Raw genomic sequence first — 144,179 nt, 5'->3', positions numbered from 1 at the left:
AAGGATCCATCACTAAACCAAGAAAGGAATATTCTAAAGCTCTTGCAAAGTATATGAAAGGGGTAGTTAGGGCTCAAAGGATTCTCATATAATCTATCAAGGATCCCCTCGTCCCACATGTATCCAAACTTGAAACTTAAAAACAAATCTATGACAAACTGGTAGAGTTGTATTCCATAAGCACTGCTAGAGAAGTCGTCTCATTAAGGCAAGAAATCTACAAGATGAAGATGTCAAGGGAAGATGGAATAGCCTCATACTTTATGAGGATATCTTAAATCCAGGATCAACTACAAGATCTGAGAGAAGTCATATTTGATATAGAAATGACTTCAGTTGTATTAAATGCACTATCGGAGGAGTGGGGTAACTTTACTTCAAGTATTTATGGGAAGAAAGAAGCTACTCCATTCCAGGATTTATGGTCACTGTGCAAGATTGAAAAATCTAGACTAAAGGCCAAATCTGATGTGGGAGTAGGTGAGAAAAATCAAGCATATGCTACAATGACAAAAATAAAGGGAAAATTTGGAAAGTTTGGTCCTTAGAAAAAGAAGAAGAACATGGCTAAAATACAATGCTATGGGTGTCAAGAATATGGGCACTATAGGAGAGATTGTCCTAAGCTCAAGAAGGACAATAACAAAAGAGGAAGAGAAGAAGCCCACATCACCGAGGAAGTGGAGGAAGCTGAAAAGAAGAAATCCAAGAAGGAGGAAGTAATAGATCTCCACTATTGAGATAGTCTTCCTCACATAAGTTCTTTTCAAGTTCCTAAGTCTTCTGTTGTAAGATATGGCTATCATGATTCACTAAGTAAAATAATGGGATGCATTAAGGCATCATAAAAGCATTGAAAGCAAGAGCTCGAGACATCATCATAGAGAAGAATGAAAGATTGTTAGAATCTACGAAGTCAAGGATATAGCTCTTGGGAATCTCATTTAAAACACAAGTGGTAAGGTCATCCAGTACAAGGTTCATCATACATTTGTCAAAAGGAAACATCTGTTGACGGGGATACTTTAGATCCTCAATATTCTATGATGGAATCTTCATTGAAAGGTTCAGCGATCATAAGGGGAACCAAGTGTTTCATCAAGAATTCCAAACTTGTGGAATTCATGGGATGATGGGATGATGACATAAAAGTGAAACAGATCAAGGGATTGAAGCTCTTTCAATCAAGGAAGCTGCTGCAGGAAGTCTAGATGACCCAAAGGAAAAATGAGGTATGTGTGCTTACATTTGATATTGTGGAAGTCATGTCATATGGTTGCAAATATCATGAACCAATGCTCTATCTTAAGAGCATGATCAAAAGAAAGGATCTCCTCCCTCAAAGGGATGCAAGAATGCATGGGTCACACATTCACTAGATGAAATCAACATAATATGTCCAGGTGGTTGACTATAATTGAGGAACTCTAATTGAAAGCTCCTGGGAATGAAATGTGTGAAGAAAGGAAGGAAGAGATCATGGAATATGCAACCATGGTAAATGCAATCAACATCTAAAAGACCAAGAAGATTTGACTAGGATATCTCCATGGAAGATATGAAGACTCTGATGGAGTCCGAAAAAGAAACAAACCCTTGACAATATATATCTTTGGGAGATGTGTTGATATGTATGCAGGATGTTGATGCAAACTAGAAGATGTCATGATGAAATACCATCACAAAGGTAATGACGATTTTAACGTTCATTCCTTTATTTTTGAACAAATATCTTGATGGGTTTATACAGGGTTGCCGAGGGAAGATCTATGGATGTCTTCCACCACCGATGCACATGTAGTAGGATGAAAGATCCTTAAGTAAACATGGCATGAAAAAAGCAGCATGGCATGAAGGAAGGCCAAATATGGACTGATAGATCACTTTTTGATGATGGCATGGCTTACTCATGGATGAAAGTGATGGATGGTCGGTGCTCTATGTAGAAGTCCCAAACATGAAGACTCCTAGATAACGAAAAGAAGTTCATGACATCGTGAAGAGTTCTTCAAGCAGTTGGTTGTCCCATCATCTCCACTTGAGGAGCTGCAATAGGTCCCAAATTAAGAGGGAGCCTGGAAACAAGTTTCTTACTTAGAAGAAACTTGGAAATTCCTAAGCCAAGAGGGAGCTTAGATACATTCCTTCCATAGGAATGAGTACATTCCTTTATTGGAATAGATATGTCCTCTCTAATTAAGAGGGAGAGATAGACACGTCATTCTTGTCATTCTTTGTGGATGATTTAGGGCATCCAAATAAGAGTAGTCATAGAGTACCAATATTCTTTGAGGACTGGGAATTCAAGATAAGAATAGTCCTTGTGGAACACACCTTGAGAACCCAGGTGGGGTATGTTCCGAGAGAGACAATGATGAGGGTGTCTATACACCATTGGTCTCGCCAGCATTGTGCTCAAATCTCGTGGAGAGATAGAGATGTTAGTAAAGGCCTTTCTATGTGACAATGCTGGTTGATATGATGCTAAACAAATGGGTTAGCAATCCAACTCTTCTTATGAGAAATTATTCATATTGAAAATGACCAAGTACCATTATGAATACCTCCCTAGGAAAAGTGTAACTAGGTTCAGTCTTCATAATGACATGTGTAATTGTGATTTTATGTAATTGATGAAAAAAAGAAAAAGAAAATTATTGTTGTAATGTTTGTCTCATGGGTTTCATGAGCAAGGAATTTTATTTTTAGTGATGGCTCCCATTGCGAGCCTTTCGGATTTGTCATCTAGTCATAAAAGCCAATTTGAGTCTATGTCAGGTATGAAGGACCGTTATTGGGCACGTTACATTTTTGTATGAGTCATAAAAAGTATAAGAAGACCCTCCAAGACCAAGACAAAGTCACCTCCTTCAAGTCAACTTCAAAAGAATAATATAATCTCTCAAATAGACATGTTGGCTCACAATCATCTCATGTCGACTTATATACATGGGCAAACAACTATAAATAGGGCAATTCGGATTCCATTTTAGAGCATAATTTCAGAGAAGTAATTCAATAAACATTTGAAGCTAGGAAGAAGTGCGAAGGTCATCAAGGGAGCCTAATAACCAGCGAGGAAGAAGGAAAGGAGCAACGAGGTCTCTAGTGTTGTTTTGGGACTGTTTTTGGGCCAACTTAATTCCACATGTGCGAGATTGCAAACCTGTGTATTGCAGAAAGAAGGTCGAGGTATTACAATCACAGTGAGAGAGGATTTCGGGTGAAAGACAAAGCCGAAGTGTTAAGAAGTCTCCTTCTAGAGCGAAGAATATATAAGGTCAAATTTGGTCAAGCTCATGTGCTAAGGGTTTCTGAACTAGAACCAAGGAGTGCAGTACTGAACCAAGGGACCAAAATTCTGAAGCGTAGCAATGAAGGAGGAAGAAGCAGAGATCTGATCATCGCAGGAAGAATCTCATCAAGGAGGATTTGTATCTTAGTCTTGGAGTGGCAAATCGGTCAAGGTCTTGGTCTTGGTATTTGTTAATTGAAGTCTTTATAAGAAGAATAATTTGTGCGGGTTTTCCTCTCAAGTGGGAGAGATTTTGGCCCTGGCGAATAGCATACATTCTATGTCTCTTGTCTCTTTATTGTTTATGCATTGGTAACTGTTTGATGAAAGAAAAACACAATAATAATCTAAAGAGAAGAATCTAATCTAAAAGGTAAAAATCATTCACAAGTTGTTATCTCTCACAGAAATCACCTAATACTTGATACCATAGATTTCTCAACAAAGGGCACTATTAGGGAAGCATTGATTGATGTAGCAAGTCCAAGTTAATCCATACTTACCACTTCCCATCTCACCTTGTTATCCATCTCCATTCTTTGAGCTGGTAATCATGGGTCACTGGGATTGGCACCCTTTATCCACATCCTTGAATCAGGGGGTTGATGCAGCTAAAATAAAGTTAAAAGCATATGAAGCCACAATGAAAGAAAATGTAAAATGCAAAATATGGTTGGGGCGGTATTCAATGTGTGGGAAAAATCTTAGCATGAGCTCGACGCCCCTCATTAGCCATCGCTTAGTTCCTCAAGCATTTAATGCTTCATCTAAAGAAAGGAAATTTTGAAAGTCCCAACCATGATGAGCAAAAAATTGTTACATTTTAAAGGGGTACTAGAAAAATAAAAAAGTAAGCTTGGGTTCCTAAGTTATGCACCAAATAAAGAAAAAACATTAAAGTAAAAGGTGCATCAAAGGGGTGGAAAAAGCAAACTGAGAAAAGGGGTAACTCATGCCACCATGATTGATCCCTCTTTACATCAATACACTCATGATGTAGGACCTCCATTAGTTTGTTTCATGGCTATGATACCTGCCTTTAAGTCTTTGCCACTCCATGACCATTATGGATTAAAGGGTTAACCTAGGACATATCACTCTCCTTGTGGGTTGAAAACACCTAATAGAATTGTTGACCTAATCATCCCTAACATAAGTAACTTGCTTACAAGTCTTGATCTAGTTAGACATTTTAAAGTGAGTGTTGTGTGAAGTATTCTTGTGCCCCTAGCATTAGATATGGTCCACTATGATGCTTTAATGGTTTTTGTCCCTAATGATTGTTGATCGCACTTGACCTTGTGAGGCTTATGTCAAGTGGTGTTACCGTGACAGCAGAGATCCCTTGAAGGATGGGCTAGACCCTCTTTAGCAGCACTCTAGAAGACATTTTCCCTAGTTTGAGAGCATAGATGACCTTAATGCTTCAACGTTGCCCCTCTAGATATAAGCACTTGGGCTTTGAGATGATTCATCGTGTACTACATCTCGTCATGAACCCCTAGATGTTGAAACATCGAGCCATAGAGCTTGGACATTGGACTTCTTGATGATGTGCCCAAATGGACTTAGGACACCCCTAGGCTAGCCTTGGCCCTATTTGATGGATGTTGCTTATTCCGGAGCCCAGATGAGGATAACTTGACTTGGGAGGGCTTGCATATTCTCCTTGGACCCCAACGCTTACCTTGCATGATGCCATGTCACCCCCACAAGCCCTAGAAGGGTGATCATAGGCCTCTTCATGGATGACATCATGGTTGAGGAGGCACTTTTGGAGATGTACCCATGCATTTTGAGGATTTCTTGGAGTGAGGAGCACTCATGGACCTATTCATCACTTGATTGATGGATCTTGATCATTTTTAGAGAATGGAATGGTGGAGACATTTATTTCCCACACATATGGGCTATTTTTGGCATTTAGTTATTTTTTTAGGCATTTTTAGGTCAACTTGTTACCCTTTCAGCTTCTTGCACGCTCAAGTGAAATTTTTTTACGGGTTTTGCTTGTTAAATTATGAAAATTAGACTCGTTTGCCCTCGTATAAATAAAGGGAGGTCTCGTTTCATTTCAACATCATTCATCAGCACACTTCTCTCTCTTTTAGAAGTGCACATTAGCTTTTGCCTCTCTTCTACTTGGACACAATGTGGTTCTATGGTGTGAATTCCTCTTAGAGGTAGAATTTTGCTTGAAGATGGTTTCCTAGGATTAATTGAAGTGATTCTTGTGAAAAGTTTGTAATTTTATTGCATATTTTGCATATTATATATGTGAACAAGGTTTCTACATGTGCCATGGTTAAAATTGTTAAATTTATCTAGAAATCTTACTCCTTTATGATATGTAAAATTGTTTTCCTTGAATCCTTTAAGAGAAATCCGAGTGTGCATCTCTTAAACTTAAAATCTCCTATAAAAAGGAAGTTTCTAGGGTTTGTAAGTATTGAAGAAAGTGTAACTAGGTTCGATCTTCATAAATGTAATTTTGATATTTGTATTTATAAAAGAAAATAAATATTATTTTTGTTATTTATATCAATGAGTTTCTTGCTCATTGAATAGGTCTAGCACATGTTAAAGTGTTATAGGGAAGTCAAAGAGTCAAAAGAAATGATGAAGACCCTTAAGGGCATGTTACACCATGTATATACATGTATTAGAGTCAAAAGAATACTTCCAAGCAAAGTCACAAGTCTCCTCCATGCAACGACATCACCAAAGAAGCAAATCCGAAGTATAAAAGTCAAGTCGGCCTAAAGGCGGGACAAACCTCTATATATAGAGGTTGTCCACTCCTCCAACGACAAATGGAATCACCTCTGAAATTAGCAAGTTAAGGGTGGAAAGAAGCATCGTAAGGAGCCTCTAATGCAGTGAAGGAACGAGAAAGTATATCAAACCTTAGAAAATTGTTCAAGGCCTACTGCAGCCACACATGCAAATATATAGAGGGTCTCTCTGTTGTCTTAACAACCCTCTAGTACAGTCATCCATATTTCATTGTTTGGGCTAGATAAATAGGCCTATAAGGCCTCTCACTCGAGCGAAGAAGAAAGAGGACATTCACCTAAGGAATCCCCTCACACGTGTGAAGAAATAGGGTTGCATTGTTGTCATATTAGGGCTGCAACTAAATCGAAGAAAGAACTCGGTTGGGTAAAGAGAGCAGGTACTCCTCATAAGTGAAAGAGTCCACTAAGGATAAATGAGGAAGATCTCTTCTAGAGCTAGCATATCAAGAACTAATATTAATTGACGGAAGAAGGAGGACGAAGTGTTGGAAGAAGGAGGACAAAGACTTGACTTGTGCTTGGAGGATATTCTTGTCAAGGGTCTAGGGTTTGGCATTTATCAATAGAAGCTTCAATAAGAGAAATTTGAGAAAGGGTTTTCCTCTCTAAGAGAGAGAGGTTTTGCCCTGGCAGAGAGCCAACATCTTGTGTTCTTGTCTTTTGTATTTTTAGTAGCAGTTTGATGAAGTAAGAAGAATATACACTAATAATAAGAAGAAGATCAAGCTAAAAATAAAAGTAAAAGTGTTTCACAAATTGTTATCAAGGCTAGAAGAATCCTATCATAACTATTTGCCCTAGATTCTTCAACATGGTATCAGAGCTAAGGTGACACATCAAGGAAAGGGCATCTCAAGAACACTCATAAGGTGACACATCAAGGAAGGACATCTCAAGAACATCTACAAGGTTGAAGCATCAAGCCAAGAAGTCTCAAATACATCAAGGACAAGAAGGTCTACCATCTACTATCCATCAAGGAAGACTACAAAGCAAGAAGAGAAGCCTTTCATATAAAGGCACCTACAAGAAGATCCAATCAAAGAAGGACCTACATCAAGCTACACCATCTTCAAGGGAAAAAGCACTACAAGTCAAGTCCTTCTCTCCAAGCAAATCTCATCATCAAGCAAGTCTATTTGAAGGAAGCAATTTGAAGATCATCAAGATCCAAGAAGGCAAGCCATCTAGTCTTCAAGAAGAAAGCAAGACTACTACATCACAAACTCTATCAAGTATATATATGTCCCCTCCTGAACATACCTCAATGTCTTTTTGCAAGGAAAGCAACAAATTGGTTGGGACCACTAACTTCCTTGCATGGAAGAAGAGGACTGATTTACTTCTCAAGGAGAATGAACTTCTAGACCTCATCAAAGGGAATATCACTATCCCTGCTAAGGAACAAACTCAAGCCTTAGCAAAGTACAATAAGGATGAGACAAGAGCTCAAAGGATTCTAATAGAATCTATCAAGGACTCTCTCATTCCTTATGTCTCCAAATTTGAAACATCAAAAGAAATCTATGATAAACTAATAGAGCTATTCTCGATAAGCACAACTAGAGAAGTGATATCTCTACGTAATGATTTGTACAAGATGAAGATATCAAAGGAAGGAATAGCTCCCTACTTCATGAAGATCTCTGAGATGAGAGATCAACTTCAAGAACTAGGAGAAGTCATGTCTGACAAAGAAATGACAATTGTAGTACTCAATGCTCTACCTGAGGATTGGGGCAACTTCACATCAAGCATATATGCCAAGAAGGAAGCTACCCCACTAAGTGAACTTTGGTCTCTATGCAAAATTGAGGAGACTAGACTCAAAGCCAAGGATGATGTGGGATCAAAAGAGCAAGCATTTGCTACCATGGCCAAGAGAAAGGGAAAATTTGGCAAATTTGGTCCACGAAGAACAAGCAACAGAGATATGTCCAAAGTCCAATGCTTTGGCTGTCAAGAATATGGACACTACAAAAGGGACTGTCCCAAGCTTAAGAAGGACAACAACAAGAGAAAAATAACTCAAGCAGTGAAAGAAGAAGACAAGAATTAGAAGAAGGAATATCCTCCATATCTCTACTATGACTAAGTCAACTTCTTTACATAAGTCTTCTTTCAATGTTTTGAGTATCATAGGAGCATATAGAAATAGGATAGAATGCATGGTTTAAAGATATCCTCTAGAATATAGGAGCATGATGTAGATATAGCTCAAGATATTCATGTAGAAAGAATATACCTATTAAAGGACCTCATCCATGATGAAAGAAAATTGATCATGATTAAATCTTAGAAAGCCTCCATCATCAAAAAGGAAGAAGCATTTGCAGGATGAAGGTCTTCAAGATCCTCTAACAGAATCTTCAAAAGAAGGTTCATAAATAAGAGCAGATGTCTCAATAGGAGTTCCATTCATGGGATTCAAAGAAAGGATGATATGCAGGCGAGAAAAGATGAAGCAAGAAAATTGAGGCAATCTCAATCAAGAAGGACCAACAAAAGAAGCTGAGATGATCAAAAGAAGAATCAAGATGAGGTATGAATGCATCAAAGTTTAGTCATGTCATCATATGTATTATTGAATCATGGGAATAGTTCTAAAACATGATCAAGTATAAAAGGATCTCTTTCACCAATGACATGCTCGAAAGCATGTATTACAATCCAATGAAGGTCAACATAAAGAAGTGCCCTCATAAGGAGCATGAGATGGTTGACTAAACAATATATGAAGAAACAAATGAAGAAAGAGATCCAACATGTAAGAACACCATGGGCACAAAGAATCATTATCTAACAAGATCCATCAAAGACATCTCTCGAAAGAAGACATGACAACTCTAACAAAGAAAAAGACCAAAGGTCCCTTGACACCCATGAAAGCCTTGAAGATATTAAGATGTAGATAATTGAAAGTCTACAAAGATGTCATGATAGAAAGCCATCCAGCAAAGCACTATTTGATGTTGAAGAAATATCAGGATGAAGTCATGAAGGGCTACTAGATCGAAGTATGGGAACAAGCAAGTACAACTAAGCATCCATATGATAAATATTCAGAAGAATAGTCAAATGACAAAGGAGTAGTGAGATGACGAAAGACCCTGACATGTACCAAGAAGGCCACTTTCCACGAAGGGAGAAATGACATGACAATCTAGGAAGGAAAGTGATTGATGGTCGTTGCCCTACAAAGAAGTTCAAACAAAAACTTCATGACATCAAAGGAAGAAGGAGATCCAGCAGCTGAAGGACCCACGAAGAAGAAGTTGTTGATGAATGGAAAAGTCCCTAGCTAAGAGGGAGTTCTAACAAGTTCCTAATTACAAAGGAGCTTGGTCAAGTTCCTAGTCAGAGGAAACTTGGGCATATCTTCCTCAATTAAGAGGAAGAGATATACACAACATTATTGTCTTCACTTTGGAAGAATGAATGGAGGATTGGGTAAAATGAATGGATGATTGGGTAATCATCTGGGATCTGATGCTCTTTGAGGATGTGTAGGGCATCCAAGATAAGAGTAGGCAAGAGGACCGATATTCTTTGAGCGCTGGGAACCCCAGACAAGAATAGTCCTAGAAGGTCATACTCAATGAACACCCGAGTGGGTATGTACCTTAAGAGTCAATGATAAAGGTGTCTATAAATCATTGGTCTCGCCAACATTGTGCTCTGATCTTATGAGAGGTAGAGTTGTTAGTCAAGGCCTTGCTATAAAACAATGTTGGTTACTATGATGCTATAACAGATGGATTGCCAATCCAGTTTCTCTTATGTGAATTCTTCAAGATTGAAAAATAGCCAAACACCTTGTAATGATTTATGAATACCTCCCTAGTTAAGAGGGAGTGTTGACGAAAGTGTAACTAGGTTCTATCTTCATAAATGTAATTTTGATATTTGTATTTGTAAAAGAAAATAAATATTTTTTTGTTATTTATATCAATGAGTTTCTTGCTCATTAAATAGGTCTAGCACATGTTAAAGTGCTATAGGGAAGTCAAAGAGTCAAAAGATGAAGACCCTTAAGGGCATGTTACATCATGTAATACTTGTATTAGAGTCAAAAGAATACTTCCAAGCAAAGTCACAAGTCTCCTCCATGCAACAACATCACCAAAGAAGCAAATCTGAAGTATAAAAGTCAAGTCGGCCTCAAGATGGCCTAAAGGAGGGACAAACCTCTATATATAGAGGTTGTCCACTCCTCCAATGACAAATGGAATCACCTCTGAAATCAGAGAGATAAGAAGACGACTTAAGGGTGGAAAAGAAGCATCGTAAGGAGCCTCTAGTGCAGCGAAGGAAGGAGAAAGTATATCGAACCTTAGAGGACTGTTCTAAGGCCCACTGCAGCCATATGTGCGAAGATATAGAGGGTCTCTCTGATGTCTTAGCAGCCCTCTAGTACAGTCATCCATATTTCATTGTTTGGGCTAGATAAATAGGCCTATAAGGCCTCTCACTCAAGAGAAGAAGAAAGAGGACATTCACCTAAGGAATCACCTCAAACGTGCGAAGAAATAGGGCTGCACTGCTGTCATATCAGGCCTGCAACCATATCGAAGAAAGAGCTCGGTTGGGTAAAGAGAGAAGGTACTCTTCATAAAATACACAAATTTTGCAATAGCAATAGTAGACAGTTAGGATCGATCTACAACAATATGATATTACACTATTCCACAATGAACAGGACTGATTTGTCTAAGAAACAAGTAATTTACTCAACCAATACTATCTGTAAAACAAATCAGATTCACTAACTTAATTGAGTCCTACTAACAACCTACAAATCCTAGGTTTCTTGCTTAATCGACTGTCCATAGTTTAGAATAAGCTCCTGTAACAAATCCATAAAAGATTCATGCTTCAGCAACACCACAAAAAACCCTCCGAAAGGACTCCACTGAGCTCTGCCTCAAAGGTGTCTGAGCTTCCTCAGAATGTGGCCGAGCTGTCTTAGGAAAACTTCAGGAAAGGACTGAACTACCTCAGAAAGGATTACCATCTTGCCTCAGTCTGAAATGCCTCAGGAGATTTATCTAACGTTGCCTCAAAAAATGGTCAAACTGGCTTAGACCTGCCTTAGCAAAAGGTTGCCAAGTTCTGCCCCAAGAGGTTGAGCTGCCTCAGAGAAAGGTACCGAGTCGTGCTTCAGGTAGGCTCAGCTGCCTCAGAGACAGGTGTCGAGGAGTGGGGGGTGCAAAGTACCCCAAAGATGCTTCACCAAAAATGCTTGAATACCCCTGCAATTCTGTCACAGAAAACCGACCTGTCACAGAGGAGAATGGGCTGAAAAACTACCTTAGAATAGTCCTGAACAATTCCGCGAGTTTGAGTTCTTGCCCTTGATTTGCCACCAAACTTCAATATCTTCAGATAGATAGATTCCCCACTTTTTAGAACAAAACAATAGATAAAAAGTGGCTTACTAACTAGGGTGGAATCTTTCACCACCGAAATAGTAGAGAGAAGACTAGCTAGGGTGGGATCATCTCCACGGAAACTAGACGAGGAGAAGGGGTCTTAAAACCCTTAAAGCCTCGGGCTCGAAAAAATCAGATATATTCCAATCCAAATTCAACATGCCAAAATGATTCCAACTCTCCTCTATTTATAGATTCCGTCATGGCGTTTCTCAAATGTGAGGGGGTTGCAATGCAACCCCCAGTTTGGGCTTTTTGCCCCAGCCGACCCAAAATTCATCCAATGTTGCCCCAATCATTTGGAAAATTGGGTTTTCCTCCTTTATCAAGACTATAGCCTACGGGGTTGGATAGGCTATTTTGTCTTCCCTTTGGCAATTAATCCATAGGGAACATTACAATATCATAGGCTTGTTGGAATAACACACACACACACATTGCTTTCTCTCCACACTAGCAAAAATGCTTCCCATATGTGCATGTCTTCCCATAGTACATTTTGAAGATTGATTCATACTTGACAATATTTTGACAGTGCATAATGCACTTCTGTGACAAACCAATAATGCCATTTATGAAAACTTCATTTGGCGCTTCACACTACTAGGAGAAGCTGACAGCTTTTTGTTGTGACTCTGAATACACCATATAGCTCCTTTCATATCCCATACTTGGAATACCTTACATGGGCTTTCCTTTCAAGAATTTATGAAGTTTCTGAACAGCGATGTCTTTTGTAAGATTGATAAGCTTTTAAGTTTCCCTTCTTGTCAGGAGTCAGTCTTAAGGTCTTTGGGCATCAATCTTTATTGTTCAATCAAGTAAATTACATTTTCATGTCATTGTTGATCGTTGACACTTTCCAAAGTTTTGTTCTCCTCTTTTGCATCCAACTCCTGAATTAAAATGATTTGTATCTCGAGCATTCCTTATCTGCTTGCGAAATTTGCAGTATGCATTGAAGTCTAGCATGGAACTTTTTGAAATATGACAGTACCCATGGATAAAATTTCAACCCTCTGCAAAAGGAGAGAGAGAAAATAAGTACCCAGCATAAAATCAGAACTTGAGAGTAGCATAGTGTGCATGAGATGAACAACTCTTGAAACCCAACTTGAATTACAAGTTACAACTCAAGCAATCGGAAACTGATTTTTTTTTTGTTTTGTCTTTTGCTACTTTTGTCTCTGGCTATTCTGTTTCAGTACCTTGCTGTCTGCTCTAGATCAGGATGCGATGCATAACATTACACAAAATGAGATGCAAAGATGAATGATTTCAACAAAATCAAAAAGTTTCCAGTGGAGATAGATGCATGATTTTCCAAAGAATGGTAAGCCATAAGTGATATTGCAAATTCCCAAGTTTGGCAGGGAAACTCTAAACAAGCAAACAAATTCGGGCATCATCAATATGAGGATTTGGAGAAAAGTATGTAAAATAAATATTGAAATATATACCAGCACCAGACTTCCCTGTATTCTTATCTGATAATATCTGGAGTCTAGATCCAGCAGTCAGCATTTATTTGATTACAAGATACGTTTGAAGATCGTAATCAAGAAAGTTCAGAAGACCATAGTCATAAAACTCAAGATAAATTCAGGTTCCATAGTCATTAAGGTCAAGGGAAATTGGGCTTAAAGCATGCTCAGAATACACAAAAGAACATACTTAATATGGTCAAACAAGTTCCCATTAATAATTGGTAAACATTTCTGATGCTGCACAGAAATTCCCAAGTATGCAAGCAGAAGCACGCTGCCTAAAATTAAAGATATACAGTCATTTAAGACTACAAATGGATAGCATGCACTAGCAAGTTTTAAAAGTCATGATGAAAAGGCTTAATGCCAAAATAAGAAGATAGATCGAAGATCTTGCATCAATGTAATACTCTGCATAGGAATCAGTATAGGTATATCTCAAAACACTCATATTATCTACATGTTAAGTTTGTTAGAAAATTTATGCTCTTTAAACCATAGTAGCAAGCTTCAGCCTTATTGGCCTTGGCTGTAAGTAAATTCGGCAGCATAATGGAATTTGGTCAATTATTCATATGGTACAGATATGGTATTGTCAATTACTTTTGATTGTCTTTGATAATGAACCCAAAAAAACACAGCCCAAAAACACCAAAAATAACTCAATAAATACTGAAGACACCTATAACTATAAACTAAACCGCCAAAATTTCAAGGAATTAAATATTCTTATAATTTATTGGACGTTCCTAATGCTGAAATTCTTTTAAAATCTGGAGCAAAATGCATATTTACATACTTATGAGATGCATATTTTTCCTATTAGAGCTGTACTGGATTTTTTTTGTCAAGTATTTTTCCGTACCAAATTGTATTCGAATTCATATTCTTTTTTGAATCTTGCTACTATGCTTTAAAATAAGGGTAAATTATGGCATCATGTAAAGATCAATCAAACTTCATTGGCATCAAAGATTAAAATGACAGCTGCATGGATGGGACTTCAGCCTTTATACCAAAAGCCAATGAATTAATTACCTGGTCCTCAATTGCCAAGGCAGAGAGCTAAAGAACAAGTGTTTTTTTCAAGTAATTTGGCCTCACCAATAGTCTCCACAAGAACAAAACCCATCCTTGAAATGATGGAAGCGGCTAGCATCCCTCACAACAATTTGCCGCTCAACAATCTTGGAAATGAATTTGATTGCGATGTGGCAATCACCACAGACACGAAGATTCTTGATTATCCGTATAGGTGTACCTAGGGCCCAGGGGTGTGCTAATGAGACCGAATGCGATGGCCAGCTTCTCACTGTGGTGGCTAAGAATGCGTTCCTTCAGCTCCTCCTCCACATCATGTAACACATTATCTGTGTCAGGTACATAACCTGCCTCCTTCATCTTCATCGTCAGTGTATCTAGCATTTCATAGATCTCTTCTCTTTTTGGGTGCAAATTGTCTCCTACAAGGAATGTATGTACTTCACCCTTAACTTCCATCCAACTACACCCTGGCCTCTTTTTAATCTGCCGTTCCTTCATCATTTCTCTCACCTTTGCCACATCTTCCCACCGACCAGCTGCAGCATAGATATTTGACAGCATAACATAAGTTGAAGGATTTTCTGCTTCCAACTCAAAAAGGCGTTGAGCAGCATGTTGACCTAGCTCTACATTTACATAAATCTTGCAGGCACTAAGCAAAGAAAGCCACACGACACTATCTGGCTTAAATGGCATTTTATTAATAAAGTTCTCTGCGTCATCTAAACGCCCAGCTCGACAAAGGAGGTCGACCATGCATGTATAGTGTTCCTCTGTTGGCATGAGACAATAATCACGATTCATGGAACTAAAGTAATGCCAACCGGCATCTACTAGTCCAGCGTGACTACAACCAGATAGAACACCGACAAAAGTGATGTGGTTTGGCTTCATGCCCGCCTGTTGCATTTCATTAAAGAGTAGCAAAGCAGTTTTACCATGCCCGTGCAAGGCATATCCCAAAATCATCACAGTCCAGGAGACTACATTCCGTACAGGCATTTTATCAAAAACATGTCGAGCATCCTCTATGCTCCCGCATTTGGCATACATATCAACAAGAGCACTCCCCATAAAAACATCAGACACTAATCTCTGTTCAATAATTTTTGCATGTGCTTGCCTGCCCTGTTCCATAGCTGCTATGTTTGCACATGCACTAAGAACACTGGTAAAGGTGCATTGATCTGGGAGCCAGCCTTCCAATTGCATCTGGGAAAAGAGGTCCAGTGCTTTTTGAGAACGCTCATTCTGTGAATACGCAGCAATCATTGCATTCCATGAAACCAGATTCCGCTCGGGCATTTTGCAAAAGATTTCAAGAGCATCTTCGACTTGCCCATTCTGAGCATATCCAGCAATCATTGAATTCCACGAGACCACATTTCTTTCTGGAGACGTGGCGAATGCAGCATTTGCACAATCCATACTCCCACTTTTGGCATACATATCAACAAGGGCACTTCCTACAAAAACATCCGACTCAAGTCCTTTCTTGATGATATAACTATGGACTTGCTTACCTGCTTCCAGAGCTGCCAGGCCAGCACATGCACTCAGAACGCTAGACAAGGTAGACTCGTTGGGCTTCACCCCTGCCTGCTGCATTTCGAGAAACAATTTTAAAGCATCCTCGCAGTCATCATTCTGAGAATATCCTGAAATCATGGCACTCCATGGAACAACATTCCTTTCTGGCATTTTATCAAACAACTCACGTGCATCCTCCAGTCTACCATTCTGGGCATACCCTGCAACCATCGTAGTCCACGAATATATATCCCTTTCAGGCATTTTGTCAAATATTTGCCTTGCTCTATCTATGCTACCTACTTTCACATTTAAATTAACAAGCGCATTACTCACAGAAACGTCAGACTCAAATCCCATTTTAATGATCTGTCCATAAATATGATTGCTCTGTTCCAGATTCCCCAGGTTCGCACACGTACTGAGAACGCTATTGAATGTAAATGGATTCGGCTTCGTTCCAGAATTCTGCATTTGATAAAACAACTTCAGAGACTCCTCACAATAACCACTCTGCGAATACCCAACAATCATCGCTGTCCATGAAACCACATTTCGTTCAGGCATTATGTCAAACAGTTGGCGTGCTTCTTCGAGCCTTGCCTCCTGCACAAACCCCGCAATCATGGCAGTCCATGAAACTACATTTCGTTCAGGCATCTTGTCAAACACTTGACGTGCATCTTCCAGCCTGCCATTCTGTGCATATCCTGCAAGTATGGCATTCCACGAAACCAAAGTCTGTTCTGGTAATTTTTCAAACACTTGACCTGCATCTTCTAGACTCCTGCATTTGACATACATAATCACAAGCTTGGAGCCGAGTAAGAGGTCTGCCTGAAATTCAGTTTTGATGATGTGGGCATGGACTACTCTGCCTCCAGCCAAATCTTTCGTCCGGATGCATTCCTGCAAGACAGTAAAGTAGACGTCCGAGTATGGCAGTGCGCCTTGTGGATCGGAATCTGGAGCCTGCTTGAATTGTTTTAGTGGAGATAAATCGCTTAGTGCTTCAGGACTCGTAACCACTGATCGATTCTCCTGTTGAATATTTGCAGTACTGAAGCTAATAACCGATTTTTTGCAAAATGTCAAAACCTGTGTTTGAGTTTGAACAATTGCCTTGAAAAATAGATGCCACCTCATGGAAAAGTGAATAAGGGGTTTCATTGTTTCTATGCAGGGTCCTCATCATTCCCGTGCCTCAAGCTGGCTTTCGGCTCTGTGCATTGAAAAGAATAACGAGTATTTGGATCGAGTGTTTTCTTTAGCTGACCCAAAGTTGGAAGGTAAATCAGTACTCAGACACTCTGTAATGAAATATCGACGTGGCGGTGAAATGGATTTTTTTTAAATAATTTTTTACAGGATTGTAATTAATGTTTTGCGTAAGGGTTTTGTTAATTTTAGTTTTTAAAAAAAATGCTTGGCTAACGTTAAAGTGAAGCTACACATTCTAGTGGTGTATGATCTCACATAAGCATACTCCATTGGGGTATGATATCTCACATAAGTACACTGATTTCACTACCAAAATTTATGATGGTGTATATATCACTACCAAAGTTTATGAAGGTGTATATGTTTTATTTCCTAGATTTGAATTTTTGGCATCTTAGGAAAAAGCACATGTTCTTAACTTTTGGCCTACTCAATATCACGTATATTTATCTAAATGCAAAGAACATGATGGCCATGCAAAAGATTTAAGATTTCTGTAGTTGAAGTGAAATGTATTAGGGACATGTTTCATGCCTTATGCCATGGAAGAGGATATAGAACTAGTTGATTACAAAGATGAAGATTTGCTAAGTCCTAGCTCAATTTTTCAAACACATGCTAAGCTTATGGAAATTTGGAAGTGCATTAAGGCATTTAACACATCCTCGAGACTAAGGTGGTGGAGACTGCTAGTCCATCAAATCTAGCAAGTGGCAACATGATGGAGATGGATATGTTGCATGTGGTTCGTTTAGACACCAAGGAGGTGGATTCACAACAAAGGACATATAATATGTCAACAAATGGACAATCTACAAGTATTATCAACATTTCTCCCTTCTTTTTGTCACCAAACTTGATCCAGGTGAATATTGGTGGCCACCCACCTATTCCACTTAGATCCCCACCATTGTTTCTTTCAATTTTCTTTAGTGTAGCATAATTTACTATTTTTGACAGGTTTTCGGGTCCTGGACCTTCGAAATCATTTTGAGGCCTTAAACGACTTTTTTTGGGAAAACGAGCAAACCCAAAACCGTTAATAAGGGTTTGCAGTCGAAAGTTGTAGTCCTCAGATAAATCTTTCTAGCGAAGTATCGTACGCCTCAAACGGAGATCGTATGCAAAAGTTACGACCCGGGGAAGTTGATGTACCAATTTACCCCAATGGGGCCGATAGACTTTTGGCACTTCCTCTCCTAAGGTTGTGTTTTTGGATGTTTAGGGTTTTCTAGTCTTCCTTAATAATAAATAAGCCTTCAAGCCTCATTCTAACACAGTTCAGAAGACATGTAGCCACTACATCTCTTCTCAGAGATAAGCTATCATCACCTAAGCTAAGTTATTTCCATTCTTCATGTAAACAATTTTTAGTATTTTTTTATTAATGAATTGAAGTTTTGTTTTCGATGTATCTCTTTGTTTTTGTTTATATCTGTATTTCATTTCATTCCTTCATAAATATGGATCAGTGGTATCAAAGTAGTTTTCTCTTTCTCTGTTGTTCTATGCATTTCCCCAATGAGGTTGGGGTATAAGGAGTTGGGATTTGAATTAGTTGAGCCTTTATAAGACCGTCCCTGCCGACATTGACGACCTCCCATGACAGAAGAAAAGAAGGATGAGGGAGCACGAGATCCTATCAAACTGTTGCTCGAAGAAGCCCTAGATTAGCAAAGGAATGAGATGATGGACAACTTTGCCCAGATCCTTTGGCAGATGCCCACTGGCTACGCATCTTCATCCAGCAGTCACTTTGGGGGCATCGGCCCCTTTAAGGTACAAGTGAACTTCGATATCCCCATATTTGAAGGTCAAATAGATGCAAATGTTGTATATAAATGGTTGAATTTGTTGGAAGGATATTTTTCGGTCCATAGTTTCTCTGATGGAGAGGATTACTTTTGCATTACTTAAGGCTACCCCCATGTCAAGGATTGATGGGAAACTTAGTGTGAGAAAAGCGTTGAGGATCCCTCTCTGTTTACTACTGTCCCCTCTTGGAACTCTTTCTGAGATGCTGTCAAGGAATGATATTACCCCGTGGAGAACTATGAGGACAAGTACATACAGTGGACCACACTACAACAACAAAGGGACCAAGATGTGCATGAGATCATAAATATTTTTCATATTCTATGCACAAAGTTGGGTATCAAAGACTCTAAGCGATATCTAGTGCTCAAGTATTGTGGTTGTCTGCACAAATACATTTAGGAAGAAATGAAGTTCTTGAACATCTCCTTGCTTGTTGCAGCGTACCAATATGCTATCGAGATTGAACAAAACTTTAAACAAAAGAAGCACGACCTTGGATCTGCAAATCAGAAGGCAAGAGCACCCCCAAATCTCAGAACAAAGAACAGAGCTAAGGTGGAGCGACCTAGGACAACCCATTGAAGCTACAAGCAAAGAATGGCACCATGAAGACGAAGAAGGACACATGAAAGTGGTGGGAGTTCCATAAGAGCCCCACTCAAACACAAACAAGTGTTGCGCCAAGCAGTCATTGGTGGTCGAGTTGAAAGGTTTAGAATCTTATGAATGTTGTGATTCTGAGCCAAAACCCGACAAGGGGAATGACAAGGGCAAGCATATTATTGATGCAAAACCCAATGCCATCCTTGCCACCACCAAGGTTTAGAAGTTGAGTCCAAAAATACAGAGGAGGGGGGGTGTCTCTTCCACTCACATATGTGGGTGAAGGGTTCCCCACTGCAGTTCATTGTTGACAGCCGAAGCCAAAAAAACCTCATTTTAGCAGAGGTTATGAAGCGGTTGGGCCTACCAACCACACCACACCCATAGCTATACACCATCAAGTGGCTTCACCAAGGATGAGATCTTTGTGTTAGCCAGCAGTGTCGCCTTCCCTAAACATCAAGCCCTTCATGGATGAGGTATTGTGTGATGTTGCTCCTCTTGAACTTTGTGATGTATTATTAGGCCAACCATACTTGTAGAAGCGTCATGTTGTGTATGAGTCTATGCCTCACACTGTTATTATTAATTTGGGCAATAAGTTATACAGGATACCGAAGGTAGCCTCGCCTACCGCCATCTCTTCGATCTCTGCTAAGAAATGCAGTAAGATCATCTCCTAAACCAAGAAATTTGTTTTCTTTCTGATTCACTCTCAAAGTAAGGAGAATATCATGGCCACATCCATGGCCCCTGGGAAGGGTTCCTCCACGCAGCAGAAGCAGGTAGATAAGGTCGTGGAAGAATATAGGGACATCTTCTCCTCACCCATAGGGTGATCCAAGTGGATATTGCTGGCCACCTGTCTATTCCACCTAGACCTCTAGTCGGTTTCATCAGTTTCCTTGTTTATAGAAACATTTACTATTTTTGGCAATTATCCGGGTCCTGAACTTTCGGAGCAGTTTTGACCCCCTAAATAGTGTTTTTTTGAGGTTCGCAACAAGCTTATAGCGGCCTGTGGCAAATCCTGTAGTACTCGGAGAGATATTTCCAACGAGGTATCATATGCACCAAATGGAGATAATATGACCAAGTTATGACCCTTGGAAGTTGGCTACCCAACTAACCCCAACAGGGCCCACAAGCTCTTAGTGTTCCATCTCCTGAGGTTTGGGTTTTGGTTGCTTAGGTTTTTCCCTTGTTGTTCAATAATAAAAAGGCCCTTGAGCCTCATTATAACATAGTTCAGAGGCATGTAGTCGCCACATCTCTTCTCAGAGATAAGCTACCATCGCCCAAGCTAGTTTATTTCCATTTCTGTATGTAAGCATATTTCAGTTCTTTGATATTAATGAAATGAAGTTTTATTTCTGCTGCATCTCTGTGTTTATGTGTATATTTATATTTTGTTGCGTTCTTGAATAAGTCTGGATCAGTGGTATCAGAGCGGTCTGCTCTTTCTCTGTTTTTCTTTGCATGTCCACAACAAGGTCAGGGTATAAGGAGTTAGGGCTCGAACTAGTTGAACCTTTGCAAGACCAGCCTCTTAAACCCCGATGGCCTCCCACGGCAAAATAAAATAAAGAAAAGGGGTAGAAAATCCTTTCAAAATATTGCTCAAGGAAGCCCTCGAGCAACAAAGGAATGCGATGATGGATAACTTTGCCCAGATCCTTCGGCGGCTACCCACAGGCGACACATCTTCTGTAGAAATTCTCATCGTAGATCACCTAATAATGCAATGTAACTAAAGCAAAATACTTGATCTACTTCTACAAACAAACTTGTGGAAGCTTAATCGATTTTGAGCAAGATCAAATAGAACACATATAACAGATGAAGAAGAAATCAATCACACATGAAACACAGAAGAATACTCTAGGGAAAGCCTCAGCTAAAAACCCCACTATCTATATTATCATACAAGTGGAAATATCTCAGGATTACATAAAGCTTTAGCTCTCAAGCTATCTAGCTCTTAGTACAATCCCTCGTTGCTGCTCATAAAAAGAATAGACAACACATATGCCTTCCTTCAGTCCTCCAAGCCTGCTATTTCCTTGCGCAGTTTCTCCTGGGTCCTCCAGCTGAAACCTGTGTGATTCTCACCTCACACACAACACTGAACTCTGAACTAACTGCGCAATCCTGAAGGAGATAATTCGTTCTGCATGGATGAGTTTCCCATATAGGAAAAATCCTCCAATTGATAGTACACTGTCCCTTCCTCTAGTCTCAACTAGGTCTTTGATTGAACTGACATGCATGAGTTATTTATGAGATAATATTTAGTTATCTGAAGTGCAACAGTTACATTCATGCATGCATTAACTAACTGAACTCACAATTAATTCCACAAACTGTTGGAACTAATCTAACTGGACTTAACTCAGTTAACTGAGCTAATTAATTACAACTCAAAGTACAACTCATCCTGATCTCCTTTAATCAAGGGATAACTTCCTCAATCAATGGAGAAACTGTTGCATGTCTTCACATAGACTTCATGTTTGATTTCCTACAACTAATTAACAAAAGATGAATTAATTAATTATTTTACAAATAGCTGCTAAGATAAAATTCGAATTTTAATTCTCAATTTTAGTTTAGGGACTAACTAAAATTGGAATATATCTCTAAATACTATTTATAGAAATGCTATTTTTAGCACTTCCATTTTTCATTCCTTGTTGCTATGTCCAACACTGGTACCTGAAATGCTATTTTTAGCATTTCTTGTTGCTATTTCCAACACTCCCTCTCAACAAGAAAGGCCTTCAACTCGAACCTGATCCTGAACCTTTGGAATGTTCTGCATGCAACACTTCTTCCAAGTGTTGTTGCTCCAGCAACTCTAGAAACAAAAAAATATCCCAACTGACCTCCTTGTTGGGCTAGAAACATCCTCTGATGTTGAAGCTTCCTCTGCCGCTGACAAGTGCTCCCTCTGTGACCTCTAAGCTGCTACAACACTCCATGCATCTCGCACCGTTGCACACCTCTTTGTGCCATCATGCACTGGTGCAACACTCTTGTGCCTCTCGCATTGTTGCAACCTGCTAGCTCTGCGCTATCTTGGGATTCCTGCATTGTAGCTCTCTCTACCGCTCCATCCGCATCTGTCTCTACCCACTCAGCCAGTCCTGCTACTCCTCATCGGGGCTCCCGTAGAAAGGTCTAATCAAAGAGTTTGGGTACCTCAATGATCCTACCCCTATTCCAGCCTTCTTGGGACTGTCACTCCACATCGCCCCACCTCCGACCTGGAGGTATGGATGCATGTGATCCCTCTACCCACTTGGCTCGAAATTTCCCCCTACTGGAGGTCTCTGCATGAGTGGATGCCTCCACTCGGTCTCCTCTCAACTTCTCCAGTTTTGGTTGCTCCACAACCTCCTTAAGCTGCTTCACTAATTGTGGCTCCTCCGCAATTGTCTGAGACTTCTTCTAGCACTGCATGTTGAAAGGTAATGTACTCTCCCTCTCAACCACCAAGTCTCCATCAGTTTCCTTGCTCCTCAAGGCTCTCCATGTATCTTGAACCTCAAGAGCATACAGTTTCTTGACTCGTGAACCGATCTGCTTCACCTATCTCGTGGTGACGTGTCTAAGGAAAACCTTTCCCTTATTGAAGACTACATCATAGCCTTTGTCTTCCAGTATTGCGATTGATATCAAGTTTTTCTTCAGTCCTGGCACATACTTCACATCTGTTAAGGTAATGCGAGCTCCATTCTCCCTCTAAAAAACAACTATGCCTACTCCTGAGACACTATACTTTTCATCATTACCCATCGCTATGAGTATCTGGAGATCTTTCTCCTCCAAGGTACTGAACAAACTCTTATCGCCGGTCATGTGGAATGAAGCTCCACTGTCAAGAAACTAACCACATCCCACCATGGATGAAACCGTGCATGCGAAGAGGGTGAAATCCAACTCGAACTGTGAGGCCAATGCCTCACCTTCAGATCCTTCCTTGGATCCCATCTTGGATTTCTTCAGTGGACAATTTGTAGCAAAATGGCCCACCTCATGACAATGAAAGCATCGCACTTTCGATTTGTCAAACTTCTTCCCACCATGGGAAGAACTCGATTTGGGATGAGAATCCTTCTCCTTCCCTTTCTTTGCCTTACTCACTAAGGCGCAATTTGTTTCATCCTCCTTGGCTGAAGAACCATCTATGGTGCTTCTTCTTATCTCCTCCTACATCAGATCCGACCAAATTCGTTCCCAATCTGGTAGTTTCTCTCTTCCATTTATCGAGTCTTGGTAGCTATGTCAGCTCTTAGGAAGACCGAGGAGAGCAAGACTCACCATGTCATCAGTGGCTATTGTGATCCCTACACTTCCAAGCTCATCCCTGCAGGTGGTGAGCTTGTTTAGATATGTAGAGATCGTGTTGCCCTTTTCACACTTGATTTTCTGAAGCTTGTCTTTCAGCGCTAGCTTCCTCTGATCGTTGTTGTTTTGATATAGATCCTTCAATGTCTTCCACATTGAAAACGGTGTCTCCTTCCCATGGAGACTCAAGACAATATGGTCTTGAACTCCCTCCAGAAGAATCCTCCTCGCTCTAGCCACACATTTCTTCCATTCTGCCAATTCTTGGGCATTAGCTGCTGCTGGCTTGGGGACTTCTTGATCAATGAAGTCCTTCAAACCATTGTCCTCTAATACCGCTTCCATGCGATCCTTCCAGGCTATATAATTCGAGTTGCCATCCAGGGCATACTCGAGTCTCAAACCATTGAACGCCATTGGTGAACTTTGAGATGTGATAAGAATTCAATTTCTACAATCAAGAACTTCAAACTTCGAACTTCTCCCTTCTTTGTATATTGTTCTCTGCTTTGATCACCTTTGCTCTGATACCATGTAGAAATTCTCATCGTAGATCCCCTGATAATGCAATGTAACTAAAGCAAAATACTTGATCTACTTCTACAAACAAACTTGCGTAAGCTTAATCGATTTTGAGCAAGATCAAATAGAACACATATAACATATGAAGAAGAAATCAATCACACATGAAACACAGAAGAATACTTTGGGGAAAGCCTCAGCTAAAAACCCTGCTATATGTATTATCATACAAGTAGAAATATCTCAAGATTACACAAAGCTTTAGCTCTCAAGCTATCCATCTCTTAGTACAATCCCTCATTGCTGCTCATAGACAGAATAGACAACACATATGCCTTCCTTCAGTCCTCCAAACCTCCTATTTCCTCGTGCAATTTCTCCTGGGTCCTCTAGCTGCAACCTGTGTGATTCTCACCTCACACACAACATTGATCTTTGAACTAACTGCGCAATCCTGAAGGATATAATTCCTTCTGCATGGATGAGTTTCCTATATAGGAAAAACCCTCCAACTGATAGTACAGTGTCTCTTCCTCTGATCTCAACTGGGTCTCTGACTGAACTGACATGCATGAGTTATTTATGAGAGAATATTCAGTTATCTGAAGTGCAGCAATTACATGCATGCATGCATTAGCTAACTGAACTCACAATTAATTCCACAAATTGTTGGAACTAATCTAACTGGACTTAACTCAGTTAACTAAGCTAACTAATTACAACTCAAAGTACAACTCATCCCGATCTCCTTTAATCAAGGGATAACTTCCTCAATCAATGGAGAAATTGTTGCATATCTTCACATAGACTTCATGTTTGATTTCCTACAACTAATCAACTCAAGATGAATTAATTAATTATTTTACAAACAACTGCTAAGATCAAATTCGAATTTTAATTCTCAATTTTAGTTTAGGGACTAACTAAAATTGGAATCTATCTCGAAATACTATTTTTAGCAATGCTATTTTTAGTACTTCCATTTTTCATTCCTTGTTATGTCCAACACTGGTACCTCAAATGCTATTTTTATCATTTCTTGTTTCTATTTCCAACATCTTCATCCAACACCCACTTTGGAGGTGCCACTCCTTTTGAGGTACAAGTTAACTTTTACATTCCCATATTTGAAGGCTAGATAGATGAAGACGTCGTAGATAGATGGTTAAATCTGTTGCAAGGATATTTTTCATTTCATGACTTTTCCAATTGGAAAAAGATTACTGTTTCACTCCTCAAAGTTGCCTCACATGTCAAGGACTAGTGGCAAACCTATTGTGAATAAAAGGGTGAGAGGGAATCCTCACTGTTTTCAGTTGCAACCACTTGGAATTATTTTTGTGACACCATCAAGTGACAATATTACCCTGTCGGGAGCTATGAAGATAAATACATAAAGTGGACCACGTTGTGGCAGGGAATGAAGAAAACTAAACCAATAATAAACTCACATTCATTAAATAAATATCAGAAATATAGAAAAACTAGACATGGCGGAAAGGGCATGAGACTTTCTTGTAGTCTCTCATTCTCATGAATTTCACTATTAAAATAATGTTTATGATACATATAAATACATGAGGAAGTTGTCTCAAGATAGTGCATCTATCTTGAACAAACTTGGTTAAGAAAATATCTCAACAACACACTAATCTAGGAGCCTAACTAGTTGGAGATAATCTCTCAACCAATTAAGCCTAAACTGACTCCTAACCATGAGGAACAAACTCAATCTAGAAAGGTAGGATTAAATCCTAACTTTCATGATTTTAATTAATTTAATTATTTGGACTTAGAATTTTTTTTAATGTGAGAGTGAGGCTAACATTCCCCCCCTCAATGATAAGTCCAAATTAAGAACCAGGAACCATCTTCCAAGTTCTCATGCTAAAACTGTTGATCCTCAAAAAACATTTGCCTGAAAAACCGCCAAAGTTGGATGCTGAAAAAACTCAAATCTGAAGAGAACATGAATCAGCTGCATGTCTAATTCATCTTTGAATGTCGCTTGACAAATCCATCACATGCCAAGCTACAAAAGGATCCATCTATCCTTTGCTTGCAATCAACATCCTTTTTCCACTGACAAAATATTGAGAACGCCCACTGGCTGATGACGTTGAAAAACAACTCATTATTGCTTTTGCTGTGTTTGAAAATTGCTCACTGCTGACTTTGTTGTTGATCGCCCACTGGAGAATTTTGTTGATGCTCACTCGCAGATGAAAATGCCCATTGGCTACTTTATTGATGTTGCTGAGACTTTCAGTCTGACAACCACTGTCAATTTCATTGACATTTTCCCCCTTTGTTAGCTAAAAGGAGAGACAATTTTCTTCAAATTATTTTTGAACTCCCCCCCTTTAGGTGTAGGAGTGTTTCACTAGTGTACTCCCCCATTCAATTGCATGAGAGTACCATCTTCATTTTTACTGTTGGCTGCAATATGTGTGAGTGAATTCGATTGTAAAACTTATACAATCTTCTGACCGTGGATGACCATTCCCAGGGATCAATCCATGAATAATCGATCTTCAATCTGCTTGATTGTTGTTGTTTGTTGCATTGTGCTGATGAATGATTTGACTTGCCACAATGGTGACAAGGATGGAGATCAAAACATTGATCTTCCAGATGATCGATTCTTTGACAATGAAGGCAGTTTGGTTTGACTGCAACTTCAGTTTGCGCACATGTTTGTTTGTTTGCAACTTTCTCATGGCTTGTTGATTGTATTTGATCAAGAAATCCTGCATTGATGAACTTGATTGACCTAGAATAATCGGGGATATGCAAGTTGTTTTCATCTTTGTCATATCCTAATCCTCATCGATTTTTGTTACTTTGAAGTTCTTCCCATGGCTTGATGATTGGTTTGGAAGAAAGTTGAACTGGATCAGGGACCACTTCGACACTTGAAGTTGATTGGGTCAGTGACTTGGAATCATCATCTTTATCTTCATCTGGACGGATAAAGGACTTGGAAACATCACTCTTTTGTTGCAACTCATCTCTTAGAAGTTGCGACTCCAGTTGAAGAAACTCAATCATTTCATGTGCATGTTGAAGATCCACTTGAATATTAGCAAGAGTTGTTTTAATGATGTTCACCATGTCACCAGCTGATGATAAAATCAAATTGTTAAGAATTTGGGGCAGTTGAACGTGTGTCGCCATGTTAGCTTTCTCACTTTGAATTCAGGCTCACTTGTACTGTTGTTGATTGTTGATGCTTTAAAAACTTGCTAGAGTTTTATAACTTGGTTGCTTGGACTCTTGATTTCACACTCGCTTGATGATGATCTCTTTGCTTGAATGCTTCACTGACACTTTGTGAATGCTTCAATCAACTTCACACTGGCTCATTTGTTGTAGATGTTGTGCTGTGAACTTTCGCACTTGATTTTGACATGCTCGCTTGCTTGGTTATTTGAATGACATGCTCGCTTGCTTGGTTGTTTGAATGACATGCTCGCTTGCCTTGTTTGGTTGAATGATGATTGCTTTCTAGATGGCTTGCTTGAACTTGCTTGATTGATTACTGACACTTTGTGCTTTCTTGAATGTACTCACTGAATGTGCTGATTTTAAAAAAGATAGGGTGTCGAACATTGTCGAAAATGCACCCAAGAGACAAATGACAAGTTCAATCTTGATGACTCAGTTGAAGACTTACTTGACTTAATGTATTCACCTTAACAATTCAAATTAGGGTGTCGGTTACAACCGAGAATACACCCATACAATTCAGTTAAAAAATGTTTATTTGCAAGTGATACAAAAAGTGTTGATGATGTTGATGTCGTCTTGGCTTGAAATGCTTGATTTTGTAGCATCCTTAACTTGATTGCTTTGATTACATGATGTGAAATGTGCTTGCTTGGAAGATCATTTTATCAATTTGATGATGTGACGCTTTGTGCTTGTGTACTTAAGCTTGATTACAGGAGCTTGATTAAGTGTTCTTATACTTAAGCTTGCTTATGTGCATGTAGTTGTTTAAGCATAATACAAAGAGAGTGTTTTGATAATCTAAACCCAAGTCATGCACGTGCATTCATTACACATGGTGTACCTAAGATAACCTTATTCAATTTTGGGCGGATCTAGGACACAAGCACCACAAAAATTATGATTTTATTAATTACTGGAGTACATCATTCTTCAATGTCACAACTTTGTCTTGGAAACTTCTCAAAGAGAATGTCACACTTGCAAACTTTGGAAGCAAATTGTCTTCAAAAAATGCCTGTAGTGACTCAATCGCTCTCAAAGTAAAATATTACTTTGAATTACAATAATGACTTTCACCCAAACAAATTCACTTATCGCTCCAAATTTACAAAATATGCACCTTATGACTCCACATTACTTATGACTCCATTACACAAAAAAATTACAAATACTCCTTATCTCTCCACTGTTCCACAAAAGGATTTAAAACTCATTCTGGAACAAACTCTAATGAGTATTTTAAACACATAATCACACTCGATCCCAGATCTAATCGAGCAATGGCGACCCAACATTCAGCTTGCTCTTGCTTGGGCAAATCGGTCAACATGCTTCTACTTGCATTCTTCTCGTTGGGGACAATAGCTATTATAAAACAACATATTGTATTCTGAAACCATGTGCCAAATTAACCACTACCATACGCATTAATCACCTCCATCGTGGCTTTATATTCATAATTATTGAAGAAATTTCTTCATAACTCGGGCTATTGCCATCATAAAGAATTTATAGACTTCAATTAAATTATAAGTAATAGACTATTTATCAACCATGCCATTAAATTTATTAACTTCACCAATTACCATCTTCTAACAAAATAGAGAATAATAAGAAATGATTTTACCCTTACCAATATGTGGCAAATTGGCAATTTGTTGATCATGTGGCAAATAGATTCCAACTATTGTTTCTTCTCCATGGTGTACAATTCGATTCGAACTCCCGAGAGGTAATCTCAGCAAGTCAATATGTTTGCACTGGTAGTGCTAGAATTCCTAATCCCTTTGACTCCAACATCTCTTCGCGCTCATGTGGAGGTGGCATTCGTACGTGGTGGTTTCCCCAATTATTTAATGTTGCAAGGGCTCAAATCATTAAGGTTGTGAGGGAAAGTAAGTTTCGCCGGAAACTTTACTTGGAGCAAATACGTGAAAGAGCTGCAATGAATTTTCGAGACCAAGCATCTCCTTCATCTCGGCGCCCCCCAAGTAGAGATGGACAACCAAGGTCTATTGTGAATCAAATTGTTGATGGGTATTTAGGAAATGCCATCACAGGATTGACAGGTTTTGCGCCAAGTTCTTCTAGTAATCTTTCACAACAATAGTCTTTGGAGAAGAGAGTTAAAAAAATATGACAAAGCCTGATGGCACTGAAGTATGAATTTGTTGAGCCACCAATGGGAGCTGAGAGCACTGGGCGTGGATCAATGGCAACAACAACAACTTCTAGGTCGAAAATAGGAAGATGGCTTTTGGCATACTGCAAAACCTCCACAACAGCTGCTTCCAGGGACCAGATTTTAAAAAATACAACCTAATCCTTTAGGCCTATCAGCGCAACTGCCTCTTCATAACGCATTAATCAAAGGATGATTATTAGCTGGTAAGTATTAATTTCCAGAGACTGACATTGGGACTAACAGGAGATTATGTTGAATGCCCAAACCGATCATAATATTCATTCCACTAATGAGATGGGTTTAATTAAATAACGCCAACCATCCATAAAGGCAACCTTTCTTTTTCAACGCATGATGCTTAGATACATTCGTTTAAATAGTTGGGTATCCACGACCTGAAATGAAATATATTTTTGAAAAATAAGGGGGATCAAGTGAATTTACCAAAGGTGAGCACCCTTATGATGTAGTGTACACCAAAGCCACTGAAAGGAGTGAATTAAGCGCACTGAAAGTGATTAGACACCTTTAAAATTTATTGATCTCTATTTTTCTGATCTGGTAATGCCAACGTTATGGGTACAGAATTAAAGAACATACATGCTTCACGCTATTCCAAGCATTGACTATACAACAAATAGTGTGCTTCCTTTCTCTAGCAATCACATCACCATGGATTTGTTAGTAGCTTCTCACAAATTCTTCCACACAATTTGCTCCCTCAACACTAGTCTGTGTACATAGGTGGCTTCTACAAGCCTCGACTTTGGTTATACACTAGAATTGGAGTGTTTATACGTTGGAATGATCATACAAGCGGCGGAAGGAGGATTACCGTCAGTAGACCACCTCATGCTTCAACACAACGATTTAGCAGTTATATCTCTTCAATGCACATACCCAGAACGTTTCAAAGCATAGATCTTCACGCTGGTCCAATGCACATAGATCGATCTCCACATGCACAGATATAATACAAATTTTGTGATACACAGCTGATTCATATGATAGCTTCCAGAGAATGGTTGATTTAAATCACCACTATGCTATAAGGCTGGAATAGTTAATCATACAACCACAAACTTAAAACAATGACTCAATCGGTGCTTCCATTTGAAAACTATTGTAGAGATCCTCTAGCACAGGTCGTAGTACCATGGCTCTTATACCAATTGAAGAAAACTAAACCAATAATAAACTCACATTCATTAAATAAATATCAGAAATATAGAAAAGCCAGACATGGCGGAAAAGGCATGAGACTTTCCTATAGTCTCTCCTTCTCATGAATTTCATTATTAAAATAATGTTTATGATACATATAAATACATGAGGAAGTTGTCTCAAGATAGTGCATCTTTCTTGAACAAACTTGGTTGAGAAAATATCTCAACAACACACTAATCTAGGAGCCTAACTAGTTGGAGAGAATCTCTCAACCAACTAAGCCTTAACTGACTCCTAACCATGAGGAACAAACTCAGTCTAGAAAGGTAGGATTAAATCCTAACTTTCATGATTTTAATTAATTTAATTATTTGGACTCAGAATTGTTTTTAATGTGAGAGTGAGGCTAACAGGGAATGGACCAAGATGTGCTAGAGTTCACAAATGTTTTCCATACCCTTTGCACGAAGTTGGGTATCAAGGATGCTGAGCGGCATTTGGTACTCAAGTACAACGGATATCTCCACAAGTACATCCAGGATGAGATGGAGTTCCTGGGCATCTCCTCGCTTGGTGCCACCTATTGATACGTTGTCAAGATCGAGTAGAAATTTAAATAGGAGAAGCGAGACTTTGGATCTACGAATCTGAAGCAAGGGAAATACACCCCTAAACTGTAGAACAAAAGACAAAGCCAACGCGGGGCGACCCAGGACAACCTACCAAAGCTGCAAGCAAAGAACAAAACCACGAAAGCAAAGAAGGACATAGGGAAATGGTCTGAGTTCCATAAGAGCCCCACTCACAACACAAGTGAGTGTCGAGCCAAGCAGTCATTGGTGGCCGAGCTAAAGGATTCTAAATCAGATGCATGTTTCGACTCAGAGTCAAAAACTGACAAGGGGAATGACAAAGGGAAGAAGATTATCGATGCAGAGTCTAGTTCCACTGTTTCCACCACTAAGATCAAGAAGGATGAGCCCAAAGATCCAGAGGAGGGGGAGCAACTCTTCCACTCACAGATGTGGGTGAAGGGTTCTCTACTACAAGTCATTGTCAACAGTGGGAGCTAAAATAACCTCATTTCAGTAGAGGTCATGAAGCGGTTGGGCCTACTAACAACACCACACCCGCAATCGTAGACCATCGGGTGGCTTCACCAAGGGCGATATCTCCGCGTTAGCGAATATTGTCGCCTTACCTACAAAATCAAGCCCTTCACAGATGAGGTATTGTGTGATGTTTCTCCTCTTGAAGTTTGTGATGTATTATTAGGCCAACCATACTTGTGAAAGTGACATGTTGTGTATGAGTTTAGGCCTCACACTGTTATTATTACTTTGGGCAATAATTTGTACAGGATACCGGAGGTAGCACCGCCTACTGCCATTTCTTTGATCACTGTGAAGCAATGTAGTAAGATCATTTCCTAGACTGGGAAATTTATTTTCCTTATGTTTCTCCCTCAGGGCAAGAAGAAGATTATGACCATGGCCTCCAAACAAAGCTCCTTCGCATGGTAGCAACAGATGGAAAAGGTTGTGGAGGAGTACAGGGACATCTTCACCTCACCCACAAGGGTACCTCTACACTGTTAGGTCAAGCACTCCATTGATCTGACCCTGGGCACACCGGTACCCAATGGACCGATCTATCAACGCTCTATTATGGAGAACAACGAAATCAAGGAGCAGATTCAGGAGTTGTTGTAGAAAGGGAACATCAGGCCAAGTTCATCACCCTGTGGGAGCCCGATTGTGTTGGTATAGAAGAAGGAAGGGACCTAGAGACTCTGTATTGACTATCGGGCATTGAACAAGATCACAGTGCGGAATAGATATCCAATCCCACAGATTGATGACAGTCTAGACCAGCTTAATGGTGCTAAATATTTCAACAAGATTGACTTGAATTCTTGTTATCACCCTATACCAATCAAACCCTCTAATGTGTGAAAGACTTCCTTCAAATCTGAGGGTCTTTTTGAATGGTTGGTCATGCATTTTGGGTTGATGAATGCCCCTGCAACCTTCTTGAGGTTGATGGATGACATCTTGTGACCCTTCACCAACTCGTTCGTGGTGGTGTATTTGGATGATATTATGATATTTAGCCAGAGTTGGCAAGAGCACCTCCACCGTATTGGACAGGTCCTCCAAACCATGTATCAACACAAGTTGTGTGCCAATTTGGAGAAATGCACTTTTGGTATGACCCTAGTTTAATTATCTGGGGTACATCATTGATGAGCGGGGTGTGCATGTGGACCAAGCAAAGATAAAAGTCATTTGGGATTGGACAACCCCAACCACTCTAACAAAGCTCCTCATCTTTCTAGGTCTTTCCAACTTCTACTACAGGTTCATGTTGGGGTTCTCTCATATCAATTGTTCTTTGAGTCAAGTCACCAAGGGAGGAGCGAAAGAAAAGTTCTTTTGGTCTGAATCCCAACAAAAGGAGTTTGCCGGGTTGAAGAATCGACTCTGCTCTGCACCAGTGCTCACATTACCAGACCTACAACAACCATTTGAGATCAAGACAGAATCCTCTGACTATGCTATTGGTGCAGTTCTTACTCAACAGGGGCATTCAGTGGCATATCACAGTGAAACACTTTCAGACACAGTCCGAAAGTATCCCACCTATGACAAAGAGATGTATTCCATTGTGCAGGCCTGTTGACAATGTAAGAAATACATTATGGGGAAGGAAACGGTCATTCACACATACCACTGACCCCTGTGGTTCATACAAACACAAGGGAAGTTGCAAAATGATCGCCATCAAAAATCGTCCACTTACCTGCAACAGTTCCTTTTTAACATTAAGTACAAGAAGGGCATCACCAACAATGTTGTAGAATGCCACAGCCAACCGCTGGTCATGGCGTTGATCACTGTTCTTGACTCTTGTTGGCACGAGACTGTGGGGTGGCGCACTTTTACAAAAGTGATCCATAATTCAACAACACATACCAGACGCTTTTGGAAGGAAAGCAAGTTCCAAATTTTCACATCCAAGATGCATTGTTTATGCCACTTGGGAAACCTCTATGTTCCTTCAAGTGAGCGTTCCAAGATGATTTGGGAGGCGCACTATAGTCTATTCATTGGACATTTTAGGGTAGAGAAAATAGTGGCAGTGTTGCAGAAGTATTTTTATTAGCCGAACCTTCGATGGGATGTTGGGAAGTACATTAGATCCTGCATTTCCTACGCCATTTCCAAACCAACCATCAAGAAGCAAGGCCTATATACTCCTCTACCTACTCCTAGTTGAACTTGGGAATCCATCTCCATGGATTACATGTCGGGCCTTCCTTCTACTAAGCATGGAAACGACTGTGTTTTCATGGTCGTCGACAGATTCTTTAAGATGGCCATTCTGGCGACCTGCAAGAAGAGTATCACAACAGAAGCCACTATTAAGCTCTTCTTTGAATGAGTGTGGGTACACTTTGGGATCCCACAGTACATTATCTTAGATCAAGACAACAGGTTCCTAAGTACATTTTGGTCAAGTCTATGGTCGATGTTGGATACCAAGCTCACTAAGTCCACGACTTTCCACCCCCAAACTAATGGCTAAATATAGGTCGTCAACATGATGATCGTGCACATTTTGCGCATGTACAACTTGAAGCATCCACGCACATGGGATGAAATCATCCCCTATGTCTAGCACAACTACAACATAGCTCTCCATAGCTCAACTAGCCACAACCCCTTTCAGGTGGGATTGGGATTCCAACCACTATGTCCCATTGATGTGGCCATACCATTTGCAGCTACTCAGGCAGATTCGACTCATGTCTAGTTTGAAGTTGACAGGGCTAAAAACTTCATTGAGCACATTCAACACATCCGCCAGCAGGTCCATGACATATTGGACAGAGCTAATGCTAAGTACAAGTAATGACATGATCAACATAGGGTGCCATACAAGTTCCAAGTGGGCAGTAAAGTTTTGCTACATCTACAAAAGGAATGCCTTATTGGGCCCCACCGCAAGCTTCGCCTACTCCGATATGGTCCATACACCATCACTGAGGTTGTGGGGGACAATGCCTTCGAGCTCAGCATTCCATCATTCCTTGATCGACACCCAATATTCAATGTGGATTGCCTTTGGCCATACTTTCCACCATTGTTGGACACATCTGACATTGCATAACAACTCACATGAACGAAGCTAAACCCAGACTGCATGGAACAGGCCACAACTGATTGGATCATGGACACACAGATCAAGAACACTCATCAATAGAGGATCCAACTATATCGAGTTGTCAAAGTGGGCCAACTCCTTCACCAGGGACCAGGTTCAACATAAATTTCCTCACCTCATGGAGGCTCTGCATGCAATGGGTACCATTGCTTCCTAAGGAGGGAGGAATGATCTAGGTGGATATTGGTGGCCACCCACCTATTCCACCTAGACCTCCAATCGGTTTCATCGGTGTCCTTGTTTATAGCAACATTTACTATTTTAAGCAATTTTTCGGGTCTTGAACTTCCGAAGCAGTTTTGACCCCCTAAACAATGTTTTTTTGATGTCTGCAGTAGGATCATATGCATAGGAAAGGGCCAATAGTAAATCATGTAGTACTCGGAGAGATCTTTCCAACGAGGTATCGTACGCACCAAATAGAGATAATATGACCAAGTTATGACCTTGGGAAGTTGGTTGCCCAACTGACCCCAATGGGGCCCACAAGATCTTGGCGTTCCATCTCTTGGGGTTAGGGTTTTGGTTGTTTAGGGTTTTTGTTACACAGTAATTTGTCACTGTTGGTCACCGTCCCTGTTACCCCTTTCCCGCATGGTGGAGGACTCATTCCGGGATCTGTGAGCAGTGACATAGCCTAAAAACACTTGCAATATGTTCCCCTCAGTATGGACTTCATTTGCCCTGAAGACACCTCCTGTAAAATATCCCTAAAAAGTGTCTCTTTTCCATTAGCGTGGGTCCACAAACTAACACCCGCGACCATTGGCGCTCTGTCATAGAGAAATACTCGCGCCAACCAAATTTGGGAAAGATTTTTGGCAAGCACGCGCCCGGATGTTTTTTCCCTTCATTGTCATTCAGTCTTTTGGGATAAAGCTGGCCTTCTAGATGTCGAGACTCATCATTTATCCTCATCATCTATCCACAACGGCTTTTCGGGGATAATGTCAATCCACAATGAGTGTCTGGATGCATTGTATCTTCTTCCCTTCTCCATCTATAAAAGTCCATCCTCATGCACTTGACAAGCTAGTTCTTGAGTTCTGAAATATTGATGATAGTGCTAGTATTGATTATACTTGTCTTGAGTGAGGTTATGCTGCTGGAAGTCTGAGCTGTATCCACAAGTAAAGAGAGAGAGAGATCTATTGCAAGGCATATGTAGCTGCTCGCCCAGCCAGAGGAGAGATTCAACGTCAGAACATTGGTTGTACTTTTCTCTGCTTGTTCATTAATAAACGACTATTATTATGGTTCCAATCTTACTGTTCATAATGATGATGATTGATTTATGTCCTTTCTGACTGACATATAGCTGTATATCGTCGATTTTATGCTTGTATTCGCTTCGTTCTTTGCATGTGTAGGTGTCCATACGCGGAGATCGCTAGGATTGTGACCTGTCGGAGCTAGAGAACGGGGATATCAACTCGTCTACGACAATAGCGTTGGATTCCAGGTTGGTTCTTCTTATCCACTTTCGATGCTCGTGCAGAGTGCACCCTTGATACAAGGCTTCCCCATCTCTTAGGATCGACTAACCCATGTCCAAGTGCTGTTCACATGGAACCTTTCCCCACTTCAGTCTTCAAAGTTCTCATTTGAATATTTGCTACTACCACCAAGATCTGCACCGGGGCCCGATCCACCCAAGCTCACGCCCGAGGTTTCTCAGCGACCCCCGGTGCAGATCTTGGTTCGAAACCAGAGATTCTGGGTTCGATCCCCAGCAGAGTCGCCAAATTGTTGGAGAGGTAAATCCCCTCTGCGGACAGAGGCGATCCCACTAGCCCAAAATGGGTCTAGCAACAATCAATCACGCTATTATGCAAGTTCCTAGTTGTAAATCGAAAGTGGATAAGAAGATCCAACCTGGAATCCAACGCTATTGTCGTAGATGAGTTGATATCCACGTTCTCTAGCTCCGGCAGGTCACAATCCTAGCGATCTCCGCGTATGGACACCTGCACATGCAAAGAACGAAGAGAATACAAGCATAAAATCCACGATATACAACTATATGTCAGTCAGAAAGGACATAAATCAATCATCATCATTATGAACAGTAAGATTGGAACCATAATAATAGTCGTTTATTAATGAACAAGCAGAGAAAAGTACAACCAATGTTCTGACGTTGAATCTCTCCTCTGGCTGGGCGAGCAGCTACATATGCCTTGCAATAGATCTCTCTCTCTCTTTACTTGTGGATACAGCTCAGACTTCCGGCAGCATAACCTCACTCAAGACAAGTATAATCAATACTAGCACTATCATCAATATTTCAGAACTCAAGAACTAGCTTGTCAAGTGCATGAGGATGGACTTTTATAGATGGAGAAGGGAAGAAGATACAATGCATCCAGACACTCATTGTGGATTGACATTATCCCCGAAAAGCCGTTATGGATAGATGATGAGGATAAATGATGAGTCTTGACATCTAGAAGGCCAGCTTTATCCCAAAAGATTGAATGACAATGAAGGGAAAAAACATTCGGGCGCGTGCTTGCCAAAAATCTTTCCCAAATTTGGTTGGCGCGAGTATTTCTCTATGACAGAGCGCCAATGGTCGCGGGTGTTAGTTTGTGGACCCGCGCTAATGGAAAAGAGGCACTTTTTAGGGATATTTTACAGGAGGTGTCTTCAGGGCAAATGAAGTCCATACTGGGGGAACATATTGCAAGTGTTTTTAGGCTATGTCACTGCTCACAGGTCCCGGAATGAGTCCTCCACCGTGCGGGAAAGGGGTAACAGGGACGGTGACCAACGATGACAAATTACTGTGTAACAATTTTCTCTTGCTATTCAATAATAAAAATGCCCTTGAGCCTCATTGTAACACAGTTTAGAGGCATGTAGCCACTACATCTCTTCTCAGAGATAAACTACCATCACCTGACCTAGTTTATTTCCATTGTTGTATGTAAGCATATTTCAGTTCTTTGATATTAATGAAATGAAGTTTTATTTCTACTGCATATTTGCGTTTATGTGTATATATGTATTTTGTTGCATTCCTACATAATTCTGGATCACGGGGGTACCTTTGCACTGTTAGGTCAAGCATTCAATCGATCTAACTCCTAGAGCACCTCTACCCAATAAGTTGATATATTGCCGCTCCATTATGGAAAATGAAGAGATCATGCGACATATCTAGGATTTGCTACAAAAATGGCACATCTGATCAAGTTCCTCACCCTGTGGGAGCCCAATTGTACTTGTACAAAAGAAGAATGGAACTTGGAGGCTCTGCATTGATAATCAGGCACTAAAAAAATCATTGTCAAGAACAGGTATCTAATCCCATGGATTGATGAGCTTCTAGACTAGCTTAAGGGGGCTAAGTATTTCAGCAAGATCATTTTGAATTCTAGCTATCACCAAGTTCTAATAGAGCCCATAAATGTATGGAAGGCCGCCTTCAAATCCAAGGAAGGCATTTTCAAATGGTTAGTCATGTCCTTCGGGTTGACAAATACCCTTGCTATTTTTATGAGGCTGATGGATGACATCTTGTGGACCTTCACCAACTCATTCATGGTTGTTTATCTGGACAATGCCTCATCTACAAAAAGAGTTGGGAAGAGCACTTGCAACACATTTGGCAGGTCCTTCAAACCCTGCGACAAGACAAATTGTGTGCCAACTTGGAGAAATGCATCTTTGGCATGAGCCAAGTGCAATATTTGGGTTACATCATAGATTATCAATGTGTGCATGTGGACTTGACTAAGATTCAAGTCATTCGAGATGGGCTAGCCCCGACCATTCTAATAGAGCTTCACAACTTTTTGGGCCTTGAAAATTTTTATCGGAGGTTCTTGTTGGGATTCTCCCATATCACTTAGCCTTTAGTCAAATTACCAAGGGTGGAGCAAAAGCAATTTTTTCCTAGTCTGAATCCCAACATAAGGCGTTCACCGAGTACTCACATTTCCAGACCTGCAACAACCATTTGAAATTGAGACAGACTCCTTCAACCATGTTATTGGTGCAATCCTCACCCAACACGAGCATCGAGTGGCCTATCATAGTGAGACACTTTTTGATACAATTCGAAAGTACCCCACCTATGATAAAGAGATGTATTCTATCGTGTAGGATTTTCAACAATGGAAACATTACATTCTGGGGGAGGAGACAATCATCCACACCAATCATTGACCTCTTTAGTTTATACAAATGCAAGGGAAGTTGCAAGACGATCGCCATCAGAAGTGGTCACATATCTAAAGCAATTCCACTTGAACATTAAATACAAAAAGGGAAACACCAATCATGTTGCTTATTGCCTCAGTTGGCCCCTAGTTACAATATCGACTATTTTTCTTAACTCTTGTGGCCACGAGCCTTTGGATGTTTGTAACTGTACAAAAATGATCCATAGTTCACCACCACATACCAAATGCTAGTGGATGGAAAACAAGTTTCTGATTTCCACCTCCAGGATGCATTATTATGCTACCTGGGCCACCTTTGTGTTCCTTCAAGCGAGCGTGCCAAGCTGATTTGGGAGGTGCACTACAGTCGAGTCACAGGATATTTTGGCATGGAGAAATTGTGGTTGTACTATAGAAGTACTTTTATTGGCGAAAACTCTAATAGGATGTTGGACAATATATCAGATCCTACATTGCTTGTCTGTTGCTAAGCCAACCATCAAGAAGAAAGATTTGTACACTCCTTTGCCTACTCCCAGCCAACCCTGGGAATCCATCTCCATGGACTATCTTATGGCCTCCCTTCTACCAAGCATGATAATGAATGTGTATTTGTGGTCGTGGATAGATTTTCTAAGATGGCTATATTGATGACCTACAAGAAGAGTATCATAGTAGAGGACACTGACAAAATCTTCTTTGAACGAGTGTGGGTACATTTTGGGATTCTACAAACCATTATATAAGATCGGGATAGTAGGTTCCTAAGCACATTCTAGTTGAGCCTTTGGACACTATTGGAGCACATTCTTTATTATGAGCTCATTCAACAATTTTCTCACAAAATAAATACACATAGGGTGTATATACATAGAATGTAATTTTCAATCATTTCTTAAATGATTGAAATTGCAGTTTTTTGCTTTTGGAAAAGACATTGATATTTTCTCAGATGAAGCAACTCAATCCTTAAAGGAGTTGGAATGAAAAAAGAAGGAAGTCCTATATCGCAAGGAGGCCACTTAGAGACTTAAATGCGGAGCTCTATGGATAGAGGAAGGAGATAATTACTAAAATTTTCCATATCTACATTAACCACAAAAAATACTTCATATTATCTAAGAAATCATGCATTCGAATGGTTATATGGTTAGCTCCTTTAATGAAATAGCAAAGGTTGGTAGATTGAAATTAAAATCCTTATTTGAGGATCATTGAGCCTAAAATAGGTGAAACGATGTGAATTATAAGCCTTTTCCCTTGCCTCATTAATGAGGATATAAACAAGGATTTGGTTCAAGCAATATCAAGATTGGAATTCATGGATGTATTGTCCTCTGCTAAAAAACAGAAAAATTTGTGGTCCTAATGGTTAGATATTTGTGGAGTTATAATAAGGGCTCTTTCATATTTTAGAGCAAGACTTTCTACAAGACATGTAAGAGTCTAGGACTTCTGGAAAAGTCTCAAGGTGTTAAATTTTCTTACGGCAACATTGTTCTTTGTTATGATAGTCACATTTAATCATTAATACATTAAGTTCACCCCATATCATCATTATATTATTCATATCCACACCATTATACATCAGCATATGGGAATATATAGAAAGAAACAACATCATCATCAATGCAGCGAAACAAAAAGGAGAGTAGAAGAAAAGCATGCACACACATACAGACACCAAGATTGGTCCAAGACCAAGGCAAAACCCACTATGGGGAAAACCCTTGCAGATCTTCTTCTTCTTAGATCATCATCAAATGATGCAGCAAAAGAGAGTACAATGATCCATAACTTTATCTATGCAGCAAAGCAATAATGATATCCATGAAACAAATCTAATCATGCTAGGAATTAGAACCCTCATACTGATGGTTGTAATGTGTTGTCACAAACTAATGTCAACTGATGTGTATTGATGTCACTGTGATGAACATTGCTGATTACTACTATCACTGTCGATGAGCTCAATACATATGTTTGAAGTGGATACTAACAAATCAGATCTATAGATCTGTAGATCTGTATAACAACAGAGAGAAACCCAAATCTACCAGATCACTTAAGTCAATTGAAGCTAAGATGTCAAACCCTAGATATGAACTCTGGTCGCTCTCATCAAAATTGTATGTGTGCGACTGAAACTCCCTAGTCGCTCTCTCAGATACTGTGTGAGGGATATTGTTACTCCTCAGTCGCTCTCAGGAAGATTCTGTGGGTGCGAATGTGTTGCAACACACCTAAAACCCTTGGTCGCTCCCTTGAAGGTATTGTGCATGCGTCCGAGATAGTCATAACGATACTTCCAGATCTGTCTCTGAAGCCCTATTCACTCCAATAAGTCTTTGTGCCAACGTCCAAGGGTCTTTGGTTGCTCTCATAAGCTTGTGTGCCAGCGTCTAGGGACCAAAATGCCCTGTTCTGTGCCGACATCCGAGGTCCAGAAAACCCTAACTCAGAGCGAACCTTTCTCTTATGATTTCAGACCCTTGCACGAACTCCTTTCGTTGAACCTGTGAAAACCGAGACAAAAGAGAAGAGAAGATGTGTCCAAATGGTCTTGAGGTATATTCTATTTATAGGCTTTCCTGAGGGTTCACTTGCGGTTAAGACAGACCCAAGCAGTTACTCATGTGGTTAGGGCTGACACATTCCATAATACATGTATTAATAAAATAATTCATAACTCAACTTTCGCTTGACCAAATTGGGTGATATTTAGGTCGATTTTGGTCCTCTCAAAAAGAGGATTCTAATGAAATCATTATTTCGGTCATTTGAGCTATCCAAGGTGGAATTTTACTGCAGTTGAAAAAATTAACACAAGGCTTATCTATACTACCTTAATTGACCTCATCCTCAAGAAACAAAATGTTGCTTCCTTTGAATATTTATAATTTCATATCAAAAACAATTTCCAATAGGTTGAAGAGCATTTTACTAGATATTTGGTTTAGATGAAAAATTTAGGTTTCCTAAGAATCACCAAATTCATGATGCAATTGGAATTGCTCAAGGATTGCAATTTTTCAAAACTCAAAATTTGTTAGTAGCTATCATGTAGATTGAATCTCTTACTAAGATAATGGTAGAGTGAATTTGTTGCTTCTCAAATTATTGCTTCTTTAGCTAGGTATGAACTCGTAAATAGTAAATAGGATTATGGGGTGCTTGAATTTGGTCTCCTTTGCAATGTTGATTAATCACTTGCCTTTTGAGTTTTTTCAATGCTTCCAAATGATTAAGACAAGGGTGCTCACTATCAACGTTTATCTTTTCCTTTAGTGGTAGTGGGTTTGAGTATTATAAGTAAAGAGGAGAGGAGAGTAGACCTCATATATGTCTTCTACCTATTGTTTGTAGATGACATTTTGATTTTTGGCCATGGATCTGTAAGCTAATTGGAGAAAATAAAGGTACCGATGGACCTTTATTACAAAACTAAATGAATGGTAATTAACTTGAAAAAATCTACAATTTTACACAATGAATTAGATAAGAATGTGAAATTACGAGCTAACCTTCTTTATTCAATGAACAATGGTGGATGGGATCAAGGGGTAAAATATTTAAGATTCATGTTAAAACCCAATGCTTACCATTATACTAATTGGCTTTGGCTTTATAACAAGATGGAAGCTACAAATTTTAGTTTGGCGTAATAGATGGTTGTCTTATGGTGGGAAACTAGTATTTGGTCAAATAATGTTGAAGAGCATTCATGTGTACTAGATGACTATTGCAAATATTCCAAAGGGCATCCTAACAAAGATAAGAAAGAATGTTTTAGTTTTTTTTGGACATATAAGAGGGCTAAAGAACAAATACCACTATTCAAGTGGCCTAGATTATCCTTACCAAAGGCTGTTGGGGCATGGGGATTAGAGAATTTTTAAATTTTCATCTATATACTTGTAGCAAAAATCCTATTAGGTAGATGATTGCTTAATCTTAGGTTACCGAGACAAAGGAGGATGGGGAAGAGTTCTCGAATCTGTCTTTTTGTTTCGCATTTGCGAAGGCGAGTTTGGGGTTTTTTTTGTTCAAGCTCTCTAATCTTCATCTATGGGTTTGGTCGTTTCCATGTTCTCGTTTCACAGAACTAATTAAATTCATGGGAGGTAAATTTTCCTCCTCTATCTATCCTCAAGCACTTGATCTTCAAGTCCATTTCATTTTCTACAAGAGCCTTGAAATTTGTAAAATTTTCAAAGGCTTTAGATTTCTATTTAATAAAGCTAACCAATGTCATTCTTATTAAATCATCAACAAACAACGTAAAATATCTCTCACATTTTAGAGTGAGTGTCCTGGTTGGTTCACATAGATCTGTGTGAATAATTTCAATGGTCGGGATGTTATTAGGGGAATTTTGAAGTAAAAAATGGGCCTTAAATGAAAAATCTACTAACAAAATCAGCTTTAAGAGAACCAACAGGATTCAAGATGATGGTGTCACCCCCAAGGGAGAATATTTTTGGAGGGAAAAGAAGAAAACTACATTTTTTAGTCATATTTTTTTACTTATCTCCTTTAGGTTTACTCAAATTTCAAATGTGTACACTCGTTGGATGCAAAATTAGATTTCACATCCAACGAGTACCAACTTTGCATACTTTTGATTAGATTCACACTGAGAAAAATTCAAAATACATGAAAAAACATGACTTGAAATTTGAGTAAACTTACAAGGAGATAAGTCAAAAGTATAAGAAAAAATGTAGTTTTCTTTCTTTTCTTATAAAAATTCATAAGTCTTATCTTACTATTTTACATACATCGATTTGTTTCCTAGTTGGAATGCTTTGCAGACTTCATTATGAGGTTTAGAAATCATAGGCATATCTCTAAAAACTCATGTTCTTGTGATCTTCAATAGATTGTTGAAATAGATATGTCTCAACCTTTTATGCCATAACCAACTTTCATCCATTGTCCCAACACAACATTATGTTTGATTGATCTAGTATATATATATTTCCATCTATTGTGATAGCTCTTGCCACCAACTTACTAGAATCTGCATTCTTGATATCACATCTTTTAAAATTAAATATTACATAAAATCCTTGATCAATCATCTGAATGACACTAAAAATTTATGCTTCAGTCATTCTATATACAATACAACATGGGCTTTGGTTCTTCTATGTTATGTTGACTGTTACTTCTCCAATAATACGTGCAGATGCATTGTTTCCAAAATTGACTTTACCTCCATCTATTTCTTTGATGTTGATAAACTTGCTTTGATCTCCTGTCACATGTCTTGAGCAACTATTGTCGACATACCATTTGTTTTCTTACTTTTGAGCATATAGTATGAAACCACACTTTGTATTCCTTCCTGTTCCATATCTTGAGGGAACTTGTTTCCCTTCTTTGATTCATTTTACAATCCCTGGATTTGTGTCCAAAGTTATGACAAGAAATCATTTGATGTGACTTGTAAACAATTTCTCCTATAATCAAGACCAACTACCTTATGAACAAATACATAACATAGAAAAAAATAACCATAAAAGAATTTGTGGTACCTGAAGGGTTGTTTTTTGTTGCTTGTGTTAGTCTAAACATCTTCTTAAATTTCCTTAGTTGATAGCCTTGTTGCATCTACATCTACCTTAAGATGGGAAATTATGTCATTCTTTTCTTCTAGTTTCTTTTCTATTCCCAAGTTGTTTCTTGACTTCATTAAGCTGCTTTTTTAGGAATTCATTTTTCCTTTTAACCTCCTCTAACTCAAATTCCATGAGCATAACAGATGTTGCATCTAAGTCCATATTACTTTGATCCATCTTCCAATATTTAATTGTTTTTGAAGATGACCTACTCTAATACCACTTGTTGGCCCAAAGGTCATACTGAGAGGTGGGGGGACAATCACTGTGAGATCAATTTTACCATTTCATAACTTTTCATAATCAAACAACCATATAGAAATGAATCATAAGCAGTATGTCATCAACTATAACAATGCATCATCAAGATACCATTATATCAATAACATATCAAAAATCCATCCTTCACAAAGGGACATAAGTGTTTTATGTGGAAACCTGTACAGGAGAAAACCACAAATATGCTTCTTCTTTATCTTCAATTCATTACATGGATTTGTAGGCTATGAATTATTGGAGGCAACTACTCCGAAGAAAATAAAGCAGCCACTTGCGGTAGGGTACAACCTTATTGAGGCACCAATCTCAAAAGATGCAAACAATTGTTCATTGTAGGCTACAACTTGATGGAGGCACCAACCTTGACAACGAATGGGATCCAACTAATTGAGGCTCCAACCTCCTTCTTCAACTCCTTGTGGACCTCTATTTCATTTTATTTTCAAATTGGATCCACTGTCATCATAAATCACTAAATCATAAGTAATGTCACAATATACAACATGTAATCTCTATCATTGCATAGTCCACAAACACTGCCAGAACCTACAACTACTACAACTACAATCACCTACAACCATTATCACTACGATAAATGTCATAACCTACATGTCAATCACTATCACTAGCTGCCAGACTATTGCCCATACTCTACTCTAACCATTACATCAATTTGGCCACTAAAACCCCTTCTCGGAACTTTTTTTCATCGTATATCCAAAACCACTGCAATTAATCATAGAACCTCAAGACATACATAATATATTATGGCCATCAACAAATTTCAAAAAAGGAAAACGCGCCTCTGGTTACATCCATCTCTAAGCCATGATCATCCATCTTCTTCCAGAATCAAATTTGGACCAATATTGACTCCAAAAAGTCATAAAAACCATAGGGAACTCTATAATAAATTAAATCTTCTACAAAATACCTTTTTCGAGCATCCTTCAACAAATTTCCCAGATTCCAATGTCGATGCGATAGAATGGCCACCACCGATTTGTTTAAATGTTCCATAAAATAGACTCAATAAAATATAAGAATATGCGTTGACATGACTACCATCAGGACTCGAACTAAGGTCTCGACCAATGCAACATGAGTGCGCCACCAACCAAGCTATATGTGAGTCCTGTAAGCCTAAGTTTCTATAAACCTAAGCCTTCAACTTAATGATAATTATGATATGAGACATGAACATAGGTATGGCCTATATATATATATATATATATATATATATATATAATGCCCATTGAGTGTATGGCCTTCGTGCCAAACACAATGTAAACATTGCTCGTCTGCAAGTATAACTTTCATGCCAGTCTCAACATATAATAATGTTAGTCGAGGGTATGGCCTTCATACTAGTCACAACTTGGCTTATTTGCGGGTATGGGCTTTGTGCTAGTTACAACAAATGGCAGTACCCATCTTAGGCCTTCATGCTAGTTATAATATATAACACTGCTCATCTACAAGTATGGCCTTCATTCCAGTTACAAAAAATAACACCACTCTGAGGACTCCATGTCAGTTACAATGTAAACACTACTCGTCCAAGGCCTTCATGCCAGTCACAACATATAACATTGCTTGTTTGTGAGTATGGAATTTGTGCTAGTTACAACAAATAACATCACTCATTCAACACCTTCATTCCAATCACAACATATAACACTTCTCATCTGAGGGTATGGCCTTCATGCCATTTACAACAAATAATGCAGCTTTCCCAAGGCCGTCTTTCCAATCAAAACATATAACACCGCTCATCTGTGGGTATGGTCTTTGTGCTAGTTACAACAAATAACACTGCTCATTTGAGGCCTCATGCCAGTCCCAACATATAACACTACCTATCGAGGATATGGCCTTTGTGCTAGTCACAACATAAACACTACAGCCATACCAAAATTTATCAATCATGATACAAGTGCCAAGCCTCTTCACTAGACAAAACTTCATACAATATCCACCGAGACTGAGTTTTCAATCCACCACAAGATTGTTTATTGTGTTTGAACGAGCAACTCGGGCACACATATATAGTGGTTTGTGGTCTCGAAATTGTGGATGAGTGACAAGATAAAACACATATAATTTTGAGATAAAAAGAAGAAGAAGAAGAAAAAGAAGAAGAAGAAGAAGAAGAAGTGCGTTAGCCATGTGATGTATTCAATTGCAAAGTGTATAATGGTTCTTTCACGAAAAGGGGAAAGAAAGTGAGTCCTTAATAGAAGAGTAATAGTATTATCCTAATAAAGACACATGAATATATCTAAAAAAATTGTTAGTTATCTTGCAAAATAGTTCAGAAAGAAATGAAGATCATATAAACAAGATACACACAGTTCAAAGATGCATACTAAAGCTAACGAAATAGTTCATTTTCATTAGTATGTAGAAACATAAACATTGTAACAGTGCTAGTGAAAATTCCATGTAATAAATGTTAATAAAGGAAAAATAATAACCACGGTTGATGGGACATTTATTCCAAGTTGAATGTTGGGAAAAATCATAGTGTTGGGGATCAATTGTGGTTGATTAATGGCTAAGGAAATTGGCAAAGGAAATGAAAAAGGCTTTGGAAAGGAAATTGAAAATAATGGAAATTAGGAGAAAAGGGAGGTGAAAGATCACAGGTTGCATGTGAGGAGGACAATGAAGGAAAATAAAAGAAAATGAAGAAAATAGAGGCCTCAATAATAAAAAGGTTTCTGAGGATTAGTACACAAAAAAATTTTAGTTCATTTTGGGAGCTCTCTCTCTATTCTCTCTCTCTTTCTTAAGCTTGGACACTTGGAGTTTCTTGGAGCACTCTTGGAGGAGTGTGGCCTATTTGGAGTTTTGGAGCAAGAATGAAAAGGAATATCAAGAAAGTGTAAGAGGATATCAGGATCAGAAACTACTGCGGGTTTTGCTTTCAGGTACCGAGTTGCATGTATGTTTTCATCACTAGTTTTGGCATGCATGTGGTTTATAGTTCATGATCTGTCACTGACATGGAGGATTGCTTGGATTGACAGTGGATTTTCCTAGCCTTTCCATTTCCTGGATAGCCATGGTGTTGTGGGTTTATTTCTTTCTGTTTCTGGTTGGTTCTCATGTTTCCTTTAGCTTGGGTTGAGTTACTAATTCTTGGAGCCTTGGTTGGACAAACACTTTGCAGCCCTGTAACAACTTAGGTTGAGTTACTAGTTCTGGAGCCTTGGTTAGACAAATGCTCTGGAGACCTTGGTGGGTTGAGCTACTAGTCCTGGAGTCTTGGTTGGACAAACGATTTGGAGCCCGACAATAGTTGTGGGTCAAGTTACTAATCCTGGAGTCTAGGTTGGAACAAACACTCTAGAGCCCTGGAAGTCTTGGGTAGAGACCAATCTGATGATGGTTTTGTGATGTCTGATCATGAGGTGGAATCATTGTTTGATGGGTTGAGGTGGATGACCTCTGAAAGCCCTATATGGTTTTGGATTGATGTGTTTTATGAGATCCCACATTCATGCTTGGAATATGCACGGGGTTGACTGGCTGAAGAGAGTTTTGGCTCAGCCATGTCTACAATCGGGTGGTTCATGGAAGTCCCATAATTGGTTGGCCTTTGCATCATTAATATGAGGTTATTTCTCCTTTTTATTTTATGAGTATTGTACTAGTTTATATGTGGATCATATGGTTGTTGTTTCCTTGGTATTTCCGTGGTTATTATGTTGGTTATGATCATGTATTATGAAAGTAGTTACGTATGGCTCTCTTCATGTTTTCACTTGTAAATGAATGAACAATGTATCTATGGCCTAATGGATGAAACTGCATCTATTTTGTTGAAGCATCAATGCTTCTTAGCGATTCTCAGATGTGTATGAGACCCCTATGCTTAGATATATTGTTTACACCTATAGATTACATATTTGCGACATGTTTGACGAAATGCCTGTCATGGTTAGTAGGGGTCCAGTCAAGGGTTTGTTTAAGTAACATCATTTATATCATCATTCCATTGTTATCTTTATGTTTTGAAGGTATCATTGAATTTTGGGTAGTGACCTGGGCTTTGGGCTTGAAAAAGTGGCTCAAATCCTGGGGACGTTGGCACAACACTGAGCAAAATAGTCCCTAGACATTGGCATGCCATGCTATGGGAGCATCCAGAGCCCTCTAGACGCTGGCATGCCCATATCATGGGAGTGTCTAGGGGTTAATTGGTCAAGAAACTCAGTGGGACTCAGAGGCTGGTTACCTGAGAGGTTGGGATGGTTCCTGAGAGCCTTATTGTTGTTGTGGAAGGTCTGTTTGGTGTGTTTCCATCAGTTCCACTTCTTTAACATGACTTACGAGGTTGAATCATATCATGGTAACTTCTCATCACATCTTTACCCTGATTGGCCGGTTACTTGGGTAGATGTGGGAGGAGAGTGTTACAAATTGGTATTAGAGCATGGTTCACCCCTTGGGATGGATGGCTTGTGTGTTGGTCATGCATTCATGTCATTTGCATATGTGTTTCTTTTGTTGTAAGACCATGTGCTTGTTGCATTTGTATGGTATGGGTCATGGTTGTAATGAGGTTGCCATGGGAAGTTGATGTTGTTGTTATGAAGTGTGTCATCATGAGTACATGGTTGATTATGCGTTGTTTATGCACATTAGTATTCACATGTTGTCAAGTGTACAATGGTGTGGTGGTTGTTGTCATGCATGAGGTCATGGTATGTGTAGTGATATGGTCATGTATTGATGACTGGACTCTATCTAGAATGATGGTTATATGCTTATATGATTATGTGCTATATGTATATATGTTTTCATGATTATGTTATACATGTATTGCGCTGATTTATTGCTCTTGTAGATGAGGTATCCTCCCCGAATTATACTAAGGTATGTTTGTTTATTGTTATTTGGTTTAGCTGACAAGAACCTTGCAGGAAGATATCAAAGATGACTAGCAAGATGGTATAGTACAGTTCCCAAGACTCTCCCTATGTATCATATGAGTAGTATGGTTTTGGGCACTCTTCTGATTTGGCAGACACATTGAGAAGCTTAAAGGCAGAAATAAGGAGTTGTAAAGCAGACAATGACAAAATCATACAAGCACAGGAGAAGCAAGCAGAGGTAAATGCAGTAATACTTCAAAGTTTGTCAGAATTGTAGTGACAGGGACCACTTCGGATCAACCATGAGCATGAGGATAGAACTAATGGGGCATATGGTAGTAGGTCCCATGGTGGTCACAGGTCAGATAAAGATGATACAATGAGAGATGGAAGGTTGTTGGACACTTCAGATAAGAGACGGATGGACACAGGAACTATTCTAGTTCTGGTTCAGATAGGCACTATGATTGTCATCATTATCATCCTTATAGGAGGAGTGATAGGGGATATTTTTCAGATGAATTTAAGAAAGCAAAGCCGCCTACATTTGATGGAGAGATGAAGAAATCGCAGGATGTAGAGGCATGGTTTCTTGGTATGAAGAAGTTCTTCAGGTTGCATGATTATTCAGGGAACGTGGAATATAGAATAACTACATTCAGTCTCAAAGGTAAAGCAGACATTTGGTGGGAAGATGTGAAGAATTTCATATGTATTCATGAGGAGGACTTGACTTGGAGTGAGTTTGAGAGGTTATTCAAGAAGAAATACCTATCAAAGAGATATTTTGATGACAAGGCAAAAGAGTTCTATGAGTTAAAGATGGGATCAATGGCAGTTTAGGAGTACACTAGCAGGTTCTTGGAGCTAATGAGGTATGTGCCTTACCTCAAGGAGGAGAAGGCCAAGATTCAGAGGTTCATTAGTGGATTAGCGATTGCATTCAAAGACAGGATTGAGTTCGATGAGCCTAGATCATTAGAGGAGGCCATTCGAAAGCTAAAACATTTCTATGAATAGTCGAAGCGCAAATTTAAGACTAAGCCAGACTGGAAAGGTAATGCAAGGAATAAAGGAAAATGGGACAAGAGACAAACAAGGCCACAATGCACAGGTAATAAAGAGAATACAATTCCAACTAAGAATTTCAATGCATTTGACAGAGGACAAGGAATTCGAACCGAGGAGTAGAATAAGGAGCCTGTGCGGTGTTGGACTTGTGGAGGAGATCATCGTAGGAGTGATTGTCCACAACATCAAGTTGGTAGGCCTCAAATATACAATTATTGGGAGGCAAAAATAGTGGGAGATGTTGGGTAGAGTATTCCCGGGATCTATGTAGCGTTGGATAACATATAGGCAGACCATCAAGCATCTATTATTGAGATGGACGGTAAGCTTTGTGGTCAAGTTATTTATATTTTGATTGACCCCATATCCTTACCTAGTGGATAAGTGTGGTTTGAATAAAGAAGTGCATGCAAAGTCTTGGTTAATGCAACTAGCTACAGGTACTAATAAGTGATTTCATCATTGGGTAAGAGCTTGTGCATTTGATTTGAATGGTATGCCTACCACAACACATTTGAATGTATTACCATTGGGATCATACAGTAAGTTGTTGGGCCTGGATTGGTTGTACCTTCGTAGAACCAAGGTGGATTGTTATGACAAAGTTATTGAGTGCTTGGATGACAATGGAGAACCAAGAGTCTTGTAGGGTAAGAAGAAATCAACATCAGTTAGAATGGTGATAGCTATGCAGGCCAAGCGTAGTCGCAGGAAAGTATGTGTGTTATTTGCAGTGCACATTTCTATTGACAAAGGTAAGGAAGTCAAGGATGTAGATGTTTTGATCAGGTACCCAGTTTTACAACAGTTTCAGGATGTATTTCCTGAGGATATTTCAGAGTTGCCACCTCACAGGGAAGTAGAATTTTCTATTGAGTTGGTGCCAAGGGAAGTTTCGACATCAAAGGCACCTTACAGGATGAGTACACCTGAGTTGGTAGAGTTGAAGCTTCAGTTGAAGGAAATTATTGACAAGGGGTACATTAGGCTAAGTGTATCACCATGGGGTGCACCGGTATTGTTTGTGAAGAAGAAAGATGGTACTCTTAAATTGTGTATTGGCTACAGGAAGTTGAACAAAGTGACCATCAAGAACAGGTATCTGTTACCGAGGATTGATGACTTGTTCTATCATTTGATGGGAGTAACAGTATTATCGAAGATTGATCTGAGATATAGATATCGTCAGGTAAACATTAAAGAAGAACACATCTATAAGACAACTTTCAAGACCAAGTATGGGTATTATGAGTTTGTTGTAGTTCCATTTGGTCTAACTAATGCTCCAACTACTTTTATGTGCTTGATGAATAGTGTTGCATCTGTGCTTGGACAAGTCTGTTATTGTGTTCATTGATGACATATTGGTATATTCTAAAAATGAAGAAGAGCATGTTGAGCATTTAACAGCAGTGTTGAGATTGTTGAGAGAGCATCAGTTGTATGCTAAGCTCAACAAGTTCAATTTATTTCAAACCAATGTACACTACTTGGGACATGTGGTTTTCAAGGATGGCATAACAGTAGATCCAAATAAGATAAGAGCTATCATGGAGTGGGCATCTCCTAGGAATGTGGATGAAGTGAGATCTTTCATGGGGTTGGTTAGGGAAAATTTTAAGAGGCTCCCTAAATTTATATGTATATTAAATGGGCGAATCTCCATGATACATAGGAAAAATGGAAGGTGATTTTATTAATAATATAATATGTATATATAATTTTTTTGGTGAATCTCTCACCAGATTATATTATCTTGCAAAATCATCGTGAATCACTAGTACAAAATGGAAAATCACTAAGAAATCCAAGGGTTGTTGCAGTCACTCTTTAGAAAATATCAACAATAAGCCTCTATTAAAGGAATAAGTCACAACCATATTCAAAGCCTAACAATTTGGTGTGGATTAGAGTAAAAATTCTCTCAAGCCGCCTAGATATCGAAAACATTACAAATGAAAAAGAAAATAATAATAATAATAATATAATATCCAAGTGAAAACCTCATTAACGCACTTGGGATAGACCTTTGGTTGAAAACCACCATGGAGGCAACCTTAAGTCTACAATAAAGGAATTCCTCCTCATGAAAACCCTATTAGGATAAATGGGGTAAGGCACTAGCGAAAACCAAAAATGGAAACAATAGCTTGACAGGAAAAATGACAAAAAAAGGAAAAAAAGGAGGAAAAAACAACTTTTGGTTCATAAGTGTTTTCAAGTACACATGCACTAAATATGACTAGCAATAGGTTAATGAAGATCTCAAACTAGATTGAGAAACAAAGCATTCCAAGATACCTACACCAATAAAAAAATTGGAAGGATTAATGTATCTATACAAAAATCATCACAACAAATAAACATTGTACATCCTATTGCAAGTTCTATTTGCAAGAATCATCATCATCATCTTCATACTCCATGTCTTATCCTCCATTTCACACTTTCTCTATATACTCCATTTCATCATCCTCTTTATTATTGATGCACCATACTAATTGTAGCAAGCACCATTTCCAAGTCCCATTAACATTTTTCATATTCACCATATTTCTTGCAAAATGATTATATGTTTCCATTACAAAACAAAGTGCTCTTACTATTGTCATGGAAAATCATACAGTGGAATTGCTACCATTGTTGAAGGTTATACATCACAAAAATCATCATGGATGAAAACCTTCTTCAACTATATTCAACATACACAACCCCATGTGGTTTGCTAAGAACAACATTGATACCACCAACTCTTCCCAACAAACCATCACCACTCATCTTCGTGATTGGATGTCAGATGGGAGTTCACAAACGCCTATATAAAAGGGATGAAATGAAGGGAAATAATGTCCATCATCTCAAACAAAAGTATTCAAATATGGTTATGGAAACACATGACTGTAATTATGGCCCTGTTCATGAACCTCACCCATGACTCAAGCATTACAAAATAATTTTATTTTCTTCTTTACATCAATTATATAAAATCATGATTACACATGTCATTATGAAGACCTTGTTACATATTTCAACAACATAATTTTTTAGTTTTTATTAATGAAATTGTTATTCAAAACATGACCCATTCAACCACCAATGGTTGTTTTTGGATAGCATTATTACTTGTAATGTTTTTTTTAATCCCACTAGACCAATGATCTTCACATATTTATTTTCGATTACTTCCTACCTTGCTATTAAATGCATTATAAGTTAAATTGCAGCCCATCCTCTAATCTGATCTTAATCATTATCACTACTTACCATACAAGGTTGGGAGTGCCAACACTGTTGCACACTTTTAACAATTGCAACAATGGGAATCTACACTTGACATTTTGTGATACACTAACAATGATTTCCATAGTGTTTCTACATTCAAGATCCCATCTTTGAGTTCAGTTCCAACCTATTAACTAATCTACTCAATCATTATTATTATTTACCATGATGTTTGGTGCAAACCAAACACTAGTTTCTGCATCTAATATCATCCACAATGCCTCTGCAAACCTATTTTTGGTCTAAAGTTGTCTGTTGGATCAAAGCGGGCTACCTCAATGAACTATCTACCCATTGTCACCACAACAGAAGCTCACATCATTAAGCTCAAGGTGCCATATCTAAAGTCATAAAAACAAGATAACATGGTTGAGAATAAATGTCAGCACACTGGAATAAAAGACCATAAACCTTTCCATTGAGCATGGGGTCTCGTTCAACAGAGAGCACAAAAGCTCATTATGGAAGATGGAAGAAAAAAATTAACAATTTATCTTGGGCCTAACAATTAGTATAGAAATCCCTACAAGCCTGAGATGATGAAAAGTGAACAACTGGGCATTAATAAATGAATCCAACATGAAATGCCAAAGCTGAGTATATATGTGAATTTAGCTAATAAATACCCCTAATTTGCAGTTATATGTTGAAGATATGTGTATAGCAGTGGGAGAAGTACCAAATTGTTGCCTTCAAAACCTGCAAACCGATTGCAAATTACTTTGATAAAGCAAGAATAGAGATGGCATTTAAAGAAGCTTCACATAGGAAAGTGAAGAAAACATGGCTCTACATAAACAAGAGGTGAATCCAATAATTTACAGAGAAAACCCCTTGGGATTATTTTAAAAAATATGTAGCTGATGCAGCTCATTAATTCAGCTGGCCATCAATAAGTGAACATCTCCTATTGTGATCACTCAACAATGAGACTAATTTTTTTTATGAGAAATGAGGATTTCCAAATGTTGGCCCATTCTGAATCTTCAGTAACACTAGATCTATTGCAGCTCTTGCAACTTCAACAATATTCTGACCATTTTTAGACTGTTGAACCTCTCTGTTCAAAAACCTTTTTGCAATGATTTGTAAATCCATCTTAAAATTTGTGCCACGAGGATGTTTGTACAAGAGGGTTGTATCTATTACAACATTGTGGATAACCTTCAAATCTAAAAATTCACTCTTTAATGAGTGCCCAACAATAACAGTTTCTCTAGAAGCCAGGTTCAGTAATTCTTACAAGTAATTATGTTGACTTTCCTTACTTGTGATGTTAGGAAATGAGCAATGCCAGTAAGGACACTTCTGAGATTCTGAGCACGTTATATCTCTAACTAAGATTTTCAGTACCAACACCAGGCAATGAAAATTGGCCGGCAAACAATTCCACCTGCTTTTTGAGATTAGAAATGTTATTTCATAGCTGGAAATTGGTTGACTCAATAAATTCTATAAAATATTTTAATTTTGTACTTTACACAAAGCCCTTAGCCTTAATGGCTATCCGCACCCCCTTGTAGATAAAATCTGCAATCTTAATAAAGTCATCCCCAAGAATCCCACGGGTGGTTAATGCAGGAGTCCCTATGCGAATACCAACAGGAACCATAACACTTTTATCACCTAAAAATGTAAGGTCTGAAAGTAAGATATATCATCACATGGAGCAAGGAAAATCAATGAATCCCTTACATCTAAATATAGAAAGAAAAAAATCATGTAACCTGGTAAAGAATTCTTGTTGAGTGTGATATAAGTAGCATCCAAAATGTTCTCTACTCTTGCACCATCAATTCCCTTTCCAAGACCATTAATATATACCATGTTGCATTCAACTAGCTAAATCCAATAGAAATCAATATACAAGTAGGTTGTTTACTCCATCATATGAATAGAGGATCCTTACCAAGGGCCTCAAACCAACTAGAACTAGGTGATTGTCACTACGACTAGACACCAAATTATAACAGAGCGTTGTGCAAAGTCATAGATTCAAAATTCATGTTAATTATCAAGTTGTACAATGTGGGTCCATAGCTTTTCAAAGATAAATATTTCTTCATTACATGATCTATTAGAAGATTAGAAGTTACAGTTATGTGGGTAATATATTATATCATATGTCATTGTACATGGAGCAGTTAGAAATCAATCTACTGCCATAGACTGAAATGGAGTACAACCCTATTACAAGGCCTATGGTACCAAGTGAAACATCTAGTTTAATCACAATAATATTCATTGGCTTGTAGCAATCTTCTTCTGGAAAGCAACTAAAAGAGCTTTATTACGCTTTGAATTTCAAATGCTTGTTAAAGGATCAAGTGGTGGTTGCAATGAACAACTCAAACTGGGTGATCTCAGAACAAAATAATTTAGTATTTCCAAGACAAAATAACATTATTTATGTATCTCTAAATTCCATGAGAACAAAACAATTTGATGTATTGAAATGATGTCTGGCATTTGTAAACTAGTGAACATCTTACTAGCCCTGATGCAGGGCTTCAACAAGTGAATGGAGATCAAATGTGGACCCATGCAGCAACATTCATAAAATTATCATAGAATAGCATTGGAGGCTATCTACTAACAACAAAAGTCTCTTTCCCCTTATCACAAATAACAGTGTATGAAAGTTTTAGTTTGATGACTTCCTCTTCAACGGTTAACCTTTCTTCTTTGGTCAACCAAGAAGATAGATGCAAAGCTACAATCTCTTCCTTGTCACCCAAGGCGTTATTTCTGAGATGCATGTCACCTTTTAAACATTTGTACTTATCAAAGGAATCAAAGCCAATGCCCTTGCTCTCTTCTGCAAAGTTGAGTAAGATATTCCTAATAGCTTCATGCCAAATAGGTTGAGCTACCTTGAGAAATTCATGCATTGTTGAATCTGGAATATTTACTTTTCCTAAATCATTTTCATCAGGGCCACCTCTTCCATGAAAATCAGAGCCTCCAAGCTTTAATAACTGGTAAGCATCAGCTAATTCATGAAATCCTATTTCACATGGTATACTAGAGTAAGAAAATAGCCAATACAAATGACTGAAAGGTAGAGACATAATACATTCAAACCAAATAGTAAAGTTGCTCTGATGATGCAGTAATCATAGCTACAACTACTTATAGGAGAAGGGGTTTTAACTTTGATTAAATTGAATTTAAACTACAAAGACATAAGAAAATGAAGTGACAATTCTTAAAGCCCGCTCCTAAATAAATAATCAGAACAATCAAAACATCTGCACATCAAAGACCTTACCAACTGATTTTCCATCACTTCTATATACTTTGATTCGATGAAGGCCAGTTGCTTAAGCTTTCTGACAACTAAAACAGGGTTCTTTAATCCCCATGGATGAGCCAAGATAGCTACTCCTCCTGTCCGGCATATCAATTGTATAACATCTTTAGCAAGGATTTCAGCACCCCTGCAAGAGAATGGCATTCAATCCAGCTTTTAGCAAGACTAAGATCCACATTGTGCAATTCATTTTTGACAGACAAGCGTCGCATATAACACCAAAATCTAAGATGAATTAGGTGTTGCATACGTGGCATAAGCAGGTCCTCCATCATATAGATATTTATTGAATGCTTTCTTTACAATATCTACATATCCTGCCTCTACCATTGCACGAGCCACATGCAGTCTTCTTGGAGCCACACCATCTCCTACTATGTGTGCAAAATGCTCTGATTTAAGAGGCATTTTCAAAGCCTTAAGCTTCTATAACATAGTTTTAAGTCATGTAGACAAAACTCAAAACAAGGCAAAGGCATTTAATTTTGTTAGCTACAATATTTAAAATAACATCATTTAGATCAAGAAAACGCAATACAAAATGCCCAAAAACACAAATCAAAAACTAGCTTGCAACAAAATCCTTACAGTCATATCGAACAAGCCATTAATATTCAAATACATCTGTAGTAGAAAAAACCACACATACCCAACTAACAAATCAATTATTGATTTGCAGTGTTAATATTGCAGGCTGAAAAGATAACAAATTTGACAATATTGAACGCCAAAAAGAGAAATGCCTCTTAGAATCTCAGATATTAGCTTTCTGATAAAACCCCTTTTGCTTGTGGAAAAAACAATAAAAAATCAACCACAAGCTAGAAATGGGGATAGTTCTACACATTTTCAATTTTATATCAATCTATGAAACATGCCAAGATGAAAAGATTACATGTCACCCAACTTGGGTGCCAAGCACAAAATCTCTCTTATGAGATTATACAAGCACAATGAATGCCAAATATTCAGTATTTGCTAATTATTTGGCTTCTGGCTGCAAATGAGAGGTTGTTAATAGAGTTTTCATGTATGGAAACCTTTTTACTGTCATGTATGGAAGCATTTGTTTTGCATCCACTTATAAAAGATGCATTGTAGGTTGACACCATGCCCGCAATAAGGTGACAACCACCAATTATTACCCTTCCAACTATGTGACATGCCAAATTTTGTTTTGAATCTCCCAATAGTAGACACATTATGGGTTGGACATTATATGTGCCTTTGTAGAGACAATGGCGGGCAACTGAGAAACATGTTTAGTTGTACCTGCTTCATCTACTATCTTGTTGTCTGGATTCTTTGCAAAAACATTCAACGTTTTCATCTGCCTTATCTCTTTAACTGCATAGCAAAAAAGACGGTAAGTCTCCTAGGATAAAAATAAAAGATTTACTATACATTATGTTCAATGCCCAACCACAATATCTAAAAGACTAGAAGATGCATACACTTAAATGGAGAGAGCTAAATAATACTTCTAAGCCAAGTTTTCTAGGAACTTAGGCCTCAGTTTACTAGTTCAAACTCATATGTCCTCAATATATTATGAATACAATATGAATTTATGAATGAAATTGAATCAAACATTAACATTTATCTAGATGCAACAATGTAAATGTACCTTCTTCCAATGAAAGCATAATGGATATGTTTTCTAGCTCCATTGCATGTTCACTTCGAGTAGTAGCAGATTAATATCGAAGAGTTGGCATTACAAAGACAATAGAATAAAATGTCAAACCATCTTGTTTACAAAGAGGCCAAAATTTAATGCAGTAAAGTATATCATCAACAGTAAAGTAGAATATCCATACACTAATTTTATCATCAACAATCAAGGCAGTAAAATATTTGCAAGCTTACTTTTGAGAAACTCCTGATCTGGCTCATCATATCGCTTTAGAAAAGATTTCAATTCTATAAAGCACTTTTGATAAGGTAAAATAGTTTCATATTTTCCTTCATGTACAAGAAGAGAAGGATCTGGTGTCCCCAAATTTTCTCACGAACCTTTTCTTTAAAAACTTAAAAAAAAATCAGATTAAGTTCATCACAGAGATGCAAGGTCTCTGTAGCAGGGGCAGATTTTGGATGGTAATATCACCATCCAATAAACCAATAATTTCACGAACGCCTACATAAAAGGGATGGAATGAAGGGAAATAATGTCCATCATCTCAAACAAAGGTATTCAAATATGGTTATGGAAACACATGACTGTAATTATGGCCCTATTCATGAACCTCGCCTTGTGAAGATGGAGAAGGTCATGGTTAGTTAATAAGTTGGTGCCCAAATTCAAGCCCATTTGGCTCTGTTGATATTATGGTTCCAAGTAGCTCTGCTTTATCTTTCAGGCTAGTGGACACTATTTTGTTGGTCTCTCCCACATGATCTTTTCCTTACGTCCCCTATCCCACTCCCCCCATACCTTGTTTTATCAAAATCCATGTCTCATCCTGGTTCTTCCCCTAGCCATCACATAAGTCAAGGTCAAGGAGTCTCCTTGCACATGAGAGCACAAGATGACATAAAAGCCTTTGTAGTATATTATTTGGAGCATACCCCTAGGGTAGCTAGAGAGGAATTGAAATTATTGAAAATGAAGCAAGAGTGGGAAGAATATTTCTATCAAATACAGAGGTTGAAGAAAATATAGGACAGTGGAATCTAGACCTGGGTAATACTAGATCAAGGCACACCCAATATATGTAAACAACATAATATCTCTATTGGCAAATCAAAACTACCCTGGGTAAAGTCATGCTAGAAAGAAGTGAGTCCCAATAGGAGATTCTCTTATGCATAGATACTCTGCAGTTACAAGTGGACAATTTGGATTACAAGGTGACTTCTCTTGGTTGGATGGTAAAGCGGGGGCGTTTCATACCCCACGAATGCTCAAATCCCTAATAAACATGTTCAAAACTCTTAAGAGTTTCATTGCAATTCCAGAAACGGAAGCTTGTAGCCAAGTTAATTCCAAATATTGCAAATATTAAAATTAGTTTGATATGGGCCAACATGAATACATGCATATATCTATATACACACTGGATATATGGCGCAGTTATTCTAGAATCTACTGCACTCTACACAAAATTATGGGCATCATGGGAAGAAGACACAACCTCCTTGAAGGTGAAGGTCTGTGGGGTATGCACCAAACAAACTGACATATATTGGGGTGAATATTGGGCATTTACACTAGACTGAATGATGATTACAATTGTGGTTAGGAGTGGGTGATTCTCCTTGTTTGTAATTAGATCATATATATTTGTTGAATGCTTACTACATAGTACAAAACCTATATTGCATGTGTGTTTAGTGATTATTGGGAAACTCGTTACCTTGTTTGGGATATGATTCTTGCTAATTACTCAACCCAATTTAGTCCATCTATGCTTCTCAAATATTCAGATTCAACTTGATCTCCAACTTAATGCATGGAGAAATGGTGTATGGTACCCAAATTATCTCCTTTATGTGGCCACTGAAGGTGGACAACAGATGGCATTTAGTCTATTATGCAGATAAATTGAAGTTAACCGCAAAGGAGGAACTATCTAGATTAATAAATCAAGCAATCTCCTCAAATAAAACTATTGCCTTTATTTTCCACCTCTTGTAGACAACTAGAGATAGTCACCGATCCAATTTATATTGGTTTGAAATTTTGAATTAGTTCACTCCCACCATATATTTCTCGTGGTAAAACTCATGTGCATTTTTCTTTAGGGGATATCATAGAAGATCTGAAAAATCTATTTTGCAACTTACCCCGGTTCAAGTTGTCAGAAACTACTCCAAAAATGAACATTTGTAATGGGCTAGGGTAATTCTGCCCTAGGGTTTCAACTTTCCTGTAGAGACACTCTTTTCTGTCCTAATACATTAGTGAAATTTAACACAATAGTCAATTTGTCCTTTATTTTTCTAGTGATATGAAGTATAAGCAATTCAACCTTTTGCAAAGAACAGTGCAATATTTTTGACAAAACAGATTATTGTTGACAGTGCAATCCTTCTTGATGACATTTAATTTTATCCTAGGTCATCTTCACAACTAGAGTGGCAATTTTGTTCACAATATAAAATTTTTGAACATGTGATATTTTCTAGAAGAGAAATATTGAAACAACGTTTGTAATAACTTCAAAAAATAATGCTTATGCATTTAGAGCAGTAAGTATAAGTATGAGAACACCACCTCTGCTCCCAAGAGCTATGACACATGTGAAGCAAGATGCATCTCTTTAGTCAAACAAAGTTGATTGCCATGGTAGAGGACTAAATTACACAAAATGACAAAAGGCTTCAAAGTCAGCAACTGACAAGGTTATTCCTAGCATAAAACCTGATAGAGGTAGCAAGTGAAACTACCAATCCCATGTTGGAGATTGTAACATCATTGGTTGGATATTCAATCAACCTATCTAGACTCTAGTTTACAAGAGTCACCATATCAACAATGCTTCTCAACATTTAAGTATGTTCTAATGATCAAATCTAAAGGCAGGAAAGGAATCAATGAAATTGATAGAAAATGGTCTCAAGTATAGATGACAAAGGGAAACATGGGAATATTTTTAGCATACAACCTATGAACCCTTCTAGATCATAGAAAATCTCTTTAAATGATCAAGTTCCTAGAAATATGGCTAAATTTTCAAATAAGGGTTACGTTCATTACAATTCATTGTAGGATGAATTCACTCATTGTTATGGAGAACCCAGAAGTATAGAGCCATCAAGATCAGATAAACCACAAGTCAATGGTTTAGTGCAACAAGCTATCTTTACTGCCCCTTTCTCTCCATTGGGAGGAAATGCAAGTACAAGCTTCCTTTGTAAAACACTAATCAATTCCTATTACAAAACTTAGAGCCAGTGGTACCCATAAAGTCAAGCAGATCAATTGGAAATGAAGAGATTAGATCATATGTCATGTAAGATGGCTCATTAGAAATGTGGTTCACAACTTCCTTAGAAATTTGGTCTTCAACAAGCACAACAAAATTCTGGTTCCAAACATAAAATAATAATGCTTGGAGTAGACATAGAGGGAATATTAGTAATGTTGAATGATTCATAAGAAAAGGTATCAGACCTATACAAACATAAATACACAATGGTGTCCAATATCAATGCTCTTCAAGTGACTTCAACTTTAAACCAACACCCCACCAATTGTGTTCTAAGAATGGTATGGTAGGTGTGCAATCAAATATGTCTTCAAAGGCAATGTTGATATGAAATATGTTGTTGTGGGAAAAGAACCAATTTTAATGAGTTGTAATGGACACTTTCAAGAATTTGTACTCCCTACAGTGCTTAACATACATGAGGCCTTGGAAAAGGAAAACCTTGCTAGCAATACTTACTGATATAAGGAAGTTTAATGAGGTAGTTCAGCCATGCAATAGAAAGTTGCTACAGAAATGGTAGTTTTTTTGTTTGATCCTAATGAAGAAATGGATGATTGACATGTCTTAGTTGCTCATAGGAACCAATTTTTCTCCTAAGACTTACAACCAACTACACCATGGAATTTACAAATAAAGACCTCTGGTTGTTAAGGTGATAAGCATGTGGTTTCAAGTTGTTTGTTACCAGTAAGAGGAGGGCCTCTCTCAACATTATTTTAAGGATCTACTTGCTCACCTTTCTCTCAGTTGATCATAATGGTACATGCTCAGCTGATCATTTCTCTCCTTCAAGTTGTGAGGAGATTAGTAAAGAGGATCAAATTAAGTGATGTTATGGCCATACCATTGTATCCGTTGACGCTTCGAGCGAAGAGACTCGACAACACCAAGAACATCGAGTGCCCTCCAAGAATTGGTCATCCGAGACAATGTAGTCCTTGTGGTTTGTAGAGAGTCTTCTCGCTCTAACATCGGGCTCTTCAAACGAACTATGCACAAGGTCATTAAAAATGTAAAAAATCAGCAAGACACAAATTTGGCAGTAAATATGACCAAAATAAGAACTAGTCCAAGCAATTTTCACAATCCTGCTTTTGAAACCAATGTTCTAATCTCCTTAGCATTATGATTAGCTGCCATTGTTTTTCCCAGGTCAGCGAACTCATCTCCGCCTTGGCGTCAAAAGTGTAATTGCATAAAAGGAATGTTGGTCTCATGCCAAAATGTCTCCTAAAATGAATGCGCGGGAACCTAGTACATAGACCATTTTTCTCTTCACTTAGCTACCCAAGGCGTATTTCCATTTCCAAATAACAATAATTATTTTCCAATAAAATATAAAATAAGAATAATATTTTACTATATTCTAAAAGGTGAAGATGTTGAAATCATGCCACAAAGTGAAAGGAAATCAAATATCTTTCCTCAAACCACCAAATATATAAAGAAAACAATAATAATTATAAAAATAAAACTAGATCTATCGATCTATGCATGAAATGGGAACTATAAGCATTCAATGGACTAAAAAAATCTGACCAAAACAAACCAAAAATTTCAAACTTGACAAAATCCTCTAAACAAGCAACAAACAAACCGCTATTTTTTTTTAAGATATCAGAGCTAGACATCAACGCAATTTCATGTACTTGAATAAGCCCATTTTTTCTTAGTGTTATAATTCTTAAATTAGTTCTTTATCATTTAATACTAGGACACTATCCATGTGAGGAAATAGGTCCTAGCTTCATTAAATCTAGCTTCATTTCTAGTCAAAGATCAAATCCAAAGGACACTAACTCTAGGATGGTGTTAAAGTTAAAGACACAAAATAACAAAAAATAAAGATATGATAAAAAATAGACCTGCAAGATTGTATTGGTTGAGTGTGATAGGGACACCAATAACTGAGACTAGAGAGATTTACAAAATGTGGTGGTTACTAGTGTGTGTCTATTGTGCGATTAGTGGTATGGTGGATAGACCTACTAAGAAGGGACGTTGGTCTCGGAAAATTATATTAGGGAGATCAATAGAGAATTTAAGTAAAAGGAAGACGAGAAGTGTTGTCTTCAAGTTGGGTTATGTTATGGTAGAATTTTGTTGGTGATAAGTGGTAACAAAACACTTACGTCAATAGGTAAAAAGTAGATTTAGGGCATGAGTTGGACTGACTCATGTCATCTCATCCCATAATGGTCCTAAGAACATATGGGGAACCGAAAAACTTAGTACTTGAAAGACTTGAAAGCATGACTGACAAATGACTTACAAGACTATACAAAAGAATGTCGGTCTCATGTCAATAGGTCTCCTACGATGAATGCGTAGGAACCTAGTACATAAACCATTTTTCTCTTTGCTTAGCTACCCATGGCTCATTTCTCGTTCCAAATATCAATAATTATTTTCCAAGAAAATATAAAATAAGAATAGTAGTCTACAAAGTCACGCCACAAAGTGAAAGGAAATAAAAACAACTTTCTTCAAACCACAAAATATATAAAGAAAATAATAATAATTATTATAAAACTAGATCTATGAATCTAAGCATGAAGTAAGAACTAAAACAATTTAAGGGACTAACATAATCTTTGATTGAAACAAAACTCAAAACTCAATAAAATGCCCCAAACACAAGCAACATATAAACCGTGAAAATTTTCCAAGATATCAGAGTTAGACATCAAGGTAGTTTCATGTACTTGAATGAGCCCATTGATGCTTTGCATTAGTATTGCTAAATTAGTTATTTATCATTTAATAATAGTCGGACACTATCTATGTGAAAAGAAATAGGTCCCAACCTCGTCAAATCCAACTTTATTTCCTCTCATGGATAAGAAACAAACAATGTAATGATTAACTATGAAACATCAATCTTAAAATAACATGCATCAAAGAAATGTCATTGTAATGTTACAATGAAAAATACAAATATATAACATATTTTTACCTGAATTTGACATATAGTAATATTGCATGATCAATGGAACATGTATACCAAAATAAGAGTCCTAGGGTATTTCAATTTCCCAGTTATCATCTTGGTCCTCATTTTCTAAATTGTGAACATGATCTTCTCTAAATGAACTGTCATTATGAGCCTCCAAAACATTATGTTATATATCAATTTCATTAGAGAAATTTGTTATATTGTTTTCTCCCCTTCTATTACAATCTGGTCGCCAAAGAGTTAGCGCTCTTTCGTATGGAAAATTGTCAATGTCATACTTTGTTACATATAATATTAAACATGTATCCACATGTTTATCAATATTGTTCCTCAACTTCTACTTCAAGAATGATAATGCATTAAACGTTCTCTCATCCTCCACTGATCCCAAAATCATGGTTTGACACAAATCTGCTAATTTGAAATATTCTGATATGTTTTCTTGCAAGTATTGCTAGCACTTAAAGTAGTCCATAATCTTGTTATAGCACCATTTTCATTAGGATTCTCCAAAAAAGGATATTGCTTCCACATTGTTTCTGCAAAGCGTCCACCTTGTTGATACAATTTTGATGAATCTAAAATACCTTCAATTTGTTCTCCATGTATCGAGATTTTCTTGCAAAAGTGGTTTACTAAACATTTTAATCTTCTTTGAAAATCAGCTTTTAAAGTTCTTGGACATTGACAATTGTTCCAATATTGAGGGTATACCACACACATGGCCTCCAACAATTCATCTCGAGGAAATAGTTCTCTTATCTCTAATGATAGCGATCTTGCAATTTCTATCAAATTTTGTCTCGTTGAAATCACAATATTATCAAATTGGTCTCTTGACACAGGGCAATATTTAGTGATTCATCCCGTCTTACTAATATGATGAAATGGAACCATATACCCACGCATTGCGATACATATTATCCCTTTTTCATCAAACATAAAAAAAATTCCAATATTTTCGATATTGATGATCTTAGTCCAACTTAAACTCTGGACTAGTAAAAGAGTTTGGCATCATATACAAATTATCCAATGCAAGGCATGCTGAATTTCTCGCATTTGTGTATTCCGCAATATACATTGTGCGATTCTAAAAAAAATTCACAAGGACATTCATTTCATATAGCATAGGAAGAATTCTAGCCAATGTCAATAATGTCTTTATATCAGTTAGTCGAGAAAGAAGTTCTTGAGCTTTGTCTACATTGTAGCGATTTTCATACATCAACCCTACCAAATATTTGAACTCATTAAATAGTCTTTGAGTTGGTCCATTTAATGAGATCCATCTTGTATCAACATCTTTCAGTAGTTTTTTTTCCATCCATAACACCATCTGCAATTTGTTGAAACTCTAAATATCGTTTAGGACTACGAGAAATGTATGCATGAGTCTCATGTACAAGATCTTCAACTTTTGAAATTGATGGAAACTTTCTTACTTTTTTAAATGCAAGATTAATCCTATGAGCCATACAATGAATCTTAAGCATATATGGTGAAGTTGATGGTTGTAATCTAACACAAAGGCTATTCCTTTGTCCTTACATTACTGATCAGCTCCAACACATACCAACTTTTTTGCAATCATTAAATGATCCATACTGCTTTCCTTCAAACTATTAAGAACAAGTTCATAAATATTTTCAGCTATAGAAGTCTCTCTCATCTTTTTAATCCCAAGTAGATATGAATGCCTAATATGGTCATTAACCATATAAATGCTTATGCAAATCCATGAAGTATTATCTATAGACGTAACCTCATCCAAAGACAATGCCAAAAACCTAGCATTTGAAATCTTCTCTTTCAAATCATCCTTTTCTACTTGAGCTAGATATCTTTCCCATTCCCAACCACTGGTTACAAACCAATGAGAAGATGGAAAGTTTGACACTTTAAGAAAAGATAGAAATTTCATGTGATCTAGATAATCTGTCATAAGACGAACTTTAGATAAGATGTGAAATACAGTGCTCAATTGTATTGTCTTGGATAACAAACTTCTTTCCATCATCTTTTTAAATAGAGATATGATGGTTCCTCCACTTGCCTCAAGTTTCCTTTTATTAAATATTTTTTATATTATTTTGCATATTCGATATGTCGACATTCCTCAAAACATTTCCATCTAACAATACATTTCTCTTTATCATTTACAATTTTCTTTTCATACACCTTTCTTGCATGATTTTGTATTGTTTCTAGCTTCATCTGAAATTTCACTACCTTTCGAGTTTTCCAACTACACGCATTGCATCTAACTTGTCGGAAAACCTTATTCTCATTTGTAGGATGTATTTCTTCAATAAATGGAAAACTTGAGACCCAATCTTCTTAGAATCGTCTCCCTATGGTCCACTGGCATTTTTTTTAGGTCCCTATGATATTAGTGATCCCCCCATTACTATTGTCGTTGTATCCCTTATTGTTATTATTGTGCCCCTATTAAACCCCATATTGTTATTATTGTACCCCATAGAATCCCTCTATTTTTATTTTTGTGCCTTTATATTATTATTGTTAGGTCGACTTGGTTATATTGTGACCCCGTAGACTCCTATATATAGAAAGGAGGTTTTGTCATTTGAATCATCTAAGAATTATTCATTTGTGTAATGTAAAGGAGGTTGCCCCCTTGAAGAGGCTTATTTTTAAGGCGTTGATCTATCTTTTCTATCTTTTTGTGAGCTGGTTTCATAACATTTGGTATCAGAGCTTTGGATTCTAGGGTTTCGCTGCTCCAAACAGGTCATTGTGCCATTTTGGCTATAACTTTTGTTTAGAGACATTTCAAAAGCTAAAAAAAACCCAGTTGGGCCGAAATAGTTCTGAACTTCGGGTCCAAATTTCAGAGCTTTTCTCGCTATATTTGCAGAGATATGATATGAGGAAGTTGGCGTTTTTGCAGACTCCCGAATTACATTCCAAATAGGTGACCTGGGGAAAATCATCATAACTTTTGTTTTGAGCATCAAATTGAAATCTCGTAAGATTTTTTAGAAATAGGACGACCTCTAGTTTTCTTTGTATCAGTTTCAAGTACTAAGGTCGAAACAGTGACACGTGGCACGTCGTACAAGTTCGCTCTACTGAACTAGTCTATAATCAGGTCACCGTGGGAGATTTAGCATAACTCTTCCTTGGAGAATCCAATTTTGATTAGACTGGTGGCATAGGAAAGAGGACACAAAGGGCAACTGTAGGTCACGATTTCAGAACTGAGAGATTCAAAATTACGGAGGTACATCAGATACAATATTGAGCTCCTACAAGTGAAAAAAGGTGTGTATTTTCTAAATTTTTGCATAAGTTTGGTTTGAAAAATTAGTTTGAAGGAATTCAAAGGGCATTGTGAAGAATTATTATCGGTAATTGATGCCCCAAAGAAAGAAAATGGAAACACCTAGTAAGAAACCTGAAAGCTCTAGCATGACTCATGAAGAAGAGGAAGAAATGCAACGTGATATATCAATATTACGAAACCAAGTGCAACAAATTTCACTCGCACAAAAGATAACAAAAAATAAGATGGATGGTTTAAAGAAAGATGTAGAAGCTAAGATGGATGGTTTAAAGAAAGGCGTAGAAGCTAAGATGAATGACTTGGAAGCTAAGATGGGCGGCGTGGAAACTAAGATGGATGACATGGAAGCTAAGATGGATGGAATGGACGCTAAGATGAATGTCATGGATGATAAAATGGAAGAATTGAAGATAAATCTGAATAAGTTGCTACAAGAAATTATCACTAATGGTGAAAGGGTAGTAAAGGAAACTCATGATGAGAACAAAATAAATGTTAATCATGATTTCATATACTCTAATGTTGGATTGAAGACCCACCATGTTCCAAAAATCGATATGAGGAAGTTTGATGGCAAGGATCCCGGAACATGGATACTACAGATGGAACAATTTTTCGATCTCCATAATGTGCAAAACACACAAAAGGTATCTATTGAAACTTCATATTTGGAACCAAATCAGTTTGTATGGTATTGATGGCTTTGCTCTCGTAAACAAATTGTCACTTGAGAAATTTTTACGGAAGAAATGATAGCACATTATGAGGATACAAAAAGCAACACCTTTTTTAGCCAATTGATAAATCTCAAACAAAAGGGTTCAATGATGGAGCACATTGAGGTTGGTATAAGTCAACCTAGTCAAAGTTCTTTCTCTGCTCTAGTAGTATTAGTTCACAAGAAGGATGGATCATGGCGCATGTGTCCATATTATATGGAGCTCAACAAGCTCACTATTAAAGATAAATTTCCCATTCCTGTCATTGATGAATTACATGGATCAATTTACTTCACCAAGTTGGATATTTTTTCAGGATATCATCAAATCAGAATGAAGACTGAAGACATTCCAAAAATGGCATTTAGAACTCATGAGGGTCATTATGAATTTTTGGTCATGCCTTTTGGCCTTACTAATGCACCTTCTACATTTCAAGGTTTGATGAATTCCATTTTCAAACCCTTCCTTAGAAAATTTGTGTTAGTATTTTTTGATGATATACTAATCTACAACAAGTCTTAGAAGGATCATGTCCAACATGTTGACATGGTGCTCAAACTATTGGAGGAGAAACAATTATATGCAAAAATCTCCAAATGTTTCTTTGGAGTACAAGAGGTGGAATATCTGGGTCATATTGTATCTCATGAAGGTGTTAAGGTAGACCCTAGCAAAATTAAAACCATTAAGGAATGGAAAATCCCCACATCCATAAAGCATCTACGAGGATTTCTCAGGTTGACAGGGTATTATCGCAAGTTTGTTAAGAATTATGGGAGAACAACAGCACCTCTAACAACATTATTGAAGAAAGATACATTTTCATGGACTCCAGAAGCAACGAAGGCCTTTGAACATCTTAAAGAGGTAATGTGCCAAGCACCAGTCTTAGCTGCACCGGACTTCACAAAAACCTTTATTGTGGAATTTGATGCCTCAGGAATTGGAATCGGTGTTGTTTTAATGCAAGAAGAAAGACCCATTACTTTCGAAAGTTGTCCAATCAAAGGAAAGTATTTACACAAAGCTATTTATGAGAAGGAAATGTTGGCAATACTACATGCACTTAAGAAATGGTGACCCTACCTAATGGGAAGACACTTCAAGGTAAAAATAGATCATGATAGTCTTAAATACTTTTTAGACAAGGTAAAAATAAATCATGATAATCTTAAATACTTTTTAGAACAAAGATTATCTTCAGAAGAGCAGGCAAAATGGGTCACAAAGATGTTGGGTTATGACTTTGAAATCATCTACAAAAAAGGGAAGCAAAATGTTGTGGCAGATGCACTCTCAAGAAAGGATGAGGATGTGGAAGCATTTCTTTGCGCTATTTCTATTATCCAACCAGATTGGATAAACGAAGCAAGGGATGAATGGAAAAATGACAAGGAAGTGTGGGCACTCATTCAAAAGATACAACAAGATCCCAGTGCATCCGATACATTTATCTAGAAAAATGATTTGTTATGGTACAAGGATTGGGTATACCTATGTAAGAGTTCCCAACTCAAACAAAAGATTCTTAGGGAATTGCACACCTCTCCCTTAGGAGGGCACTCAAGATTTCTAAAAACCTACCATAGGGTTAAGAAGGATTTTTTTTGGGATGGCCTTAAATCGGATATTCAAAAGTTTGTGGCGGAATGTTTGGTTTGCAAACAAAATAAAGTTGAAGCAATTAAGACTTCAGGACTATTACAACCTTTATCCATTCCAAGCCAACAATGGGAAGAGGTTTCAATGGATTTTATCACAGGTTTACCCAAGTCCGAAGGAAATAGTGTTATCATGGTGGTAGTGGACAGAATTACCAAGTATGCACACTTTTGTGCATTATCTCATCCATTTAAAGCGAGTACAGTTTCTACTTCATTTATGGAAGCAATTCAAAAGCTACATGGAAACCCAAAGATTATTGTAAGTGACAAAGATCCCATTTTCACTGGAAATTTTTGGACAAAATTGTTTTCTTGTCTTGGTACTCAGTTAGCTCATAGCTCATCTTATCATCCTCAATCTGATGGGAAAATTGAGATAGTAAACACATGTTTGGAAGGATATCTTCGTTGCTTTGTATCTGATAAACAAACACAATGGGTCAAATGGTTGCCTCGGCTAAATGGTGGTATAACACTATGTTGGGTCCCTATAATACTAGTGATTACCCCATTACTATTGTAGTTATACCCCTTATTTATATTGTTGTGCCCCTATTACCCCCATATTGTTATTTCTGTGCCCCATAGAATCCCTCTATTGTTATTTTTGTGGCTTTATATTATTATTGTTAGGTCGGCTGGATTATATTGTGACTCCTTAGACTCCTATATATAGAAAGGAGGTTTTGTCATTTGTATCATCCAAGAATTGTTCATTTATGTAATGTAAAGGAGGTTTCCCCTCGAAGAGGCTGAATTCTAAGGCGTTGATCTATCTTTTCTATCTTTTCTTGAGCTGGTTTCATAACATTTGGTATCAGAGCTTTGGATTCTAGGGTTTCGCTGCTCCAAACAGGTCATCGTGGCATTTTCGCTATAACTTTTTTTCTGTGACGTTTCAGAAGTCGCAAAAAAAACCCATTTGAGAAGAAATCGTGCTGAACCTTGGGTCCGAATTTCAGAGCTTTTCGCGCGATATTTGCGGAGATATGATCTGAGGAAGTTGGTCTTTTTGCAGACTCCTGAATTACATTCAAAACAGGTGACCTGGGGAAAATCGTCATAACTTTCTCTCTGGGGATCGGATTGAAATTTCGTAAACTGTAGTTTCTTGCGTGTGTGTTTCAGATTCAAAGGTTGAAACAGTGACTCGTGGCACATCGTACAATTTCGCTCTACTGAACCAGTCTAAAAGCAAGTCACTGTGGGAGATTTCACATAACTCTTCCTTGGAGAATCCAATTTGGCTCAGACTTGTGGCATTGGAAAGAGGACACAGAAGGCTACTACAGGTAGAAATTTCAGAACTGGATGATCCAAAATTACAGAGATACATCAGATTCAATATCAGGCTTCTATAAAGTGAAAAAAGGTGTGTAGTTTTTTTTTAAATTTTTGTGTAAGCTTGGTTTAATGTAATTCAAAGGGCATAGTAAAGCATTATTATCGGTAACTGATGCCCCGAGGAAAGAAAATGCAAACACCTAGTAAGGAACCTGAAAGCTCTAGCATGACTCATGAAGAAGAGGAAGAAATGCTACATGATATATCAAAATTACAAGAACAAGTGCAACAAATGTCACGCTCACAAAAGCTAACAGAAGCTAAGATAAGTGGCGTGGAATCTAAAATAAATGGCGTGGAATCTAAGATAAAGGGCATGGAAGCTAAGATGGAGGACTCGATGGCAGATTTGAAGATAGATTTGAAGACAGACATGGAAGAATTGAAGAAGTTGCTACAAGAAAGGGTCACTAATGGTGAAAAGGTAGTAAAGGAAACTCATGATGAGAACAAAAGAAATGTTAATCATGATTCCATAGACGCTAATGTTGGATCGAAGAATCACCATATTCCAAAAATCGATATGAGGAAGTTTGATGGCAAGGATCCCGCCACATGGATATTACAGATGGAGCAATTCTTCGATCTCAATAATGTGCAAAACACACAAAAGGTACGTATGGCAACTGTATATTTGGAACCAAATCAGTTTGTATGGTATCAATGGCTTTGCTCTCGTAAACAATTTATCACTTGGGCAATTTTTACGGAAGAATTGATAGCACATTATGAAGATACAAAAAGCAACACTTTTTTTAGCCAATTGATAAGTCTCAAACAAAAGGGTTCAATAATGGAGCACATTGAGGAGTTCCAAAAATTGAACATAAGGGTAAAAGATATTCCAGAGGAGCATAGGATTGATGTGTTCATAGGGTCTTTAAAGGATAATATCCAACATGATGTTCGCCTTTGGGAACCTGATTCATTAGAGAAGGCATTCAGGTTAGCAAGAAAAATGGAAAGCAAAATTATGGCAACCAGGAAGCATACCACTCACAACTATAAAGACGGAAGTGTTGTTGCCCCTAGTCTTCCACAACCTATAAGGTTGACACCACAACAATTGGAAGAAAAAAGAGCAAAAGGGCTTTGTTACAGTTGTGATAGCAAATACACTAAAGGTCATAAGTGTGCTGAGAAGAAATTATTCTACATAGATTGTGAAGAGGAAGAAGAAAAGGAGCAAGAAAGGTCAAAAGAAGAGGATATACTCCAGGAACAAAGCCTAGATGAAGAACAAATAAATCCGACCATATCTTGTAATGCATTGGCGGGAATTACCACTCCTCAAACCATCAAGATAGAAGGACAAATCAAGAAGAAAAAGGTAATAGTGTTGATTGATTCAGGAAGCACCCACAATTTTATTCATTGTAGGGTAGCAAAAGAATTGAATTGCTTCCTATATCCAGCACCAGAGTGTCAAGTGATGATTGCAAATGGAGGAACAATAAATTGCTCTGGAAAGTGCCATAATATCAAGCTATCCATGGGAGAATATGTATTGACTAGCCCAATGCTTTCCATTCCAATGGGAGGTGCTGATGTTGTACTAGGAGTCCAATGGCTACAATCCTTGGGTACAATAGCTTTTAATTTTCAAGAACTTTTCATCAAATTTTCTACGGAAGGAAAGGAAGTTGAATTAAGGGGTATTGCAGGGAAACCAGGAAAGATAATCAGCTCTAATGGCATGATAAAGCTTCTAAAAAAGGAGCAAAGAGGTGTAATTGCACAATTATGTTCGCTAGATGTTTCCACATTGGAATCATCTATTTCTCCAGATCTCCAAAAAGTCCTGGACAATCATTCCAAGGTATTTGAGACTCCAAAAGGTCTCCCACCTATGCGTGATCATGATCATGCTATTCATCTGATTCCAGGAAGTGTTCCTCCAAACATCAGGCCGTACAGATATCCCTATGTCCAAAAAAGTGAAATTGAATGTATGGTTGCAGAAATGCTAGAGGCTGGTATAATTCAACCGAGTCAAAGTTCTTTCTCAGCTCCAGTAGTATTGGTACACAAGAAGGATGGATCATGGCGCATATGTCCGGATTATAGGGAGCTCAACAAGCTCACTATTAAAGATAAGTTCCCCATTCCTGTTACTGGATGAATTGCATGGATCAGTTTACTTCACCAAGTTGGATGTTCGTTCGGGATATCATCAAATCAGAATGAAGATTGAAGACATTCCGAAAACGGCATTTAGAACTCATGAGGATCATTTTGGTCATGCCTTTTGGCCTTACCAATGCACCTTCAACATTTCAAGGTTTGATGAATTCAATTTTCAAACCATTCCTTAGAAAATTTGTGTTAGTATTTTTTGATGATATACTAATCTACAGCAAGTCTTGGAAGGATCATGTTGAACATGTTGACAGGGTGCTACAACTATTGGAGGAGAAACAATTATATGCAAAAAGATCCAAATGTTTCTTTGGAGTCCAGGAGGTGGAATATTTGGGTCATATTGTATCTCATGAAGGAGTTAAGGTAGACCCTAGCAAAATTAAAGCCATTAAGGAATGGAAAATCCCCACATCCATAAAGCATCTGCGAGGATTTCTTGGGTTGACAGGGTATTATCGCAAGTTTGTTAAGAATTATGGGAGAATAGCAGCACCTCTAACAACATTATTGAAGAAAGATTCATTTTCATGGACTCCGAAAGCAACAAAGGCCTTTGAACATCTTAAAGAGGCAATGTGCCAAGCACCGGTCTTAGCTACACCGGACTTCACAAAAACCTTTATTGTGGAATGTGATGCTTCAGGAAATGGAATTGGTGCTGTTCTAATGCAAGATGAAAGACCCATTGCTTTTGAAAGTCGTCCAATCAAGGGAAAGTTTTTAAGCAAAGCTATTTATGAGAAGGAAATGTTGGCAATACTCCATGCACTTAAGAAATGGCGACCCTACCTAATGGGAAGACACTTCAAGGTAAAAACGGATCATGATAGCCTTAAATACTTTTTAGAACAAAGATTATCCTCTGAAGAGCAACAAAAGTGGGTCACAAAGATGTTGGGTTATGACTTTGAAATCATCTACAAAAAAGGGAAGCAAAATGTGGTGGCAGATGCACTCTCAAGAAAGGATGAGGATGTGGAAGCATTGTTGTGTGCCATTTCTATTATCCAACCAGATTGGATAAACGAAGCAAGGGAGGAATGGAAGAATGACGAAGAAGTGTGGGCACTTATTCGAAAGCTACAACAAGATTCCAGTACTTCTGATACATTTAGCTGGCAAAATGATTCGTTATGGTACAAAGATCGCTTATACCTCTGTAAGAATTCCCAGCTAAAACAAAAGATTCTTATGGAATTGCACACTTCTCCCTTAGGAGGGCACTCAGGATTTTTAAAAACTTACCACAGGGTTAAGAAGGAATTTTTTGGGATGGCCTTAAATCAGATATTCAAAAGTTTGTGGCGGAATGTTTGGTTTGCCAACAAAATAAAGTTGAAACAATTAAGACACCGGGTCTATTACAACCTTTATCCATTCCAAGCCAACGTTGGGAGGAGGTTTCAATGGATTTTATCACAGGTTTACCCAAGTCTGAGGGAAAGAGTGTCATCATGGTGGTAGTTGACAGACTTACCAAGTATGCACACTTTTGTGCATTATCACATCCATTTAAAGCCAGTACAGTTTCTACTGCATTTATGGAAACAATTCAAAAGCTACATGGAAACCCAAAGATTATTGTAAGTGACAGAGATCCCATTTTCACTGGAAATTTTTGGACAGAATTATTTTCTTGTCTTGGTACTCAGTTAGCTCATAGCTCATCTTATCATCCTCAATCTGATGGGCAAACTGAGATAGTAAACAAATGTTTGGAAGGATATCTTCGTTGCTTTGTATCTGATAAACAGACACAATGGGTCAAATGGTTGCCTCTGGCTGAATGGTGGTATAACACTTCCTTCCATACAGCAACAAAAATGACCCCATTTATGGCACTTTATGGGTATCAACCACCATCCATCACATCATATTTAAGAGAAAATTCTAAGGTTCAGGCAGTGGAACATCACATCGAACATCAACAACAAGTCCTCCAACTCTTAAAGGATAACCTCGTGTTGGCACAAAATAGAATGAAACAACAGGCAGATCAACATCGCAGTGAAAGAAGTTTTGATGTAGGTGATTGGGTATTCCTACGGCTACAACCATATAAGCAAATGTCCCTAAAGCAAGCTAAGAAGGATAATAAATTATCACCAAAGTATTATGGTCCGTACAAGGTGTTGCAAAAGATTGGTACTATGGCATACAAATTGGAGCTTCCTGCAGCTTCTCGATTGCACCCAGTTTTCCATGTTTCATGTTTAAAGAAGGTTATAGGTGACAAGCTCCCAATTCAAACAATATTGCCAGAACTTGACGAGGAAGGAAAAATTATATTGGAACCGGAAGCAGTCACAGAAACAAGAACTCGACAGCTACGAAATCGATCAATTTCAGAGTATCTTATCAAGTGGAAGAACTTATCCGCTGAAGATTCCACATGGGAGGATGAGAATTTTATGCAGAAGTATCCAGAACTACTCAAGCGTTGAGGACAACACTTTTTTGAAGGAGAGGGGCATGTTGGGTCCCTATAATACTAGTGATTACCCCATTACTATTGTAGTTATACCCCTTATTTATATTGTTGTGCCCCTATTACCCCCATATTGTTATTTCTGTGCCCCATAGAGTCCCTCTATTGTTATTTTGTGGCTTTATATTATTATTGTTAAGTCGGCTGGATTATATTGTGACTCCTTAGACTCCTATATATAGAAAGGAGGTTTTGTCATTTGTATCATCCAAGAATTGTTCATTATGTAATGTAAAGGAGGTTGCCCCCTCGAAGAGGCTGAATTCTAAGGCGTTGATCTATCTTTTCTATCTTTTCTTGAGCTGGTTTCATAACACACTACCTTCCATACTACAACAAAAATGACATCATTTATGGCACTTTATGGATACCATCCACCATCCATCACATCATATTTAAGAGAAAATTCTAAGGTTCAAGCAGTGGAAGATCACATCGAGCATCAGCAACAAGTTCTCCAACTCTTAAAGGATAACCTCACCTTGGCACAAAATATAATGAAACAGCAAGCAGATGAACATCACAGCGAAATAAGTTTTGATGTAGGTGATTGGGTATTCCTACGTCTACAGCCATATAAACAAATGTCCCTCAAGCAAGCTAAGAAGGATAACAAATTATCACCAAAGTATTATGGTCCATACAAGGTGTTGCAAAAGATAGGAACTATGGTATACAAATTGGAGCTTCCTGCAACTTCTCGAGTGCACCAAGATTTCCATGTTTCATGCTTAAAGAAGGTTATAAGTGGCAAGCTTTCAGTTTAGACAATATTGCCAGAACTTGATGAGGAAGGAAAAATCATATTGGAACTTGAAGCAGTCAAAGAAACAAGAACTCGAAAACTACGAAATAGATCAATTTTAGAGTATCTCATCAAGTGGAAGAACTTTCCCATTGAAGATTCCACATGGGAGGATGAGAATTTTATACAAAAGCATCCAGAACTACTCAAGCATTGAGGACAACACTTTTTTGAAGGAGAGGAGCATGTTAGGTCCCTATAATATTAGTGATCCCCCCATTACTATTGTCTTTGTATCCCTTATTGTTATTGTTGTGCCCTTATTGTCCCCATATTGGTATTATTGTGCCCCATAGAATCCCTCTATTGTTATTTTTGTGCCTTTATATTATTATTGTTAGGTCGGCTTGGTTATATTGTGACCCCGTAGACTCCTATATATAGAAAGGAGGTTTTGTCATTTGAATCATCTAAGAATTGTTCATTTGTGTAATGTAAAGGAGGTTGCCCCCTTGAAGAGGCTTATTTCTAAGGTGTTGATCTATCTTTTATATATTTTTGTGAGCTGGTTTCATAACATTTTTCATTTTCCGTGAATGGATTGTGTCACCTTCCAAGGAAAAATCTTTAACATTTTCATCACCAATTTCTGTTGAAACTGCATTTATCTCACCCTGATCACTTGAGGAACCTATTATTTCATCCATCATATGGATATCAAATGCATTTCCACAAGAGTTAACCTCTCTCTCAGTAACAGATTGTTCAAAGGAGCTTGAATCATGAAGAGAATGTGTATTTTTGGATGGAGCCTTTTGAAAGTATGATAATACATCCATTTGCCTTGATGGTTTCTTCCCACGATTATCTTTTGACATCTCACTGAATATTCCACAAGTAAAATTTCAAATCGATCTACAAACCTACATCAATAGTTTCCAAGAGTTGAGATATGCTTCATATAAATTCACTTGTTCATAGAAAATAGAATTGTACTTTGCAAAAGAATTGTTGAGTCAACATTGAAAAAACATATATCAGAAATTGAATTTTGAGGCAAAATGGAATTTCACAAAAAAATTATTTAACAATGATAATGGGAAACTATTAACTTTTAAGACATAAAATATAATAATTCATTTGTATAACATTGAAACAACATCATCCTTGCAGGTCTATCTTAGTCCTTTTGGTTTACTAGTTTGGCTTGGGTCGATATCCATGCTAGATATCTATGGATGGGATTTGAATCATTCCCATTCCCATGCAGTCAGTTTTTTGGACAAATTCTATTAGAAAGATTAGTGACTCTTTGAATTCTGTGCAAAAAATAGAATATTAATCCTCATGGATTTGAATGTAGGCATGATCTAGCATGAAATCCATTGTTAAATGAGTAAATTTCATATGGATTTGTTATAGAATTCCCTTGTTGTTTTACATTTGTGTAGCCATCTATCCTGCTAAGAAGTTGGTGAACCAATGAAATTTGCATGTGTTAAATGGGAATTCTATGTGAGCATTTGTAATTCCATCTGCAGCTTGCATTAGAATTTTAATGAATGTTGTTAACAAAAACAAATTTATTCATAACTGGGAATCCTGACTAGGTTTGGATCTTGAGGAAATTCTTGAGATAAGGTAAAGTGGATATCTAGTTACCAATTTGGGAGCAAGGTTGGGTGCACCATTTGGGAGTACAAAGTTGAAAATTTCATCTCCCAAATAAGAAAAACCTTAATTATTGTAGTTTCTAATTTCATAACAATACAACATCAAACATATCAGTCACCGACTCACCAGTATGAAGTTGGTGTAAATCAATATGCATGAAAAAGTTATCGTATTGCTTGCACATTTCATATTAAGGTTAGGGTAATTGATTTTACATCCTTTCAAAGAAGCAGGTGGAAGGATATGAACTAGTAGTTTGGATGGAGGCCACCCCACATCTTGTTGTCATATTTTCCTAAGCCCCTCAAACCTCCAAATCTGATAAGGAGAAGTCAGAGTGAAGCCTATATCATGATTATATATGGTTGGTACTCATCAACAGACTGTGAACTATATTATAATATCAACTTCACCTTCTAGGATGTCTAGATTTCAGAAATTGATTTGAGGTACAAGTCATTACCTAGTTCCACATCTCATAATTTTTTAAGCACAATTTTGTCTGTTAGAAATTTTGTTTGGAGGTTTTCTATGTGAAATTATGTTTCACAACAGTTAGAGGATGGTCAGATAAGGGACAACGGAATAGGTTTCAGGGGATTCCCGGAGAGACCCTCACAATTTAAGGTGGCAGTGCAAGGGATGGAAAAGTCTGGGACACAGGGGACCCCTTTAGACCCCCTTTGCTGAATATAGAAACAATATTGGAAACATTAAAATAATTTTAAAAAAATCAAATGTGTTGAGTGTAGGCCTTTCTCCTTTGGATTCTCAATTGTTGACGATAGTATCTCTTTGCACCACTATCAAGGTGTGATTGGTTTCATGTTGCGCCATTAATAAGGTGTTATCAATTTCTTACTACACCGGTTGTAGCATGTGACTACCCCTAGATCCTTTTAGAGTCAACCATTTTCGAGGATATCAATATTGTGTGTTGGATACTCCACATCATGAACTTGGAAACTTGTATTAGACTTAAATTCCACTAAGTTGTAGGTGTATAGAGACATGCCCTAGCCTCCTCTATCAATCTATATAAGGAAGGCATACCAAGGGAGAAATGAGGAAAATTTAAGTTAAACTTATGTTTGGCATCCCGAGGGAGAAATGAGGAAAATTTTATGATAAACTTATGTTTGCTACAATTGAAAGAAGCTCTTCTACACTAGCCTTCATCGATCAAAGTGTTCATGCTTGTGTGAGAGTCAAGGAGGAGTTGGAGCAAGGGATTAAGAGGAACCTTCAACTAGGAACTCAAGGTAAAAGCTTGGTGGTTGTAATGTTTCTCATTTATGAATATAGATCTATATTATTTCCCCCTCCATTATCATTTGTGCTTAGTATTGTATGCAATTCAATGGTAGATATGTTCTTCCTTGAGTAGATTAGGTTAGATCTAGGGGTATTTGACATTCCTCTTGCTTAAGAAGGTTTCAGGTTGGTATTGTTGTCTTATTATGTGTTGGAAGTAGGTGCTAGTAGTTGGATTTGAATCTCTAGAGCTACATCAACTAAGATTATACATGAAAAACCATCAGGTGAAAGGTATGGGCCATGTTCTTGTTTATCATATCTTATGTTAGGATCAATTAGAACAGATTTAGAGGACATCCATATTATAGTTTATTCCATAGTCTATCTTGGATCAACAAAAAATTTAAGGGTGCACTCACCTATTCACAGGGGGAATTTCTCCATAATAGAATCTATGACCCTATTGAGGAAGGATCTATTGATTCTTACTTAGATTTGGAAATTACCTTGTCCCTTTCAATTTCTGTGAGTGTTTTGTAGTGTTTTTTGTTTTTTATTTACTATTTTGGTGGTTATATTCATAATATGTCTCAGATATAACTCAAATTTAAGAAAAAATCTCACTTTTAGAGCATGATTTCACCCTCTTTTTAAGAGATAGGGTGATCAGTAACCAATTGTTGCACTATCAAGGTGTGATTGTAACTTTCTAGTTGCATGTTGATGATCCTACATGGAATGAATACATTTAATAGGTGGAATTTTGAGTATTTTTGCATCTTTTCTCTTTATATTTGCTCTTGGATTTCATTTGGGAGATTGTCTATGATTTGACACCTAGATAAGCCTCTCATTTGTTATTTGGGTGTTTTAAGTGAATATGAGGTTTTCATTCTTTGAGTGTATTTTTGTGATTTGAGCTTGGTACCTAGTGAATAATGACCTAGGTAATACCTATGGCAAGTGTCTTTAGGTCTAGTTGTGGGTTATAGGGCCTTTCATTTTGTTTCACACTCTAAATTTAAAATATTGCATTACACTAGTATATCTTTTGTGAAGTTTTGGGTCTTTTCCTCGATTATAAACATTAAATATCTATACCAATATCATAGAACTCTAAAACTTCAATTTCCTAGTTTGTTTTGCATTTTTCTTTTCTTTACTAGACTAAATAAAATTTGTGTTTCATAAGGGAAAAGAGCCAAAATCATTTGATATATATCAGAATCACTATACATGAGTCGGTACCACTGAATACACAGTTCTGAAATAATGATTGCAGGGTAGTATAATGCACATCAAGGTTGAGAGTCGATGTTCTTGGTGTTGCCTAGGATTTGACTTTGAGAAAGATTTGTCAAAATTATGTATAGCTGATTTAAAGTGTTGATAACTCATATGGCAAGATGCATGTGGCAAAAGATGAAAGATGGAAGACTTGCTGATCAGAAGTTCGAAGGCTTGCTTGATAGCTTAAGCAAGCTACCAAGATTTTCAAAGTATTTTCCATATGTCTACATCTATATAGAATATTAAAGCAGTTTCTTTGATATTCTGGGAAGTCAGAATCTGTTACTATTAGTATGATTATGTATGAAAATCAGGGTACATCTTGATGATGTATGGGCTTTAGTTTGCCAAGAGTACAGTACCTTCACTTGGCATATTGAACCTTGAATAAAATCTACTATTGAGATTCAGAATCTGTTGAGCAGCCAATATATCTCAGGGTCTATATTTGATGACAGGTTAATCTGATTTGAGCATACCTGCTCGGATAAATGATGTGTGCTAGGATTTGTTGAAGACTTGGGTTATATAACTGGGTTGTTGAACTAACAGTATGGAAAATGGTAAAATCACATCTATATTTCTTAAGGTCCACCTTTATCTATAAATCAAAATACTAAAGCTTGTTTGCTCAAAGTAGTAAGCTTATCTTCTGTGAAGCCATTTCAATTAGTTATTTAGTAAGAAAAGAAGAGTGACAACTAACCACAATGCACCAGCCCCGATGATCGATGCCACCTAAATAAATGTTGCGTTGCTATTGGTGAAGCCTATGCCTTTGCGACTACTAGCAGTAGATTGATTGACGAATCGTAGCTAATAGTTATTGGTGTTGCAACGAAGACTCATAAATGAGTCATGACCTACACGAATGGTAATAGCCCCACTGCTAGTGAAGCCTCTGCCTTTGGAATTGCTAGCACTTCCTCTGCCTTTACGACTACATCAATAGTCAACTACAGCGAATCATGAACTGATTGCAACGAGTCACCAACTAAGGAATGAGTCACAACTATAAAATTTATACAACCGTCTTCTTGCAATGAGTCACCAACTATAAAATTTATACAGGTGTTACTTGCAACGAGTCACCAACTAAGGAATCTAAATGTTCATTTTCCCTGGTCGCAACTATCAAATTTATACAGGCGTTCACCTTTGCCATCGATTTGAAAAACAAGAAATTAGGGAGTCATTCACCGAATCACCCTTGCCCTCGATTTGAAAACTAAGAAATTAGGGAACATTCACCCTTTCCCTCGATTTGAAAACCAAAAATAAATCAGGGAGGCATTCACCAAATCACCCTTGCCCTCGATTTGAAAACCAAGGTCCAAGAAATCAGGGAGACGTTCACCTTTGCCCTAGATTTGAAAACCAAGAAGAAAGTAGGGAGGTGTTCACCGAATTACCCTTGCCCTTGATTTGAAAACCAAGAAATCAGGGAGGCATTCACCTTTTCCCTTGATTTGAAAACCAAGAAATAAGGGTAATTGGGACCGAATATAACCTCCTAAACTAGGCGAATCGGGCTTTGCATGGTTTATCCGCCCTTTTTTTGGGCTAAAATGAAATAAATAATTATTTTTTAAATAAATGTTGGGCTAAAATATAAAATGGGTGTTTTATATAAATTTCGCCCCTAAATTTACCATGAGAAGGACATTGTTTATGTGTGATTAGGTGAAGATTTCAGCCTTATGAGTAGCTCTTTGATGGATGAAAGAGGCTACTAGAAGGAAGATTGGAGCTCAGGAATTAGGCCTACCCAGAGAGCAGATTTATGAGCCTATGTACATGCAGCAAAAGTGACATGCAGCATTGTTAGGTGGCATCCATCCTGCAGTCTTGATGTGTAGTGGATTTCATGGACTAAGGCACTACTAGTGAGCAGTACGGAAGTGAAGGACCGGCAGGACAAGATATGACATAGAAGCTGCAACGAAGTTTGTCATTGTATCTTGTATACCATAGACTATTGTATTATTTAGATTTGTTTTAATATAACGAAGATTGGTGATTATACAATATTGTACAATTTTGTTATAAAAATGTGTATATTTGTGCATATGTGATTTATTGCTTTATATTTCTAATGTGCAAAGTAGTTTCTAGTTGAGATTCTTAGTTTGGTAGCGTCAAAGATTTTAAGATTCTAACCTAGACCCAAGATCGTGGAAATTCAACAGAATTCTCTAGCTTCCTTTGGATAAAAGAAGAAATTACCAAACTATAAGCTATTTTTGCAAAACAAGAGATCTTATTGTCTGATCAAGAGGTGGTTCTAATATGTAACATCAAGCAAGAAGAAGCCATATGTCATTTTGAACATACACTGAGGTTTTTGGGGGTTTAAGTGAACCTAACCTACCAAAGAAGATTGAAGACTTTGCCCTATAGTATTTAGATCAAGTACCCTCATTCTTGAAACACTTTATAGGCTACCATATCTTGGATACCACTATAGAAGAGAGTAGTGCAGACATTTGGGACAAAATGGGTCGGATTAAGATCCAATCCACGAATCTTTCTCAAACCAGTAATAGAATTTAATCAAAGTAGAGAAGAGTAAGAGTTGAAGGGAGTAGAAGAATCAATAGGATTTTATTACCAAGCGGCCCTTGCTATTTATGTGGCTTAGGATATCATGAAGGAATGTAAAAAGTATAGAGCTAAGGAAAAAGAGAAAAAAGAACAATGAGAGCAAGAAGTATAGTCACACAAGGATGTGCAACACTCTAAGTTGAGGGGTATGATGAGACCTTACAATGGGTAGCCTATAGGCCCATCAATAGCACCATATTTCCCTAAATACATATAATTTAACCTTACTTGATGTGCATTTTTGTTGTTTTGTATGATTAATCATGAAGTGAGTAAGTTGCTTGGATAACATGGTCATGCTCATGGTTTTATTTGTTTTGGGTACAAATAGTGTATTTAATGTGGCAGGATGTTATGAAAAGTATTTGACTAGAAATGTTACAAAGAATTAGGGATGTTTCTCCTAATATAACTATCACTTAGCTAAGACTACTCTATTTCACTCAAAGACACCTCATCTAGTTGAAGATAAAAAAATGGCCAACAAAGTTGCTCCTAAAAATATGGCCCTCTAACTTCAGGATTTTAGAGGGAATTTGTCCACATATTAAGGGGATTGTTCGATGTTATTTATGCATAAATTTTTATTCGAGATCGAGTAAAGGAGTTAGATATTTTTTTTGTAATCTTGTTTTTGGTCTCAAGGAATTCTTAGCTAGCTAGAATTATTAAACTATGTATTTTGCTATATTAATTTAATGTAGAAGCTTTTTTACTTGGTAATCATTTTAGGTTCTTTGAGTACATTAGGGAGGACCCACCCAAAGGAACTATAACAAAACCCAAACCCCTAATGTCACATTAGCGTTGTGGGGCATAAATAAACACGACCTTAAATTTTATTATGGAGATGGGGTTATCAAATTTCATCTTTCCTCTATCATCTCAAATCATATTTATCATACAACCATTGTATTTTGCTTGTTAAGAGCTTTCCAATGATATAAATTTCATCTTATTATGAGCTTTGGGCACAAAGTTATGTTCATTTGAAAATATAGCCTTTGAAGGCCACATAAATATTTGTACAAGCCACGTGGTTGATACATGCTAACAATTGGCCATGTGTCTCTCTCACGTTGGTCCACTTTTGCCACCCATATGTCATGCCAAAGGTCCACCATATTGGCATTTTCTAAATTGTGCCTTATTTGAATCCCTAACAGTTTTGGTATTCCAATAAGTTGGACGTAGGTCCAAAACATTGATATGTTGATGTAGTGATATCCTTTGATATGTCAATATAACAATTGTTGGCTTGAGGAATTGGCTTCTCTTTATCACCATTTTCCTTATCTTTTTGTCTACGTTGTCCTGAATAGTCACATCCTTTCTATCTATTATCCCATCATTTGATTCAAGTATGCGAAATCTTTTTGTCACTCTAATCCAATAAATTTTTCTTGCATTTGAAAGGAGAAGAGTTTTTTTGGGTGTTTTATTGATAGCATGATAGGGAAAATGAATATAGGGTGACCCAACGAACATAGGATGTTGTTACTCCACCACTTTCATGATGTCATTACTCCAGGACTTCATGATGATGTTACTTCAGGACTTCATGATGTGGTTACTCCACAAATTCATTATGCTATTACTCCAGTACTCCACTCTATTGTTACTTTCACATATACATATGTTGTTATTCTACCATGTCGTTACTGCGAAAGTCTCGAAGTTGTTTTAGATTGCTACTATATACACTGTTACTTGAATCGATCAACATGGTTCTATGACATCGAGGTTTTGACTCTTCCTAAATGACATGGTGAATTTGGCCATGGTGGCTATGATCTCCCACTTTTAAGTATTTACTTTTCGAGACAACATGTTGTGGCGACAACCTTATTTGTATTCAATTTATTGTAATAAGTTATTAAGAGCCTTAAGTTAACTTTATTTGAATAGCTTGAGAATTGAAATATTCTCAAGTCTATTCATGTTTTGATTTATTACCAAGATTGGATGTAAGGGGAAAACCTATCAAAGGGGATCTCCCTGCCTCAAGAAGGTGGCTCGCATTATTTTTCTCGGACAATGCATGTGTATCTTTTCTTTAACAATTCATGCAAGACTCAACAAGTTTTTGGCTTATTCTATGAATTATCATGTTAGCCTATAACATATGGGCTTTTCTCCATCTCCCTGCTAAGGAGGAAGGGCCCTCCCCTTCAGTAGGGATTTTTATTATTATTATACATGTAGCGTAGCTATTTCATTTACTTAACTTGTGGATTGTGAATTAGATTTCTAGAATATAAGTTGATTGTTGTTACAGACATCATTGTATGATTAGCACACTATTGTTATTGTTACTCAAGATAATTTGCAAGAATTATTGAATGCAAGTTAGAGATACTCAACCATAGCCATCATACATATATTTATTATTCATATTGTACTATTCTTGTTTACTGTTGTTACAGATTTTCGTGATTTGCTACTGATGGTGTTGATTGGATTGCTTTTATAGATTGGTGATTATCACTTGTTGTTACTTGATTCCCGTTATAGTTCATTGATTATTGTTGCATGTTATTCTTATGCAGTGTTGTTATAGATAGTTGTTACAACTTAATAATGTTATCCTTTGTTGTTTCCAGCTCGACATTAATAATGCACTTTCAGTGGTAACATTTCATTGTCTAAGTGGTTATGTTATTTGAATATTAGTGATTGATTCCTAATCGGTTGTGGTGTTGAGTGATTTCATTTATGCAAGTGAGGATTTGGTTGTGCTAAGTGTTATTTCCTTACTTAAAGAGTGACTGAGTGTTGTTTGTTTCCTATACATAATGAGTTACATTTCCATAACTATGTGCAGAGTGCTTTTCTTTTCATGCAAGTGTGGTTTTTAGAAATAAGATTTCAATTCTAGAATTAAGTGAAGAATGATTCAAATTCTTGCATGTGTGGAATAATTTATAGTAAGCATCGATATTTAATTGAGGCTTATGTTCTTTTTGAGGAAGCATACTTTCAATTAATGATTGTTGCATGCACATACTATGCACAATAACCTTGAAATAAAAAGGCTCACCCTGGTTGATAATTCATGTTAGAGTGGATGTATTGTTTTAACAAGACAATAAAAACCACCAACTTTTTAAAAATAATACCATGGTCATGGGACACATATTCCAAGTTGAATGTTGGGAAAAAAATCCTAGTGGGTGTTCATTTGGTGTATTATGGCTAAGGAAATTAACAAAGGCATTTGCAAGGCCTTTGAAAAGGCAAAGATGCATTAATTTGCATTTATTTATGAAAATGAAGGAAATTAGGAGAAAATGAAGGTGAAAGGTCACAAGATTGCATGTGAATGAAATTGAAGGAAAAATAGAGGAAATTGAAGAAAATAGATGCCTCAATAATAAAAAGGCTTCTGAGGATTAGTTCACAACCTTCTGTCAGTTCAAATTTGAAGCTCTCTCTTTCACACTTAGAGCATTCTTGGAGCACTCTAGCATTGGATAAAGGAAGGCAAAGGAAGGACAAGAAAGCAAATGAAAGCAAGGATCAAGCAAGGAAGAGTTGGATCAAGCAGCTAAGGTAGGATTACTTTGCAGGTATTGAGTTGAAATATGTATGATTTCCTTGCTAGTTTTGACATGCATGATACATGCATGTGTGTATTTGGTTCTGTTGTTGTCAATGGCATTGGTTTTACCAAGTGTGATAGTTGTTTTAGCATTTCCTTGTCATTTCTGGATATTCGCGGTGTGATGGGGTTCTTTTACATGGTTGAGTTTTGGATTGTTTGATGGTTTTGTAACTAGGTGAGGTGGTCTCAGAAAAATTCCCAAGGGCCTAGGAATCTCTTGACCAGTTTTGGCGTGATTGCAGTAAATCCCAAGGGTGGAGACAAGACAATTCCTCAAGGTATTAGTGAATAAATCTGGAGGCATCCAAGCTTATTTAGAGCCTAGTGATTTCTTGGTTGGTTTTGGCGGGATTGCGGTAGATCTTGGAAGTGTATGTTTTTTGTTTGGGCCTAGGAATCCCTTGAATGATAATGGAGGGACTGTGGTAAAGCCTGATTGTGTAGGTGCTTGTTTTGGGCCTAGGAGTCCCTTGAACAATTTGGCGGGATAGTGGTAAAGCCCGAGGAAGCCCTGGTTGTTTTGTTGTGGGTCGCACATGCATGCTTGGAATATGGCACAGGGGTGATTGGCTAAAAGCAAGATTTGGTTGAGCCGAATCTATGGTCGGCTGGTACATGGAATTCCTTGACTTGGTTAGCCTTTGCATATGTTAATAAGAGCTATTTTCCTCTTGTATTTCATGAGTATTTATACTTGTTATTATGTGGCTTTGATGGTTGTTCTATCATTGTTATTGTTCTGGTTATATGCTCGTTATAAGCATGGTTTCGTGGCAGATTCTAGCAATGGATCTATCATGTTTTGATTGGTAAATGAATGGATACTGAATGCATGACTAATAGATGTTTTTTCAGCTATTATGAGAGGGAATTAAACCTTCTTGATGATTCTCAGATAAGTATCGAACCCTTATGTTCAGATATGCATTCATGACTTATAGATTACATGTTCTCAATGTGTTTGATGAAATGATTGTTATGGTTAGGCCGAGTCTTTAAGCAAATTTTGTATGAATATATTTCTCTTGATGGCATATACCATTCTAGAAAGTCTCGTTAAGTTCTAGGCAGTAGTCTGGAGACAAGCTCTAAAAAGGTGGCACTAATTCTGGGGTCACATGCTCAAAACTAAGAAATTGGGACTGCAGTCACTACTTTGCAGGCTTATGCATGCGACTAGGGAACTACAATTGCATGGATGCAATGTTATGCTTACGTTCGATAGTCTAGGTCAGTAAAATAACTATCCATCACAGGATTTTGGCACCTGGAGTAGTTGTTTAGCTCTTGGGGGTCCTGTAGCTTTTGAGGAAGGTTAGTAAAGTTTCAGTTTGTCGAGTCCACATCCTTAATGAAGCTACGAGGTCGGGTCATGTCATAGTATCCCTCAGCTCATGTTTACCTTGGTAGGTCGATGAAAGTGGGTAGATATGGGAGGGGTGGTTACAAATTGGTATCAGAGCATGGTTTAATACTTGGACTAGATGGACAGAGTGTGTTTTTCGTGCATGCATGTCAGTGTCTATATGGTTGTTATGCATGCATTGTCATGGTTATGGTTATTATGCATGAGGTCATCGTATGAAGTTGGCATTGTAATGCATGATGTCGGTATATTGATATGATTATGTATATACATGTATCGTGCTAGTTTGGACTGATTTTGCAGATGAGATAACCTCCCCTGAACTTCACTGAGGTATGTTGATTATGTTTGTATTTGGTTTATCTGACATGGTATGTTTGTAGGAAGAATAAGATCAAAGATGACTATTAAAATGGTGGATTACGATTCATGAGACTCCCCTTATTGATTAGATGAGTAGCTAAGAAATGAGTACTCTATGGACATAGAAAACACATTAAGAAGTTTAAAAGTAGAGATCAGAAGTTACAAAGCAGATAATGATAGGATCATTTAGTCACACGAGAGACTTGCTAGGGCAGAGGAGAAACAAGCAAAGGTCAATGAAATTATCCTTAAGAGTTTTTCAGATTTGCATAGACATGGACAACCACAAATTAGTTATGGACAAGAGGACAAGACTAATGGGGCATATGGTAGTAGGTCTTATGGTGGGCACAGGTCAGATAGAGATGACACCATTAGAGATGATAGATTCTTGGATACACCAAATAGGAGAGGCATTGGATACGGGTTCTATTCTAGTTCTCGTTCAGATAGGTGTTACAAATCATTTTGTCACCATGACACTTAATCAGTTTATGGGTCTTTTTACCATCCGTGAACATGTTTAATTGAACTCCCTTAGAAGTCAAACATCCAAAAATATCTTGAAGGATATGGGAAATTTGGGAATAATAATTGTCACACCTTGTTAAGTTTCACCTGCACTGATTTTCCTAGCTTTTCTCACGCATTCGCTGGAATTAACTCTGAGAATAGCGCAAAGTTGCACTCTGTCTACCACTATAAACCCGCACAAGTGAATTCAAGAAAGTAAAAATAAAAAGTACATTCTAGAAACATAGTTGGTCGAATATTTCCTAGCTGAAAGCTTCTAGGTGATGACTATTCGAACTATAACCCTCATATGATGCATCTTAATCCCTTTCCTCAAGGAAACATAATCCCTCAATCAGGGGATCTCACCCTCCTCCTTTGGATCAGAAACTTCTTCCTCTTAGCCTATAAAATGACTAGAGGGTAGAGGGTTTGAGGAGGTCAAAACTTAGAGAAGATAAACTTATACTGCTAGTTTGAGATTGGAAAGCTTGTCACATAAGGACAAGATTGAAGGCATTTGGGAGGAACCTCATGACATCAAGGCGAAGGTTGTAAGGCTCCTCTTTATCTTTGATTAATACAAATGAACACTATCTCCCATTGATTTGTCTTATTGGAATGATGAATGGTTTATAATTATTTAAGGTGTTTATTAAGGCAAATTCAATCCCTAATCTCCTTGATCATTAGGTTAAGTTTTGTTTGGATTATTATATTGCATATGCTTTTGATCCTTTTATGGTTTATGGTTATAGATCTTATCAAGCATTGAGGAGCTGTATCAAGTCACAACAAGGGATCTTCATCGAGAATTTCGTGAAATAGGTAAGAGGCTCATCCATTAGCTTTAATTCTTATAATTCAAACAATTCCAAGTTAGGGGAATAGTTAGTTCAATTGTCCTGATTATTTCTAGTTTTCATTAAGGATCTAGGGAGATCACTCTTATCTGCAAGAGGGATTTGTCCGGTGTAAAAAATTGGCAACCATACTCGGGAACGTCTTTGTTCTCTTCCTTTTCCTTAGTTTTGAGTTTCGATCCTTCTGGTTTATCTCGACCTGAGTCTTTATGAACTAATGACCTTTTAGATCTATGTGGTTGATTTCTTGAATTTTTATTTTTGCTTGGGTTTATGATATCTACGTTGTTTGCGTTCGCCAACAAAGCACAGTTCTGTGCTAGTTTTCCCTTAGAAACCAGGCGCATGCGCTCTACTTTGTATTACTGGCTTGCAAAGGCCTTAGGAATTTTTGAAAAAATGGCTTTTGCTTCAATCCAGACCTGAGTTTGATTTTTTTGGAAGTGTCATTATCTTTGTTTGGACTGCCTTATGTCTCGTCTGAACTCAGTTGAGTGCTTTGTTACTATTTTTTTAGAATTAGGTCTCTTTGAAGAAACAAGTAAGTGTTTTGCATGGTTGGTTTGTCGATTGATCAAAACAAGAAAGTTTGTCCTTTCGCTTGTGATATCCTTATTTTGTTTTGTCAAATACACCAATTAACCTTAATATTTTTTTTATTTGTGATCAAACTCATATTGAATTGGAAATTAGGGTTTCTTGAGATCTAGTGATTTTGTGAAGAAATTGTTGTCATTTTGTTTGATAAGGAAATTGTTGCTTTCAATTTTGGGAATTTCTCACAATTACATTGTTTTTGTCATTAAATCAAAGCATTCATAGGGAAAATGTGTTTTTCCTCCAACTCTATTGATTGATTTCTCTGTGCTTGAAAGTTTTGAGTGATAAATGATAAAGAATATTTTTGAGTTTATTTGATCTTTAGGTAAATCTAGATTTTAGTTTACTTTTGCATTTTCATTGCATTAAGATGGAATTGGTTGTTTTATGAAAAGTTGGAAAAGTTGTGAGTTTTGTATTTCATTTTAGAAAAATCAAAGAAACTCTTTCTTTCCTCTAAATAGGATTTCATCGAATTTGAAAGTTGAAAATTGCATATTTGAGTGCATTAAGATTTTGAGTCATGTCATAATATCATGAGTTTCACCTCCATTACCTATTGAGTAAAGAACAACTTAATAATACAACGTTAATTAAAATTCATCTAGAATTTTACATTTTTTAGGGCTCTTTCCACCTACACTAGCTTAAGTGTAGGGCTTTGGAATAGGGAAGGAAGTAAACTTTCCAAAGTTACAAACAAACAATAGAATCTTGAGTTAGGGAGAGAAAAATCCAATTATTTCAATTTTGATCTGGGGAGCTCTTCTTGTATATGAGTTAAGCACGAGATCATGTCGAATCTAGTGAATTGATCATACCCACTTCATCAACCAAGATATAGTTATTTGCATGTATTACAATGATATGGAAAGGTACTTGGGGTCACTTGAAAGTAAACCTCCAATTGATCATGTGGAGGAGCCTTTAAGGGGATTGAGCTTGTTACTCTGCCCTTGTGTGTACGTCCGATCTATGATTGTCCCCCCAGGTAAAATTATTGTATTTGGTAAACTTAATGACCATAATCCTAGGGCTCTACCTAAGGTGAAAGTAGAGGGAAGGTCCTGTTGTACTTGGAACAAAAGTTGACTAGACTCACTTGGAATTTTTGGAGGGTAATCTTTGCTTGAGATGGTATAAGCAACGTTACTTTCACCAGAGTGTTTCATTAAGCAGGTTGTGAGGGTAACTGTTTCCAAAAGCTCATTTCTATAAAGCTTTTCAACTTGGTCACTGTGACATTGGATTTAATCACCAACTAGTAATTACTCATCTCTATGAAGAGTCAGTTTGTATGGTTTGAACTCCTATATTTTTAGCGTGTGTTACTTTCTGTGTTGTTTTTAATTTTTAGAGACTTTAGGTGTAATTTAGATATTGTGTGAATTATTAATTAAATTTTTTTCATTATGGCGGAATTACCAAGACAATCATATAGAATGCTCGGGCAACCCCCTAAGTATACACCGAGTCAGTTAGAAAAGATCAAAGTGGAAAAGTCTAAATCATCGGGATCTAGAACTGCAACAGAAACTTAAACTTCTACTATTATAGAGTCTGATGTAAAAGGAATTGAAGTTAATCAACTGGAAACATCTACTATATTAGGCCTTGAAGTGACATAAATTGAATTTGGTCAAACTCAAAAATTAGAATCACACTCAGGAGAAATTGATTTACAAATTACTGAACTTATTCAAACTAAATCAGATTCTGGAGACTTTTCAAATACAAATCCCATTTCTAAACCAAATATTGACGAACCTGAGTTTGATATTTTTGAGCCTAAATCTTATACACCTGTTACAACACATATTTTAAATCCTCCACATTCATCATGTGTGAAAATAATTATTACTGATAGTCTCCCTCATGGGCTCATAAGCATCGAAGAAATTGTTTTAGACGAAGAGGAAGAACTAATAGTGTCTACCGATGAACCAACAGATGATCCATAACTTTTGTTTAGATCTCTTCACCTTGACCCTTGGTATTTCACGCCCTTGAACTTTTTAGGACAAGGGATTCCACGATACACGACTCCTTACTCTATCGTACCAGGTTTTGACTAGTCTATGATGGCTTCTAGAAGTACCTCATCAGACACATCTATGTTCTCTACTTCTCCGAAGTCAACATTATATGGTGATTTTCTACCGCCTGGATATCACTCTCTTGATGGAGCTTATTCAGGAGCTTCTTCCTCAAATCAAACTTTAAACATGTCAACTGGTGTAATTAATCCTACCAATGAAGGTTTGACATCTGAACAATTTATTAATATGATTTCCAGTAATGTTTGTACTCGTCAAATCAACCCAACAGGTGGTTATTACCCGCTTGGGGGGCAACCATCCTATCCTCTGCCTGGAGGACAACCTTTAGTTGGATCCTACCCTACAGCTGAAGGGCAACCCCTTGTCGAAAATTATCTTAATTATGGTCAAATGCCTCAAATCAGTTTTGGTCAACCTATTATGCCTCAACCTGCCATTGGAATGCCTTACCCTGGAATGAATACAATCTGGAACCCTGATGAGCCTCATCATTGGGTAATTATATGGGCCTTAATTCACCTCCTAACTTAGTCAAACCAACTATTCTCACAACTTATTGCATACTTTTGATTATATTTTGTTTATGAGATGAGTTAGAGTTGGATATTTTGCTTTGTGGTCTAATGTGCATGTAATGCAGGATTAAAGGATAAAAGCAAGGAATTTTAGCAAATACCTTGGTCAAAACTCGAATGGGACAAGGGAGAGGAATTATAGGAGGGAAATCCTCCTCATTTACTACCCCTCCATTCGAATATTCCTCCATCAGCTTGGAGTGCAACCAGCCAAATCATGAGGACTAGAGGGTAACCAAGCAAGTGGAAGTCAAAGCACCAGTTTATCTCTAGTTTGGGAGCCGAGCCTCCCTAATTTTAAGGAAGTCATTGGAGACTTTAGTCGTATAAGTAGAGAGGCCTAGGACCTCAGTAGGATTCAGACTTTTGATTGTAAAACTTTACTTTATTTTCGAGCTACAAGACTTGTGACAGTTGTTGATGTAATCCATTGTTTTGATAATAAGAATGAATTTTGTTTTGAGCTAGCACTGAGTTGACTTAGAGGGCTGAAGCCCTTGGGTTAGGGCCCAACCCTAGCAGCTAAGGCTCCTCTTTATTGTACATGTATGTTAGCATAGATTCATGGTTTAATCGTTCATTTGCTTAAATAGTTGCATTTCCATTACAACAGGGTAGCGCATAGATTCATGGTTTAATCGTTCATTTACTTAAGTAGCTGCATTTCCATTACAACACTGTAGCGCATAGATTCATGGTTTAATCGTTCAATTGCTTAAGTAGCTACAGTTCCATTACTCCAGTATAGTGTAGATTGGTTGTGTTTTAGTTTGCTTCTGTTTATGCCTTTTCCTTCAGTTAGCAGGTTAGCAAGGATTATACCCGTATATTTCCTTACTTTCTTATCCACAACAAACCTGGCCAATCACCGTTAACCGCATGCATATTCATTTCAACGTTTTACTTTAGATCTCCACCGTCGATCTACCTCACTTGATCCAACTTCTATAGCGTCATCTTGATACTTTATTCACTCCAAATCAACACCGTCGATCTGTCTAGCTTGATCCAACGGTTATCATGTCGTCTCGATACTTTATGCGCTCCCAATCTCCACAGTTGATAAAACGCACATGATCTGACGGCTTTCGTGCAATCTCACGCGAATTCTTGCACGATGGATATTGGCTCGAGAGCACGCGAGAAAAGTGGTTTTCACGTGCTACGTGTCACCTAGTTAGGCTAATCACATAAAATTTTAGAATTTCTCTTATAGCCTTGAGGGTGCGCGAGAAACTGCTTACCGCCTACGAAACCCACTCCATCATTCCGCACGTTTTTCCCGTGATAAGATCTTTGTCGCTCATCTTCCGTTAACCCTGTCCATCCATCTATTCACTTCATCTCCGCGATAAGATATTCGTCGCTTATCTTCCGATTAGTCTTGTTCATCCATCTCTTGACTTAACCTCCAGCTATAAGATCTCCATCATTCATCTTCCAATTAGTCCTGTTCGTCCATCTCTTGACTTAACCTCCCGCGATAAGATCTCCATCGCTCATCTTCCATTAACCCTGTTCGTTCATCTATTCACTAAATCGCCTACGATCAGATCTTCATTGCTCATCTTGTTCGTTGATCGATCCATTCCTCTATTCACGTAATCCCCTACGATAAGATATCCGCCACTCATCTTCCGATCTTACTATTCGCTGATCGATCCAATGGTTCCTATGCACTTCTACTTCGTTACGTCCTCCTTTCACTGATTTTGATCTTCGCTTGCTCTTCCGCTTGACTCCTTCCATGCTTGATTTTACCAAAACACCAAAAATGTGAAAATAGACTTAGTTTAGTTTCCTTGCTTACACATTAGTTTGGTTTGATGCTCTTTACTTTTGTAACTCAAATAGCATCATTAGGTTAGTGTTGATTTAACAATTCTGCTTAGTTTAGATGTTTAAATGGTTAATTAGGATATGGTGTGATTTAGCATTACATGTTGTTTTCTTCATTACTGCAGTAGAGTAGTTCTCTTAGAATAGATTTTCTCTTCTTCCATCAAAGAATCAAGCTTCTTCTGACTCTATAGAATCTGACTTGGAACCCCTGGGGTCTCTTGCCAGATGAAAAAGTGACAACAGGTAGGACCTTCACTTCTACTTGTTCATATAGCACTATCACCTCCAAGTTTGTATGAACCTCGGGTTGATAAGTAAAGCTAGTAGCCTAGGAGTTGCAACATCCTTGCTACAATAATGGCACTCATCACTTTTCGCGCCGTTGTCAAGGAGGTGTCAGAGTAGAATGTGAGTACTGCTCTCTTTTCTTCTATTTCTAGTTTGCTTTCTTTTCTTCTATTTATAGTCTTCAACTTTCTTCCATTAGTTTATTTCTACAAAATTAATGTAGTAGCTTCCTTTCTTTCATTTGTCATTATCTTCTTTCCTTTCCATTTTGCAAGTAGAATTCCAATTCAGCAAGCAGTTTCTTTCTATCAGTAGTTTTGATTCAATCAAAATTCATTTTTGCAAAGTACTTTCTTTCCAAAAAATTCTTATAAAAGCCCCAAAAACATTTCCTTTCATGCTTCATAGGAGTAGGGATAATTTAGGGAAATTCTTGCAAATACCCCCACTCCATCCAACAGCTAACCTTCTCTCTTCTTCGGTGGTTGTGAACTGGAGGAACCTTTAGGTGAGCAACCTGACATATTTGAAGAACCTATAGGGGAAGAATAAGAAGAACAACCCATTCCTACTGAACCAATGGCTGAAAACCGAAATGACAAAGGGAATAGAGAGAGAGTTGAGGGTGCCTTCCCCATCAGGGAAACCAATGGGGACACTAAGATGAAGAATATAAGCCCCTTTGCCCTACCTCATTTCCATGGCCTGACCACAGAGGACCCTGACACTTTCCTATTTGAGTTTGTTGTTATATGCCGAACTTATGACTATACAGATGATCAGCAAAAGTTAAAACTGTTTCAATCTACCCTCAAGGATGCAGCAATGTGCTGGTTCATGGGTTTACCTATAGAGAGCATCATAACTTGGGGTCAGATGTAGCAGGCTTTTAACAACAAATATAGGGACTATTGTAGGTCAAAGGATACTAAAGAATAAATTTTCACGATGACCATGGGCTAGGATGAATCCTTAGAAGACTATGAAGAAAGATTCCAGCTCAGTTACAAAAGGGCCAGGTGCACACTTGATCCTGAGTCACTAAAGTTGGTCCTGCTTAGAGGAGTAAAGGAAGAACTTCTGGATACCTTACATTTGTTAGCAGGAGGATATCTACCAACTACTCTATGAAGATATCAAGACTGTCTTTAAAAACCATTCTAGGGCAGCCAGGAAGAATGGTAGGAGTAGTTAACCTATGGTCGGTACATCATCTTCCAACTCATCCATCAAGGGTGAAATTGGAAATATGCTGGAAGATTTCAAAAGTGAGATGTTGCAAACCCTTGCCTTGCAATTGGACACCATGATTATCAAAATGAAGCAAGAGGAAGCAGAGAGAAACTTGGCCATCTTTTCTCCTAGATGCACTAGGAGGCATCCTAGGAACGAATGTCCATTGAATTGCATTGAGATTTGCTCGGTCTGTGAAGAAAACCACTCCACAGACAAGTGCCCTTCTTTACCTAGACTCAAAGTTGTATATCAAGGAGTTGAAGGGGTCACTGAGTAGCTTTGCTACATCAACCAAAGGAGACCTCCTGGGCCTAGACCATACCAGCAAGGTATGCAAGGGTCATCCCATGCATATTACAACCCCAACCAAACCACAACTATACCTTCTTGGGGACCCCCTGCTCATCCTTCCTGGTCTACACCCCCTCCTTGGTCCTATGCATCTCAATATCATTCCCAGCCAGCCAACCAATCATTTCAACCTTACATGCCACCACAACCTTAGTGGAATACCCCACACCAGGGGTGGAGGCCCCAATACAACAATGCCCTAGCTCTATTGCCTCCACCACCTACCCAACCACAACTCCTACACTCTGCTCCACCCAAGCAACCCCAAATGCCTACCCAGCCAAATCCGAACCTAAACAATAGGCAGGCTCAACAAGTATATAGTGGAGAGACATCATACCTAGCTTATGCTGTAGAAATCCAGGAGATCAACCTAAGATCTAGGAGAATTCTCCCAGATAACCAACCTCCCTCTCCACATAGGGAGGTTGAGGAAGAAAGAGAGGAAAGAAACCTTAAAGTAAATCCACCCTTTCCTGAGAGATTAGCCCAACCACTCCAGCCTACCCCAGAATATCTTGAACGTCTGGGAGAATTGAAAAATCTATGTGTAAAGATCCCCCTTCTCCAAGCAATAAAATATGTTCCCATTTTCAATAAGTTGATTAAGGAGAAATGCTTCAAGCATCCAGGAAGAAGAAAAAGGGATGCCCCTACCGTTAATGTCATTGGGCAGCTGTCTATCTTAATGCTGGGGTAGGTAATATGTCTAAAATATTTAGACCTCGAAAGCCTTGTAGTAGATGTGCACATCAATGGAACCATTGTCCCACACACTCTGATCAATCTTGGGGCTGCCAATAATGTGATGACCAAGGACACAATGCTCAAACTCAACCTCCAAGGGTCATTGAGGAAGACCACAACAGTTCTGCTGTTGGGTTGTGTTATATTCTTTCCACGTAGTTAATAGGGGGTTTGAAGGGCACCCGTAACCCCACTTTATGGGGTCCGAGGCAGCGCCCCGGAAAATTTTGGTTTTGGACCATATGTTAGGTTGGGTGGACCCACCTATGGTTTTGTGCATGATTTTCGCACATGTTTTTTTTGGACGCGATGGTTTTCAGTCCATGGTATTGGACGCGATGGTTTTTGGTCCATGGTATTGGATGCTTAGGCATGTATAAATATGTATTGTAACATTGAAAGGAACATAATGAAAAATCAAGCTGGTAGTCCCGGTTTTGGGATCCAGGGAAAAATCTCTGTGCATATGTGTTTTATGGGTTATGCTCTCACATTGTTTATTTTCTTTGTTTAAGAATTCGTATGCAGGTAATTTCTGTACAGGGTTAAAACCTACATTTGGTATCAGAGCAGTTTTGGCTTCAAGGGGACGCCTTTGTTGCTGAGGGGTTTCGCTCGGGCCTGTGGTAGACCCTGTTCAGTGGGAGATCTGTGAGATCGATTCTGGTGGTGAAAGAAGATGGCAAGCAGTGGAAAGATAGAGATTGAGAAGTTCAATGGTCAGAATTTTGAGTTGTGGAAACTCAAGATGGAGGATCTGTTGGTGGATAAAGATCAGTGGATCGCGGTAGATCCGGGTACTAAACCATCCGGAGTGATCGATGAAGAATGGAAGAAGTTGGATCGGAAGGCAAAGAGCACAATACGATTGTGTGTCTCAGATTCAGTATTGCTGAATGTATCAGGGGAAGCTACGGCAAAGGCTTTGTGGGTCAAGTTAGGGACTTTGTACCAATCTAAGTCTCTAGTGAATAAACTGTTCCTGCAGAAAAAGCTGTATAACCTGAGGATGAAAGATGGAGACTCGGTGACAGAGCATCTGAATGCGTTTAATACTGTGGTAAGTCAGTTATTATCTGTTGATATTAAAATCTCAGATGAAGATAAGTGCATCAGTCTGTTGTGTTCTCTACCAGATTCGTGGGATAGTCTGGTTATTGCAATAGGTAACAATGCAACTGCTTTGCAGTTTCATGAAATAGTCTTAGCCTTGCTGACGGAGGAGATGAGATGGAAAAATATGGACAACCAGAATGGTGATGCCTTGTCTGTACGAGGACGGTCCCAGAACAGAAACAAAAATAAGTCATCGAGTGGGAGATCTAAATCTCCAGGAAAACCTACAAAGGTGGTGTGCTGGAAATGCGGAAAGGAAGGGCACTTTAGAAGGGATTGTAAATCTAAAGCTCCTGATAAAGGAAAGGGATCTGATGATGCTCCTTCTGCAGAGGCGAAAACCACCTCAGATGAAGGTGGGGATGTGTACTTGGCTTCTTCAAGTACACATGTAGATCATGAGGCATGGTTGATTGACTCAGGTGCATCCTTTCACTTCACTCCCCATAGAGAGTGGTTCTGCGAGTATGAGAAATACGATGGTGGTGAATCAGACAGAGAAGAAGATAAAGGTGCTGAGGACAGATAATGGTGGAGAATTTTGTAGCAAGGAATTTGAAGAATTTTGTAAGAAGTGTGGTATAGCACGATAGAAAACTACTCCATATACACCTCAGCAAAATGGAGTCGCAGAAAGAATGAACAAGACGTTGATGGAAAGGGCAAGAAGCATGCTCAGTGGTGCCGGGTTAGGACATGAATTCTGGGCAGAGGCGACGGATACTGCATGTTACCTGATCAACAGATCACCTTCATCAACGTTGGAGGATAAGACTCCACAAGAAGTATGGACTGGTAAGAAACCATCTCTTTCACATCTAAGGGTATTTGGATGTGATGCATATGTACACGTTCCAAAGGAGAAACGAACCAAGTTGGATAGTAAATATGAAAAGTGCATCTTTATTGGGTATAAGGATGATTTAAAGGGTTATAAGCTTTGGAACCCAGTCACACGGAAGGTTTTTTACAGCCGAGATGTGTTGTTCAGAGAGGTAAAAGATGTTATTCAACATGAAGTCCAACCAAAGGAACCTGAGAAGATAGAGTTTGAGCCAAAGGAGGAAGAATCAGAATCTGCAGCAGAGGAGGAATCAGAAGATGAAGAGCCACAAACTCCGGCTGTGAGAAGATCAGTTCGAGAAAGAAGGCAGCCAGAAAGGTATAGTCCATCTGCTTTCAGTTTAAATTTTGCTTTGTCTGTTACTGATAATGATCCCAGAACTGTGAAGGAAGCAGTGGATTCAGAGGATGGAAAACTCTGGAAAGAGGCCATGGTCGATGAAATGGCATCTTTGCACAAAAATGAGGCTTGGGATCTGGTGGAGTTGCCGGCTGGAAGGAAACCCATTGGCAGCAAATGGGTGTTCAAGAAGAAGACAAATGCAGAAGGAAAGGTGGAGAAATACAAAGCTCGGTTGGTAGCAAAAGGTTATTCCCAGGTGCGGGAATTGATTTTGGTGATATTTTTTCTCCTGTTGCCAAGGTAACTTCTATTAGATTACTTTTATCTATTGCTGCTGCTTTTGATTTTGAGGTAGAATAGATGGATGTGAAGACAACATTTCTTCACGGGGATTTGGAAGAGGAAATCTACATGAAGCAACCTGAAGGCTTTGCGGTGAAGGGTAAGAAAGAGCTGGTATGCAAGTTAAAGAAGTCTCTGTATGGGTTAAAACAGTCACCAAGGATGTGGTATCAGAAATTTGATACATTTATACGGGGACTTGGCTTCACCAGAAGCAAAGCAGATCATTGTGTGTATTTTAAATTAATTGGTGACCGTATTATTTATCTGGTCTTGTATGTGGATGATATGTTGTTGGTTGGAAATGACAAAGAAATTATCCAGGATTTGAAGACCCAATTGTCCTCCAAATTCGACATGAAAGATCTTGGTGCTACAAACTATATTTTGGGCATGGAAATTAAAAGAGATCGGTCAAAGAGGAAGCTCTGGTTAAACCAGAGGAAGTATGTCGAGACAATACTCCAGAGGTTTAATATGCAGGATAGTAAACCGGTGAAGGTTCCTATTCCTGTAGGTGTGAGGTTATCTGCTGAACAGTGTCCCAAGACACAAGAAGAGGAAGAGGACATGTCCCGTGTTCCATATGCAAGTGCAGTGGGTAGCCTGATGTATGCAATGGTCTGTACTAGACCAGACATTACACATGCAGTGGGAGTATTGAGCAGGTTTATGTCAAAACCTGGGAAGGAGCACTTGACAGCAGTGAAGCGGGTTTTCAGGTATTTGCGTGGCACTAGTGATTATGGTTTGTGCTACCAAGGAAGACCAGGATTGGACAGAGTGTTGGATATTCATGGCTTTGTTGATGCAGACTGGGCTGGAGATCTGGATCAGAGAAGATCTACAAGTGGGTATGTGTTTAACCTATTTGGAGGTGCAGTCAGTTGGATGAGTAAGAAACAATCTGTAGTGGCACTATCAACTACAGAGGCAGAATACATGGCAGCCACTCATGCAAGCAAGGAAGCAGTTTGGTTGCAGAGATTGTGTTCAAGTATGGGGTTAGTACAAGGAGCTATAAGAATAGACTGTGACAGCCAAAGTGCAATTTTCTTGGCAAAGAACCCTGCTTATCATTCAAAGACAAAGCACATTGATGTTCAGTATCACTTTGTGAGGGATATGATAGAAGACAGAAAGGTGTTGCTGGTAAAGGTGGACACTTTGAAGAATACTGCAGATGCATTGACAAAATCTGTGAGCTCTGAGAAGTTCTCTTGGTGTAGAGAAGCAATGGGAATCTCAGGGCTGAAAAAATGACTAAGCTCTCCTGTGGCCCCCTGTGGAAAGAAAACAACAAGTGGGAGATTGTTGGGTTGTGTTATATTCTTTCCACGTAGTTAATAGGGGGTTTGAAGGGCACCCGTAACCCCACTTTATGGGGTCCGAGGCAGCGCCCCGGAAAATTTTGGTTTTGGACCATATGTTAGGTTGGGTGGACCCACCTATGGTTTTGTGCATGATTTTCGCACATGTTTTTTTTGGACGCGATGGTTTTCGGTCCATGGTATTGGACGCGATGGTTTTTGGTCCATGGTATTGGATGCTTCGGCATGTATAAATATGTATTGTAACATTGAAAGGAACATAATGAAAAATCAAGCTGGTAGTCCCGGTTTTGGGATCCAGGGAAAAATCTATGTGCATATGTGTTTTATGGGTTATGCTCTTGCATTGTTTATTTTCTTTGTTTAAGAATTCGTAAGCAGGTAATTTCTATACAGGGTTAAAACCTACATCTGCAACTTGCAGACCGTTCCACAGTCACACTTGAGGGAATTGTGGAGGATGTGATGGTCCCCATTGACTCCTGGGAGTACCTTGCAGATTTCCTAGTTATCCAGCGTAAGGCTAAGCTTACTAGTTACCCTCTCATCCTTGGGAAGCCATGGTTGGCCACAGCTGATGGTTACATTAGCTGCAGAGGTGGGAATATGACCATCAAGAATGGGCATATGTCCAAACAATTAGTCCTATACCCTCCTGCTCAACCTTCTCTAAAGCATGATTTACCTTTATGGTTGGAGGAGGAAGAAGAAGATGAGGTTTATTCAGCCCAACTTTATTCTTTGGAAGCAACCATAGGAGGAGGATAGCAAGATGAGGATGACTTAATTGAAGACCTGCTCCAAAGTCCAACTCCTAGTTCATTACCATTAGAAGAAGAAGTAAGGGAAATCCAGAACAATCATCCAATTGACTTATGCTTGGCCAATTTCAACCCACTCCGTGTCAAAACCTTATAATTTGGCCCAGATAAAACTTTGAAAATCAATCCATCTCTTTCTGCTCTCGAAGAGGAAAAGCTATGCAACATGTTGAGAGAAAACCTAGAAGCCTTCACTTGGAGTTACAAGGAAATGAAGGGATTACACCCCTCAGTGTGTACTCACCACATATACATCAAAGAAGGTTTCAAGCCAGTCAGGCAACCAAAAAGGGGGATGAATCCAGCTCTTAAAGATATATTCAAAAAGGAATTGCAAAAACTGCTAGATGCAGGATTCATTTACCCTATTTCTGATAGTGAGTGGGTCTCTCCTTTAGTGTTAGTTACCAAGAAAAATGGTAAGTGGAGGATTTGTGTCGATTATAGGGAGTTGAACAAAACCACAATGAAGGATCATTTTCCCCTACCCTTCATTGACCAAGTTCTATATGACTTGGCAGGGAAGAAGTTTTTCTCCTTCCTAGATGGATTCAGTGGGTACAACCAAATCCAAATCTACCCTGAAGACCAGGATACGACCACATTCACCTATCCTTGGGGTAATTTTTCCTATAGGGTCCTTCCTTTTGGCCTATGCAATGCTCCTGCCACTTTCCAGAGAGCAACCTTGAGTATTTTTACCGAATTAGTACATGATGCAGTGGAAATCTATATGGATGATTTTACACCTTCTGGATGTGATTTTCAAGAAGCCCTAACTAACCTAGGAAAAGTATTGCACAAATGCATTGAAATGAACCTATCTCTTAGTCTAGAAAAATGTGAATTCTTAATGACTGAAGGGACTGTGCTAGGTCATTCAATATCTCAGCAAGGACTGCAGGTGGACCCGAACAAAATAGCAATCATCCAAAGGGTCCCACCTCCACAAAAGCAGAGGGATGTCAGGAGTTTCTTGGGGTTAGCTAGATACTACCGAAGGTTCATAAAGGACTTTAGCAAGTTGGCCTCTCCTTTATTTGGCTTGTTGGCCAAAGATTCAGAGTTTATATGGTCAAAAAGCTATCAAGAGGCCTTAGACATTTTAAAGGGTAAGTTAACCACTGCACCAATTCTTCGAGGCCCAAACTGGGCCCTCCCTTTTCATATTCATGTTGATGCCTCACACAAAGCCATAGGAGCAGCCTTAGGTTAGGTAGAGGAGAAATTGCCCTATGCCATCTATTTTATCAGTAAGAACCTGTCAAAGGCTGAGCTAAATTATACTATGACTGAAAAGGAACTCCTGGTTGTTGTGCATTCATTAAACAAATTTAGGCATTACATTACAGGCTATCAAACATTTGTGCATACTGACCATGCTGCAATCAAATATTTAATGAACAAACTAGATGTGAATGCTAGAATTATAAGATGGTTGCTTTTATTACAATAGTTTGATCTAACTATTGTTGATAATCCTGGTAAGGAAAATGTTGTTGCAGAATTTCTATCTAGGATGAATCTGCCTGCAGGTGAAGAAGGAATGGTGGATGACCAGTTACTAGACGAGCATTTGTTTGCTATTTCAGTTCTCTCCCCATGGTTTGCTGATATAACAAACTATTTGATATCATCGTAGTTCCCACCAAACTTTCCCTCCAAATAAAAGAGTAAGATAGTCAGGAAAAGCGCCCCCTTCACGTGGATTGGGGGCAATCTTTCAAACTTGGCCCATATCAAATATTGAGAAGGTGTGTAAGAGAAGAGGAAGTTTTTGACATCCTTCGGACCTGTCATGATGGGCCTTGTGGAGGTCACTTTGTAGCAAAGAGGACAACATTCAAAGTGTTACAAGTAGGCTATCATTGGCCCACTCTTGATCAAGATGTGAAAAAGTACATTAGTCAGTGTGATCGGTGCCAGAGGATGGGAAAGCCTACTCCAAGAGATGAAATTCCCCTACAACCTCAAGTGACTTTCGAGCCTTTTGACAAGTGAGGCATGGACTTCATTGGGCCTATCAACCCTCCTTCAAAGCAAAAACAATATATTATTGTGTGAACTAATTATTTGACTAAGTGGGCTGAAATCAAGGCGATTAAGGCAGCAACAGAAGAGAAAGTGGCTGAGTTCCTAAGCGAGAATGTATTCTAAAAATTTGGGTACCCTAGAGAGCTAGTCACAGACCAAGGCAGCCAGTTTACCTCCAACATGATTGAAGAACTGCTTAGCCATCACAAAATCAAGCATAGGACCTCCACTCCTTATCATCCACAAGCTAATGGGCAAGTGGAGGTGACCAACAGGGCATTGGAAAGCATCTTAACCAAGGTAGTGAGCAGCAGCAGGAAGGATTGGGTAGAGAGACTAGTTGAGGCCACCTGGGCCTATAATACAACATGGAAGACCACCACTGGATTTACACCCTATGAACTGGTCTTTGGGAAAAAGGCTTTGTTGTCCATCGAGTTTGAATATAACACATTGAGAATGGCAACCCAACTAGATTTGGATCTTAGTCATGCATAAAAAGAAAGATTGTTCCATTTGAATGGCTTGGATGAATTTAGAATATAGGCCCTCCTACATACAAAGATAGTTCAGCTTCAGAGGAAGATCTGGCATGATAAAAATATTAAGGAGAAGTAATTTCAAGAGGGCAATTGGGCATTGTTATATGATTCTAGGTTTAAATACTTCAAAGGCAAGCTAAGGACAAGATGGCTCAGACCTTATGTGGTGGAAAGATGCCATGATAATGGTTTAGTGCAAATCAGAACTATAGATGAAGAAGCCATTCCATTGCTTATTAATGGACACTGATTGAAAATGTACAAGAGGCCTTTATCAAACAAGAGTTCATTGACAATATCAATAAGACAGTGATGATGGTGGAGCAAGTTCCTGCTCCTCCCTCATCAGGTGAAAACCTCCCTGAGGCGCCCGAGTCCCATCTTTGGATTGAAAACCTCGTGAGGTGGCCCAATGATGAAAAAAATGAAAAAAGAATAAGAAGATCCTTGGGTGAAAACCTTCCTTGAGGCACCCAGGCAAACATCTAGGGTGAAAATCTCTCTGAGGTGGCCTAGGTGTTTTTCAAAGAAAAAAAAGAAGAGAAAAAGACATAATTGTTATTTGCAGGTGGGAGAGAAAGACAATCAAGGAGCAAAGAGAAGATCCAAAGGGAACCCTACCTCACATATATTCATCTCCTCCACTCCTTACCATGCATCCCTCCATTAATTCCATTGTTTTTTCACTTCATTTCTTCAATTCAAGTGAAGACTATGTTTTCTACAAGATCCCCTGTATTACTACAGGATACCCTGAAAACCTATAGGAAGTAATCTGAGGGTGAATGGTAGGTTGGTTAGGTCCTGTAGCAGCCTATCCCACCGAATATCAATCATCAGCTATACATCTTCACTAAGATGATCGAGACAGAAGCCAGCAGAGGAGGAAGAAGAATGACCATGCAGCAAATAAACAACGTAGGCACCGTTGATCTTCGACAACTGCAACATGGCATCGAGACCACAGGTAAGTATCCCACTCACTCACTCACATGCATAATTTGATCAAAATTTGTAAAGGTTATGAGGTAGTTGGTTTATAAGTGAAAAGGTGGCCAGTTAACTTGGCCACCTTCATTCAGTCATCACATACAAAACCGGGTGTCCTCTCATACGTGATTGCAGTCAACTCAAAGACAGAGGACGAGTAGGAAAAGAAGTGGTTAAATATGGATCTACGAGGTGGGAGTTGATTACAAGGAGTGGGAAACAAAACATCATTTGCATGCATTCATGCATTCCACCTCCTCGAAACTCCCTCACTCAATTCGCTCTCATAACTCTGGCCACCCACCGAAAGCAAGGATCCATTGTTCTGCAAGAGAATTTCTACAGGATCATGCACAAGAATTCCTACAAGAACAGTCTACAGGAGCAGTATACAAGATACACAGAGGCAGTCTACACGATGGGCAAAGAGGGGTTCAAGAGGGAATATCACAATAATTGTCCACTACCACCATTTTAAAGAGGTATGATCTAAAAAACCATCCCCATTTACAAGCAAATGAACTAAAAATGCTCTAAAAGCTAAGTGGATTTAACAACTGTGGGAGGTGAATTACATGCACAAGAAACTCTATTTTCTCCTGAATGTAAAATTCTTGTGTCAAACCTCTCATCTCCTCCTCAAGCCTCACAAGCAAGACGACAGGAGGGTTTAATAAGAGAGAACCCACAAACACTGCAACAAGACCCCCAAGTACTTGAAATCTTTATAAGACACCAATGGATGGGTTTTTTCGAAAAATTCACAAGGTATGATGATGAGGTGGCTCAAGAATTTTCTCATTCCCTCACTCCACACAGCAGAATCCATGCGATTGTTATAGTTAGAGGGCTCACTATAGATCTCACCCCAGAGCTCAATAGTAGGGTCACCACACTTCCCCTAGGATTCCATGGAGAAAAGAAGACAAAGCAGATAGTCAGGTGGCAAAAAGGAAATCATTTTTAGAAGGTGAAGAACCCACAGAGGATAAAAATGGAGTAAGGAGAGAAAGCCTTCCATACCCATGGAGTGAGGTAGGTTACCAACTCATCAAATATATCTCATGTGAGGGTAGATACAGTGTTGTTTATGGCTACCATTTTAGGATGCTTGAAGAATTAATATTTGGGGTAGAAACACCAGTTCACCAAGGACTCAGCATACCCTATTTCTTGATGCAATCACTCATAGACTCTAGCAACAAAGTAAAGGAAGGGAATTACCAACAATTGGCTCACCATGGGTTGATCAGGATCCTCATTGAGGATGCCCTCCAAAACCTCAGGATCCCTATAACATGGCCAGTCTTCAGAGACTTACCAGCAGAGGATGACATCAAAACCCTCACCTATGATGCTAGTCCTTCTATCAGTGAGGAGGAGGCAAAACAAAAAGAAGAAGCTACAGAGCTAGATGGGGATGAAATGGATGAAGAAGAAACTAATGTAGAGGAACATGATGAAGGATAAGATAAGGAGGATGATGTTGAAATAGAGGAGGAAACAAAGGAAGAAACCGATGGAGATGAGAAAGAACAAAAAGAGAAATAAGATTATAAAAACAAAGAGCTAAGTGGCTTAAGGGACAAAGAAGAAATAATGAGAGATCAACTTGAGAGGGAAAATGCATGGCTAAGAAGATAGCTGCAGGAAAGGGAGAACCAACTAGCATGTATGACTAGCTTCTCCTTGGAGGCCATCCAATGTAGGATGCCAACTAAATCCTATGCTCTTTACCTCAGAGAACAATGGCTATGATTTCAAATTAAAACACTTGCACAAAGGGTCACCATGCCATTTCAGGCCTACAGGTAGTTTATTGGTCTTTGTGATCAAAGTACACTAAAGGATGGGGCCAAAATGGCTGAATTTTACTTGCACAACAAGGCCCTCATAGACAAGAATGTTTGGGATCCTAATGTCGAGCTAGGAGATCTGCAATTAATGGCTTTGGCATCATGGATGAACCATGAGGAGTCAAAGGCTACAAAGATGAAAAGAATATTGGCCAAAGAGCAAAATGAACCTCTTTTCATCAAAGCTAAACAATCAAATCCTAAGGCCCTAATAAACACCCATAATCTAATTGCAAATGATCCTTAGTTGGCACCTAGATATATTGTCGCCCAAGAGCAAGCAATTTCACATTTTGAGGATATGTTTAGGCTGCTAGGAGATGATAGTATACATGCCTACTCAAGGAGATGGAACACACTGCCACATAGCTTGAAGATCAGAGAATATCACTCCCCTCAAAGGTTGAGAGAGGCACTCAACAAGACACCTATGTATAAGCAATCAATGCAAAGGTTGAAGGTCAATTGGATAGGCCTAAAACTCAGTCCACCACTACTACTAGGAATGCTAGAAGGGAGAAAAGAAGAAGAGGAAAAGAGGCAGTGGGAAGAAGTAGAAAGGAAAGCAAACTTCTATGCACAAGAAGAAGAGACCACAACAGAGGCATGGGATGTCAGAGAGGCTACCAGAGCCATGAAGGACATGGACATTGACTAAGTTGCTCAGAGGATGAGCAACACTTTCAGTAGGGGGGTGATGATGAGCCTCATCATTGGGTAATTATATGGGCCTTAATTCACCTCCTAGCTTAGTCAAACCCACTATTCTCACAACTCATTGCATACTTTTGAATATATTTTGTTTATGAGATCAGTTAGAGTTGGATATTTTGCTTTGTGGTCTAATGTGCATGTAATGCATGATTAAAGGATAAAATCAAGGAATTTTAGCAAAGACCTTGGTCAAAACTCGAATGGGACAAGGGAGAGGAATTATAGGAGGGAAATCATCCTCATTTACTACCTCTCCATTCAAATATTCCTCCATTAGCTCGGAGTGAAACCAGCCAAATCATGAGGACTAGAAGGCAACCGAACAAGTGGAAGTCAAAGCACCAGTTTATCTCTAGTTTGGGAGTCAAGCCTCCCTAATTTTAAGGAAGTTTTTCAAGACTTCAGTTATATAAGTAAAGAGGCCTAGGACCTTAGTAGGATTCAAACTTTTGATTGTAAAACTTTACTTTATTTTCGAGTTGCAAGACTTGTGACAGTTGTTGATGTAATCCATTGTTTTGATAATAAGAATGAGTTTTGTTTTGAGCCAACACTGAGTTGACTCAGAGGGATGAATCTCTTGGGTTAGGGCCCAACCCTAGCAGCTAAGGCTCCTCTTTGTTGTACATGTATGTTAGCGTAGATTCATGGTTTAATCGTTCATTTGCTTAAATAGTTGCATTTACATTACAACAGGGTAGTGCATAGATTCATAATTTAATCATTCATTTGCTAAAGTAGTTGCATTTTCATTACAACAGAATAGCACATAGATTCATGGTTTAATTGTTCCATTGCTTAAGTAGCTGCATTTCCATTATAGCGGTATAGCGTAGATTGGTTGTGTTTTAGTTTGCTTCCATTTATGCCTTTTCCTTCAGTTAACAGGTTAGCAAGGATTATACCCATAGATTTCCTTACCGTCCGATCCACAACAAACCTGGCCAATCACCATTAACAGCGTGCATATTCATTTCAATGTTTGACTTTAGATCTCCACCATCGATCTGCCTCGCTTGATCCAATGGCTATCGCGTCATCTCGATACTTTATGCGCTCCAAATCTCCACCGTCAATCTGTATAGCTTGATCCAACGACTATCACGTTGTCTTGATACTTTATGTGCTCCCAATCTCCACCGTTGATCAAACCCACATGATATGGTGGCTATCGCACAATCTTGCATGAATTCTTGCACGACCGATATCCGCCCAAGAGCACACGAGAAAAGTGGTTTCCGTGTGCTACGTGTCACCCAGTTATGCTAATCGCGTAAAATTTTTGAATTCTGCTTACAACCTTGAGGGCGTGCGAGAAACTATTTACCGCCTACGAAACCCACTCCATCATTTCACACGTTTTTCCCGCGATAAGATCTCCACCGCCCATCTTCCGTTAACCCTGGCCATCCATCTATTCACCTCATCTCCATGATAAGTTCTCCACTTCTCATCTTCTGTTAACCCTGTCCATCCATCTATTCACTTCATCTCCATGATAAGATCTCCGTTGCTCATCTCCGATTAGTCATGTTCATCCATCTCTTGACTTAACCTCCTGGTGGTCTCCAGTATTGCAACAATAATGCTGCAACTCCTGGGACTCCCTTCTTTACTCTTATCAACCCGGTAGTTCGTAACAAACTTGGAAGCGACGGTGTTGTATGCACAAGTACTAGCTCTTGTTGCAGCTGTCACTTGGTCAGCTGGCACAAGTCCGCTAGGAACTTAAGCCAACTTCTATGAGCTCTGAGAAGAAGCTTTCTAACTGATGGATGGAAGCTAACTCAAAGGAGGCTAATCTACTTGCAGAAAGAAACTGAAAAGCTAAAAGGAAACGCAAACCCTAGCAAACCCTAATTTTACCAGCTAATCCTACTGATGCAGGAAAGAGGATGAAAGCTACTAAAGGAGATGCCATTGACTGCTAAGAAGGTGAAATGCATGTGTCTAAGCTACTTCTACAGTAAAATCTAAAAAAAAAAAAAAACTTTTTTGTATTTTTTTAAGTAAAGTGTTAGAATTGTCACGCATGTGCTTTCACTGGTTTTTGACTGCGCAGAGGTGGATTGGCGAGAGGAAATTTTTGCAGGAGGTTGGAAAGGTTGGAAGAGGGCCTAAGGGGTCCCTAGCACCCTTCCAGAGAGTTTCACAAAGTTTGTCTATCAAGAAACCGCTTTCGTGAGCTTCTACAAGAAGTCTGCAGGGGTTCTACAGGATGTTCTGTATTTTCTACAGGATGTTCAGAAATGGGATTTTGGAGGGTGGATGGAGAGAGAAAGGTGGAGAAGTGAGTATGGGGGTAGGATAAGGGTGTGAGGAGGTCCAGGACTTGGTGGATGGAGCTGAGGAGTGATGAGGATGGCTGGATTTGTTCAAGGAGGAGTGGAGCAATGTTGCACAAAAATATGGAAACTAGGTCAAAGTGAGGGAACGTAGCAAATGTGAGGCAAGAATCAGAGTTAGGGGATGGAACAGATGGGATTGATGGAGTATAGGTAGATGGAGAGGTATTACAGGTGCTCTGCAAGTTATTTCTCAAACTGAACAAACAATGACTTGGAAAACCAATGACCTAGCTACTTTACTCTAATCTGGCCTAAGTAACAGCAAGGGAAATGAACAGAAGTTTATTTGCAATGAAATCACATGAAATAGCTATGAAAACTAAGCAATCATGAACCTGAACACATAACCACAACTGGTATCAATTCCTGCAAATGAGAATCTAACACTAATGATTGCATGGTGAGGCAAAGACAGTGTTTTTGTTGGCAGCAAGGTCACCTTTGTCCCAGCTCACGATCCCACTGAGGGAGAGGTGAGATCAGAGGTGCTTGATGGCCTTTTTCTGAAGATCTTCCCTGTTATTAACCTATCAACTCAATCTGAACATAAAAAGCCTTTCTAATCATCAACAATGACCTAGGTAACCAGCAAGATTTTAATCTACTTAACATAAATTATTTTGCAAAGACATAAAAGACAAATAACAGTACACAAAGGAAGCCTTGGCACTTGGGTTGGGCCCAACCCCAAGAGCTATAGGCTCCTAAGAAAAACTCAGAACTGATGCCAAATAAAGTTGCTCTTCATTACTCAAAAATAATCATGTCACAAGAAAGTTATACAGCAGTAGCTACGAAAATGAGCTGAGACAATGACAACACTATAGTGCAAACCCAACAGTTCAAAAAGTAACCTACAAAGGCTGAAAGCCTTCCTATTTATGCACTACGAGGGTCCTCAACAGCCCTCCTTAACTCAAGGGGCTCGGCTGTTCAAACTGCCAGTAAACAGTCACTTTTCACAAAGCTGCTCGGCTACCTTTAGGATTCGTTTTGGTGGCCTGCTGAGCTCCAAGTTGAGGGTGGAGATTTCGAGGAAGGGCCATTTAATGCAAGAGACACCCTTCCTACGAATCCTCACCCTTGTTCCTTCATGCTTGGCTGTCATCTGGCTCATAATTGCTTGGCCTTGTTCCAAAATTTGTCCAAAAAACCTGAAATAACCACGTATTAGCCTTCTTGGTAAAGTGACCACCCTCATTCGTTCAAATACATAAATATACTCAAAAAACATGCATAAACTATGAAAAATGGTGGATTGATGAAGAACAGTAGGCAAAATGAGCCCAATAAGTTACCCATTTTTGGGGCTCATCATCACCCCCCTGCTAAATGGGTTGCTCATCCTCTGAGCAACTAATCTAGCTCATCATCCTTGATAGCTTTAACTGCCTCTCTCACATCCCAGGCCTCCACGGTGATGTCTTCTTCCCGGTCATGAAATCCCGCTTTTCTTTCCACTTCCTCCCACTGTCTGTTTTCCTCCTCTTCCTTAACTCCTTCTAGCAATCCCAAAAGCAAGGGAGGACTGAATTTCAGGCCGATCCAATTGGCCTGCAGATTTTGCATTGACTGTTTGTAGAGGGGTACCCTTGCCAAGGCTTCCCTCATCCTGGTGGGAGAATGGTATTCTCTTATCTTCAAGCTGTGGGGCAGTGTGTTCCACCGCCTTGTGCAGGCATGAAGGCAGTTATCCCCCAACAGTCTCTCCATGTCCTCAAAGTGGGCAATAGCTTGAGCCTATTGCTCAATGTATTCTGGTAAATCCTGAGGGCTGTTAGCCAAGTGCTGGTGGGTGCTTATCACTGCTGAGGGATCCTCCGGCTCTACTCTGATCATTAGTGGCTCGCTGAGTTCCCTTCTCATAATATTTCGGACCTCTGCTGCTCTATTTTCCTCATGATTCATCCAAGAGGCCATGGCCATAAATTGGACATCTCCTACCACAGTGTTGGGATCCCATGAATTCATATTTGGAAGAGCTAAGTTCTGCAAATAAAACTATGATAATTTAGCCTTGTCCTCTGATGAGCTACTATCACATAAAGCCACAAATTGATGATAATTTTGAAATGGAGTGATGCCCCTTTGGGCCAAGGTGTTAATCTGAAACTGCAATCACTGATCCTTAAGGTATAGGGCGTATGATTTGGTAGGTTGCCTACAATGTATGGCCTCTATCGCCCAGCTGGCCATGCAGGCCAGTTGGGCCTCCTTTTCTTGCACCTGTTGTTTCAGAGACTGTATCTCCTGGGTTGCTTGCAAGTCCTTCTCCTGTAGCTGTCTAGTTAGTGTCTCAATTTCAGCCTGCAACGCATCTCTTCTCTGCTGTTCATTAGGGGTTTCTTTGTCTATTGTGGGCTCCTTCTGTTGCTGTTGTTCTCCCAAGATGTGAGGCCTCTCTTCCTTATGCTGTCCCTGTAGTTGTCGCTGCTGTTTAAGCAGCTCGTTTTCTTCCTGTAGCTTGGCCCGCCGGTTGCTTTCCACATGCCGTACTGTAGCCAATTCATTTCTCACCTCTTTGAGTTGTTCCTCTAGGGAACCTATATCTGCCACACCCTTGGACTTAGCGATCTTCATCCAAGTGTGGGTCCTCACTCTCTCTTCTTCTAGTGCAAGGAAAAGTGGCACTGTGAATTTTTGGGGAATGATCTTTTCGGCCTCTAACAAGTTATAGTAGGTGCCCAAGCTAGGTTGGGGGCTTGGTTCCACAATGTTCTCCGTATTTTCTTCCTCCTGTGGTGATTTAGTTGCCTTTCCTTCCAATTCTTCAGTCTCCTTTAGCCTAGCCAGCGTTTCCTATCGAACAGTCTCAATGTCCTGTAGAGAGGTCTTTGTGTCCAGCATTTTCATCATTTTCTCTCAAGGTGGATGTTTTCGAGCTTCCTTGTTCATAGGTGATGGATGCCTTTGAAGGCGACCTTTCCTTTTGTTTAGCTAGGGTGTCCACAATCGTAATTGGCTCCTTTGACTGTGGATGGGGTCTGCCAGCTTTATCCGCATGCTCCTTCTTGCCTTAAAATACATGGAAGGCTCCCTTTTTCTCTTCCCTTTTTTCTTTGGAGATGTGCTTAAGGCAGCCAACACTGCTGCCACCTCCCTGGCCAAAATCTCAGGTGATTTCTCCTTTTGCTGCTCCGTTTCCATGCTTCCTGTAGAAATTCCTGTGTCGACTGTTTTCATGCTTCCTGTAGAAACAATTTTCATGCTTCCTGTAGAAACTGTTTCAATTGTTTCGGTCTGCTTGGCTGGATGTGTCTTTCCTTTTAATTTCTGTGTGGTTGCCTTGGTTGTGCCCTCCTTTGTTTGGACTTTTTCAGTCCTCTCTGCTCTACTCTGCAATCGTTTCTCCCTGGGTGTTTGTGCCATTGTTCCTCCCACAGTTTTAGGCCCAACGTCTTGGCCTTTCCCTCGTTTCTCTTCTTGTTCTTTCTGTGGTGGTCTGTCCTGTGTTTCTCTACCACTGGCTTTCTCTCCTGCCTTAGTTTTTTCCCTTTCTTCACTACTGGATGAGGTGAGTCCTCGGCCAGAATTCGAATATCTTCATCTCTGGTCATGTTGCAAAAAATCTCCCAGGAGAGAGGGATAGTGTAGGTGTGGAGGGCATCTTCCACTAAAAGCTTGATGAGCTAGCTGATCCAGTGTCCCTTCCTTCAATTTTGTGCCACACTCAATTAATGATTGCAGAAGAAAATAGGGGATGCTTAACTTCTGTTCTGGAGGTAAATCCATCCCATGTCTGAGTTCACTCAGCAACCAGAAATGATAGCCGTAGACAATACTGAACCGCCCCTCACAGGTAATGTATTTCATGATCTGGAAGCTGACTTCGCTCCAAAAAGGATGTAGGCTGGCTCTCTGGACCCCGTTCTTGTCTTCTGCAAACTGTTCCTCTGGTAGGAAGAATTCTTTCTTGGCTTTTTGGCCCAATGCCCTCTCCTCTTTGCTCCAGGGTATCCCCAATGGCAGATCAGTAACTCGACTAATGAGTTGTGGGGTAAGCTTTAGGGTCAACCCTCTGAAATTCACAGTGGCCAGTGTCTTTGATTTAGGTTGTAGGGACATTAAGAACTCCTCCGTTATCTCATCGTCATGACCTTGAATTCTGTCACAAAAGGTCATCCAATTGGCACGGGTGAAGAGGTTCACCACCTTGGGATGTTCACGCAATTTTCTGGAATCCGAGGGTTCCTTCCTGATAAACCCCCCTGGCATGGTGAGAGTGCTCTGTTTTATGCTCTGAGCAGAGAGGACTTGCTGTTTTATGGTTTCCTCCTTTGAACTTCAAGACAGTATCTCTCAGGTGTTTATATTTTACTTTGCACCAATTCCCTGGTTCTAATGCTTTTGTTTCCCAAAACTCATATGTCCGTGTATAAAAGGAAGAGTTAGGTTTCCTTAGACGGAGTGCAGAGCTCAATTTTCATCCCCAGCATACATACAACCATGTAAAATTCACGTCCTTCATACACAGGTTAGCCCTGACAGTGCTTTATCTTTTCTACAGGAGGAATTTTCTTAACAGGAACTGTGGAGGAGAATTTGGACGCAGAACCAACGAAGAAATTCCATGCAACACACAAGTAAACTGCTATATTTGATTCACAGGCAGACTTGTCTCTAACCCTCCAATTCAAGACAGCTCAATTCACCATTTTTTCGAAATATACCATGCATGGAAGAGTGTTTTTGAGCCTACCTCTCTCAGAACTCCAAATTTGACGAAGAAAAGTCCAGGCTTCTCTGCTCTGGAAGGCTATGCTGCATTTCCTATAGAGCTTCTTCCTGTAGAACTCTTGCCGGCTTCTGTAGGATGTCACTGTGCTTCTGAATGAGCCTGGTATGTGGGAGAATTTTGAAACAGGCCGAAAAGCTCGGGTTAATAGATTGTGGAAACAGAGGATGCGTACTTTGGCCGAGGACGGTTGCAAGTGCAAATGAACAGCGGTGAACGCGAGTCTTCAGCCGAGCATTTTTGAACTACGGCGCAATTCGTGGCAAGGGGGTGAGGTGGCTGGGCCGAACCATTAGCCAACGTCATGGCCATCATTCCTCTGCGTGTCCTTGACCTCCATTACCTCTCTTCTGCCAGTAATTGTCGCCACCACTACCAGTCCCACCAATTTTCCCCGACTGGACACTCCACACGTGTCGGCTGCACGTCTCGTTGGCAAATTCGAACGTAACCGAGCTTGTTCGGATCCCACGAAGCTATGTGACTGGCTGTGGGTGGCTAGTTGACTGGCCACCGAATTCGTTCAATCCGAACCATTTTCACAGACATGCAGTTTTCGAAATATAGTTTATGCAATTTGACGAATGAGGTTAGACACTTACCTGCGTGGTCGTGGACGTGTTATGCAGACTTCGGGACTTGGAACGACTGCTTCGCTTGCTGCTGCCTCGTGCACAGGTGCTAGAACCCATTCTTTCATTTGTTGATGTTGTATGCACGGCTTTGGAACCCGATCCTTCGGTTGGCAACGTTGCATGCACAGGTTCTGTTTGGTTTCAGCTATCGAGGATGTCTTCACGTCCAGGAGGAGCCTTTTTACATGTTTCCTTTTGTTGGTTTCGGCTGCCCCTGCCTCTAGAGTATGTCTTCCAGAGGGATCAGCCGCTACAGGATTCCTGTAGGATGTCCTATAGCTGCTTCTCCTCCTGGGATGCAGGCTAAATGAGCAGGGCTATATTCGCTGATGAAGAGTCTAGATGGAGCTTGAACAGGTAGAGCGTGTGGGCCTTTGCTGCTTGATTTGTCACTTGAAATTTTTTTTCTGTCCATCTGAAGAAAACAGGGTTTCTTGTATGACTGTGCAGGAACACACAACTAGGTGGGTGCAACAGGGGTGACATACAGTGATGGATGGAATAGAGGGGCAGCTGCAGGTCTAACCAACAGATTCCAAGTTCGAGATCCCTTTCCAAAATCGAATTTGGCCCGCTCAAAGGTTCTACAGGATGTTTCCTGTAGAAATGTAGAACTTCCTGTAGAAAGCCCAGAACTTCCTATAGGAGGTGGAATCTCGACCCGAATGTGATCAAATATTGGGAAAGGCGAGTGGCCATGGAGGGAGTGTCTGTAAGGATGTCCTGTAGCCTGGTACAGACCCCTGTCCTCGTTTTTCGTGACCTTCTTTATCTGCAATGTATTCCCTGCAACCTGCAATAATTTTACAGAGATTAGGCCTGTTTCTTTTTCCATTTTTTTCTTTTCTCTTTTTTCTTCCCCTTTTTTTTTTGAGAGAGAGAGACAACTGGGGCGCCTCCATGAGGTTTTCACCCCCACTATCTGCCCTGGGCGCCTCAGAGAGGTTTTCACCCAAGGATCTTTTTTATTCCATTTCTTTATTTTTTGAGAGACAGTTGGGGCACCTCCATGAGGTTTTCACCCTCATTGTCTGCCCTGGGCGCCTAAGAGAGGTTTTCACCCAAGGATCTTTTTATTCCTATTTTTTTTTTTGATGATCAAGGTGTGGGTGGAATAGAGGCAGAGCCCTGCTCTACTACCAACACTGATTTTTCCAAAGTTTCAATGAACTCCTGCCTCGAAGGGGGTTTCTTGTAGATTTTCAATCGATGCCCATTCACAAGCATGGGGATGGCTTATTCATCAATAGTCCTGATAAGGACTGAACCATTGTCATTGCATTTTTCCACTGTATATGGTCCTAAACATCTAGTCCTCAGCTTCCCTTTGAAATCCTTGTATCTTGAGTCATACAGCAGTTCCCAATCTCCCGGCTGGAATTGCTTTTCATTAAGGTGTCGGTCATGCCATATCTTCCTTTGGAGTTGAACTATTTCTGAGTGGAGGAGGGCCTGCATTCTGTGTTCATCTAATCCATTCAGCTGCAGTAATCTTTCACGTTGAGCATGGTTGGGATCTAAGTCCAGCTGAGCTACCACCCTCAATGTGTTGTACTCAAACTTTATGGACAACAAAGCTTTCTTCCTGTAGACCAGCTCATAAGGTGTGAAACCTGTGGTAGTCTTCCAAGTGGTGTTGTAGGCCCAGGTGGCCTCAACCAGGCGATCTGCCCAATCCTTTCTGCTACTGCTCACCACCTTAGTCAAAATCCCTTCCAATGCTCTATTAGTGACTTCCACCTGCCCATTTGCTTGTGGATGATATGGGGTGGAAGTCCTGTGCTTGATCTTGTGATGAGTGAGCAAGTCTTCAATCAGGTTAGAGGTGAATTGGCTTCCTTGATTAGTGACTAACTCTCTTAGGTAGCCAAACCTGTAGAAGATATTTTCCCTTAAAAACTCAGCCACCTTTTCTTCTGTCGCTGCTTTGATTGCCTTTCTTTCTACCCACTTTGTGAGGTAGTCGGTGCACACAATGATGTAAGACCTTTTCTTTGAAGGAGAGTTGATAGGACCCACAAAATCCATGCCCCACTTCTCAAATGGCTCGAAGGTCACTTGAGGTTGGAGAGGCATTTCATCCCTTGGAGTCGGTTTCCCCATCCTCTGACATCGGTCACACTGGCTGATGTATCTTCTGACATCTTGATGAAGAGTAGGCCAATAGTAGCTGCCTGTAGAATTTTGAAGGTTGTCCTTTTTGCTGCAAAGTGGCCTCCGCAGGGCCTATCGTGATAGGTTAGGAGGATGTCAAAGACTTCCTCCTCCCTAACACAACGCCTCAAGATCTGATCTGGGCCAAGTTTGAACAGGTTGCCCCCGATCCAAGTGAATGGGGCACTCTTCCTCACAATTATGCTCTTCTCCTTTGAGGATAGATGTGGAGGGAACTATGCTGAGACCAAGCAATTTGCTATATCAGAAAACCATGGAGAGAGTACTGAGATAGCAAACAGGTGTTCATCTGACATCTGGTCATCCACTGTTCCTTCTTCACCTGCAGGCAAATCCAATCTAGACAAGAAGTCAGCAACAACATTTTCCTTACATGGCTTGTCGACAATAGTCAAATCAAATTACTGCAACAAAAGTAACCATCTAATGATACGAGCATTTACATCAGGTTTATTCATTAAATATCTAATCGCAGCATGATCAGTGTGTACAAATGTTTGATAACCAGTGATGTAGTGTCTGAACTTGTTTAGGGAATGGACTACAGCCAGGAATTCTTTCTCGGTTACAGTATAGTTCATCTCTGCCTTGGACAGGTTTTTGCTGACGAAGTATATGGCATATGGTAGTTTCTCCTCAACTTGTCCTAAGGCTGCCCCTATGGCTTTGTTCGAGGCATCAGTGTGGATGTGGAAAGGTAGGGCCCAGTTTGGACCTCTCAAGATCGGGGCGAACACCAGCTTATCTTTCAACTCATCCAGAGCCCCTTGACAGTCGTCGGTCCATTTAAACTCAACATCTTTCCCTAAGAGGCCAAACAATGGCGAGGCTAGCTTACTGAAATCTTTAATGAATCTTCTATAATATCCTGCTAAGCCTAGGAAACTCTGAACATCTCTTACCTTTTGAGGAGGTGGGACCTTTTGGATGATAGCAATCTTGTTAGGATCCACCTGTAATCCTTGCTGAGAAATTGTATGACCTAGCACAGTCCCTTCAATCATCAGGAATTCAGATTTTTCGGGACTGAGGGATAGGTTCATCTCAATGCACTTGGTCAAAACTTTTCCCAGGTTAGTCAATGCTTCTTGGAAGTTGGACCCATAAGGAGTAAAGTCATCCATATAGATTTCTACCGAATCGTGGACCAACTCAGAAAATATGCCCAATACTACTTTCTGGAAAGTAGCAGGAGCGTTGCATAGCCCAAAGGGAAGGACTCGGTAAGCAAAGGTACCCCATGGACAAGTGAAGGTGGTCTTATCTTGGTCCTCTGGGCTGATTTGGATTTGATTATACCCATTGAACCCATCTAGGAAAGAGAAGAACTTCTTCCCTGCCAGTCCATCCAACACCTGATCTATGAAAGGCAAAGGGAAATGGTCTTTCTTGGTAGCTTTGTTAAGTTCTCGGTAATCTACACAGATTCTCCACTTCCCGTTTTTCTTGGGCACAAAGCACTAGAGGTGAGACCCATTCACTGTGGGAGATCGGGTAGATGAATCCTGCATCCAACAATTTTTGCAATTCTTCTTTGACGATGTCTTTAAGGGCTGGATTCATTCTCCTCTCAGGCTGCATGACTGGTTTACAATCTTCTTTAATGTAAATGTGATGGGTACAGACCGAAGGGTGGACTCCTTTCATCTCCTTATAGCTCCAAGCGAAAGCATCCATATGATTGTTCAGTAGGCTACACAGCTCCTTCTCCTGGGAGGGAGATAGGGAGGAGCTGATCTTTAGGGTTCTTTCGGGGCCAAATTCCACATTCTTAACTCTGGGAGAGGTCGAATCAGTCACACATAGGTCCACTAAAGTGCTGGATTGGGTACCTTCCACCAACTCCTCTAAGGACAGTGCACTGAGAGGTGGATTTTGAATCAAATTCTCAATCAAGTCATCCTCGGTTTAAGGGCCTCCCAACCTCATCCTCATCTCCCTCTTCCAACCAGAGTGGTAAGTCATGTTCTAACAGAGGTTGGGTAGGAGGGTATAGGACTAGCTGTTTGGACATAGGCCCATTCTTGATGGTCATGCTTCCAGCTTAACAACTGGTGTAAGCATCCGCAGTAGCTAACCAAGGCCTTCCCAAAATGAGGGGGTATCCAGTGAGCTTTGACTTTGGCTGAAGGACCAAGAAGTCCGCAGGGTACTCCCAAGAGTCAACAGAGACCAAGACGTCTTCCACAATCCCCTCGGGAGTCACGGTGGAGTGGTCTGCTAACTGCAGTACTGTCAAGGTCTTCCTTAAGGAAATCTAAAGGTTGAGTTTAAGCATAGTGTCCCTGGTCATCACATTAATGGCAGCCCCTAGATCAATCAAGGTATGGGGGATTATGGTGCCATTGATGTGGACATCAACTACAGGACTCCCAGGGTCTAAATATTTTGGACATATTACCTGTCCCAACATTAGATCAGATAGTTGTCCTATGAAATTGATAGTCGAGGCATCTCTCTTTCGCCTGCCTGGGTGCCTGAAACACTTCTCCTTGATCAAGTTTTTGTATATTGGTACATCTTTTATGGCCTGGAGAAGTGGTATTTTCACACACAACTGTTTAAGTTCTCCCAGAAGTTCAGTCTCCTCTGGGTTTGGTTGCATGGTTACTATTAGTCGCTCAGGAAAGGGTGGAATGGCTTTGGGTTCACTTCCCTGTTTCTCTTCCTCATCCTCCGGGGGAGGAGGTTGGCGATCTAGAAGGACCTTCCCAGATCGTAGGTTGATCTCCTGGATCTCCACAACATAGGTAGGGCATGTTGTCTCCCCAGTGTATACCTGCTGGGCCTGTCTGTTGTTGGGGTTCGGGTTTGGTTGAGCAGGCATCTGGGGTTGTCTTGGAGGAGCAAGAGGTAATGGTTGTGGTTGAGCCGGTGGTGGAGGTAGAATGGTGGGAGGAGAGTTGTATTGGGGCCTCCACCCTAGTTGAGGTGCATTCCACTGAGGTTGTGGCTGGACATGTGAGTGAAACGAATGAGCAGTGGGTTGAGTATGGTATTGAGATGGATAAGACCACGGAGGAGGTGCAGACCAGGAAGGATGAGCATGGGGGCCCCAAGAAGGTATGTGAGTAGATTGGTTGGGGCTATAATAAGCTTGGGATGTCCCTTGCATCCCCTGTTGGTAAGGCCTGGGCCCATGCGGCCTCCTTTGGTTGAGGAAGTAGAGAGGTTCAGTGGTTGCCTCAGTCCCTTGGTACATGGCTTTAAATCTGGGTAAGGTTGGGCATTGGTTTGTGGGGTGGTATTCCTCACAAATGAAACATACCTCTACTGAGTGCAATGGACACTCATTCTTAGGGTGCTTCGTTGTACATCTGGGACAGAAAATGTCCAAAGCCCTCTCAGCTTCCTCTTTCTTTTGTTGGATTCGGAAAGTATCAAGTTGCATGGCAATGGCCTGTCTCATCTCACTTTTGAGGTCTTCCATCTGATTAGCAAACTCATGCTTGGAGAAGGAGGCACTAGCTGAAAGCAGATTCCCCCTACCTCTTTTCCGGGCTACCCTATAATGGTTTCTAAACACAGTCTTTATGTCCTCATAAGGTAGTTGGTAGATGTCCCCTCCAGCTAGCAAATGAAGGGTATCTAGAAGGTCTTCAGGGACTCCTCGGAGCAGAACTAGCTTCAGAGATTCAGGGTCAAGTGTGCACTTGGCCCATTTATAACTAAGTTGGAACCTCTACTTGTACTCTTCTAAAGACTCATCATTTCCCATGGTCATCCGGAAGATTTCTCCCTTTGTTTCCTTGGACCTACAGTAGTCCCGGTATTTGTTGTTAAAGGCTTGCTGCATCTGAGCCCAAGTGGTGATACTGTTTCCAGGTAACCCCATGAACCAGCATAGTGTTGCGTCCTTGAGGGTAGAAGGAAAGAGTTTCAACTTTTTCTCGTCCTTAGCATAGTCATAAGTTCGACAAAGCACGTCAAACTCAAACAGGAAGGTATCAAGGTCTTCAGTAGTCAATCCATGGAAGTGAGGTAAGGCTGAGGGACTTATGTTTTTCATTTTCATGTCCCCATTGGTCTCTCAGATGGGGAAGGCACCTTCTATTCTCTCATCATCCTCTCTACCGTTTCTGTTTTCAGCCATGGTCTCAAAAGGAATGTTTTCTTGCTTTTCTTTTGTTATAGGATCTTCGTATATCTTAGGAGGTTCACCTATAGGTTCTTCTAGATCACTGCCACCAAAGAAGAGAGAAGGGTGACTTAGTGATGTGGTGGGGGTGTTGGGTAGGCATTTTCTGGTATTATCTATGTTCCTACGAGGCATGAAAAGATTTTTTGTTGCTTTTGCTTTTTCTTTTTCTTTTTCTGATTGTACCTGCGAAACTGAAACAGATGGAATTGCAACTAACTAAAATCTATCTTGTGGAAATGAAAATGTGGAATTGAAATGAAACCAGGAAAGGACTAATCTATTTTGCTCAAATGAAACTACGGAATTGAAATGCTAATCTACACTTGCAGAATTGAAATGCTATTCTATGCTTGCAGAATTGAAATGCTATTCTACGCTTGCAGAATTGAAATTGCGGAATTGAAAGGCTAATCTATGAAAGCAGGAAATGTCTAATCTACTTTTGTAGAAATGAAATTACAGAATGGAACTGAAATAAACTACTTAGCAGAAGGTTGGAGTAGAAAAATAGAAGAAAAGCAGCAATCACAAATACTCTTACGCTTCCCCAACAACGGTGCCAAAAAGATGGTGTGCTCTAGTATTGCAGCAATAATGCTGCAACTCCTAGGACTCCCTTCTTTACTCTTATCAATCCGGTAGTTCGTAACAAACTTGGAAGCGACGGTGCTGTATGCACAAGTACTAGCTCTTGCCGCAGCTGTCACTTGGTCAGCTGGCACAAGTCCGCTAGGAACTTAAGCCAACTTCTATGAGCTCTGAGAAGAAGCTTTCTAACTGATGGATGGAAGCTAACTCAAAGGAGGCTAATATACTTGCAGAAAGAAACTGAAAAGCTAAAAGGAAACGCAAACCCTAATTTTACCAGCTAATCTTACTAATGCAGGAAAGAGGACGAGAGCTACTGAAGGAGATGCCATTGACTGCTAAGAAGGTGAAATTCATGTGTCTAAGCTACTTCTACAGTAAAATCTGAAATAATAATAATAATAATAATAATAATAAATAAATAAAGAAATAAAGAAATCTTTTTGTATTTTTTTTAGTAAAGTGTCAGAATTGTCACGCATGTGCTTTCACTGGTTTTTTACTGTGCAGAGGTGGATTGGTGAGAGGAAATGCTTGCAGGAGGTTGGAAAGGTTGGAAGAGGGCCTAAGGGGTCCCTAGCACCCTTCCAGAGAGTTTCACAGAGTTTGGCTATCAAGAAACCGCTTTTGTGAGCTTCTACAGGAAGTCTACAGGGGTTCTACAGGATGTTCTGTATTTTCTACAAGATGTTCAAAAATTGGATTTTGGAGGGTGGATGGAGAGAGAAAGGTGGAGAAGTGAGTATGGGGGTATGATAAGGGTGTGAGGAGGTCCAGGACTTGGTGGATGGAGCTGAGGAGTGATGAGGATGACTGGATTTGTTCAAGGAGGAGTGGAGCAATGTTGCACAAAATATGGAAACTAGGTCAAAGTGAGGGAACGTAGCAAATGTGAGGCAAGAATCAAAGTTAGGGGATGGAACAGATGGGATTGATGGAGTACGCATAGATGGAGAGGTATTATAGGTGCTCTGCAAGTTATTTCTCAAACTGAACAAACAATGACTTGGAAAACCAATGACCTAGCTACTTTACTCTAATCTGGCCTAAGTAACAGCAAGGGAAATGAACAGAAGTTTATTTGCAATGAAATCACGTGAAATAGCTATGAAAACTAAGCAATCATGAACCTGAACACATAACCACAACTGGTATCAATTCCTGCAAATGAGAATCTAACACTAATGATTGCATGGTGAGGCAAAGACAGTGTTTTTTTTGGCAGCAAGGTCACCTTTGTCCCAGCTCACGATCCCACTGAGGGAGAGGTGAGATTAGAGGTGCTTGATGGACTTTTTCTGAATATCTTCCCTGTTATTAACCTATCAACTCGATCTGAACATAAAAATCCTTTCTAATAATCAACAATGACCTAGGTAACCAGCGAGATTTTAATCTACTTAACAGAAATTATTTTGCAAAGACATAAAAGACAAATAACAGTACACAAAGGAAGCCTTGGCACTTGGGTTGGGCCCAACCCCAAGAGCTATAGGCTCCTAAGAAAAAAACTCAGAACTGATGCCAAATAAAGCTGCTCTTCATTACTAAAAAATAATCATGTCACAAGAAAGTTATACAGCAGCAGCTACGAAAATGAGCTGAGACAATGACAGCACTATAGTGCAAACCCAACAGTTAAAAAAGTAACCTACGAAGGCTGAAAGCCTTCCTATTTATGCACTACGATGGTCCTCAACAACGCTCCTTAACTCAAGGGGCTCGACTATTCAAACTGCGAGTAAACAGTCACTTTTCACAAAGCTGCTCGGTTGCCTTTAGGATTCGTTTTGGTGGCCTGCTGAGCTCCGAGTTGAGGGTGGAGATTTCGAGGAAGGGCCATTTAATGCAAGAGACACCCTTCCTACGAATCCTCACCCTTGTTCCTTCATGCTTGGCTGTCATCTGGCTCATAATTGCTTGGCCTTGTTCCAAAATTTGTCCAAAAAACCTGAAATAACCACGTATTAGCCTTCTTGGTAAAGTGACCACCCTCATTCGTTCAAATACATAAATATACTCAAAAAACATGCATAAACTATGAAAAATGGTGGATTGATGAAGAACAGTAGGCAAAATGAGCCCAATAAGTTACCCATTTTTGGGGCTCATCACCTCCCGTGATAAGATCTCTACCATTCATCTTCCAATTAGTCTTGTTCGTCCATCTCTTGACTTAACCTCCCGGGATAAGATCTCTGCCGCTCATCTTCCATTCATCATGTTCGTTGATCGATCCATCTGTCTATTCACGCAATCCCCTATGATAAGATCTCTGTCGCTCATCTTCCATTCTTACTATTTGTTGATCGATCCAATGGTTCCTATGCACTTTTTCTTCGTTACATCCTCCTTTCATTGATTTTGATCTTCGCTTGCTCTTCCGCTTGACTCCTTGCATGCTTGATTTTACCAAAACACCAAAAACATGAAAACAGACTTAGTTTAGTTTCCTTGCTTACACATTAGTTTGGTTTGATGCTCTTTACTTCTGTAACTTAGATAGCAACATTAGGTTAGTGTTGATTTAACAATTCTTCTTAGTTTAGTTGTTTAAATGGTTAATTAGGATATGGTGTGATTTAGCATTACATGTTGTTTTCTTCATTATTGCAGTAGAGTAGCTCTCTTAGAATAGATTTTCTCTTCTTCCATCAAAGAATCAAGCTTCTTCTGACTCTATAGAAGTCTGGCTTGGAACCCCTAGGGTCTCTTGCCAGATGAACAAGTGACAACAGGCAGGACCTTCACTTCTACTTGTGCATATAGCATTGTCACCTCCAAGTTTGTACGAACCTTGGGTTGATAAGTAAAGCTGGTAGCCTAGGAGTTGCAACATCCTTGCTGCAATAATGACGCCCATCAAACCCTTTGTTAAATCAACAGTCAATTCCATTTGCTTCTCAAGTTCCCATGTATCAACTTGTTCAACCTATTGGACAACCTATACAACAATTACCTTTTCAAGTCCAACCAACTTCCCAAGTTAATCCATCAAAACCTACCCAACAATCACTCCAGCATCTTGTCCCGAGTACTCCTCAAACATCGGTTCAGTCTGTTGTACCAACAACTATTCAGAACCTAGGTTTAGGTTCAACTAAAACTCCTATTCCAGGATTATTGCAAGTAACTGTCCCAATTACATCACAAGTAACGATGCAACCACTTGTTCATTCTATCCCTCAGGTATCTAGTATTCAAATTGTTCCTACAATTCAGTCCATACCCCAAATACCTGTTGTACAACCTAATTTTCCATATATGCAAGTGTCGTTTCAAGGGAAACCTTTACAAGGTCAACCCTAGAGTCAGTTTGTTCAAGGTCCACCTTTTCAAACTCAATTTCTCCAAGGTCAACCTTTGCAAAATCAACCCTTTCAAGGATAGTTCATTCAAGGTCAAATGGGTCAGAGTCCTCCGTTTCAGAATCAACCATACCCAGGTCATACATTTCAAGTACCTATGCAACTGCAATACGGTATGGCTCATCCTGGATATCTAGGAGGTATGCAGATTCCAATTGCTCAAGTTTTTCCAGGATATCTTGGATATCCTCCTCCCGGTACAAAACTCATCCCTCAGGGTTATCAGTATGCACATCAGGATCATAACCACCAGTTTCCTTTCATTGCAACTTTGTATTTTCCTGACCTCTCTCGGTTAACTAATGATCTTCTTCTTTATTTACTGTTTTGGCCAGCGATTCATTCTAAGTTTCCCAATGACATCATTAAGTTTGAAGGCAAGTTGGGCGAAGACCCATAAAACCATGTTATGACATATCATCTTTGGTGCACATCAAACTCATTAATCGACGATTCTATTAGATTACTACTTTTTCAACAAACCTTAATTGGTTCGACATCCAAATGGTATGTAGAATTTCCACGAGCTTCCTTCAGTACATTTAACACCCTTGCTATAGCCTTTCTGACACATTTCCAGTTACTCATTCGATATGATAACGAAACTGAAATTTTAACCTCTTTAAAATAGTCAACGTCAACCCATATTACAGATCACATTCATGAATGGAGATAATGACGTTGTTTGGTTAAAGTTTACATTCCATACCAGATTTTCGCCAAATGGTTCATAAAATATCTTTTAATAGTAATAACTGAAGATGTTTCCAAAGGAGGTGTTGTAACTGAGGAGCAAGTAATTGCTCGTGATCAATACCTTGATCTTGTTTATACTTAGTCTGGTACTTTGTATGAAAAGATCCCAGATTTACCCCACCCTGGTCAAACTAATCCAGCCCTTACATGATCACATGTCGCTAATGGTATGATTGGTTTTGTGAGCCAAAAATCTAAGAATAAAAAGAAGAATTCTAAGAAAACTCAGATTTTGGCTCTATCTAATTCACCTGAAGAAGATCCTTCTCCCGAAATTACTTTGGAAATTAACGTCGTAGAATCATCTACCAACAAAGGTAAGAAATATGGAAGTAAGAAAAATGGAAAAGGAAAAGCTAAATAATACACTCATTCTATTGATAAATCAAACAAGAACGAACCCTTTGATGAAAAGAAGAAACCTCGTTATCCTTTCCTAATTTGTAATAAAGATCATTACACCAAGGAGTGCCCACATCACGCTGAAGTTTCTAAATTTATCAAAGTTTCACACACTCTTGTTGTTTTGAAGGACCCCTTTCCTCCTCAAGACAATAAAATGGTTTCTCATAACCAATCCTCCTCATCCACATCGACAGATCTCATGATCATGTCTTCCAAAGTTATGGGAGCAATGAGATCCAAAGATTATTCATCAAAGAGTCATGTTGAAGATGGAGATTACTCAAATCCAGTTGGTCAAGCTCCAACATCTACTCCTCCTTATGAACCATTACATGTTGAAAAACCAAACCTTGATATGATAATTTGTCTGCCTCCTAAGGGTATGCTTCGAAAGTCAGCCTTTAACCCTCATGCTAGGGGTTCACAAAACTATAACATCGTCGAAGATTTGGCTATGTCACCTTTGCCAATGTCGACTCTTGAAGTTCTACAGACTTGTCTAGCACAAAGGAAGTTATTATTATCAGCAATTGGCGTAGTAGATCCTCATGACTCTAATTTGATTGTTTTTTATCTGGAGTATCGTGTCCCATGTCTCCCACACCAACTAGCTTTCTAGATACTAGTTGATGTCAAAACTTGACGAGTTTTTCGAACAGTGATTGATGAAGGAGTGTCGACATGTATTATTTCCATTTCCAGTTGGAGAGATTTAGGTTTTCCAATAATCAATCAATATCCCACAACTTTGAATGCCTTTGATGGAAGAAGTTTTCGTCCTTGCGGTATTTTAAGTGATTTACCAATCGAATTAGAGGGTAAAATGGTTACAATAGAAGTTGAGGTTGTTGATTCTCAACTTGACAATAACCTTTTGCTTGGTTGGAGTTGGACTTATGCCATGGTGGCAGTAGTCTTGACATATTTTAGGATGATCATGTTTCTTCGTAAAGGAAGAATTGTGAAGGTAGATCAATTGTCCTACTATGCCTCAAATTCTAATTCCACTGATAGTGTGCCTTTTGTTGGAAAATCAATGACTATGTATGAAGAAGTTGGTGTTAGTCTTCTCAAAGACTCATCTTTGATGGGAAATTTTGCATTTCCTCCACCCAATTTCCCTCATAATGATGCCCAAATTAACATGATTACATCAAGTACTTTCGAATTGGGTGATCCGTGGAAAGTATCTTCAGAGTCAGAATTAGTCTTATATGGCAGTGAGATTCCTCGTAGACCTTTTGATTTGGCTTATGAGGCAATTTAGTCTTTTTCCAACTTATCAACATCTGAAAATAATCAAATGAATACGGTTATTGATGAATACTCTCATTTGTCGTGCATGGAACCAATCTATATGCCTGATCCTTTTAACACGAAATTTTTAACGGAAGGGATTATGGAAGTTATGGCCTTGGACGAAATGCCATGGGATGATACTCATCATCGTTCAACCTTCTTTCCATCTTTTGACAAAATTGAGAATAATTTCTCATTTATGTTTTCATCTGACACTCTTAGTGATCCTTAATGTCCAATATCTACCCTCTCTTTTGATTTGGAACAAAATTTAGGGAACATATCGGCAATGATACCTATAGACATCTCAGTGAAACCAAGGATAAATAAAAATATTCACATAGGAGCTTCTTTTTCTTTAGAAGAGATTCAAACTTATAAAGCCCTATTTCAGGAATTTTCGCGACATCTTTGCCTGGTCATATGAAGAAATGCTAGGAATTGACCCTAGCATAGTTGTACATGAGATAAAAACTTATCTGGATGCTAAGCCTGTTAGACAACGATTACGTCCTATACATCCATGAAAAGTTTCCGCTATCAAAATTGAGGTTGAAAAACTGTTGAAATCAGGATTCATTTACCCCGTTCCTTTGACTTATTGGGTATCAAACATTGTACCTGTTAATAAGAAACAATGAACTATTCGAGTATGTGTTGATTACAGAGATATCAATAAATCTTATCCCAAAGATAATTATCCAACTTCGTGTATCGACCAAATTGTTGATGACTGTGCCGGGAATAAAAAAATTTCATTCATGGATGGATTTTCCAGCTACAATCAGATAAACATACTCCCTGTCGATCAAGTATAAAACCGCGTTTATATGCCCATGGGAGACTTTTGCTTATCGCAAACTCCCATTTGGTCTAAAAAATATTGGTGCAACTTTTCAGCGAGCAATGTCTTATGCATTCCATGATATCAAGCATATTTTTCAGCCTTATTTAGATGACCTGCCATCTCATTCAATGAAAAGGAAAGATCACCCATTGCACTTAAAAGCAATTTTCATTAGGTGCAGGAATTACAATATTCGCTTGAATCCGTACGAATGTTATTTTTACGTACAATTAGGTTGGCTTCTAGGTTTCATTGTGTCGAAAGAGGGCATTCATGTTGACCCCCTTAAGGTAGAGGCAATTCTAAATTTTCCTGCTCCTTCTAGCCTTCCATAACTCCAGAGTTTGCAAGGGAAAGCAAATTTTTTGTGTAGATTCATCCACAATTATGCCAAACTAACCCAAGGTTTTACTCGACTATTGAAAAAGGGCATTCCATTTTTCTGGGATGAGCTTGTTGATAAAGCTTTTGATGCATTAAAACATGCATTGACCAATGCACCGTTATTGCATCCACCTTATTATCATCGAGATTACTTTTTGTACCTAGCTGCATCCGATGCCACTATTGGCATGGTGTTAGTCCAAGAGGATTATTCTAGTAGCGAACATGTGATTTATTATTTGAGTAGAAATCTCACTAAAATTGAGATTAAATACGCACATGTGGAGAAGCTAGTATTGGTAGTTGTTCAAGTTGTTCAACAATTTCGTCACTATATACTTTTCCAAAAAACAACTATCATTTCGGATTGCAACCCTCTGATGTACATTCTTACTAAGAAATTGCTAGGGGGGAAATACTCCAAATGGATAGTTATATTACAAGAGTTTGATTATAATTTGAAAGATCTAAATCAAAGAAATCTTTGGTTTTCACCAAACTATTGTGTGACTTTCCTCATACTAATATAGAAACTGTAGCAAAAGATTCCTTTCCTAATGAATCTCTCTTTCTTATTAGTACGTCAGATTCATGGTATGGAGATATAATTATATATCTCCAGAGTCCAAACCCAAACTTTTAGGTCTAACTTATCTAAAACTGATCATCATCGAATATGATAACAATCCCAACAATACAATATTGTTGGTGACATTATTTACTGTCGCAATACTGATTCTATATTTCGGCGTTGTTCTCTCCAAGAGGTTGAAAAGGCATTAAATCACTACCATTCTGGAGCATGCGGTGGTCATATGTATGGGTATGCTACTGCCCAAAAGATATTATGTGCTAGTTATTTTTGGCCTTCAATGTTTAAAGTTTGCATTATTGCAGTCCACAAATTCCATAATTGCCAAATCTAAGATCACAAAATGCAAACACCTCTAGCTCCTCTTCACCCTATCACAGCTGTTGGTCCTTTTGAGAAAAGGGGCATCGATTTCGTCACCTGTAACCCTCACTCAGTCGGGGGGTAGGGGTATATTATCCTTGCAAACGATTACTTTACGAAATGGGTCGAGGTGATGCATACATATAAGGACGACGACGAAACTGCAATAGTTTTGATTTTCAATCATGTAATTGCTCAGTTTGGCATCCCACAAGCTATTGTTATGGACCATGGTAGTCATTTTCATTACTTTATGATGGTTGAACCAGCATAGCTTGGCCTACGCCATGATAGCTCTACTCCTTACTATTCGCAAGTTAATGGTCAAGTCGAAGCCGACAACAAAGTTTTAACCAATATGATTAAATGGATAGTTGGTATTCATAAAGGAAACTGGAATTCCATGCTCCTTTTAGTGTTGTGGGCTTACCATACTACTGAAAAAACATCGATATGTCTTACTCCTTTCCAACTTGTTTATGGTTTGGAAGCAATATTTCCCACTGAATGTGAAATCCCATCTCTGAAACTGGTTATCGAATTACTGCCTGCTACCTCTACAGATGAAGAATGTTTTATACATTTAGCACATTTAAATGAAAATCTTCGTGATGCTACATTGGCTAATGAAGCTCGCAAACAATGAGTTAAATCTCAATTCGATCAAAACATAAATCCTCGTTCATATTCAAAAGGTGACCTAGTCTTGGTTTATGATCAAGCTCATGACAAGTTAGGTGCGGGAAAGTTCGAACCCATGTGGCATGGCCCTTACATCATAAAATGTGTATTAGCTAAAGGATCCTATGAGCTAGTTGATTACAATGGTATTCCTTTAGGAAAGCCCAGAAATGGTCTTTACCTAAAGAAATATTATGCATAAAATTTTAGTGGAGATTTGTACATTATTTACCATTTTTTAGGTGTGTGCGATAGTTAATGTTTTTTACATTTTCTACTACTCCTGCTTATCTTGTTTTTCACTTAATTTGCAGATGTCAACGTTCCCTCAGACTTACATTGGCTTTGCTGATGGTGCTAGTCGTAGTACTCGGAATTTATCTTCTGCGGCCTGGGTTATCTATTCACCCAGTGATGAGCTAGTCTTTATTCATGGAATATGCCTCGGTAAAACAACAAATAACATAGCAAGATATAGCGCAGTCATTGAGCTATTATCTGATCCCATCACATTTGGTATTCAGTGTTTGATCGTTAGGTTAGATATTCACAACTTGTAGCATTACATTTAAACAATGTCTATGCAATAAGAAGTCCAACAATGTTAAGAATGTTTTTATGGGTCCATCTTTTGGAAAGGAAATTTGATTATATCGAATATCAACACATTCCAAGATATTTAAACACATTAACAGATGCATTGGCTAATCATGTGTTAAATATACATTTGAAACATTTTTAAATTAAAACAATATTCATTAACATTTTAATCAAGATAAAATGTAGGCAAAAGTGGTATTTTTTTCATTAAAATAGAGTTTGCATAGAATTGTGTCTACAAAATATGTCATCCAAGGATATAAGGCCCAGTGGCATTTATTTTATGAATATGGTGGCACCAAAAATAAAAAATGTGGTCCTAGAAACTAAAACAACTAAGCATGATGATGCTCATGATAGCAAACAATAGCACGAGCAACTCAACGCAGTAATTGTCTAAGTGGCCCTGGAACCCCAACTACATGTCTCTGATATCAAAGAGGAATGTCATTCATCCTAGTCTCTGGGATATCCAAAGTCAACCTCTCTAGGTTGTGTTCCATCTCTGTCAAAATCTCTACTGCCTTTGGATTAGTTGTCGCAGCTGCTATAGGCTGCTCACCTCGTCTGGTGAATCACCTTAGCCCTGCTAGTTGATTTAGACCCACATTTGCACATGCATTTCAGATAATTAACCTTTGAATATAAAAAAACATATAAAAATTAAAAACATGTCAAAATGAGAAATTCTCACCTAGGTCACCCCACTAAGGTCCGGTTGGAAGTGGGATACCGGGATCACCTCTGTAGTCCATCTCGGCATATGGGAAGTCCTCGATCGAAATGATCTACTGGCCTAACCAGTCAAAAAACTCAAGAGTATACCTCACTACTGGTCCAACGCCTCCATGATGTGCCATCAGTGCAACCCACCTCAGCATACGCGGATCCCTAGGATCCCCCTCATCTGCTAGAATTTGTTGTGGTCAGAGAAGAGGAATCCTCTCTAGGGTGAAATCAATAAGAATGGCGCCATAACCAAAGTTCTTCAGTTTCCCATTCTTGCATCTAGTCAGCTACCCCTTCATGATTATAACCACTGCCTCGCACCAATTGAACACTGTGGATTCCCAACATTCCACGACAATCTGCATCTGTGCCCGTGTGGCTAAATGAAGGGCAGCACGGCCACACAACATGCTAACATTGAAATTAATTGTCCTCATGGGCTAGAGCTTGATGGTCTGAATATCAATTCTACCATCCTTGGGTGGTGCACCTCTACAAAAGTGTGGTATATACCCATCAGTAGTATCTCCTCCTATCCTCTGTCCAAATAATGAAATATCGACTCCTCAACGAGAGAGCTCATTCAAGAAATAGATGTCATCATCGTCAATGGTAACACGATGATATCCAATCATTGTGTTACCATCTTGGAAATTTTGGGTTCTTACCAACCATGTCATCAAATATACTTGAGCTTTCATCCCAGGAATGACCCAATATTTCAAGAGGTCATAAGTTCTTAGTGCCTGAATGGTAGTTGGATCTTCCAAAGTTTCCAAGTCATTGGCTTCATGCTCTCTTACCCTCCAACCCATTTTGAGCAATCAATTAACTTAAAATGACCGTTTAAAAGAGTTTAGAATCATTTTTAAGGTCAATCTCATATTTTTTAGGGGTCCAAATCTTTCATTTTTAAAACCCTCGTCGCATGCGCTGTCGTTGTTTTACAAACAGGGCGCAGCTGCGCGGATTTTCTGGAAGGCATCCGCGTAGGCCGCAACTTTCCATATGGAAAATTTTATCTACCTGCGCAATCCCGATTGAAGGAAATCAGCGCAGGGCCAAGAGCACATTTTTTGATAAATCCTTGCCCCAAAAAATTGACTGAAAGCTTAAAATGGAAATTTGAATGGATGAAAAGCTAAGTTAGGAATATATCTTCTACCTGGAGGAAGCGGTTTGTGATTTTTTCCACCAATTGGCTCGGAATCAGTCCTGGAAATTTGGTAGTGAAAAGCTCATTTTTCTGCTCTCAAACGGTAAAAATGCAAATGGTAAAAAATAATTTACTTTTTCCACCTTTATAAGGGTTTTTGAGCTAAAAATAAATATTACTTTTTATATTCAAGACCTTTTAGGAGGGAATTTTTTTTTTTTGAGCAAATATAATAATTTATTGAGTGTAAATGTGCAGAACAAGTTACAAAGCTAGAATAATTCATTTTGACTATTAGCATACTTTTATCACTTTTCATGATCCTGAAAAATTACAAAAAGCGAAAATCATAGAGTCCTCTTTTAAGCCCTTTTTAGACTCTTTAAAAATGAAAATATTGTCGAGCACTTGTTTGTTCGAACTCGTAAAAGTAAATGAACAACCGTCCACTCAGTATAAGTTTACCCCTTTTACGGAATAGGCTAGGACTATTTACGGAAAATGTATACGTTGATAAAACATGGTCTATTGAGTCTACTGATGTTTTTATTTTGACTCTCTAGTACTGAAAAACACTGAGCTTTACTTTCTCCAGGCTCATTAAAATTTTACAGTAAAAGAACTAAATGAGTTTCCTTTTTGTGTCTTTTTCAAACTCTTTAAAAGAAAATGACATTGAGTTACTCCTTTATTGGACTTGTAAAAACTAAACAGTATAGGATTCGTTAATCATAACGTGACCAAACCATTCCTTCTTAGGGTTCATTAAAAATACTTCGATGGACTCGTCTAAAGGATGAGCTTACAGTCCAATCATATGTTATCCTCCTCAAGCTTGTAAAAAATAAAGAGGTACTTTCCAGTAATGGTGGGGGGGGATTGGGAAAAGGTATCCATTTTACATTTCATTTCTAAAGGTAGCATGTCACTCTTGAACATGACACTCCATCACATTCATGTTCGGGTTTGGAAATCCATTTGTCTTATAATTAATCGAACCTCATTGAAAGTCTTCATGGTTTTGGGTATTATCGTTAAGTCAAATGCTGCCAAGTCAATTGTCATGTTGTTATGTGTTCAAGAGAAGTTCAACCTCAGTTCAAGTTCCTTTGCAAATTTTAGCCTTCAATCGCGTTGGCCATCCTTGAGTCAGTTCTTGCAAACTATTTTCAAAACTTGACATTGTGTTTTGTGTTGTAGGCTTTCCTACGATGGGTCGCTTCCAATCGACTTTAGCTCATTATCTAGGAAGTTGATCTTAAGGCCTACATGCCTTAATGGCAAGTTTTTCTCCTTCAATGAAGGGTTCTCATCATTGGCCTTCAATTGAATGACTCTATGAGTGTTCGACTTCATAGATTGTACTGATGTACCTTGAGAACTATTGTCATTATTGGTGGTTTCTCCCACACTTGTTAATGGTTCACATTATTGATCGATAATCAAGTGGTTTTTGCCATGTTTGACTTTGAAAAAATTCACTCGCATGGTTAGATTTGTACTATGTGTTATCACTCAGATTTTCCTAGAAGTTGTCAGAAGTAGGAAAGGGGTCTGAGGTAACCACAAACCAACTTTTAAGTACAGAATCTAGCCAATCTGTACTCAGAGAGGGCTCTCTCTTTATGATTTAGCTTTGTTTAGTAGGGTATTAGGCTAGGTATGAAAGCTTGGGGGTTTTGATTTTGATTGGTGGTGGAATTCAGGAACAGATGGGTAAAACAAAGTACTTCAAGCCATTGGGCTATGGAGTCAACTGAAGATGGCTTAACCGGATTGGGTTGATTCAGCAAAGGAGGGCTTCAAAGGGCAAGATAGCAAAACAAGAGGCAAATGGTAACTGGAAAGGGTGAAATGGTCTCAAAAGGGAGGAAGGGCAGTTAAGAATCCTTCAACAAGTTTCGAGGGGAGGGAAAGTGGGTGATCACTAATAAAAAGCAGTTAAGAATTTCTTACTAAATGATCACAATGAAAAACTAAGAAACAAGGAGCAACTAAGAATTCCTTGTCTATAATAGTTTTGAAGAAAACATTAAGAAAGATAAACCTTTTAAAACATATTGCAATAAAGCACTTTCTGAGATATCATTATTTCATTTATCATTCAGATTTCATGAAAACACATATGATTATTAATAAACAGAGTAAAAACAATAATAAACAAGAGATATAGAATACTTATTTGACCAATGTTTTGCACATGAATCCTGTGAAAGTCCTTTGCTTTATTCAATGCTTCCAGCTAGCCATACAAGAGTTGTTCCAATAGCACTTCTTTTTCAAAATAACAAGTTTACAGAAATGTCTAAGAATCCACCCTAAGTACTCTGAATGAGGAAGTACTTATACAAAAATTTACAACAAAATATCTCTTAACTGAGAGAGATATAATCTAGGAAGACTAACTATATGTTACATAAAAATAGAGACAAATGATTTCTGTCATATCTAACCACCAATCATCCCTTGGTATCCTGGTCCTTTGTAGCTTCCTGAAGATTTCATTAGCCTCAGTGTATTTAACAAAATTGGGCTGCACTGGAAACAAATGTTTTAATTCATGCTCAACATAAAAAAGGTTCTCTAGATTGTCATAGAGAACTCTGCCTGTAGGTAGTGCCTTGGGTGCAGATGCACTAGCTGATGAACTGGCCTGGTTATTTGCATACTAACCCAATTTGTCGACATAATCTTCATGCCTCATCAATTTATCATTAATAACTAAAGGACTGGGAAGTCCTTTACTCTGTAAAATGCCAAACTTTTCCATAAATTCATCTATATCATCCTGCATGTTTTGGCATTTTCTTTCTAGGTTCTGCATTAAAGACCTTTTGGTTAAGACCTTCTTAATCTCTAGGATAGTTCCAGTTCTATCCTCTATATTCAACTCTTCTAGCTGGTGCCTGGTCCTGCTGTTCAAAAAGTTTATCAGCCTGATAGCTTCCTCAGGCTTCCCTCCTAGCTCTTCCTTGGTTTTCTGAATTTCTTGAAGAGCAACTCTCACCAGTTCAATCTGTTCAAAAATAATCTGTATTGATGACCAAACATCATTTATTGACTGAGTGATGTTGGTCCATAGAATCTTTCTTATATCCGTTAAAGGCTTTTCAAATGTGAGGTCCTTCTCCAATGTTTTAACTTGTTGGGCTAAGCCTTTATTCTTCCTCACTTCTTCAACGAAATTAATTTTTGAAACATCATACTTCTGCTCTAAAGTGACAAATTTCTCCTTTACCTTCTGGAGTTCAGAAACTTGGAGTTTCATCTCCTCCATTGACTTAATTAATTATTCTATGCTTTGACCTGAAGTTTCTGCCTGTGCTGTACCTATTGTACCTGTTGCTTGAATAGTTTCAGCTATAACCAGAGGGACATTAGGTGCAAGAGCTGTTGCAAGTGTTGATGGAACTGCTGTGGAGACCACTGGTATCACATTTTGAGGCTGAGAGGTCGACTCACTCTGCCTGCTCTTTAGTGATTTTTCTAATTCCTGCTCAGTCTCCTTCAATTGTTCATTTAGCTTAAGGACTAAGTCCATAAGCTCTTCTTTAGACTTCTTTTGAATAACTTCAGCAGTTTGTGGATGCCTTGACGGAGGCAACTTTAACTGCTTTCTTAAGGTAGCTATGTCTTCATCTTTTTTCTTTATCAAGGCCTCTACAACTTTTACATCTTTAGGGTTATGACCTAATCCAATAACCAACTCCTCCATTGATTTGATTCTATTGTCTTTAGCCTGTGAGGAGGCTCTTTCTAATTGTAGTTGAGCAGTGGTATTGTTAAAAGAATTTTCTAATATGTGGGCCATCATGGCTTTACTTGTCAAGGTGGAATACACCATCTCCCCTGTCTGCTTATGTAATTCAATATGATCTAGGGGGTGAATGTCCTTGGCCATGACCTCAAAATCAGTTTTGAGGTAGTCTGCAATTGACTGAGGCTGTTGTACTTTGGGCTTAAAGAAACTCATCTAAATTTTGCCTTCCTTGATGTCATAGCCTGACATCAACCTATTCTGATTGGTAGGAGCCATCTTCAAATATTGATTGTAGACTTGGACCCTTAACAGTTCATTTCTGGCTTTTATCTCTTTGAATTTTTCTTTAATATCTAGGGACTTGTTCGCTGAAGGCTTGAAGGATGATACTTCAGCACTTTGTTGTCTTTCCATCTCCTATCTTTGTGAGCTAGAAGGTGTCCCACCTGCTGGGAAGGTATGGTCACTGTCTGCACCTTCTTTCCTCTGACTCCCTGTAGTTTCTTCAAGAAATTCCTCTTTTGAGTGGGGATTTAGCCTGTGCCTCTTAGCACCAGGCTGATCTGAATGTCCACTGGCAGGGGTAGCTACTTCCCTCTCTCTCTTTAAGCTCTTTTCCTCATTCAGAGGAGTCTGCAAAATTGGGGGGTCTTCCATGTTAACTTGAGTTGGGTGGGTTTGTGTTTGAGCTTGTTCTTGAGAGGTTTCTAGTTGTTTTGACATGCTGGATTGCCCTGTTGCTGGAGTAGTGGTCTCTTGTTCTCTTCCTTGTGATGTCTCTGCAAGTGGTGCACTTGTTTCCTGTGAGTGCCTTTGAGAAGTATCTGTTGTTGAGGTACTAGTCCCTGGTGTTGGCTCTTGAGAAGTCCCAACTGGTACCTGTTCACAAGAGTCCAGGTCAAGTGTTTTTTCTAGATCTTTCATTACATTTTCTACATTGACCTGATCACTATCCATTTCTACAAGAGTCCCTTCCCTCCATTCGTCCATGTTAGCATATTGCTCAATTTCTGGGATTCTGTGATGAAAATAAGGTGATAGTCTATTTTTCATTCTCCTATCACAGATGAATGGAGTCCAACCAAAGCTTTTGTTTAATTTCATGTGGTCTTCTAGGATTGCTTCTACTGCTTTTCCTGCTTCTCTATTGTTGCAGACAAATGGGCCTAGGTGATCCTTGATTCTTAATTGTGCTTTCTTCTTGGCCTTGGTAAAATGAATCTGATCTGAGTTGATCATTTGTCTATAATATTCCAAAGCAAACAGTCTCATTGGAACATATTTTGGTAGCTTGAATGGAGGAAGCTCACAACCATATACCCTGATCTCTGTGTGATTCTGGTATAAGTACCAGTCACCTACTCTGTACTGTTTTGATAACTGAAGGATCCTTTTAATTTCATCACTAATCCTAGGAGGAGGATTTCCTGTCAGCAAGGTGGTCGCTGGGTGGACAAATTGGTCAATGAAATCATTATATGTATAAGGACAAGCAAAGGATTCATGGAAGACAAAAGTCCAAAAAATGGCCGACCTTGGATTACCCTTTGTATCAAGTTTCTTGACAGAAAATGGGAACTTGTCAGACTGATAGTAGAGGATGAGGTGATATATGAATGTGGAATACTTGAAGACCTTTTCATTCTCCAGCCTCATGAACTGGTCATGGATTTTCTCAGCTATAAATGCAGCATAATTGTACTTGACAGCAGGGGGCTGACCAGGGGTAAAAATGGACATCAATACTAGGGTCAACTCATCTACATATTCACTGGTGTTGAATCCCATGACTGCAGCTATCATATCAACTATAGTTTTTCCTGTGTCTGTGAAGAAAGCTGACACATAAGGAGGGGGATCTTTAGGTTGATGGTTCTTATCCATAAAAGTTTGACAAAGGCAACTGAGTACAGGTTGGGATAATTTAGTTGATTTCTCAAGCAAATCTCCAAGGGAAATGGGGGTGAGGGCTTGACTAGGATGAAATTGCAGCATCTCATTGATTGAGTCTGTAGTTATTGTGAAGAGGATTGTTTGATTGGGAGACATCACTGCTCTGAGGTTGGGGTCATAATTTGCATGGCACTGATGGATTATATTAGGGAAAACGTGTACAGAGGGGAGAAAATACATTGGGAGATTGGATTCCCACAATCCTATGGCATCATAGCCATTCAAGTGATTATCTTAGCATTGGCAAAATACTTTCAGGTGGTCTTTATCAGTGGTTAGGTCTTTTATTTGAAAATCCTTATCTGCCAGGGGCAGATAGTCTAAATCACGGTGAGGGGTGGTAATGGGTGCAATATTTAGGGCTACCGGGGTTTCCATTCTGGTTCTTGTGGATTCAGATAGGAAACTGAGGTTTTCTTTGTAAAATTGGTGAAACAGAGGGTCTGGGGAACTTGAATTTCAAGTGTGGTAACTGAATTATGGTGAATTGGGATTCTTTTCAATTAATTTGCAGTGAAAGCAAGTATTTAGAGGGTTTCTTGATGGGAATTTGGTAAATACCTGGTTTTATGGATGGGCAACAGAATGTAGGTACACTGGGTGTGAATGGAGGACTCTGAGCGGTGTCGACTGCAAATTTTGAAGTTGGTTGGCGGCTGGGAGCACGAGCTGGTTGACCTCGTCGTTAAATTTGCATGGATGTATATATTCACAGAATAGGACGACGAAATGATTTATTTTGTTTTTTATACAAAGTCAAGAATTTGGCGAGTTTCGGGATTTGGACAGGTGGCGTTAGCATGAAAATAATATGATGTTTTTTCATTTAGTGGAAGGTGGTAAGCGGTTTTTATCGCACCGCTATTGGAGGGGGCGGTATTTGGGATCATCTGTGTGATACCATACGATGAGCGACGCGTGGCGAGGGTACTATTTGCAAAACCACTTCGCGATCGCGCGCTAATGTTCAGTCGCGGAGGGCCATGCGATATGCATGACAACCATTGGATGTGGGGGGCTTGATCGGACGACTATCGGGGAGGTGAGGTGATGGGAGTTTAATGAGGGTGGGCCCAACACAATTAAAGATTTTTTAATCATATCAGGAGCAACGGGATTGGTCGGGAAAGTTATTAATTAACCGTGGGGGTTAATTAATCCTTATTTAATGTGGCGGGGGTCGGGGCTCTTAATTAGTTACAGATTAACTAATTAATCCCAATTAATGTTGTATTATGGTTATATTTTAACCAAGGGGCAGGATATGTAAAATTTGGGGATTTTATATAGTTAAAATAATACGGGAGCGAGTAAAATTTTATAGGGGAATTACTTAATAACATAAATTAGTAGTTAATATGACATTGAATGGAAAAAGCGCTAAGTCTTAAACATTTCATGTATATATTTGAAACTTAGGCTAAGTGAAAAATGAGGGTTTTTATGGAAAATATTTTAATTTTCCTAAGTAAAATAGGATTTTACTTAAGAAAAACTTTATCAAGGGAATGAACGATGTTATGAAGGGGTGAATATTGATTTTAAGTTTATCAAGGGAATGAATGATGTTATGAAGGGGTGAATATTGATTTTAAGTACTTAGGCATTATAAATTATTGGGCCAAGGGTCCGATCCCTCCAAAAGTCAGAGAAATTCTCTGAGCCCCTCTAATTTTGATAAATACCTTGGCACTTAGGGGAAATTAGTGAAAATTTAGGGGAAATGAGAAGGGAAGTTAATTATTATTGACTTTGCTTGCTTGATGTGCCTTCCATATGATACATGCTTTTGCCTTGTGATGAAAGTAAAGTATTTATACATTTAGACTCATCATTCACCACATATTATTCTGCAACCATCATCTACTTACCCTACCTACTTTAACCTATCATTTTCACTCCTTTATTTGGGTGCACTTAGACTGCAAACCCTTATCAAACTTTCTTTTCTTTTACATGGTGATGCATATCTAAGTCTACACTTACTACATCCAAGGGCTCAAATTAAACCATTGAGATCCTTTTTCACTCTACCTATCTAATAATCTGCCGAGATTACATTGTTTGATCAGACCTTTATTCTCTACTTCTAGAACATGAAATTGAAATATGAACTAGCCAAGCTTAAACTGTTTGACTATTCATGAATTGTGGCATAAGTGACAAACTGCACACAATTTTTATTACACATAAGTATAAAAGTAGTGGCATTTAAACTTGCACACTTTCCTGGTCTTTCTTTTTGTTGGGGTTCATTTTCTTTCATTTTTTGACCTTCTTTTATTCTTTTCACCCTTTGATTTTTCTTTTAGGGTATACCATCTTTACATTTTTTAAATTTTTTGATTTTTTACAAATATGGAAAACCTTTGCAACAAGTTAAGGTACGAATATATTACAAAGCCAAACCAAGTCAATTTTGAAATATGACACCTATTGGTATAGGGGCATAACACTATGGATCGAGAGATGGAGATCAAGACCTTAGATCTAGTTTCATCAATCCAAGTTGTGAGCAGATTTTATATTCATGATTATGTATACCCATTTATGAGAGATGGTTGCGTCCATACTGTCTCTACTATCTATATGATTTTTGTTTTTTGGTGCTTGTTCATTGAGTTCGATTTACTCTGAGTACGAGAATTCTTACC

At 38.8% G+C, this 144,179-nt stretch overlaps 2 pseudogenes; both read right to left on the bottom strand.

The window, feature by feature from the left end:
- Window positions 1-14,056: 14,056 nt before the first annotated feature.
- LOC149247109 (pentatricopeptide repeat-containing protein At4g14050, mitochondrial pseudogene) lies at window positions 14,057-16,870 on the bottom strand (annotated as a pseudogene).
- Window positions 16,871-56,806: 39,936 nt separating this feature from the next.
- On the bottom strand, window positions 56,807-139,527 carry LOC149247108 (uncharacterized; annotated as a pseudogene).
- Between the last annotated feature and the right edge of the window lie 4,652 nt (window positions 139,528-144,179).

Source organism: Pinus tabuliformis, chromosome 7, assembly GCF_031772625.1.
Source record: "Pinus tabuliformis cultivar Carrire ecotype Pingquan chromosome 7, CPIR1, whole genome shotgun sequence".
NCBI lineage: Eukaryota > Viridiplantae > Streptophyta > Pinopsida > Pinales > Pinaceae > Pinus > Pinus tabuliformis.
This window is presented reverse-complemented; position numbering and strand designations above follow the sequence as displayed.